The 117,150-nt window shown below is 36.8% G+C and overlaps 11 protein-coding genes across 12 annotated transcripts in view; 10 read left to right on the plus strand and 1 right to left on the minus strand.

Moving 5' to 3' along the window:
* Positions 1–6,733: 6,733 nt before the first annotated feature.
* On the plus strand, positions 6,734–14,828 carry LOC149023528 (putative aquaporin PIP2-1). Its single transcript, XM_089142752.1, has 6 exons — positions 6,734–7,040; positions 7,151–7,446; positions 7,530–7,790; positions 11,721–11,861; positions 12,210–12,299; positions 14,739–14,828. Exons 1-6 carry the CDS (start codon positions 6,926–6,928, stop codon positions 14,826–14,828), a joined length of 993 nt encoding a protein of 330 aa, XP_088998878.1. The 5' UTR covers positions 6,734–6,925.
* Positions 14,829–17,917: 3,089 nt separating this feature from the next.
* LOC149023529 (aquaporin PIP2-7-like) lies at positions 17,918–19,140 on the plus strand. Its single transcript, XM_089142806.1, has 3 exons — positions 17,918–18,268; positions 18,380–18,675; positions 18,759–19,140. Exons 1-3 carry the CDS (start codon positions 17,962–17,964, stop codon positions 19,023–19,025), a joined length of 870 nt encoding a protein of 289 aa, XP_088998932.1. The 5' UTR covers positions 17,918–17,961; the 3' UTR covers positions 19,026–19,140.
* An 8,723-nt stretch (positions 19,141–27,863) lies between these two features.
* LOC149023530 (aquaporin PIP2-2-like) lies at positions 27,864–29,458 on the plus strand. Its single transcript, XM_089142809.1, has 3 exons — positions 27,864–28,219; positions 28,417–28,712; positions 28,817–29,458. Exons 1-3 carry the CDS (start codon positions 27,937–27,939, stop codon positions 29,075–29,077), a joined length of 840 nt encoding a protein of 279 aa, XP_088998935.1. The 5' UTR covers positions 27,864–27,936; the 3' UTR covers positions 29,078–29,458.
* Positions 29,459–37,065: 7,607 nt separating this feature from the next.
* On the plus strand, positions 37,066–38,104 carry LOC149023531 (aquaporin PIP2-7-like). Its single transcript, XM_089142810.1, has 3 exons — positions 37,066–37,372; positions 37,483–37,778; positions 37,862–38,104. Exons 1-3 carry the CDS (start codon positions 37,066–37,068, stop codon positions 38,102–38,104), a joined length of 846 nt encoding a protein of 281 aa, XP_088998936.1.
* A 9,623-nt stretch (positions 38,105–47,727) lies between these two features.
* On the plus strand, positions 47,728–49,359 carry LOC149023532 (aquaporin PIP2-2-like). The gene is made up of 3 exons (XM_089144075.1): positions 47,728–48,122; positions 48,339–48,634; positions 48,740–49,359. The coding sequence occupies exons 1-3, from the start codon at positions 47,840–47,842 to the stop codon at positions 48,998–49,000; spliced, it is 840 nt and encodes a 279-aa protein (XP_089000201.1). The 5' UTR covers positions 47,728–47,839; the 3' UTR covers positions 49,001–49,359.
* Positions 49,360–59,972: 10,613 nt separating this feature from the next.
* LOC149023533 (uncharacterized) lies at positions 59,973–60,413 on the plus strand. The gene has a single exon (XM_089142753.1). The coding sequence runs from the start codon at positions 59,973–59,975 to the stop codon at positions 60,411–60,413; it is 441 nt and encodes a 146-aa protein (XP_088998879.1).
* A 9,000-nt stretch (positions 60,414–69,413) lies between these two features.
* LOC149023534 (uncharacterized) lies at positions 69,414–70,095 on the plus strand. Its single transcript, XM_089142811.1, has one exon. The coding sequence runs from the start codon at positions 69,534–69,536 to the stop codon at positions 69,975–69,977; it is 444 nt and encodes a 147-aa protein (XP_088998937.1). The 5' UTR covers positions 69,414–69,533; the 3' UTR covers positions 69,978–70,095.
* Positions 70,096–83,818: 13,723 nt separating this feature from the next.
* LOC149023535 (caffeoylshikimate esterase-like) lies at positions 83,819–85,370 on the plus strand. The gene has a single exon (XM_089144077.1). It carries the CDS (start codon positions 84,230–84,232, stop codon positions 85,262–85,264), a length of 1,035 nt encoding a protein of 344 aa, XP_089000203.1. The 5' UTR covers positions 83,819–84,229; the 3' UTR covers positions 85,265–85,370.
* A 3,369-nt stretch (positions 85,371–88,739) lies between these two features.
* Positions 88,740–96,736, plus strand: PDIL1-4 (PDI-like 1-4). Its single transcript, XM_089144076.1, has 12 exons — positions 88,740–89,443; positions 91,799–91,928; positions 92,690–92,855; positions 92,945–93,063; positions 93,180–93,260; positions 93,615–93,701; positions 93,811–93,885; positions 94,059–94,127; positions 94,213–94,293; positions 94,402–94,536; positions 96,094–96,150; positions 96,247–96,736. Exons 1-12 carry the CDS (start codon positions 88,878–88,880, stop codon positions 96,412–96,414), a joined length of 1,734 nt encoding a protein of 577 aa, XP_089000202.1. The 5' UTR covers positions 88,740–88,877; the 3' UTR covers positions 96,415–96,736.
* Positions 96,737–98,697: 1,961 nt separating this feature from the next.
* On the plus strand, positions 98,698–100,749 carry LOC149023537 (uncharacterized). Its single transcript, XM_089142812.1, has 2 exons — positions 98,698–99,540; positions 99,572–100,749. The coding sequence occupies exons 1-2, from the start codon at positions 99,276–99,278 to the stop codon at positions 99,781–99,783; spliced, it is 477 nt and encodes a 158-aa protein (XP_088998938.1). The 5' UTR covers positions 98,698–99,275; the 3' UTR covers positions 99,784–100,749.
* An 8,249-nt stretch (positions 100,750–108,998) lies between these two features.
* HDS (4-hydroxy-3-methylbut-2-enyl diphosphate synthase) overlaps positions 108,999–117,150 on the minus strand; it is an 8,394-nt gene continuing 242 nt past the window's right edge. Inside the window, exons 1-20 of one of the 2 annotated variants that reach the window (XM_089144079.1) lie at positions 117,092–117,146; positions 116,458–116,687; positions 115,144–115,301; positions 114,710–114,816; positions 114,514–114,614; positions 114,334–114,410; positions 113,655–113,774; positions 113,327–113,557; positions 112,761–112,877; positions 112,554–112,628; positions 112,392–112,469; positions 111,866–111,925; positions 111,718–111,780; positions 111,353–111,497; positions 111,103–111,241; positions 110,893–110,970; positions 110,644–110,803; positions 110,442–110,540; positions 110,256–110,360; positions 108,999–109,382 (exon numbers count right to left, since the gene is read on the minus strand). In XM_089144079.1, coding sequence (XP_089000205.1) covers positions 109,281–109,382; positions 110,256–110,360; positions 110,442–110,540; positions 110,644–110,803; positions 110,893–110,970; positions 111,103–111,241; positions 111,353–111,497; positions 111,718–111,780; positions 111,866–111,925; positions 112,392–112,469; positions 112,554–112,628; positions 112,761–112,877; positions 113,327–113,557; positions 113,655–113,774; positions 114,334–114,410; positions 114,514–114,614; positions 114,710–114,816; positions 115,144–115,301; positions 116,458–116,665 — 2,223 coding nt within the window. In that variant the 5' untranslated portion in view covers positions 116,666–116,687; positions 117,092–117,146 and the 3' untranslated portion in view covers positions 108,999–109,280. Of the gene's footprint in view, positions 109,383–110,255; positions 110,361–110,441; positions 110,541–110,643; positions 110,804–110,892; positions 110,971–111,102; positions 111,242–111,352; positions 111,498–111,717; positions 111,781–111,865; positions 111,926–112,391; positions 112,470–112,553; positions 112,629–112,760; positions 112,878–113,326; positions 113,558–113,654; positions 113,775–114,333; positions 114,411–114,513; positions 114,615–114,709; positions 114,817–115,143; positions 115,302–116,457; positions 116,688–117,091; positions 117,147–117,150 lie in introns of those variants that run through there. The other variant, XM_089144078.1, reaches the window with a different exon arrangement.

Raw genomic sequence — 117,150 nt, forward strand, 5'->3', positions numbered from 1 at the left:
CTTCCCATCGATCCTTGCTCGTTAACTTCTGGTTCCAGTAACCTTATGGCCTTCAGCGAGTCTGATTCTATTTGGAGTGGCCATGCTCCCATATCCAACGCTACCTTTACCCCTTCTTTGATTGCGCGCAGTTCCGCCTCTACTACATGGCATAGAGGAATCTTGATAGCAAATCCTCCTCTGAACAGGCCTTCTTGATCCCGAATCACCCCAGCTAATTGAGCGTAGCATTCCTTCACTTTCATAGCAGCATCCGTGTTGCACTTAAACCATCCTCTTCTAGGGCATGTCCAACCTAACACTTCCAATTATTTACTTGGATCAAGAACAGGGCTTCGGCATGTTGTCCAAGCTTCCTTATTGGCTTGATAAAATTTTTCGATAATGAGCATACCATTCCCTGGTCTGGAAAAATCTACCTCTTTTCCTATTTCTATCTTATCATAATTGTTTCAAATAATTTATATTCTTTAGTTAATTCCGTGCCCCCCCCCCCCCCCCCCCACAAAAAAATAAAAATAAAAATCAGGGGTTTCGGGTTGACGGAGACGAAGTGCCATCCGATGCTGTCTTCCCGGATGGGGATATGAAATTAATACCCATTTGTTAACGGGTTAGGGAACTTAGGCTCTATCGATGTGTTTGGCAAATCAAGTTATTTTTTAGTTGTTAGGAAATAAGGCTCTTTTTGGTATCAATTCTAATTCTCTATTTTATTTATTTAAAAGAATTGAACATAAGAATCTATTTTAGTTCAAAAATGAAAAATGATTTGGTAAGTTTTGTTCAAAATAAGTTATAAAACAAAATATAAATTTGGTATGTCAAAATGAAATGGTTAGAAAATGATAATAGAAATTCATACAAAAATTGTCGTATTCGTTGCTTGCTGAAGAACGTTTCAAATGGCAAAATGATGATACAGAGCTTAGCATCTTTGATGCTGCAAAGCACTTCAATGAAGGTTTCTACTTGGAGAAAAAAAGAAAGGGTAGTTCAATGAAGATTGAGATCAGAAAGAGAAGAAGCAGACTTCCTGTGAGTCATGATAGAATTCCTGATAGGCCGTCTCTCTCTATAGTTCCAAGGCTTTATTCCACGAGGTTTATTGGCAATTTCTATGAGAAATTTGTCTTCTGGTTTGTTGTCAATTGTATGAGGTTCAATTTGCAGTTTCTACGAGAACTCTACCTTCCTATGGGAGGAAAAGAGGAGTTTTAAGCAAATGGATTTTTAGAACAACATGTCTTGTGCCTATAGGTAAGAAGTCTGTACAAGGGGAAAAGAAATTATCAAATCCCAATAACCCATCTCATTCAAATGGTACCTTAAATAGGTCCTTGATGAATTCCAATAAATAGAACATTGGTTTAGAAGGTGCTCCTAATAATGTATCTAAGGAGAATGCAAAGGTCGTGATTGACAAAAACATGGTAATCGATTGGAAGAACATGATTGAGAATAGTTCCTTGAAACTAGTTGCCATCGGAGTCTAATCTTCCTGGTATTTTGGTTAATAGAGGCAGGAGGAGATGGCTCCATAGCTTCTCTGAACTCAGCATTAGGTACAACAATAACTAATCCTTCATCTTCTTTTGAAACTCTAGTTTCCCCATAGCCGGAGTTAGGTTGGATTGGCTTCACCTCACCACAGGAAGCTGGTGCTTTGTATCCATTTTCTTCATCAGTGGTATATGCTTCTTTTTTCTTCCAAATACTATGCTTCTCAGGTACGACATGACCTGACCCATTTGAGGTGAAATTTTGGTTTCCATCAACATCTTTGCCACTAGAGTTCAGTAACAAAATAGCATCTTCTACCGGAAGGTTGGTTATTGAAGCAGGCGGAGGAGGTGGCTTCTCCTTTCCATAGAATTTAGCACCTACATTCCAAACTTGTTTGATTTGCTCAAAGGTCTCTTTAAATCTTAAGTGCTAAAGATCTACCACCATGAGTGTGAAATCCCCCGTATTTCTAACCATTTAACCCATGATTTTAGCACCGTGAACCCGAACCTCGAGTCGGTGACAACTGCGGGCCATTAGCCAATGATTGTGGATGACCCTAGTGATGACTCAACATCACTCCTAGAGTTTAAGAGGAGGGGGAAAGTCAATCACGATGGCTTTAAAAGATGATTTTGGCATGTCCATAGACCAACGATGGAGACTCCGATTGAAAAGGTAAACATATCCAAACTTAGATAATCGAAAGACCTTTCATTCAAGCTAAAAAATCACCAAAATCGGGCCTTGGATGGGGGTCCAAACATGCACCGGTTGGTTGGACCAGTCGACTACCCCCAACCCCCCACCCAAAATCCAGTTATGGGACATAATCGGGAGTTCGGGTTTTAAAACCCTATTTTATGTTTTAACTCACCTCTAAACGCATTTTCTAATGCTAGAGTGGTGCTGAGGCTTTGGGAAGAGGAGAAACCAAGGAGAAGATTATATTTCATCCAACCAAATGTGCTTTGTGATTCAGATCGTCGCGAGAATGTTGAAAGAGGTGAGAATCCTTAAACCTGTTTCTCTAAACAAAGTTTTGTGGGGATTTCCTCACTTTTATTGTAGGATTACGGTAGTTGAAGCATGTTAGGTTTATTGAATACTCTTGAATAGTTGTATATATGCTCCCCTCTAGTATGTGAGTTGTTAGTGCAAATTGTTGCAATAGATTTTGTGTTTTGACTCTCTGAGACGCCCGCGAGCAATTTAGAGAGCCAAATTTGGGCCTTTTTTTATTTAGAACGAATTGGGTCAAATTGAAGGTACCTTTAGAACCCTATTTCTGCCATTAGACTTTCCCAAAGTTTCGTTTAGATTCGACCTCGAATCGATGGCGAAATAATGACTTTTCACCAAATTAGGTTGAGAACGACGGGTTTGAACCTAGTTGTGAGATTGGGTTTTTTTTTGTGTGTGTGTGTGTGTGTGGGATGATTTTGGGATATGTTTGGAAATCCAATTAACTTCTAATTTATATCTATTAATTCTCTTACATGATTATGTTTATTTTGATTATAATCACCGACTTGTGAGAGTGAAATTTGGGATTTTAGAGAAAGGAATCGAATTGAAAGGGGAGGATGACTAACCATGTTTTGTATTATTAAGTATTGCTATTTTAAATTCTATTGGTGATATAAATTGCTTTAAATTAATATCTATCATGACATGCTTGTGTGTGACTTTGTGCGAACAGAAGGTAAGGTTGGAATGAATGAGTTTTTCTTTTTATTTAATTTGAACTCATAAATTATTGATATGAAAACGATATGAGAATGTGTGAGATGGATGATGTTGAATGAGATTACTCCTTTTATCCTGTTTTACAAACTAGGGTTGTGGGTTCACCCATTACCCTAGTGACCTTATGTGATTGCATCTAGACCAACTACATGAATGATAAGTGTCTAGAAGTGTTGGGCTAGGAATCCCTATAAGTACTACTACCCTTCCGGTAGGGGTATTGAAGCGGTTAATCAGTGATGTTAGTAGCTGGGTCCTGAGTGGCAAGCATGCCCACTATCATCATAGAACAGCAGGGTTGCATATAATAGATAAGGGTTCTTGGGCGCTCAGGACCGGTAACCAACCCATGAGAGGATATGGAGAGCATTCTGTCCATTATATGTGGATGACCACTGGGTTAAGGAATATGATCCAACAAATGTCTCCCGTTGAGAATACCATTTCTAGGTGGAAAATGATATTGGACCGAGTTGGTTGGTGCCATAGGGGAAGTATTTGGACCATATGTAGTACGAGACCATATGACTTTTCATTGGGCCTAGGATTATCCTTGACACACGCCAAACCCCATACCAAACGGTGATGTGAGAAAGTGGTGACCTATAAACCCAAACTATGGCTTGATAGGACTTTACCCAACAACCGCGGGAAGCCAATAGACGTCTCTTGTTGAGGGAGAGTGATTGAGACCACCCAAAGGAGATTGGTGTTTAAACTTAATGTGTGCCTACCATAAAGAACACATGATAGAGTTAAGAATATTATATCATAATCATGCATCATTTTATTTATATTAATAATTACATTGTTATCTTATGAATATGATGTAGGAATTGTTATTTGATGCATGACATAAATGTTAATTAACCTCACTGAGTTCTGTGGAACTCACTTCTTTATATATGTGTGTTTCTTTAGATTTTTCTACAAATTATGAGGTCCCCTTCCAAGTGGAGGATTCGTCGCAAGGAAGCTTTTTGAAATGTACAAATGAGGAAGAGGTGGAAGTGCATGAAGCTACGTGCTCGTGCCTCGATTGCTCCTATGGAGCCGGTTCTTAGTGATAGAGACATTGCCATCCTTAGGAAATCTTAAATATCTTTCATGTCTTTTTTCTATATTTACACGTTGATTTCTTTTGGGAGAGGCGAGATTATCTTCTACCAAAACTCTTGAACATTTCCGTTGCAGACATTCTTTCTTTCCTAGAATCTCGATGTTTTAACTTTTGATTTGAAGTTTTGGATAACTGTAATCATAATATTTAGATTTCATAATATTTCAGATTTGATAATTTTATTCTTGAACTTGATTTATTCTTGTCCTTTTAATTATGCTATATCATATGTTGTATGGAATTGTCATTGATCCTAGGTCTTGAGGTGTATCACCCCCACGGATATTCGGGTATGACCGGATCCGGCTGGGTGGGGTGTGACAATGAAAGCTCTAATTTGATACTATTTCACTCTAATCTATAGACGTAGATCGGCCATAGAAGAGGAGAATCAGAAGAAGAGGGAATGCAATAAGGGAGAAACAAGAGTGTGAGTTGTGGTTCAATCCCAAGAGATGAAGGAAGGGGAAAGTGGGAGATCGTGAAATGATGGTGAGAAGGGATCAATACGGTTTGAGAGTGAGAAAAACGAGGAAAATGACAGGGTTTTCAAAATATAATGTAAATTGACCATTATACCCTTACATAACAATTTAGGAATTTAAGTACTTGAGCATAATTGAAGAGAATGGATTTCTCACCCATAATCCATAATAGACATAAAGTCTATTATGGATTTTGGAGATTTTTCTATTCTTTTAAATAAAAATAATATTTAGAATAGATACCAAACACATCAAAAGAATGAAAAATACCAAAAATTGAGAATGAGAATTGATATAAAAAAGGGCCTAAATCAATCCAAAAATTGTGTTTGAGGAAGGGCTTTTGCGAAACAAGTCTTGACTCCCCTTTTATCAAAGATCTCCACAAATGGGGGCATTTAGGTCGCCCACCAAAATATGTTAGTACGGATTCATCTTCCAAATTGGGTAGAAGAATTTGGGGTCAAAACATTACAATAACTCCTATTCTGCTAGATTGTGTTTATGCGAAACCAGTTTGGTTTGGTTGTCCTAGACCAATCATATACTTTCTGATGGTGCTCATATCTCTGATTTTATAAAGGTGTGACCGAAATATTTTAGAGTTAGAGGGGGGGGGGGGGGGGAGCCATCTGATGAACACAAAATAAAATTTTAAAATAGGATAGAGCAAAAGAAAAGGAAAATACATAATTAACACAATTTTGGATTATAAAGAAAAACCTACTTAAGGAAGGTATATATACGGTATGGTTTCTTGGAGAGCCATCTCTCAACCATCAACTTTCAAGCCATTACGAGCAATGCTCTGAGTTATTCCTCTGGTCATGGTTAGAAAGTCATAACCAGCTAAAGTTTAACACGTTTAAATAATGAGTGAATCAACCATCATCAGTAGTATGCGAAAATGAATAATGGCATTGGCATGCAAGCAACATGCATGATTTCCCAGAATATGAAAGACTGAGTAAGATATGGGTGCAACCCATTGATCCACAGGCTTTTGGTTATTGCAATTATAAATAAAATGGTCAACGGTTTACTTGAAATAGTAGGCTTTTACCATGAATAGGGGATAACAGGAGCATATGAATGTCTACCCAAAAAAATGAATTGAGATCATGGAAGATGAGATTCCACCTAATGAAAAAAAAAAAATTAAAAATAGTGTAATTTTTTGAATATGAAGTTCATTCAGGTTAGTCAATGTATTTATTTATTTATTTAAATATCACGGTGATAATTTCATGGCATGCATCTAATGCTAGGCGTCACACAGCACAGAAGCACAGGGGATACATTTAAATGGAGGCATGAAATTCCACAATTCACATATGCTAGGCATGTCATGTAGATTTCATTAAATCTTGATCAATCTAAACACCATGTGCCCATTTGACCAAGTGAAACGAAACAAAAAGTGATTTTTCTTTAAAATGAACCAATCTATGTTTTGAGGGGTAAGATTGAATAGAATCCATGTTGTGTGCATTAATGGTGGGCACCATATGCACCAACCATGTCAACGAACCACACAGTAGTAAGATCTCTATAGCCCATCCCCAAGAACAACCCCCGGAGTAGAAAGATTATCTGGTGCAATTATTTTTAATTATGTTAATAAACACAATTTGTCGTACATACATTTCTATAAATGACCCCCCCTCCCTCTCTAATCACTCGTATCAACCTCATGTAACACAATTAGAGTTAACCGTTGTTCCTTCTTCTTCTGCTCTATCCCCTGAACCCATTTCCTAATCATTTCTTCTGTACTACTTCAGCACCTCTCTCTCTCTCTCTCTCTCTCTCTCTCTCTCTCAGAGACACACGCACACGGCACACATAGTCATCTGGTGAAGGAAACTAGGGCATGGCGAAAGAAGTGGAAGTAGCGCAGGAAGGCGCGCTATGAACAAAAGACTATCATGACCAACCTCCAGAACCATTGCTCAATGTTGAGGAGCTGACAAGGTGGTCATTCTATAGAGCCCTCATTGCTGAGTTCGTCGGATCTCTTCTCTTCCTTTATATCACATCGTTAACCATCATCGGTTACAAGGATATGTCAGACCCGAATAAGACTTCCGGTGCTTGCAATGGTGTTGGCTACCAAGGTATCGCATGGGCTGCTGGTGGCACCATCTTCATTCTTGTTTACTGCACTGCCGGAATCTCTGGTGCGTATTTTTCTCTATACATCTTGGTCTCTTGTTCTGCACATTTTTGAAAGATGAGTTTCTAATATTCAAGTCTTTAACAACTGATATCAAAAGTATATTCTTGGTAGGTGGACACATGAACCCAGCAGTGACGTTCGGGATGTTGCTGGCAAGGAAGGTGTCGTTGATCAGAGCATTCTTGTACATGGTAGCACAGTGTTTGGGTTGCGTTTGCGGTGCAGGGTTGGCAAAGGGATTTCAAACAGCCTACTTCAGCAGATACGGTGGTGCAGCAAACTCAATTTCACCAGGTTACACCAAGGGAGATGCTTTGGGTGCTGAAATCGTGGGCACCTTTGTCCTTGTCTACACCGTTTTCTCTGCCACCGATCCCAAGAGAAACGCCAGAGATTCTCATATCCCTGTAAGTATACAAAACCCATAACAGAAACACTCTCATTCTTCTTCTTCAAATGTGATTTTGATATTTGTTGTTTGAATTGGAAGGTGTTGGCGCCTCTTCCCATTGGTTTCGCGGTATTTGTGGTTAGCTTGGCCTTAATCCCAATCGATGGCACAAGCATCAATCCAGCAAGGAGTTTCGGATCTGCTGTGATCAACAACAACAGCAAGATGTGGCATGAACATTGGGTCTTCTGGGTAGGACCTTTCGTTGGTGCAAGCATCGCTGCCTTCTACCACCAATTCGTTCTTAGAGCTGGTGTCGTTAAAGCTCTGGATTCCTTTAGAAGCATGGGTTCTTTTAAAGTATAAAATTCCCCCTCTCCTTCTTCTTTTTCTTCTTTTTCTAGGGATACTGTGATCTTCATGGTTCTTTCATTGTAATCCTTGGTATTGTTCAAGGTGTTTTGAGGTGAAATTTGTAATAAAATGCAAGGTTAAAATGTGGAGTAATATTATATCTTTTGCTTCTTAGGGTTCTGCCCTTTATGTCTTGGAAGCAGCTTTTTCCCCCTCAATTTACATTAGGAGTGTAAAGTATTTTTGGATTTGGTAAGATCATGAACTTCAATCATTTTATCTAAACACTACTCCAAAGTAATCGATCAACTTTCTTATATGCACCACAATATAATGATAGTTTCTCAGGTACTTCTGAGAAAAAAACTTTTATTAATTCCCCACCCCCACCAAAAAAAGAAAAGATATGTTCTTCAAAAATCAAATGAATAATAATAATTTTATATAATTCACCATTGAAATGACGATTTTAAAGACATTTAGGGCTTGTGTATTGTTGGTTGGACTTTTTAGGTGTCACTTGGCTACCACTAATTTAAATATGATAATTTTATGATCACAAACATAAAAGTAATGTTTTGCATTGTCATAAATTTTTTAATACTTTTCTTTTCTTTTTCTTTTCTTTTCTCTTTCTTTTTCTTCTTCTTCTCTTCTTCTTTCTTCTTTCTTCTTTTTTTTTTTTTTTTTTTTTTTTTTTTTTTTTTTTGCATTAGCAAATATTTAGGATAACCATACTGAATTCTTCTAAAATATTCTTGTTAAGTTAGGATTTGAGAAGAAGATATAACAACACATGATTAGAATAATTCGAATACAATGTTTAATCTACATCTACTATTAAATAGGCTCTCTCTCAATAGTTTATTGAGAGAGATAGTACATCACCTGTAATGGGTTCCACGAGATCCACTTTCACGATAATGGGTGATTCCGTAGAATCACCTATATTTATAATTGGGTTCATTTTGGGTGATTCTATTTGGAAACCACTTCTTCCATGGAATCGGGTGGTTACACTAGGTTGTGGAATCCACGTGATTCCATGGAATCACCTTGATTCCGAGTCAATATCGAACCGAACGGTTTTTTTTATTGAAATCTAAATCCAGGGAATTGCGGAACCAAACACAGGCTTAGGCATTCTATGGTTCTCCGAGAATGGAAGAACGGTCAAAATGTGTTTGGCAAATCAAGTCATTTTTTAGTTGTCGGAAATAAATCAATTCAAAATTTGTGTTTGAGGAAGGGCTTTTGTGAAACAAATCTTGACTCCAATTCCACCAAAGATCTTTGCAAATGGATTATTTGGGTTACCCATCAAAATATATTGGTACAAGTTCATCTTTCAAATCGAGTACAAGAATTCGGGTCAAAACATAATAATAACTCATATTCTACTAGATTGTGTTTACCTGAAGCCAAATTGGTTTGGTTGTCCTAGACCAATCATACACTTTTTGATGGTGCTCATATCCCTAATTTTATAAAGGCATGATCGGAACATTTTAGAGTTGGGGGAAAAAAACCCATTTGAACATCAAAAAAATTTAAAATAGGAAAATGCAAAAGAAAAGAAAATACATAATTAAACAATTTTGGAATATAAAGAAAACCTACCTAGGAAGGTACACGATAAGGTTTCTTGGCCCTGGAGGGGATCTAATCCTCTGCGGCCACCAAGGAGCGGCCATCTAGCGGCTGCTCCTTGGATGGCTGCCACATGTCACCAAGAAAGCAGGAACGTTAATTTAATCCTCCTTTGTTTTCCTGTTAAACCGGTTAAACAATTCAGTTTGGGATGAATGAACCGAATTGGAAACCAAGCCGGGTTACTCATTGAAAAAAAAAAAAACTCAAAAACCCTGCAACGTCTTCTTTGTTTCACGATTTTCAAATTTTCCTTTACCTTTCTCTCTCTTTCCCTATCAACACTGATTCTCATCCATGGTTTCCTCTCTCTCTCTCTCTCTCTCTCTCTCTCTCTCTCTTAATGATAAGATCTGTTGAAGAACATTAGAGATTTTTGTAGCATGGTACATTTTTCTACTATGAGTCATTTGATTGAAAACCTGAATCGCTCGACCTCATCTTCTTCTATCTCTGAATCGAAGATCCCACACCGGTCGAAGTGGACGAAGACTTCGGCAAATGATTGCGACCGGCGACAATGCTTGATTATGACGACACGATGGAGAAGACCAAATTTCTGAATCAGTAAGTAGTATTCTCCAGAATCTGTCTCCCGTAGATGCATTTTTCTTATGTATTCTTATTGTTTTATTTGATTTCTAAATGAATCAAAAGCCTTGAATTTGCATTACATTCAGTTTAATCGCATCTACACAGACTAAATCTTCAAGTTAGGAAACTTATTGTAAAATTGTTCGGATACTAGTTTGGATCCTATGATATGTTTGATGGAATGTTTGTTACACTTGTCTCTTCAATGTAAAGATATTGATAAAAGTATTTTGTGGAGTTCTTTTTCCTCATTGTTGATACTAAGTCCTTAGCTCAAAATGGAAGAGCACGTGGAGATAAACCAGGGTATGATGGTTCGACTCCATCCGGATTCTTATATGAATTGCCAGTTCGAGTTATGTGTTTGCTCACAAGAAGAAAACAAGAGGCAGATTTGATATCAATATTGCAAAACCTGGATCATCCACCACTTTCAGCACCAGGTGATGAATCTCCACTGGATTTATGGGTTAACTATCAGTTCAAGTGGGTTTGTTTGTAAAGCAACAAAGAACTAATTATTAAGATATATAATGAGAAGATGCCAATTGCATGACTAATGCATTCCCATGGTGGTTATGTATCTTTAACAATAATCTTTGATCAAGTGTTAAAAACCTTTGAACAACAAATTTGTTTTTTCTAATTATGAACAATATAATTGTTGCTTCAACCAACCCAGTCTTGTGATTGGAGTTTGTATGAAACTTGAGTGTTACATTATGCATCTGTTATGTTTCTACATTCTAATACAAATTTATTGGAGAACAAATGAATACACCAACTATTGAGCAAGGAAGAGAAACTTGTAAGATAAAAAATCTAAAATAAAAACAGCAAGTAGGATACAAAGCTGGCTATGAGAACATCATGTCACCACACTGCAGTACTGGCAATGCAACAGTAAAACAAAGTTGACCATGATTCTATTTCCATAGACAAAGCATTATCTAAGGCCTGCTTCATTAACCGATGATACCAGTCAAGTTGACAATGTTCTCTACCTTAGCCCTTATATAGAATACCCATTGAGTCTGCATTTTGACTTTGCTCTATAAGAAATTCCTAAAACAATGAGGAAGATTTTATTTAATGATAATGGTTTTTAACATGAATCTAATTACAATGTAGTGACTATTTTATTCCTTGAAAAAAGTAAAACTACCCATTACAGCAATAGATTTAAATTTTCACTCCAGTAATTTTGAGTGACATTTAACATACACTACATGCTGCTACAGTAATATCCAGATTTGATTGACTTGTATCCTCACAGACAAAATGCAAGGCCTTCTCGAACTCCATAATGATTAAGTACCCACCATAACCAACAGGAGAGGACTAAATAAAGCATACCTATGGCCTAGTTAGCAAGACTTGGTGCATGAATGGAAGATAAGCCCTACACACCATCTGGCTGAGTAATGGGATTTGCAATCTTTTCAGTACCATCAATTGGGGATAGAAGCATTACTGCTGTTCCCCTGCAAACCTGCAGAAACAATTTTAAAAAATAAAATAATATTAAATCCATAAGCCTTTGGCTTTGCCTCTTTCTTTCATCAGAGTAAAATACAACAAACCTCTGTCCTCAGATGGTTTAGAATGCATTTATATTTAGGTTCCCTTTAATCTTTAAACTAATATGAGGGTCCTTATTAGGCATTCTTAAACCCTTTTCATCATTCTTAGGCAAATATTCCAAAATTGCTATGGTTAATCATTGTTGCTCTATATGATCTTGGTCTTATAGTGACAGGAATTTTGAAAGGATATGACCCGCTGTTAAACCTTGTGCTGGATGGAGCTACAGAATTTCTAAGAGGTACTCATGTAGTCACATGGTCACATGGTTTATTGATAGTAGTGTCAATAGGTTTGCATGCATGATTTACTCTTATTAACTATATTTCTTAAGCTTATAAACTAAATTTGTTGCCTTCTCTGCCATTTTGGGTAGGATAATTAAAAAACTATAGTCATGTTAACTGTCTCTTTGAAAGTAAGTTTCCGTTTATTTACTAAATCAATACCAGCAAACCCCCCCCCCCCCCCCCCAAAAAAAAAAAAATAGAAGAAGAAGAAGAGAAATGAAGATGATCAATCAAGTTCATGGCTTCTTTCCTTCAGTAAATGTTAGCTTGTGCAGTTTTTTTGGATTGATTAATGTGTATGTTCCAGAAACAGTCCCAGGCTTTACTTTCCTGTACGTTAATCTGCATAATTATTGCAACCACAATTAACATCACACCAGTTCCATGTCTGAGCTGGGTAGTTTCTGGTGGCTTAGATTAATATTCTCTGCTTATAGCTGGGCTATATGTTGAGCCAGCTTGTTGGTCAAGTCAACAAATCAATTTGGTTCCTGTGCAAACCTAATCCTCAAGCCAAACCTATTTAGGAGTTATGCTAGGGTCTTGCAACACTTTTCTCCAATCCACAACTAACAGTAGGAGGCCATATCCTTGTTGGTGCGTGCGTTTACTCTAATGCAAATCAGGGATGTTCTCCCACATGCATGTATTGATAATTCTTGATAATTCAATAGGTAGCTCTTACATTTGAGTCATCCAATGATAAGTGATCTCTTGGATGGGACACCAATTGGTTGAACCTGGTAACCAAAACAAGGCTAAGGTCAATCTCAAGTTACTATTGACTGGTTGAAATTATTTGATCCTGTGATCTCTCACTTCTGACTCTTGGTCCAAAGATCTGGTCCACAATTACTGTTGAATTAATGTTACACATTCTGGGTGAGTGGGTTATGGCTAGTGATGTCTTACTGACTGATTTTTGATGATGTAGGACTAGGAAGGGTCTAAACCCCAATCCTACCAGTAAATTTTCGCATCAACTTTAATTAATAAACTCAAACACCTACTGAGAGCAATTCTTATTGAAGCTAGAAAGGCATAACAAATCTTTTAATGAAAAATGAGTCAGTCATCTTGCAAAACTTACTAACATTTATTCGAAGCTCCAAAACCCAACATTTCAAGTGGCAGCTTGACAAATGAATTCCCACCTAGAATTTGAGTCCAAACTCCCAAAGAGGGAAAGCATAAAACAACCATGTCGCTTGACTGGCTGTAACAGGTGTTGTCTGAGCTAGCATGGTTAAAAAATTACATGTAAATCAGCTTCCTCCAAAAAAATATTGAAGTTCTGTATTTTGAAAGTAGACTTCAGGGTACTTCAACCCCACCAAGTTTCTGATTGACTCGACAAGTTTAACTAGAGTTTAGATGGCCTTCTGTGACCTGTCATTTTACAGTTTCTTTTTTCCCTCTCCTTCCTTGAGGGTTTTATTGAACTAGAAATTTTAGTGAAGTGTTAATCTATTAATCTGTTGTGTTGGTTTAGAAGAACAGAAATTTTGGTAAAATTTAGGCTAAATAGATTGGCTCTACTTTTGAGATGAATTTGGTTTTGACTTAGTGTTTGAGTTTGTCTTTCAAAGTTCATGGTCCCATTTGGGTCTATAAATAACCTTCCTACCTCTATCCACAGCAAGAGTTGAGTGTTCCAGCACTAGTTCTTTTGATGGCTTCTGATATAATGTAAAGTGCTCAAAGTTTGAACATAACTTGAAGAAGTTTCTTTTATGAAACGTTTGAGGAGGTTTGATGTGAAATGAAACAGAAACTCTAACTAGGTTTCAATATGTCAATCAATTTCTGGAAAATGTGGAAAAAAATATTATTGAACTTTATGAAAATTTCAAAAAGAAGACCATCAAGATGTAGAGCAACCACAACCTTTTGAATTACCTTGTATTGCAATAATACTTTTAAGATTACATTTGACAGCATGCAGCAACCTTCCTGGGAACTGAAATTTTTTTTGGGCAATAATGGTCTATTGAAAGACCCCTTAGATTCACACGTTTGCTGATGCTTACTACTTTTATTCAGTTTATTTTTTATTATATTTTTAATTATTGTGACATCTTGGTAGTTTCTAGGATTTTTTCTGTGTACCAGTTATTAATTGTTGGTGTTTATTGCCCTTGGGATACAGATCTAGATGACCCACTAAAGACAACTGATCAAACTCAGACTCTTGGCCTAATATTATGCTTTTCTCCTATATATTTATTTTACTTTAATCTTCTTTTGAATGAATGGAAACCTTTTAGTATTTGCATATCTATGAGTTTTGGTGTTTCATAAATAGTTTCCTTAAAGCATGTTACCAAAATTTTTTGGGGGACTATGTACTTTTGCTCTCTAAAAGATCTCATTTCCAAGATGCCTGACATGGGGAACTAGGTTTTCCAAGAAATCTGATTTCCAGCCCCTGTTCACTGCTTGAATCCAGCGGAGCATCAGATTGCTGACGTATCCAATTATGTTACTATAAGTAATTGTATCTGTAGACATTGGTAACGGTGTATCTTGTTCTTGAGACTGCCACCCTCTGTAGATGATGATATTTTGGGAGTCATATGACTTCATTCTTGCAGTGTGTTACAAAGGTCTTGCGCCATGTATGGATTCTTTGATTCCTCAGTGGCTTATGAAAATTAAATGAACCTTTAGTCACTAGTATTAATTTAATTTTTACTTGAAATTGAGGTTCTGGATTAATGCACTTTGAACCATCTGAGGACAGAGGTTTGTTGTATTTTACTCTGATGAAAGAAAGAGGCAAAGCCAAAGGCTTATGGATTTAATGTTATTTTATTTTTTTAAATTGTTTCTGCAGGTTTGTAGGGGAACAGCAGTAATGCTTCTATCCCCAACTGATGGTACTGAAGAGATTGCAAATCCCTTTACTCAGCCATATGGTGTGTAGGGCTTATCTTCCATTCATGCACCAAGTCTTGCTAACTAGGCCATAGGTATGCTTTATTTAGTTCTCTACTGTTGGCTATGGTGGGTACTTGATCCTTATGGAGTTCGAGAAGGCCTTGCATTTTGTCTGTGAGGATACAAGTCAATCAAATCTGGATATTACTGTAGCAGCATGTAGTGTATGTTAAATGTCACTCAAAAATGACTGGAGTGAAAATTTAAATCTATTGCTGTAATGGGTAGTTTTACTTTTTTCAAGGAATAAAATAGTCACTACATTGTAATTAGATTCATGTTAAAAGCCATTATCATTAAATAAAATCTTCCTCATTGTTTTAGGAATTTCTTATAGAGCAAAGTCAAAATGCAGACTCAATGGGTATTCTATATAAGGGCTAAGGTAGAGAACATTGTCAACTTGACTAGTATCATCGGTTAATGAAGCAGGCCTTAGATAATGCTTTGTCTATGGAAATAGAATCATGGTCAACTTTGTTTTACTGTTGCATTGCCGATCTTTACTGTGGTGACATGATGTTCTCATAGCCAGCTTTGTATTCTACTTGCTGTTTTTATTTTAGATTTTTTATCTTACAAGTTTCTCTTCCTTGCCCAATAGTTGGTGTATTCATTTGTTCTCAAATAAATTTGTATTAGAATGTAGAAACAGAACAGATGCATAATGTAACACTCAAGTTTCATACAAACTCCAATCACAAGACTGGGTTGGTTGAAGCAACAGCAACCCACCTCAGTTATATTGTTCATAATTAGAAAAAACAAATTTGTTGTTCAAAGGTTTTTAACACTTGATCAAAGATTATTGTTAAAGATACATAACCACCATGGGAATGCATTAGTCATGCAATTGGCACTTCTCATTATATATTTTAATAATTAGTTCTTTGTTGCTTTACGAACAAATCCACTTGAACTGATAGTTAACCCATAGATCCACTGGAGAGTCATCACCTGGTGCTGAAAATGGGGGACGATCCAGGTTTTGCAATATTGATATCAAATCTGCTTCTTATTTTCTTCTTGTGAGCAAACACATAACTCGAATTGGCAATTCATATAAGAATCCGGATGGAGTCGAACCATCATACCCTAGTTTATCTCCAGGTGCTCTTCCATTTTGAACTAAGGACTCATTATCAACAATGAGGAAAAAGAACTCCACAAAATACTTTTATCAATATCTTTACATTCTAGAGATAGGTGTAACAAACATTCCATCAAACATATCATAGGCAACCAAACTAGAATCCGAACAATTTTACAATAAGTTTCATAACTTGAAGATTTAGGCTGTGTAGATGCGATCAAACTGAATGTAATGCAAATTCAAGACTTTTGATTCATTCAACAATCAAATAAAACAATAAGAATACAGAAGAAAAATGCATCTACGGAGACAGATTCTGGAGAATACTATTTACCGATTCAGAAATTTGGTCTTCTCCATCGTGTCGTCATAATCAAGCATTGTCGCCGGTCACAATCATTTGCCGAAGTCTTCGTCCACTTCGACCGGTGTGGGATCTTCGATTCAGAGATAGAAGAAGATGAGGTCGAGCGATTCAGGTTTTCAATCAAATGACTCATAGTAGAAAAATGTACCATGCTACAAAAATCTCTAATGTTCTTCAACAGATCTTATCATTAAAAGAGAGAGAGAGAGAGGAAACCATGGATGAGAATCGGTGTTGATAGGGAAAGAGAAAGAAAGGTAAAGGAAAATTTGAAAATCGTGAAACAAAGAAGACGTTGTAGGGTTTTTGAGTTTTTTTTTTTTAAGGAGTAACCCGGCTTGGTTTCCAATTCGGTTCATTCATCCCGAACTGAATTGTTTAACCGGTTTAACAGGAAAACAAAGGAGGATTAAATCAACGTTCCTGCTTTCTTGGTGACATGTGGCGGCCATCCAAGGAGCGGCCGCAGAGGATTAGATCCCTTCTTGGAGAGCCATCTCTCAAGCATCGACTTTCAAGGTCATTGATTACCAAAAAAAAAAAAAAAACTTTCAAGGTCATTACGTGCAATGCTCTGAGTTATTCCTCTGGTCATGACTAGAATGTCATAACCAGCTGTTTAACACGTTTAAATAATGAGTGAATCAACCATCATCAAGTAATATGCGAAAATGAAAAATGGCATTGGCATGCAAGCAACATGCATGATTTCCCAGAATATGAAAAGACTGGGTAAGATATGGGTGCAATCCATTGATCCACAGGCTTTTGGTTATTGCAATTATAAATAAAAGGGTCAACGCTTTTGAGATTCCACCTAATGAAATATTACTATAAAACATGAAAAAGATTGTTCACCTATATATATATATTGGATATGAGATTTATTTAGGTTAGTTTGTGTATTTTGATTACATTCTTAAAATAACCTTATTTATATATATATATATATATATATATATATGATTGAAATATCACGATAATAATAAAGGTCCAAAAAAATTAAGAATGAAGTTAAGAAGTTGATGGAAATATTTTCTTTTTATCCATATGTGAATTGTGAAAAATATTTTTATTCAAAGAGCAAATTTTCATCCCTTTATTTAAATATATCCCCATTCTTGCTTCAGTGGTGTGTGAGGTAGCTAGTGGTGTCTATGGCGCTTAGCATTGGATGCATGCTATGTGAATTTCATTAAATTATAATCACTCTAAACACCATGCGTCCATTTGATCAATTTAAGTGAAACAAAATTGATCAAATGGATACATGGTGTTTAGAGTGTGAAACAAAATTGATTTTTCATTAAAATGAATCGAACCATGTTTTGAGTGATAGAATTGAATAGAATCCATGTGGTGTGCATCCAACATTGGGCGCCATATGCCCCCACCACATATGCACCACACAAGTGAAGATGGAATGCAATTATTTTTAATTAAGTTAATAAACACAATTTCTCTATCCTAAATTTCTATAAATGACCCCCTCCCTCACTAATCACTCGTATCAACCTCAAGCAACACGATTAGAGTTAACCGTTGTTCCTTCTTCTTCTCTATCCCCTAACCCATTTCTTCATCATTTCTTCTGTATTACTTCAGCACTTCTCTCTCTCTCTCTCTCAGACACATTCATCTGGTGAAGGAAACTAGGGCATGGCGAAAGAAGTGGAAGTAGCGCAGGAGGACGCGCTAATAACAAAGGACTATCATGACCAACCTCCAGCACCATTGTTCAATGTTGAGGAACTGACAAGGTGGTCATTCTACAGAGCCCTCATTGCTGAGTTCGTCGCATCTCTTGTCTTCCTTTATATCATATCGTTAACCGTCATCGGTTACAAGGATATGTCAGACCCGAATAAGACCTCCGGTGCTTGCAATGGTGTTGGCTACCAAGGTATCGCATGGGCTTGTGGTGGCACCATCTTCATTCTTGTTTACTGCACTGCCGGAATCTCTGGTGTGTATTTTTCTCTATACATCTTGGTTTCTTGTTCTGCACATTTTTGAAAGACGAGTTTCTAATATTCAAGTCTTCAACAACTGATAATCAAAATTATATTTTTGGTAGGCGGACACATAAACCCAGCAGTGACGTTCGGGATGTTGCTGGCAAGGAAGGTGTCCTTGATCAGAGCATTCTTGTACATGGTAGCACAGTGTTTGGGTTGCATTTGTGGTGCAGGGTTGGCAAAGGGATTTCAAACAGCCTACTTCAGCAGATACGGTGGTGCAGCAAACTTAATTTCACCGGGTTACACCAAGGGAGATGCTTTGGGTGCTGAGATCGTTGGCACCTTCGTCCTTGTCTACACCGTTTTCTCTGCCACCGATCCCAAGAGAAACGCCAGAGATTCTCATATCCCTGTAAGTATACAAAACCCATAACAGAAATACTCTCATTCTTCTTCTACGAATGTGATTTTGATATTTGTTGTTTGAATTGGAAGGTGTTGGCGCCTCTTCCCATTGGTTTCGCGGTATTTATGGTTCACTTGGCCTTAATCCCAATCGATGGCACAGGCATCAATCCAGCAAGGAGTTTCGGATCTGCTGTGATCTACAACAACAGCAAGGTGTGGAATGAACATTGGGTCTTCTGGGTAGGACCTTTCGTTGGTGCAGGCATCGCCGCCTTCTACCACCAATTCGTTCTTAGAGCTGGTGCCGTTAAAGCTCTGGATTCCTTTAGAAGCATGGGTTCTTTTAGAATATAAAATTCCCCCTCTCCTTCTAGGGATCCTATGATCTTCATGGTTCTTTCATTGTAATGCGTTGGTGTTATTGAAGGTGTTTTAAAGTGAAATTTGTAATAAAATTCTGGGTTAAAATGTGGAGTAATAAAATATCTTTTGCTATCGCAATCTTCTTTAGGGTTCTTCTGCCCCTTATGTCTTGGGAGCAATTTTTTTCTTCTTCCCCAATCTACATTAGGAGTGTCAACTATTTTTGGATTTGGTAAGATCATGAACTTCCGTCATTTTATCTAAACACTACTGCAAATTAAGTAATCGATCAACTTTCTTATATGCACCGCAATATAATGATAGTTTCTCAGGTACAACTGAAAAAAGAAAAAAAAAAACTTTTATTAATTTGCCACCCCCTCCCCGGGTTGAAATCCTTGGCGGCTATCTAGCTGCTTTGCTGAGGATGAGCGGTGTGTGGCAACCAAAAGATCGCATGTCTATCTTGATTTCTCGTTAAACCGCATTTAATGAACCTTGTTTGGATTTCAAGCGGGATTAAACCAACAAAGCAACAATACCTCGTCTCACCCGCGACTTACTTTGGAAGGGGGAAAAACAAAATTATAACCAAAATGTGGCGCTTTTATGATCATTAAATTAGGATTTGGTGGGCCCCCAATTATGCTCTAACCTGGTTGAAGATCCTGAACCCGATCCACGAGTTCGGTGCAATTTTCCTTGTATCAGTGGTATACAATTTTTTTTTTGGGGGGGGGGGGGGGGGGGGTAGAAGAGAAGTATTAATTCATTGATCCTGTTGATTTTTTTTTGGGTTTTGTTTTGGGTAGAATCCTATTGAGCTTAGATGATCTACTGAGCAAGGACAGTGGTGCTAAGCTGACATCACTAAGAACTCACAGTTCTTTAGTTAAGAAGAATTTTGCAATTGCGAGAATGTTCCCACTTAAGAAGTACCTTGGGAACGGTTTGTTTCAGGTTTTAATGTGAGGAAAACTTGTTAAGATACAGAGAACCCTTGCTCGTCTCTATTGATTTAGTTTTTCTTCCCTTCCAAAGTGAGTTGCTGGTGAGACAAGGTATTATTGATTTGTTGGTTTAATCTGGTTTGGAATCCAAACATGATTTATTTAATACGGTTTACTGAGAAATCAAGATAGACATGAGCCAACGGCTATGATCTTTTATTTGCCATGCATGGCTCATCTTCAGCAAGCCGTTGGATGGCCGCTACAAATGGTGCCGCCAAGGATTTTAACCCGCCCCAACAAAAAATAAATAAATAAATAAAAATAAGAAAGAAGAGGAAGAAAAGAAATGTTCTTCAAAGATCAAATGAATAATAATTTATATAATTCACTATTGAAATGACGACTTTAAAGACATTTAAGGCTTGTGTATTGTTGGTTGGACTTTTTAGGTGCCACCTTGGCTACCACTAATTTAAATATAATAATTTTATTATCACAAACATATAATACAAGCAATGTTTTGCATTGTCATCATTTTTTTTTTTTTTGCATTAGCAAAATCTTAGGATAACCAAACTGAATTTCTTCTAAAACATCCTCGTCAAGTTAGGCTTCTAGAAGAAGATATAGAAAAGGAGAACATGATGAAGACGTCACATGATTAAAATGGTTCGAATACAATGTTTAATCTACATCTACTATTAAATAGGCTCTCTCAATAGTTTATTGATTGAGATAATAATTACTTAAAAAAATAAAAAATATATTTTTTATATTATTTTAATATTGTCATACTTTGTTTTTTTTTCCAAAATTTTCGTATAGACAAGTATAATATATTCTTCCTCATATATGGGGAATTTTTTTTATATATAAATACATAAACATTGAATCAATCCCTCTAAGCAAATTTGATTTGCATGATCCATGCAAATCAGATATGAGAATATAATTAGAGAAAGAGACAGAAAAAAATAATATATATAAAGTAATTAGAATTGGAAATAACATAGACTTGTTTTTTTTGTTGAAAGGTTTACTATGGGGTGGGAACTAAATTACTAATATACGCCGCCGAGTGGTGCAAACCCAGAACCTCCCCGTGGGAGGGCAGGTCTTTAACCGCTTGATTAACCCATCATTGGTGAAAGAAACAGACATGCATACATCACATGAAGAAGATGGCAATACACCCGATTTCCTACTTATCTACCTCTCGTTTTTGTCTTCGGCTCCAAAACTGAAACCCATGATGGAAATAGAAGATTATATAGTTATAGGTATTTGTTCCCCACTATCCGTTGGAATAAATTTTAAACCCACAAGGATTGTTGATCTCTAGCGAAATTAATCTGTTCAGCCTAAATCAAAAGTAGGGTATAAACGAATCGGACATATTGGATAGTGGTAATACCATATCCGTATCTTATTATATTGGGACGAATTCAGATGATATCCTAGCGGATTTTAATTAGACGGATTCAGTCAAATTCAAATGATAATTGGATAGTTATTTTCTTGAATAGATTTTTCTAAATGGGAATGAATACAGGTTAAATACAAGTTTTCATCTACTTGGTAATATCTTTACCACTTTATTTGTGGGTTGGTTTGATTTGAATAGACTGGTAGTTATTTAGGAAAAAATCACCGTTCCAAATGTAACTATCTATTTTATTGGGTATAACTTGGTAAGGGGTATCTTTACCATCTTATAGTATCGGACGAATTTGGATACTCCTAAATGGATACGGATGCAAATTCGAGAGTGGATTTCGATTATCCATTTACCGCCCTAATCAAAAGTAAGAATTTGGAATTAATTAATATATGTTTATACTGAATATATTACATGTTTAATGAGAATCTAACTAATATATGAGCATTCTATTGAACCGGCTCATGGTAGGTTAAGATGTTTAATTTAAGATATCGTGTAGATATCTAGTTAACTGCATATAACTATGATTTGGTGGGTTTACTGGAGGGTTGTTCGGGGGATTCTATCAATTGTTTTCGATGAACATGCAATATAGACTATGGGTATAAGGTATTGTTATCCTTTATCGTTGAGATTAGAAGAATCAGATTTGTCTTTGAACATTGATGAGGTGAGCCATCCCCTTCAATTTGGTTGTCTTCTAGCGTAAAGAAGGAAATTTTACGGAATAATTGGGCTGTTTGAGGTACAGAAATTGATAAATTTTTAAGAAGATGAAGCAGGCTGGGCTTGGCTTGGCTTATTTTCCTTCAATGTGAGCCCATTTTCATATTAATTTGCATTTCTAAAGCAAGCTCAACCGTGGGTTAGAAATTCTCAACCCAAACCCATCTCACCGTGGGTTAGGCCCAGATCTTGATTTTATGGTTGCATCCTTTTTGTGCGAGAGAGGGTGCGAGTAGAAAAACATCCCCTTCTGTGCACAAGTCTCTGTTGTGCACTGCAGTGTATATATATATCAAATGGTTGGCTGAGAAAACAAAACAAAATTCAAGACAATTGACGATTTTAAAATTTTAAAATTAAATTTTTAATCTCAGCCTTCTGTTTGGTACAAAAAAGTGCACTTTAGTGCATAACAACGATTTTTTTTCCGGTGCGAACATGCAGTGAAATAAAGGCACTTTCTGCGGATAAGGGTGTCGGATGGTTTTATAACCGGGTTTTACCATTGGATCCGGTTCAAAACGGGATTCAGATCCAACCCGAATTCAATTTTGATTAACAGTGTCAAGTTTGAAGGGTCTATTTGTAAAGATCATCTTTTAGAGTGTTTCTAATAGATTTATACCCATTCAGAGGGGGTTGCATGTAAATCACTTGTTAAGAAGAGAAGAAAATATCATGAAACACTCATTATACGTCAGTGGTTGATGCATCCAGAAAATGTTAAGCCTCCAGATTCCTTATCGATGACCTACAAAATAGAGTTAGATATGGCCCGACCGTGGGGTCGGGAGGCCACCTCCGAAGCTTAAGTCAGTTAATGAACTAATCACCAAGGCTCTAACAAATTGTAGAGCATAATAATGAATGTGTAAATTGAAAAACAATTTAGATACCTCTGGAGTGAGTGGATCACTCGTTTATATAGATTTTACCTCAAATTCTCGACCGTTGAGTGAAGTTTCGATTTCCATTAGTGGTCGTCCGATTGTAGGGTTTCTTTCTAAATATTCAGGAGCACAAGTAGTTACCAATCGCGGCACGATTCCCTCACAGCTTTGATGATAATTGCTTCCTACAAGTCAGCTTTGTCTACCGCAAGGTTCGGAAAATCTTACCGGACTAATAACAAAAATGCGGCACCTTTATGATCATTAAATTAAGGTTTGGTGGGCCCCCGATTATGGTCTAACCTGACTGAAGATTCTAAACCCGGTCCACGGGTTCGGTACAATTTTCTCGTATAAGTGGTATACATTTTATTTTTTGGGGTAGAAGAGAAGTATTCATTGACTCTTTTATCAAGTTAAGACGTGAGGTTCATGGATGTTCATTCTTCTTTTCAGAAAAAAATATGTTTATTCTTTTGTGCAAAACAAAATCCTTGACGTGATTCGAATGTTACGTTTATTCATGCAGACGTATCTTTGGTTTGCATGACCCATGCATGCCAGATATGCATGCAAATATAAAAAAAGAAAAAAACATATAAAAGTAGAAATGAAGAACGTAAGGTTAAGGAAAGAATTATTCTTTTTAATAATTTAAAAAAATCTACATATAGATAGTATTTACCTCACGATACACTCAATGCTTCTACTAAAATATTCTCCAAACAGCATATGAGGAATATAAAATATAGAAATACTCTCTTCATTCCTGTTTAGGAGTCTTCCTTTACGTATTCTTTCTTTACCCTTCAGGTTTCGATACTCAAAATCTATTCCCCAAAATTAGTAATAATGAATCATTTGCATGTGCCTACAAGTAGATCGGGTTGAGACAATTGAATGTTCTTTTTGGTTATCCGTGTAGGTATTCTTCCTTTTGGCTTTTGTTTGTAAAGCTGAGGTGGAAAAAAAATGTGGGCTTCATGCGTAATGGGATGATGAAGAAATAAAAGAAATGAAGATATATTGTAAAAAAATATTAAATATGTGTTCTACTTTTTAATTTTTCACATTTTTTCTTTTACAAAATTTCACATATTTTATGAAATTTTAAAAAGCATAGGGTAAAAAAATTAGCATGCCACCTTACTAGATAAATTTTCTCAGTTTAAGAAAGCTCACGTCTTCGACGTTTTTACCCCATTAACTAAAAAACCACACTTTTGAGATTTAATTAAAAAAAATTATTTTTTCAAAATTTTTTCCACCCTACTTTTATTCTAGCAAGCAAACACAGGCTAAAGAATTTGGTATTGAAAGCTTCCAATAAAGTTTTGAAATAGTGAGCTCATTTGCAATTGCTTATATCGACAATGGCATAATTCACATTCACATTATGGAGTTTCTTTGACCAACGTACTAATGTTAATGTGCGAAAATACTCTATAGTACCATGGATGAAAGGGTTATTATTATTATTATTATTATTTGGGTAGAAGATAAAGGGATTAATTCAAATATAATTTAGAACAAAACCAATATAATTTTGGGTTCGATTTTGCGAGGCCCGCCGGGTTTTCGGGCAAGGAAGGGTCGGGCACGTCATTGGCTGACGGGTAAGAGGAGGGGAGGGGAAGATGTTTTTTTTTTTTTTTTTTTTTTTTTTTTTTTTTTTTTTTTTTGGTATTAATATATAAGTTGCCAAGTGGGGAATGGCATGGAATGCATCACCATGGTTAACATCTATCGAGGAGATTGTGGACAAAAATATAGATGCATCACCATGGTTAACATCTATCGAGGCGATTGTGGACAAAAATATAGATAAAATGAATTTTTAAAGTTATAAGGCCCTTGAACATACTTTTGAACAACAAAAATAAGATTAACGTTGTCAATTACAACATGAATGTATCACTTGCATTTGCATGCAACACAACAGAGATTCTAGAAAGAACTATGTATATGCACGTATATATGACTATATGTACTATATGCGTACTTATGTGCAATGAAATCCAACTCATTGGTTATTGTTCTCATCTAAAATTGCATGATTCCATCACATTGTAAAGTTTATATCCTATAAATCAATTTCATTGGTCAAAACCCTGTTGTTATGTCAAATCATACTTTAAGACTTCCAAACCGTTACAAATTGTGTAACTTGACACTTCTCGAAGTCTAGCACCTGGTCAGTCACTTGGTGACAGCTGCACTTAAGAGACTTCTCGATTGTTGTTGTTGGAATGATCACTTCTTGACTCTCACTTCTAGGCAAGATCATTGTTTGGCACGAAGCAATTCTTATTCAATTGTACATGTGTTTGAGCATTAAATTCAATATTTAATGGTTTGTACTTATGCATTTAATGATCTGCGCATATCAAGAGATAAGCCCGCAGGCCAAAATCCCTCTATGTGTCATTTCCAGTCGATTTGTCTAGAGTTCAGAACAGACATGTCACATCTAGCGTCCAACACGTCACATCTGGTGTCTAGCATGGGCCGTATCAAGTGCTCCCAAAGTAATCTTTTGTATTGGTTCCTTCAAGGAGGATCGTAGGGGAGTCGTATTTGGCCATCCAATAGTTAGTATCAATGGCCTCCTGGTTGTTTTTTCATCTATAAAAATGGTCATTCAGTCTTTGTGAGGAATTGTGTTCTCTAGAATCTAACTTTGCCAGCCCTGTTTTTTTCTTGTTAACAAATCTTCGATTTGACGCACTCCTTGGTTAAACAGGTGCAGACGGATTTTGGACCAACACCTATGACACCGTACATGCATGCAGAGGTTATGGAATTTTTTTATATTTAACCAAAATGAAGGAACAAGTCCTTTCACATTGATGAAGTAATCCATGATGTATGCACTATGATATATTTTTTTTTGAATGTTTATACTATGATTGTGTTTTTGTTTTTTTTGGGTAGAAATGTTTACATTATGATCAAGTGTTGGTAAAGTTGAGATACTGATTAGTGAATTATTTCATCCCACATTTTAACCCAAGATTGATACAAAAGCGTTACCTTACATAACCCGGTTGGCTCAGTTTTCTCTGTCTCCACTATACACCATTTTATTATGGATAGCGTGTGCATTGGATATGGTCTTCCTACTTTTTTCTTTTTTGTCTATGGGATCATTTAAATATAAGAGAAGCTTATATATGGAGGCTAAGTATTTTACTTACTTTCATATTCATTATGCTACGTATTATTTTTCTTTCTTATTAGAAATGAAAAATCCATACAATTTTTTTTTCATGATGGATAAACATGGAAAAGAAAATGATGGGAAATGGTGTTTTTGGCAATTCATGTATTATTTAGTTTCTTTCCTTTCTTCATTAGGAGATTCAAATTCTTTATCTTATACTTTGAAGCATTAGTATTCTTTGACAACTAAATCAACTTTGTTTAAAGTATGAAGGAGTATTACATATATCAAAATAACAATTGAAATATAGCCACTTAACTGAGAAGGATTGATCATGATCAATAGAGCGAAACCTGGTTTTGCCCAACAGATCTAGGCTTTTTCTCTCTTTTTCTTTTTTTTTTTTTTTTCGGGGGGGGGGGGGGGGAAGATAAAACAAATATAAATTTTTTCTACAAATGACGCTTATTTAAAAGTTAGATGAAATGGAATGAGACAAAACAAAACAAAAGAATTACTAAAAACCTGTTTCAAGCAGAAAAAGTTCTTCATTGAGATTAAAAGTTTAATTTAAATAAATAAATAAATAAAAAAAAAAACTTCAGTAACTCTTTAGTTTCTTGTATTTGATAAAACAACCTTATAGTTTCTTTACTTTTGCAGTTCGGCATGGCTGCGAATTTTTTCTCGTTCCAAGCACACGTGTCTTGGGCAAGTTGTATAATAATGGAGTTTTAAACAAAACAAAGAGGATATTTGTCTATAATTGGATGTATGTGTATCGGAATTATTAGTGAAATCAAAGGATCTTGGGCCCAGTCAGTGCCGAGTTCGAACGTTTGGCCTCTTTTACATAGATGATGTGGGACCCAATGAGTTAAACTTCCACGAAGCATGCCCCATGCCCGGGGACCCTTGATTTGTCCCGTTCTTTCCTCTTCTCTTCTCTTCTCCTCTCCTCGACGTATCCTCTGGGTAAACACAAGACTGACCATGTTCCGCATGTTTCACGGACCATGTTCCTTTGTCCATTTTCCCCCTTTTTTTCCCATTTTTCTGAGGAAAAAGAAAGTATTACAGGGATTTCGCATGAATCTTTAACCTAGATACACTCCCCATGCATGCAGGAACCACGAAGGAATAGTTTCTGTAGGGGGTTATGTGTCATTTTGCTTAATTCCATCGATTTTCTTCCATATTGGCAATAATAATAATTTCGCACGGCCGTTTGTGAAATGGTAAAAAAAAAAATCTCCAGATGATCTTGACGTCGTCTACTCCAATTTGCTCCCCATATTATTAAGCCGTTGAATTCACTGAAACGGACTTTGACAAACCTCTAACGTTGTTTGGGCCTGGCGATATGACTAAGGAGGCAAAGTGGTATTTATTTATCTCAGCAACGGTCAAATTTCTACTTAATTCTGACGCTTAAGTCTTCAAATTATCATTAAGAAAAATCCGAATTACTGAACACTAATCACGTAGACGAATACTACGTTAATAACGAGACCAAGTAAATGAGATGATATAGGTCGGGGCCGTGAAAGCGAAAGGGAAACAGCGAAATTAGTTGGGGGAGAACGTATCTGACTAATCTGAATTTCTATAAATAGGGAATTTCCCTCTACTCTCCAATCACTGAAACATCATCATCAGCTTCTCCAAGCTTTTCTCTTTCTTTCTCTTCTTCTGTGTTCCCATTTGTTGGAGGAAACAAAACTAAAAGATGGCGAAGGAAGTCGAAGCAGGGCAGCAAATGAGGGACTACCAAGACCCACCTCCAGAGCCATTCTTCAACTTTGATGAACTCACCAAGTGGTCTTTCTACAGAGCCCTCATCGCTGAATTCGTTGCATCTGTTCTTTTCCTTTATGTCGGAACCCTAACCATTATTGGTTACAAGAACATGTCCGCCTCTGACGCTTGCAATGGTGTTGGTTTTCTCGGCATCGCTTGGGCTTTCGGTGGCATGATCTTCATCCTCGTTTACTGCACTGCCGGTATCTCTGGTGGGTATTCTCTTTCTCTATCTGAGTACTCTTGTTGTTATGTGCCTAATGGGGCTCAGAACTGTAGCAGTCTAGTATGAGAAGAGCTAGATTCAACCAGTTCCATCAGCTTCGGAGTTTTTGGTGTTTGTACGAACCAAGTTCCACCAAACATGTTTTTGTTTTTTGATTTTTGATGACTTTGTGTATGTGGGTAGGTGGACACATAAACCCAGCAGTGACATTCGGGATGTTTCTGGCAAGGAAGGTATCACTGATCAGAGCATTATTATACATGATAGTACAGTGTTTGGGTTGCATCTGTGGCGTAGGGTTGGCAAAGGGATTCCAGAAGACCTACTTCGACGAATACGGTGCTGGGGCTAACACAATTTCACCTGGCTACACCAAAGGAACTGCTCTGGGTGCTGAGATCATCGGAACCTTCGTTCTAGTTTACACTGTGTTCTCTGCCACAGACCCCAAAAGGAGCGCCAGAGACTCTCATGTCCCTGTAAGCATGCAAAACCCATAACCAGAACCTTAATTCTCATTCATCTTCTTCTCGGATTCTGATTTTTTTTTTTTTTTTTAAATGTTTGGCGTTTGAATTGGAAGGTACTGGCGCCACTCCCAATTGGGTTTGCAGTATTCATGGTTCACTTGGCCTTAATCCCAATAGATGGCACAGGCATCAATCCAGCTAGGAGTTTTGGAGCTGCTGTGATCTACAACAACAAAAAGGTCTGGGATGAACACTGGATCTTCTGGGTGGGGCCTTTTGTTGGAGCAGGCATCGCTGCCTTCTACCACCAATTCATTCTTAGAGCCGTTGCTGTTAAAGCTCTGGGTTCATTCAGAAGCAACCCCAACAACTAAATTTCCCATCTCCTGTCTTCTTCAGAGACACTTTCATCTTTTTCGTTTAATTGTCATGGGGTGTTTGATGTTGGTTCTAAGAGAGAATTATAATAAAGGGAGGTGTCTGCAGCAAGTCAGTATGTGAAGAAGCTTGAAGACCCATGGAGATTGTAGATAAAACCAACAAACGAATGTCTTTTTCTTATGTCAAGTCTTATTTGAGGAAGGAGAGAGGGAGGGGAAAGCTTGGGAGAGTCTAGGAAATATTTTATAATCTCTCTCTCTCTCTTGGGACACTTTAGTCTTCGTGATTTTTTTTTGGGTAGAAAGTCTTCGTGAGATTCTTTCATTGTAATGGGTTGGTGTTATATATGGAAGGCGTTTTAAAGAGAAATTCGTTACACATTGCTACCCCGGATTCAGCTGTCGAGATAATAATAGGGATAATTATTGTTGCCCTCCTTAGTTTGATTTTATTACTAATAAAACCCTGTTCTTTACGAAATTACTGTTGCCCCCCTTCCTTATAACGGTGTTAAGTTGCCGTTAAGTTTGAATATGTAATGTCTAATTTGTCCTTCATTAAAATTAAGAAATCAAAAGACGATGCTATCCCATTTATAAAACCAGATTAAATGTAAATTTTACCTTAAACTTCATTTATTTTGAATTAATGAAATGGGCAAAATCCAAATCCGATTTGGTTTCCCACCTTCAGTTTTTAATTTCATTTTAACTTTTAAATCCTAATAAGTGAATAACAAGGTGCTAAAGGACTATAGTTATAATATATGGTTCTTCCATTTATGTAGATCTTAACCAATTACTCTCTAAACAACTTATGCTAATTTGGGATTGTATTTATATTATTTGTTTTTTCTCACCAAACAAGTTGCCTACTTGCCTAAAAACCGATTATACCTCCTTTTTTGCCACAGTAAGGGTAAGAGCCAATAAAGTAAACAGTTTCATTTGTATATGCATATTTTCCAAGCATTTCAAGAATGAAATTTAGATGAGTGTTTCGTTAATATTGGAACTTAAAAATGGTGTGCAATAGTAATAAGAGACAAAGTTGAAGATTTGATTAGGCAATTTTGAAAAGTTCGGGAATAGCTAATGTTGTCTCCATTTTTTATCTCATGCCATGTCCTTCACATTATCCCATAATAATATTATATTTCCCCTATTGCAATTTTGTTTGGAACTTAATCAATCTATGTCTGGGAAGCAACATTTCTAAAAGCAAGGGCATATTGGAGTGCCCTTCTAAATGGAATGTTCATTAAGCACCAAGTGATATGCATTTGTATACGGCTCCGAATTCATATTCACATCCGTTTAGGGGTATCCGAACCGTCCGATTATTAATAGGATGCGGATTTCGTATACCCCTTCTTACCGATTATTATCCGTTTGATAAAATTATCCGATTAAGTTACTTTTTAGATTTATTATTCTTATTTTTATAAATTTTACCGTATGATATGTGACTATTTTTCTAGATTTTCTACTAAAATAACTACCAAAGTTGTTAAATTCTTAAATTGCAAACAGCCCTCACAAATAGGGGCAAAGATGTAAACAGTAGAGATAACTAATATTCAATCTATGTTCATGCCCATTTAGAAGAATTTACTTGAGAAAATAACTATCCGATTATCATCCGTCTTGCGAAAGCAACATTTATAAAATCCGTAAGGGGAGCAGGATTGCGGATATGGATATACCACTACCCACAATCCGAGGCCGTTTAAAGCACCGACATCCCACTATATGTTTAAAAAGCACACAGACCCTAAAATTTGATTTTTATTGCCTTTGAAAGGTTTTCTGCTTCTCTTTGGAAAAATATCTAACGATCAATGAGAACTAATCCCTTTTAAGTCTACCTGAAAGACGACTCTCTCTTCTTCAATGGTAGCTAAGCTTTATCTTTGTTTATCTATGATGATTGCAAAGGTTGCAAAGTAAGTAAAGGCGTGAGAGAGAGGGTATTAGAGTAGATGTAAAACTTTTGCCATGTCGAAGCCTCGCCGACATTTCAAGGTTTTGGTGGTTTTGCCGGCCACCGACACCCAAATTTGACCGACTTTTTGAACTTTGGGTGTCTTCACAACTGTATGGTGTCTTGCAATTCCCTCATTTCTGCAGAACTCATCGAAGTCCCCTTCACAAAATTCTACGCCATGGTCTATTCTCAATATTTTAATTTGCTTCCCAGTCTGCTTCTCAATCAAAATTTTCCATTTGATTGAAAGTAACAAATACTTCATTTTTGTGTTTCAAGAAGTAGACCCAAACCTAACTAAAATAATCATCAATAAATATAAGTAAATACCTGACACCATTTCACTTTGAAGGAACCTTGGATGGCCCCCACAAATCCGAATGAATGTAGTCTAGAGTTCCTTTGGTCCTGTGAATAGCAGTATTAAAACTAACTCTCTTATGCTTTCCAAACACACAATGCTCACAAAAGTCCATCTTTCCTATACTTTGACCACACAATAGACCCCTTTTGCTCAATGCAATCATCCCTCTTTCACTCATATGGCCTAGTCTCATATGCCATAATTTTGTAGTATCTGAATAAAAAACTGATGAAGTTGCTGCAACGGATCCATTGATTGTAGTAGCTTGCAAGACATACAAATTACTAACCTTTTTTCTTTTCATTAATATGATGGCACCCTTATCAAAGGTGCCTAAACTGAGATTTTTCTTCAACTTAGGAACTTGCAAGACGTTACTTACAGTTATGATAATACCATAAAGCATCAAAATTCTGATGTTCTCATTCCCAACTGTATTACAAGGAGAATTATTCTCCATCAACACAACTCCACTTAGAAAACATTCATGAGTAGAAAATCACTCATAGTTAGGGCACATATGGTGGGAACACCCAAAATCAATGATCCATTCTTCTTGTGATCTAACTCTGTCATCAGACACAATAACATCTCAAAATCACTCCCATCTTCAACAACACTAGCCTCTACAGAGGTTTTTTTCTTTGGTTGGTTGGAACCACCACTTGCTTGCTATTTGTTTTGAATCTTGTAGCATTCAAATTTGATATGCCCCTTTGTCTTGCAACAATTACAGGTTAAGTTTTTGTTATTTGATTTTGACATTGACTTCTTCTTGTCACTGTTCAAATTCCTCTCAGTAGTTCTACCCCTCACCATCAAACCAACACCCTCGAATTTGGTTGATGTTAATTCATCATCAATTTTCTTTTTACTCAGAAGATTCGTTTTGACATCTGTAATTGAAATTGTCTCTCTACCATAGATCATGGTGTCTCTAAAGTGCTTGTATGATGGAGGTAGTGAACATGACAATAATAGGGTTAAATGTTTATCTTTAATTTTAACATCTATCTTTCGTAGATCAGTAATGATAGAGTTAAAAATAGCAATATGAGATTTGAGAGAAGTACCTTCACCCTTACGTAAAGTATATAACTAATGCTTTAACCTCAACCTATTAGTGAGGAATATCGTGAGGTACAAACTTTCCAACGCTGAGCACAATTCTGTCGTTGTCTTCTTCGAGAAAACTTCTTGCAGAACTTCGTTTGATAGGCATAACTGAATTGCGGTGAGGGCTCAATCATCCATATAATTCCAATTTTCTTTAGAAATAACCTCAAGATTCTTTGTTTTCCCAAGTATGACCTTCTTCACTCCTTGTTGAGTAAGAACTGCCAACATCTGAACCTACCATAAACTGACACTAATACTCCCGTCGAATTTTTCAATATCATATTTCGTTGATATAGAAGCCATGAATGTACAGATAAAAAATAACAAAGAGCTCTAATACCAGTTTGTTATAACAAACATCATGAAATAATGAACCGAAAAAGAAATAAAAACGAAAACACACAGAAATTTAACGTGATTCACACACCGATATGGTATGCTACGTCCACGGACGATTAATAAGAGTTTTCCACTATGTAAACTAAGAACAAAAGGAGATCTCACTATCAATTGCAAAGAATAACATTACAAGAACACTCACCCAAAATCTTAATCGAAATTCCCAAATCTCTCAATCATATGCGGTAGACGAACGTAAGATAAATATATAGACTCCAATCGGGTAAATGGGTTGACCCATCGGGTTGGGTAATACCATACCACAAGGGGCTCCAACCCCACCCCCTCCACAGATTGAGATCAGTGATGGGATACGGTAGGCCCAAGCGCTTCGCTTCCACCACAGATCTCCACAAACAGATCATTCGGGTTGCCCACCAAAATATGTCGGTGCAAGTCTATCTTTCAAATCGGGTATAAGAATTCAAGTCAGAACATAACAAAATATATGGTTTGAAGATATATTGGGATATTATTGGAATGATTAGTTTAAAAGAAAGGGTTACTAGTGAAGAGGAACTGTACTATATAACAAGGAGGTAATTTGTTCATTTCCCCTTCCAAGAAAGAGACTGAGTTTCATCTGGGTGGAGTTTACAATTTGAGATTAGGGTTCTCAGAAGTTAGCCATCGGTTTTAAAATTTGAGACTAGGTTTTGAAAAAGAAGGATGGTTAAAGAAACTTCTTAAAACATATGCTCAATATCAAAGACAAGACTACTCAAGCATATATTTCTGGTACGATAAGATATGTTGGATGATTAAGATTTCATATCTATGATAGTTATTGCTTGTAGTATGGTATCAAATAATATATCTTTCTGGCCAAGTCTCAGCAGTTTGTGCTGTGGTTGTGTATTATTGAGATCAGTGAAATCAGGTATAAGGCCTTAAGAAGGGGGTTAGTAGTTCCGATTGTACAAAGTGTTGGAGGCTTGGAGCTACCACTAGTTCTTTCGATTCTGTACAAGCGATGTGTAGTTTTCAGAGAATAAGCTCTTATGAAGGAGTTTTGATAGTACTTCCATTCTCTTTTCCGATGTTGAAGAAGTGTTTCAAAGATTTACTCTAACTAGTGTGCTGGATGTGAAAATCTTAGCATAAACAGAAACATGTAAATACAACTTTCTGTTTATATATTGTCACTGCTGCTTGGGTGTTTTCTGTTAAATCTGAGTCACCACTTTTCCAACCTTTAGGGTGTATTTCACTTCTCAATTCTCATGTATCTCTCCCCTTGTAAATACGGTAGCAGATATGCCCTCTTTTCCTATTTCTATCTTATCATAATTGTTTCAAATAATTTATATTCTTTAGTTTTAGTGAACGGGTAGGGTCGATTACACAATCTTAATGAACCTGCTCTTTAACTCCGCCCCCCCCCCCCCACCCCACCCCACCAAAAAAAAAAAAAGGGCAAGTGCCATCAGAAGCTAGCTTCTTGAAAGGGGATATAAAATTTATTATCCATTTGTTAATGGGTTAGGGAACTTAAGTATGTTGGATTTTGTTTTAAAAAATATATAATATAATATAATATACTATTTAGATAAGTTTCAAAATCATTAAAACTCTATCTCCCTAGTTTTGTTTTAGGACTCTTGTTTCTATGGACTCTTCGGATGCTTTGGTGTTTGATTCCATATGCGTTTAGTCCCACTCGGTGGGCTATGTTATTGATTATATAATCATATATGCTCCTAGTGGGGTGTTCTGGTGAGAGCTTGTGTGGATCCGCGTTGCCGCGCCGTCGGGCGTGGTTGCGGTGGGCCCTGTCTCCGCCATGGGGCCCTTAATATTTATGTTGTCGTGGGTCATGGTCTAGGAAGCGGGTCATGGATCTACCCGGCTTTGGGTTTTGCGGTGGGTGATCTCGGTAACTCTACGTATTCTGAAGGTGTCCATGGGGGAATAGAGGTTAAGCTCGAACAGAGCTATTCCGTTTTGGTGCTTTCGTCTGTGTTAGATTCCTTCTTTGTTTTCTTCATTCGGTGCGTGTTTACCTTCGGATCTCCTTTGCGTGCTCCGTTGGGTGCTGCCTTCGGATCTGGTTGTTGTTGTTGGAGGTAGCGTCGGTTACCCGAGATGGGGGCGTTCAAATCCTTGGGTCGGTTCGTCCCTCCTCACCCCGTGAGTTCGTGCGTTTTCCTTTCGTTCATTCTACTACATTCGGGTAAGTGATCTGAATTCGTTATATATTTATTTCTTTTTATTCTGTTATTGGTCTGATCGTGCCTCGGTCTTCCGGTTCTAACAAGTATTCTATGGTTCTCTCGGGGGGGGAGGTGTCAAAATGTATTTGGCAATCAAGTCATTTTTTAGTTGTCGGGAAATAAATCATCTAAGTCGGGTTTGAGGGGGCTTTTCAAACAGTCTTGACTCGGCTTCCACCTCGATTTCCGGTGGATGTTCGGGTCGTCCACCAATATGTCGATCGAGTTCATCTTCTAAATCGGGTACAAGAATTCGGGTCAAAACATAACAATAGCTCATATTCTACTAGATTTTGTTTACGTGAAGCCAGTTTGGTTTGGTTGTCCCCTCAACTCCCCGTGGTTCGTGCTGTTTTCCTTTTGTTCATTCTACTACATTCGGGTAGTGATCTTGACTAGTTCGTTATATTTTATTTCTTTTTTCTGTTTTGGTCCTCTCTTTGCCTCGGGTCTTGGTTCTAACAAAGTATTCTATGGTTCTCTGAGAAAGGAAGAACTATCAAAATGTATTTGGCAAATCAAGTCATTTTTTAGTTGTCAGGAAATAAATCAATCTAAAAGTCGGGTTTGAGGAAGGGCTTTTCTAAAACAAGTCTTGACTCGGCTTCCACCTCAGATTTCCAGAAATGGATGATTCGGGTCGTCCACCAAAATATGTCGATATGGGTTCATCTTCTAAATCGGGTACAAGAATTCGGGTCAAAACATAACAAGAACTAATATTCTGCTAGATTTTGTTTACGTGAAGCCAGTTTGGTTTGGTTGTCCTAGACCAATCGTTCACTTTCTGATGGTGCTCATATCTCTGATTTTATAAAAGCGTGATTAGAATATTTTAGAGTTAGGGGGGAAAAACACCATCTATTCACAAAATAAAATTTTAAAATAGGATAAGCAAAAGAAAAAGAAAATACATAATTATACAATTTTGGATTATAAAGGAAAAGCTACTTAAGGAAGGTATACGTTAAGGTTTCTTGGAGAGCCATCTCCCAAGCATCGACTTTCAAGTCATTACGTGCGTAATGAGTGAATCAACCATCAACATCAGTAGTACGCGAAAATGAAAATGGCATTGGCATGCAAGCAACATGCATGATTTCCCACAATATGAAAGACTGAGTAAGATATGGGTGCAACCCATTGAAATATATATATATATATATATAACCGTGATATTTAAATAAATAAATTTATGTATTTATTTAATTATTTATTTATTTAATGATAATAAAGGCCCAAAGAAATCAGGAATGAAGCTAAGACGATGATGGAAATATCTTTTCTTTTTATCCATATGTGAATTGTGGAATTTCATCCCTCCATTTAAATATATCCCCATTTGTGCTTCTGTGCTGTGTGACGTGATGGAGCCTAGCATTAGATGCATGCCATGTAGATTTCATTAATTCATAATCACTCTAAACACTATGTACCCATTTGACCAATTTAAGTGAAACAAAATTGATTTTTTTTTTTTAATGAACCAATCTATGTTTTGATTGGTAAGATTGAATAGAATCCATGTGGTGTGCATTAATGGTGGGTACCATATGCATGGTGCACCACCGTGTCAACACACCACACAATAGTAAGATCTCGATAGCCCATCCCCAAGAACAACTCCCGGCGCTGAACGATTATCTGATGCAATTATTTTTAATTATGTTAATAAACACAATTTGTCTTACATTCATTTCTATAAATGACCCCCCTCCCTCTCTAATCACTCGTATCAACCTCAAGTAACACAATTAGAGTTTACAGTTGTTCGTTCTTCTTCTGCTCTATCCCCTAACCCATTTCCTCATCATTCCTTCTATACTACTTCAGCACCTCTCTCTCTCTCTCTCTCTCTCTCTCTCTCTGAGACACACACACACATTGTAGAAACTAGGGCATGGCGAAAGAAGTGGAAGTAGCACAGGAGGGGGTGCTAATAACAAAGGACTATCATGACCAACCTCCAGAACCGTTGTTCAATGTTGAGGAACTGACAAGGTGGTCATTCTACAAAGCCCTCATTGCTGAGTTCGTCGCATGTCTTCTCTTCCTTTATATCATATCGTTAACCATCATCGGTTACAAGGATATGTCAAACCCGAATAAGACCTCCGGTGCTTGCAATGGTGTTGGCTACCAAGGTATCGCATGGGTTTGTGGTGGCACCATCTTCATTCTCGTTTACTGCATTGCCGGAATCTCTGGTGCGTATTTTTCTCTATACATCTTGGTCTCTTGTTCTGCACATTTTTGAAAGATGAGTTTCTAATATTCAAGTCTTTAACAACTGATATCAAAAGTATATTTTTGGTAGGTGGACACATGAACCCAGCAGTGACGTTCGGGATGTTGCTGGCAAGGAAGGTGTCGTTGATCAGAGCATTCTTGTACATGGTAGCACAGTGTTTGGGTTGCATTTGTGGTGCAGGGTTGGCAAAGGGGTTTCAAACAGCCAACTTCAGCAGATACGGTGGTGCAACAAACTCAATTTCACCAGGTTACACCAAGGGAGATGCTTTGGGTGCTGAGATAGTGGGCACCTTCGTCCTTGTCTACACTGTTTTCTCTGCCACCGATCCCAAGAGAAACGCCAGAGATTCTCATATCCCTGTAAGTATACAAAACCCATAACATAAATACTCTCATTCTTCTTCTTCGAATGTGATTTTGATATTTGTTGTTTGAATTGGAAGGTGTTGGCGCCTCTTTCCATTGGTTTCGCGGTATTTGTGGTTAACTTGGCCTTAATCCCAATCGATGGCACAAGCATCAATCCAGCAAGGACTTTCGGATCTGCTGTGATCTACAACAACAGCAAGATGTGGCATGAACATTGGGTCTTCTGGGTAGGACCTTTTGTTGGTGCAGGCATCGCCGCCTTCTACCACCAATTCGTTCTTAGAGCTGGTGCCGTTAAAGCTTTGGATTCCTTTTGAATATAAAATTTCCCCTCTTCTTCTTCTTCTTCAAGTGAGATTTGTAATAAAATGCAAGGTTAAAATGTGGAGTAATATTATATATTTTGCTTCCGCAATCTTGTTTAGGGTTCTGCCCTTCATGCCATCTTGGCTACCACTAATTTAAATATGATAATTTTATTTTCACGAACATATAATATAAGCAATGTTTTGCATTGTCATAAATTTTTTAACAAATTTTTTTCTTTTTGTTTTAGAAAAAATTTAGGATAACCAAACTGAATTTCTTCTAAAACATTATTGTTAAGTTAGGGTTTGAGAAGAAGATATAGAAGAAGAGAACACGATGAAGATAACACATGATTCGAATCCAATGTTTATCTACATCTACTATTAAATAGGCTTTCTCAATAGTTTATTGATTGAGATATATAAATGTAATATAAAAAAATTTATATTATTTTAATTGTCATACTTGGTTTTTTCAAACTTTTCGTATAGACAAGTATAATATCCTCATATATGGGGAATTATTTTTTTATACATAAATATTGAATTAATCCCCGTAAGCAAATTTGATTTGCATAATCCATGCAAATTTGATTTGCATAATCCATGCAAATCAGAGGATTATGCAAATCAGATATGAAAATATAAATAGAGAAAGAGGCGAAAAAGATAATAAAATAGAGTAGCTAGAATTGGAAATAATGCAGACATGCATACATGTTAAAAATAAAATACTACCACTCATGAAGAAGATGACAATACACCCGATTTCCTACTTATCTACATCTCTTTTATGTCTTTGGCTCCAAAATTAAAACCCATGATTCCATCAGAAGATTACATTGTTACAGGTATTTGTTCCCCACTATCTGTTGGAATAAAATTTTAAAATTCCACAAAGATTGTTGATCTCTAGCCAAATCAATTTGTCCAACATCTCAACCTAAAACAAAAGTAGGGGTGTAAATGGATTGGATTCGGATCAAATAATGGTAATACCATATCTTCATCCTATTATATTCAGATAGACTCAGATAATATCCTATCGGATTTCGGAAGGATTCAGTCGAATTCGGATAATTATTTTCTTGAATAGATTTTTCTAAATGAGAATGAATACAAGTTTTCGTCTACATGGTAATATCTTTACCACTTTATTTGTGAGAGTTTGGTTTGAAATTTAAGAATTTAGCAACTTTGGTAGTTATTTTAGTAGAAAATCAAGAAAAATATTCACATATCTCAAGTAAAAAATATATAAAAATAAGAAAAACAAATCCAAATAAGTAATTTAATCAGGTAATTTTATCAAGACGGATAATAACTGGTTAAAAAGGGATTTTTGTTTGCGCCTGCGTTGGCATCCACCCGCGCAAGCATTAGATTTGGACACGTAGCTATGGAGACAACCAACGACTCCGATTTACTTGATTGAATTTAACATTTAAAAAGTCTTAAATATTACACTTACCTACCACTAAAAGTTTTCAAATTTACAATATCAATCCTTTTTTTTTCCAGACAAACAAAACCCTCAACTTGCATAAACGGTGCCAAGATTGGTCATTTCCACGAAAACCCAGATGCTATCAAGCCCCGCAGATGGCGAGCTCTACCAAAGCTTCAAATATTAACCAAAATTTCCAACAGAACAGAGAACATGGAATGAAGAAGAAAATCAATATCAAACCCTAAACCCGATCGTGAATCTCAACAATATATTTTCTCTTTCAGCATATCACTAAACACCTGCACATTTCTGCTTCAATTTGATGTTGATATGATATGGGTTCTGTGTCCTACCAAAAAAAAAAAGATATGGGTTCTGTGTAGATTTTTTTTTTAATGAACAAAATGGAGCAAGAACCGAAATATCCAAATTTTAAGTTGTTTCGGTGACCATGAATGAACCGAATTTTGCATCTGCAGCTTCTTTTTCTTTATCTATCATTTTTTTTTTCTTAGCCCTCAAGCACTATCTCTGGTTTTTCATTATTATCGTCATTATTGACTCATTGTTAATCGAAATCCAAAATGGGAGTTTCAAAATGGCGATTACCCATAGGGTTTGAGCCTAATTTGTTGCAACAAAAGAAGTTGGGAAACCTCTTGACTTGAATTCCTTCCTCTTCCCGCGTTGTTGGCTTGGAAACCCGAACTACGTCAAACTAAGGAAGAACTCAAGAATCTATATCAATTAGCTTCAGCTAAATCTGCCCCAAAAAAGGCTCAAGCAGAGAGGTTCTTCGGGTTAGAACGAGTCACCAGAGTGGGTTAGAGCTTCACCTAACGGAGAAGATAGATTAGATTACCGGAGACGGAAGAGAGGAGGATAGTTGGGTTAGGGTTTGGTTGAATCTGAATAATTTTTTACCCTCCCAAAACTTGCTTGGTTTTTTTTGTGAATTTTCTTTGCATGAAGGGTGCGTGAGTGTAAATTTGTAAAAGTTTCAAACCTTAAACAAAAATGTAGTTAATTGAAGCCGTTAGATGAATACCTCAACAAATGTCGGAAACCTGGGGTTGTGTGGATGATATCCGCGCAGCCGCCAACAAAAATCCGTTAGAAATGGGTATATTATATCCACATCCTATTAGTAATCGGACGGATTCAGATACCCCTAAATAGATGTGGATACGAATTCGGGGGCAGATTACGGTTATTCATTTACAGCCCTAATCAAACCTATGAATTTCAAATTAATATATGTTTATACTGAATTTATTACATTCGGGGGATTCTATGAATTGTTTTCGATGAATATGCAATATAGACTAATGGGTATAAGGGTAGTGTCATCCTTTATCTTTGAGATTAGAAGAATCAAAATTGTCTTTAAACATTGATGAGGTGAACTATCCCCTTCAATTTGGTTGTCAACTAGTGTAAAGAGGGAAATTTTACGCAATAATCGGGCTGTTTGAGGTAGAGAAATTGATAAATTTTTAACAAGATGGAGCAGGCTGGGCTTGGCTTATTTTCCTTCAATGTGAGCCCATTTTCATATTAATTTGCATTTCTAAAGCAAGCCCAACCCTGGGTTTGAAATTCTCAACCCAAACCCATCTCACCGTGGGTTAGGCCCAGATCTTGATTTTATGGTTGTATCCCTTCTATGCAAGAGAGAGTGGAAGCGTAAAAACATCATCTTCTGTGCACAAGTATCTGCTATGCACTGCACTGCACATACATATATCAAACAATTGGCTAAGAAGACAAAGCAAAAGTGCTCTGTTGTGCACAACAACGGATTTTTCCTGGTGAGAGCATGCAGTGCACTTTATGTGCTAAGGGTGTCGGATGGTTTTATAATCGGGTTTTACCATTGGATTTGGTTTAATTCATCAAAACAGGATTCAGATCCAACCCGAATTCAATTTTGATTAACAGTGTTAAGTTTGAAGGGCCTATTTGTAAAGATCATCTTTCGGAGTGTTTCTCATGAATTCATGCCCATTCAGAGAGGGTTGCATGTAAGTCACTCTTTAAGAAGAGAAGAAAATATCATGAAACACTCATTATAGGTGTTAGAACAGAAGTATTTATTCACTCTTTTCTCAAGTTAAGACATGAGGTTCATGGCCGTCCATTCTTTTTTTAAGAAAAATATTTTTATTTATTCTTTTGTACAAAACAATATCCTTGACGTGATTCGAATGTTAGGTCTAATCATGCAGACGTATCTTTGGTTTGCATGACCCATGCATGCCAGATATCCATGCAAATATAAAAAAGAAAAATACATATAAAAATAGAAATGAAGAACGTCAGGTTAAGAAAAGAATATTTCTTTTTAATAATTTAAAAAAATATACATATAGATAGTATTTACCTCACGATACACTCAATGCTTCTACTAAAATATTCTCCAAAAAGAATATTAGGAATATAAAATATAGAAATCTCTCTCTTCATTCATTCCTGTTTAGGAGTCTTCCTTTACGTATTCTTTCCTTACCCCTCAGACTTCAATACTGAAAATCTATCCCCAAAACTACCAATAATGAATCATTTGCATGTGCGTACAAGTAGACGGGTTGTGGCAATTGTATATTCTCTTTATTTATTTATATATGTATTCTTCTTTGGTTACGTCTGTTGACACAAGTGAGGTGTAAAAAAATGGGTAATAAAAAAAATATATGTGAGTCTCATGTATAATAGGATGAAAGAGAAAAAAAGAAAATGAAGGAATTTTGTAAAAAAAAATGTTAAATGTTATGTCTCACTTTTACTTTTTCACATTTTTTCTATAAAATTACTCATATTTTGTGGGATTTTAAAAAGGCATGGGTGGATGTCGAAGGTTACTCCCTGCCAGTGTGTTTGACTTCTCTCCTAACTAGCTTGCTACTCGGGAAGCTCCCCTGCTTGTACCTCCTTGCACTCAACTGGTTTGGCATAGGGGGTTGCTGGGGTAAGTACACTCAAGTCATAAGGGGATACTATGTCATTTCACTAGATAAGTTTCTTTAATTTAAAAAAACTTGTCTCTAATTTTTTCACCCCATTAACAAAAAAAAAACTACACTTTTGAGATTAATGAAAAAATTATTTTTTTCAAAATTTTTCTCATTATTTTTTTCCACCCCATCTTTACTCCAGTAAACCGACGCAGCCTAAAGAATTTGGCATCGAAAGCTTCCAATAGAGTTTTGAAATAGTGAGCTCATTTGCAATTGCTTACATCGACAATGGCATAATTCACATTCACATTATGAAGTTTCTTTGAGCAATGTATATATTAATGTTAAGGTGCAAAATAAAAATACTATATAGTACCATGGATGTACCATGGATGAAGGGGTTAATTTTTAACCAAATGTTTTTTGGGTAGAAGATAAAGGGGTTAATTCAAATATACTTTAGAACAAAACCAATATAATTTCATGTTTGAATTTTTTGCAAAGGCACTCTAGCACGAGTATTTCGGTTTGCGATGTTGAAGACAGTTATGTGGCAAGAGATGATTGGTTTGGAGGAGCATTGAACGAAGGAGGAGAAGAAGGAAGAAGAAGAGGAATTTTGTATGGTGGGTTGGTGCTGGAAAGGTTTAGAGGCTCATGCCGAAATCCACCTTTCTAAACTTGTTCCCCACCACATGATCTAAGTGGTCCAAAAGTGTGAAATACCAATACCATTTTAAAGGTTTAACCCGGTTGGTCCCCATTTTTTTGACTCTACTTAACAGAAACGTTTTTGTCATTCCTTAGACCATTTTAGTGGTGATCATTTTTTTCTCTTCATTCACATGCACTTTCTCTTCTAAAAAGCAGAAAAAAATTTGGTTCACTTTTCAACAGAACACCAACGGCATTCTTTTTCACTTTTTTTCTTCTTTCTTTTTAGAGATGCGTACAGTATTGATTATATCTCGGTTTAGGTTATATATACAATTCTCTTCATCTATAACTAATTTTCGAAATTATTAAAATTAGTGAATTGTATATTGCTCATATATATTTTTTTCTCCTTAAAAATATTATATGTAAAATTTTTCATGTTTAGTGTTCAATTTTTTTTTTCCTTTTCTTTTGTTGTGTGATTGTTCCAAGGTCAATCCTTACAGCAATCTCACACAATTGGATAGGTTGTCTGAGTCACTTGTGTCGTTTTAGATTTTATAACTTTGACTAATAAAAGAAGGTTCACCATACAAATAAAATATTATATCCACTAAAATATATTATTTAAATATTAATCACATAATAATCCATATGATTAGTATATAACTAAAATAAATTATGACATAGGATTTTATCAGCAAACTAAGAGAGACAGAGAAGATTATTTGACTGGTGCATGCAGAACTATTATTAGAGGAGGGATAAGAACAAAATAAGGATGTATTATACCATGCAGATCGATATTTGGTTAGCGTCATGCATGTATGCCCTCATTCGAATCAAAATAAATATTTTAAAAATCTATACAAAAATGCATGATCGTCATGAACTGAAGAAAGAAAATTGTTTTCTATGTATATAAATATATGGTGTGAACAATAATAACAATCAAGAATCAAAGAAGGAGATGGATGAGGAATTATCAGTCAATTTGCCTTAATAGTTGCCAAGTGGGGAATGGCATGGAATGTATCACCATGGTTAACATCTATCGAGGCGACTGTGGACAAATAATATAGATATAATGAATTTTTAGAGTTATAAGGCCCTTGGACATACTTTGGTGAAAATGGACAACACAAATAAAATTAAGTAAGTCATTCACAATATGAATCCGTCACTTGCATTTGCATGCAACACAACATAGATTCTAGAAACAACTACATATATGTACGTATACGTACTTATGTGCAATGAAATCGAACTCATTGGTTATTGTTCTCATCCGAAATTGCATGATTCCATCCACATTGTAAGGTTTATATCCTAAAAATCAATTTCATTGGTCAAAACCCTATTGTTATGCCAAACCATATTTAAGACTTTCGAACCGGTACAAACCGTTTGGATCAGGGCCAACTGGGTTCGGCTTAGTCAGTTGTCTAACTTGGCACTTCTCAGAGCCCAGCAGCTGGGTCAATCACTTATTGGCGACAGTTGCACTTAAAGGACTTCTCGACTGTTTGTTGTTGGAATGGTCACTTCTTGACCCTCACTTCTCGACAAGATCATCATTTGATACGAAGCAATCCTTATTCAATTGTATAATGCAACCTATCTATGATCTGCACTTATCAAGAGATAAGCCTGGCCGCAGGTTAAAATCCCCCTATGTATCACTTCTAGCCGACTTTTTGAGAGTTCAGAACACAGATGTCACTTCCGGTGTTCCACACGTCACATCTGGTGTCAGCTTTCACATAAATCTAGCATATATGGGTTGTATCAAGTGTGCCAAAAACAATCTTTTGTATTGGCTTCTTCAATAAGGATCGTAGAGGAGTCATACTTAGCCATTCGACAATTAGCATCAATGGTCTCCTAGTTGTTTCTTCTTCCATAAAAATGGTCACTAGCTCAAACCTTTATCCGGTAAGAACAAGTCAAGTTAACTCTATATTAACTTTTGCATTTACCTAAGAGAACTTCATCTCTTCGAACATTTACACCTCCATATGAGGAATTGTGTTGTCTAGAATTTGACTTTGGCTACACAGATGCAGACAGATTTACTTATGACACCATACATGCATGCAGAGCTTATATAAATTTTTTATATTTAACCGAAAAGAAGGAATAAGTCCTTTTCACATTGATGAAGTGACCCATGACGCTTGCACTATGAAATGTTTTTGATGGGGTAGTATGAATTTTTATACTATGATTGTGTTTTTTTTTTTTTTTTGGTAGAATTGTTTACACTATGATCAAGTGTTGGTAAAGTTGAGAAACTAAGTCACTAAGACAGTAGTGAATTATTTCATCCCACATTTTAATCCAAGATTGATACATCACATATAATGTCAGGTTTCAAATTTCAACGGCACTCCAGCACGGGTGACTCTCCAATGAGTAGAATAGAGGCATTGGCTACTTGGCAAGAGTCGATTGGTTTGGAGGAGCACTGAAAGATCCTCAATGAAGAAGAAGAAGAAGAAGAAGAAGAAGATATTGTAAGGTGGGTTGGCTCTTGGAAAGTTTTACTCAATGATGATGGTCGGTCCATGCCCAGATCCCTTTTTAATGTTTTCTACCCCTCCACCCAGGCACCCAAAATCCTTGTGGTCCAAAAGTGTTATCTTACAGAGCCCGGTTGACCCAGTTTTCTTTGTCTCCACTATATACACCATTTTTATTATGGATAGCGTGTGCTTTGGTTATGGTCTTCCTAACTTTTTTTTTTTTTTTTTTTTGTCTATGGGATTATTTAAATATAAAAGAAGTTTATCTATGGAGCCTAAGTATTTTACATATATACTCTCGTATTCATTATGCTACGTATTACTTTTCTTTCTTATTAGAAATTCCTGATGGGATAAACATGGAGGAAAATGATGGGAGATGATATTTTGAGCAATTCACACTTTCTAGATTCTACCCTTTCTCATTAGGAGATTCAAATTCTTTATCTTATACTATTAAACATTAATTAGTCTTTGACAACTAAATCTAACTATGGTTAAAGTATGAGTATTACATATATTACAAGAAAAAATTGAAATGTAGCCACTTAACTAAGAAGGATTGAGCATAAACAAATATAGATTTTTCTAGAAACTACAAATTATGCTTATTTAAAGTTAGATGAAATGGAATGAGACAAAACAAAACAATTTCTACAAACCTGTTCCAAGCAGAAAAAATTCCTCCATGTATGCACAATTTGTGCATTTTGTATACCAAATAAAAGATTGAGATTAAAACTTTAATTTTAAAATATTAAAAAAAAACTTCTGTATTATTAGTTTCTTGTTATTTGATAAAACACATTTTAGTTTCTTTACTTTTGCAGTTCTGCATGTATGTGCACCGCTAGCATCGCCTTTTTTTTTTTTTTTTTTTTTTGTTCCAAGCACACATGCCTCGTATAATAATGGAGTTTCATACAAACAAAGGGGATATTTGTCTGTTACTGGATGTACGTGTATCGGAACAGAAGACGACCAATTATTAGTGAAATCAAAGGATCTTGGGCCTGGTTGGTGCCGAGTTCGACTGGTTGGCCTCTTTTACATAGATGATGTGGGACCCAATGAGTTAATTAAATTTCCACGAAGCATGCCCCATGCCCGGGGACCCTTGATTTGTCCCGTTCTTTTCTCTTCTCTTTTCTTCTCTTCTCACCGGGCTTGGTCCTCTTCCCCTCTCCTCAACGTCTCCTCTCGGTAAACACAAGGCTGACCATGTTCCACGTGTTTCACGGATACACCGTCAGCAGTTTAGATATGTCGACATGTCAATATCGTATCCCTTGAAAAATTATAGAAAAAAATAGTTTTTTTAACATGAAACCCCAAAGAACTCACCACAGAAAGTCTTTGCCGTCCACGACGGTTGCCTCTCCCATTTTGGTATAGCCCGTGGCGAAAAGAGGGAGGCGAGGGTGTGCATTTATTAAATCATTTCAGTTTTACTTTACCACGAGACCCTTGAGAAGCTCTGTATTTCTTTTATTTTTTTTCCTGGGGAAAAACAAAATATCACAGGGATTTTGCATGAATATTTAACACTCCCCATGCAAGCACGAACCACGAAGGAATAGTTTCTGTAGGGAGGTATGTGTCATTTTGCTTGATTCCATCGATTTTCTTCCATATTGGTAATAATAGTAATTTCGCAGCTAGGGCCATGTGTCATGTGTGAAATTGTCAAAAAATATCTTTAAGTGATCTTGACGTCGTCTACTCCAATTTGCTCCCCATATTAAGCCGTTGAATTCCTGAAACGGACTTTGACAAACCTCTAACGTTGTTGGGGCCCGGCGATATGACTAAGGAGGCAAAGTGGTATTTATTTATCTCAGCAACGGTCAAAATTCTACTTATTTCTGACGCTAAGTCTGAATTACTGAACACTAATCACGTAGACGAATACGTTAATTACGAGTTCCCCAGTATATGATATGATAGGTGGGGGGGCGTGAAAAAGAAAGGGAAACACCGAAATTAGTTGGGGAGAAGGTATCTGACTAATGACTAATCTGAATTTCCATAAATAGGGCATTTCCCTCTACTCTCCAATCACTGAAACATTTAGACTCCTTCATCATCAGCTCTCCAAGCTTTTCTCTTTCTCTTCTTCTGTTTTCCCATTTGTTGGAGGAAACATAACTGAAAGATGGCGAAGGAAGTGGAAGCAGGGCAGCAAATGAGGGACTACCAAGACCCACCTCCAGAGCCATTCTTCAACTTTGATGAACTCACCAAGTGGTCTTTCTACAGAGCCCTCATCGCTGAATTCGTTGCATCTGTTCTTTTCCTTTATGTCGGAACCCTAACCATTATTGGTTACAAGAACATGTCCGCCTCTGAGGCTTGCAATGGTGTTGGTTTTCTCGGCATCGCTTGGGCTTTCGGTGGCATGATCTTCATCCTTGTTTACTGCACTGCCGGTATCTCTGGTGGGTGTTCTCTTTCTCTATCTGAGTACTCTTGTTGTTATGTGCCTAATGGGGCTTAGAACTGTAGCAGTCTAGTGTGAGAAGAGCTAGATTCAACCAGTTCCATCAGCTTCGGAGATTTTGGTGGATTAGCCAAGTATTTCTTTGTCTGTATGAACCAAATTCCACCAAATGTTTTTGTCTTTTGATTTTTGATGACTTTGTGTATGTGGGTAGGTGGACACGTAAATCCAGCAGTGACATTTGGGATGTTTCTGGCAAGGAAGGTATCACTGATAAGAGCATTCTTATACATGGTAGCACAGTGTTTGGGTTGCATTTGTGGCGTAGGGTTGGCAAAGGGATTCCAGAAGACCTACTTCGACGAATACGGTGCTGGGGCTAACATAATTTCACCTGGCTACACCAAAGGAAGTGTTCTGGGTGCTGAGATCATCGGAACCTTCGTTCTAGTTTACACTGTGTTCTCTGCCACAGACCCCAAAAGGAGCGCCAGAGACTCTCATGTCCCTGTAAGCATGCAAAACCCATAACCAAAACCTTAATTCTCATTCATCTTCTTCTTGGATTCTGATGTTTTTTTTTTTATTTTTTATGTTTGGCGTTTGAATTGGAAGATACTGGCGCCACTCCCAATTGGGTTTGCAGTATTCATGGTTCACTTGGCCTTAATCCCAATAGATGGCACAGGCATCAATCCAGCTAGGAGTTTTGGAGCTGCTGTGATCTACAACAACAAAAAGGTCTGGGATGAACATTGGATCTTCTGGGTGGGGCCTTTTGTTGGAGCAGGCATCGCTGCCTTCTACCACCAATTCATTCTTAGAGCCGGTGCCGTTAAAGCTCTGGGTTCATTCAGAAGCAACCCCAACAACTAAATTTCCCATCTCCTGTCTTCTTCAGAGACACTTTCAGCTTCTTTGTTTAATTGTCATGGGGTGTTTGATGTTGGTTGTAAGAAGAGAATTATAATAAAGGGAGGTGTCTGCAGCAAGTCAGCATGTGAAGGATTGAAGAAGGCCTCGAAGACCCATGGAGATTGTAGATAAAACCAACAAACAAATATGTCTTTTTCTTATGTCAAGTCTTATTTGGGGAAGGAGAGAGAGGAAGTGGAAAGCGTGGGAGAGTCTAGGAAATATTTTATAATCAATAAAACAATATCACTTTTGCTTTACCGAAATTTTCTCTCCATCATCAATAGTGTATCTTTAATTTCTTTACGATTAGTGGTTGAGGTTCTATTTCAATTCTTCAAGTTCATTCTTTACGTTCAGTTTTCCACATTACTGTCTTTTGACCCCTGCATCAAAGTAGATTTGTGGTTTGCCCAAAAGTCACAAACCATTTATTAAAATGCAATTAATGGAAGAAAAAGAGCACCTCAATTAGTTGGAGCAAGAATTGCTTAGACTTTAAATGTATCTCCTTTTTGTTGGCAATCTTTATGTAGTAGGGGAAAAAAAGTTGGAAAATTATTCTTCAATAATTTAGGTGAAAAGGAGGTAGACACATGGTTGTACATGATAAATTACACCCTCTAATTTGATCAAGATGGATTTTTTTTAAAGAGGCAGTTTATATCATCCGGTAGAATCAAACTCACAACCTCTTCACAAAGAGGTGGTGGTTTTTTCAACCGAGCAATCCTGCGTTGATGATAGATAAGTCTTACCATTTGAAACTTTGAATTTCCACCCAAATGGGCGAGATTCATTCTATCTTGTGATTAACATACTATGTATGTAAATTTGGAACCAAATTCTTGAGGAGGAATATGCATGAAGGAAAATTTTCCTTCTCTTGAGTAGGTAAGATATCTTAATCACATTAATGACAAACCAAAAAGTTGTCTTACAAGCCGGTGACTCAACTCCTATGAATGGATTTTAGTGGAGATATGGGCTAGTTCTCATAATTGAATTCAACCTAGTCAAACTTATATGTGGGTCATGAATTTGAAAACATTAAAGAGATTTATATACTTTCATTTCACTGTATATTGTATAATTTATGCATGTTTCTGAGAAGAGTACTTCAAAAAGTGCAAAAACATCTACAGAGGTTAGATTTCTATTTTTCACAAAGATAAAATTATTATGTCACTAGGGTTTATGTCTGGACATGAAAACCACATTCCTGGATATTTTTCATTCTTTCACTATAATTTCGATAACTCAAAAAAATAAAAAGTTCAAATTTGAGGTAGTGTAGGCTGTTGTTGGGAGGTGATTTCAATTAATTTATCATAAATCTTGAAGATTGTGGCCAACAAAAGATGACTTTTTTTTTTTGTAAGAACAAAAGATGACTTAAGTGTTTAAACAAGGGAAGAAATTCTTGGAAGTACGCAGAAGAGGAAGACCACAGGCAACCCATAGCCTACCTGTCTTTTGTCTCTTGTCTGAAGAGGTTATTACCAAACATATCTTCGCAAGAAGAAATGCCTGAAACAATGCGTTCCAACTCCAACACCATGCATGCTTTTTGCAACTTTAAATGTATCTAATCGACGTATTTAGAGGCTCGGTTAATATAAACAGGTTTAGAGATGATGAGGACTTTTGATTTTCATAGTCGTGATATTCTGGAATTTCGAGATGAGTCGAGGAACAAGTTTAGTTTTGTTTAATTAGAGATCCAAATAAACAATACAGGATTGAAAATAATGATCTTAAATATATATATTTATTTTCTCCAGTAGAAAATTTAGAGTGTTTGGTCTGGAATACCTAGGATTCCTTCTCTTATCTTTCTCATTATGTGATCTTCTATGTATTATTAGAGTGAGGTAGGTACGTAGCATGTTTCTTCAACGGAAAGTTAAGATCTCAATTATATGGAAGGTTCATATCTGCCCTAAATTTAAAATCAAGACTTATCTGTCTTTTAACACTTATAGATATAGACTACATGAGTGATCTTTCATGGGTTCTTAAATACTGTAAACTAAATAACGTCATAGCCTCTAATTATGTAAATAGATTAATAGATACTTTGGATGGGCAATCTTATTTTAACAACATATAATCCTCTAATTAGCAGTATTCATTAATTGCATCTTTTATTGATAAGTAGTCCTCAAAAAATTTAACCAAGTACCTTATATGGTTAGGGGTGCCAGTTTGGCCCTAATGGTTCAAATTTGTAGGGACCAAACTTGCGCTAGCCCACTTTGTTTAAACCTAAAAGGACTGACTAGGGCTGGCTCAAGGACACCCGATTGGTGTTAGGGCCAAATCAAAATAGAGTGTTTAATTAGGTTTGGGTCAATTTGGCCTACTCGACCTACTATCTTGTAAATTATTTTTAGTAGAATTGTTTTGTAGGTAGCTCAGGATTGGGGCTAAACTTAGAGTTAAGTGTCTGTTCCCACCAAGCCTTTTAGGGTTAGGCTTTGGAAAGACTTTCTACAAGTTGGACTAAACCTTAATGTTATTTTAATCCTAATAGGATACATAGCTCTTCTTCTTTTCTTTTCTTTTCTTTTCTTTCTTTCTTTTTTCATTTTTATTTATTTTTATTTTTGAAGCATGAGAATTTTATATATCGTACGTAGCATTCTAATGTACTAGGTAAAAGGTCTAAGTCTATTTCCCCTAGTGTAATAATAGTTATTCTATTACTACTTTCAATTATAGAAATTGCATGCATTACATGTATTGATGTAATTCTTTTTGTGCTCTTATTTTTATCAAAATTTAGAACCTAATATTATTAGTTTTAGCATAAGTACGCTTATTGTATTGCACAAATTTTCAATTAACGTGTTTTACGACCACTATATCCCACCACGTATGACAAAATTTTTTCATAATATATAATATTTTTCGATACACACTTTTCCATGATTATTAGCAATTAAGTGATCTTGCTGTTGATTATTATAAGCTATAATGTATTTAGAACCCCTGTGAAAGATTATATTCGAAACAAATCCTCATTATTCTTGGGATGGGAATACATAAAATAAATGTACACTTCCTTTCTTGAAACTGACTTAACAAATTGATAAAAGGAAACAATGAGTTTATGAAATAAGGTTATATCTTCCTGTTGATTATTATAAGCTATAATGTATTTAGAAGCCCTGTGAAAGATTATATTCGAAACAAATCCTCATTATTCTTGGGATGGGGATACATAAAATAAATGTACACTTCCTTTCTCGAAACTGACTTAACAAATTGATAAAAGGAAACAAGGAGTTTATGAAAATAAGGATACCTTATTGAATAAATTTATATAAAAATAATCAAAATAATTCGAAGTAAATAAAAGATGAAAAGCAATAAAGGAGATTTTTTTTAAGGAGGAAACCATTGAGAAAATGGACATCAACAATGAAATAAACAATTTCCTATTGGTCTTTTAAAATGTCACTCCATTGTGAGTATGTGACCGTTGGAATACAATTTTCTCAAAAAATATGTAAATTCTAGAGAACTCACTATAGACCCAAAAATTGAAAAAGATGTTGCAACAAAACCATTTTTTGTAAATTTATTCTGTGCAAATTGGCAATAAACCATTAGGCTTAGAAATTGACATCCCCTACCCCCCCCCCCCTCTCTTTCCCACAGAAAAAATCTCCCCCCCCCTCTCTTTTTCCCACAAGAAAAAATATAGCATTTCGAGAATATGTAGCAAAGCAACTTCCTTACAATTCATGTCCATGTTCTGCTCTTTTCCAACTGGGCATTTCAAACCCATCAACCAACAACATCAATAATATGAGAGGATTCCTTGACACTTTTAAGTCCCTGACATTAAGATGCATGGTAGCACCAGTGTCGTGTATATGCTTGCTATACTACGGTACAGCAGTAGTGAATACATGAAAGCAGTTTAAGCAGATCCATTCTTTTAACACAAAGACTATTTCATGTGACTTGTGAAGGAGTTGCATAGCTAGACCTGTGAAGCCCAATGACTACAGCAGAAATCTTGTGTAAATGTTAAATTCTGCTCCACTCTCCAGGGTTCTATTGAAGATCGACTTCTCTCTCAAGTCTAAACCTCACAAGAGAGAACTGAATGGCTGAGAAGTCTGCAACAAGAATTGCATGGAAGTGCAGTAAAGTGCAGGGCAGAGAAGATTACAACCTCTACAACACATCAAACTTGTTACTTATTTCATTTATTGCTTACATGGCCCTTTGAAATGCTGAGTCCACTCACGGTTTCAAATATTGGTTTAGGCTGATTCTGGTAGTTAATCATCCATCTTGTTAATAAATTTTCTGTTGATTCCATCATTATTTGTTTGTAAAGGCTTAGAGAACCTAATCTGTTAACGATAATAACTTCATACGCTAATGATCTTGACTCCTTGAGTAAACTACTCTCTTATAGATTTGAGCTAGTTGACCTTTGATGAAAGCATATTTTGGGAAATTAAGTACACATCATCATTCTTCCTTCATGATGGATAACTAATAAAACAAAATCTGGTTCGATCTGATGCTTGATTTGTTCTTAGAATCCATTCCATTTTGTGATGAAAACCTTTTTCTGCCATTAAAACAAGTAATAATCTTTGCTTAGGACAATTTTTTTCAGTTCCAGTGGAAGGAAGATTGCCCTAATTAGAGAAAAAAATTTCCCAACAAATAAACAAGGGCACCACCAGCATTATACCTCTAAATCTCTTATATAAATGGAGAATAGATTCCGATTGATGAATTTAATTACTTCTTCAACATGATTCTAACTGGGACCAAACTTGGGCTTGGACTTTCGAACTTTGATAAAGCCCTTTTAGTGGATTTATTCTTTACAAATATCTAGGGGTTTCAATTTGTAGTCCAAACTATTAAAACCGTACTGCACTGGCCCATTATAGCCCAAATCGGCCCAAATCAAACCTTAATGGAATATGCTTGGGCTGAGGGTTGCAGAGCCTGTACCAACCTGAAACCGAACCGCAACCCGTTATACAATCCATTTTATAGTTTTACATTAAATAATATTTAAATCATCATCTTACCACTAGGTAGTTAGTATAGACAATTAGAAAAATTAAGCATGAATTCAATGATCAAATAGTCATTCTACTACTCTTAAGGGACAATCAGAAGGATTAAATATGAATGTCCAACTTGAATGTATTAAATTGTTTAAATTGAGTAAATACTTATCCAATCCATAAGTTATTTATTTTGCATATTAAATTAATTAAATACCAATCCAAAAAAAATATGGATTTCATAGAAGGGAAAAAAAAATCTACATTTAGATAGAACAAGAACCCAATTTCAAGACAATCAATCATAGCACAAAATGGAATTTGAAGGGTTTTTGGTTTGAGGATTTGTTTTTAGAGGACCATTCAGTGGAGCCTGAAGAATGAGCTTGCAGTCTCTATAATACTACTTACTATTTAGGTTCTTGATTTCTATAAGGTCGGTGGGTTTTCTACAACATGGAATGACTTTTAACGGAAATTGACTAATAACAATTTTGCTTTGCATGGAATTTTGACTTTGTGTTGTAGAATACTTATATTGTTTATTATTATTTTTCTTACACACCATAAACTGTTAGTCAACCCGAGCCTAAACCATTAATTTACCCAAACCCAAACCGCACCAAACCGAAATTGACCTGAAACCATAATTTTGTTAATGGGTCGTGTTTGGGCTGGGGTTTTTTAGCCCGAAACCTTTAAGCCTAGTCCCAAACAGCACCGTTGACACCCCTTACAAATATCCAACATGATGAGTGGGCTCTGTTTTCAATGGGAAATGGGCTACGCTCAAGGTATATCCTACCGATCAGTGGGCTTTATCTTAATGGGTAATGAGCAGGTAAGGGTTATGATGAGTTGAGGGATTTGGCAAGAAAGATTGAAGGTGGCCTGTTTACTAATTAGAGATTAAAAACTTAGGGCCTTTTTAGTATCAATTCTCTTACTCATTTTCTAACATTTTTTTTTAATTGCCCATTAGTGTCCATTTTAATCTTCTTTTATAAACTCTAAGTGAAAAAAAAAATTATTTATTCATTTTTGTGCAAGTCACTAAAAATTCAAATGCAAATTGAGAGTAAAATAGTAAACATAAATTTTTTTGAATAAAACCCCCATTATTTCTATTATTTCTCATTCTCGAACCTTAATGATGTTGTTCTGAATTTTCATAGTTTTATTTTTACATACCAAAGTTATTTTTCATTCCATGATTTTTATTTTTATTTTTATGATAAAGAGAAATTTGGATTAAGATTGTAAGTAGTAGCTACATCTAAGATGAGACATAGTGTCTTTATAATTAAACCTTATGTTTCCTACAGTCAAACTGAGTAACAATCCCTATTAGTGTACTGTTTTAGATTACAAACTTCTAGTTTTGATGTGATTGATATCATCATCGCTAATAAAGGGGAAAAAAGTGGGTGATAGTTGTAGTATCATCCTGCCTCTGATGAGATGCTTATCAAGAGTTTGATCACACCAAATGTACAGTAGTTGTACATTGTGTTGATGAGCTTTTTGTATTACAATCCAAATAGTTTCAAATAAGTACTTCAAAAGTTGCCCTGGTTGGGCCCTGCCTTGTTGTAGATCCCTGACGATTTCATTTTGAATCAGTCCTACGCTCCATCTATCACCCTGTGGCTCAGTAGATATACCTGAACATAAAAGTGTTGGTAAGTTTCCAAAATTTATTTGTGAAATCAGACATTTAAGGCAAGTTGTTGTTGAATTGACATCATTATTTGTTATTTCAGCTAAATGATTTTGATATAGATTTTGGTAAGAGATCTAAGGTTTCCAACGGTGATGGCGAGAGTTTTTAAAAAGCAAGAACTGGATGTTGTTTTTCCTTTGGAATTTCTTTGATTTCATATTTTTCTCGATTCGTTCAGGCACAATTTTCATCTTGTTTTTGTTTAAAATTCGAGCTAGAGAAGAACTCTTAAGCCTTTCAAAGAGAAAAAGAAATAGAGGTTGAAGCTAGAACTGATGCACTTGAGACTGGGTCGATTGGTCCTCAATAAATTCTTGCAAATCCTGAGAGCTCTAATGAAGATTGAAGAATCACATTCAGTGCAAACTAATAACGCCAACAAATGCCTCCATGAAAATGAGAGCATACGGCACATGATCTTGCTGACCCCAAGATCTGCGATTTTTACCTCCATTTTCTGAATCACAAGCAAATTTGCAGGTTTGATGTCTTTGTGGGCAATTTTCTAAGAGTATGGATGGTGAAGAAATTTTTGCAGGGACGACGAAATAGAGTCGCTGCAACTGGAACTCTTGGAGCTTGCAACATCATTTCGGCTTTGGAGCTCAAATTTAGAGTACAGTTCGTCAATTGGTGCATTTGATATCCTAGCTTTGTTTGTTGAATCATGCAAAATCAAACAATATTAACGGTTGCACCATAAGGTATTTTGATCATCAAAATTATGATTCTGTCTTATTTAAGTATTTCTGAAAACCACATATGAATGCAAAACCACAAAGAACAACTTTTTTTGGACTAAAAGTGTCGATGAAAATTACCTTTATGATAAAGTAGAATCGTAAAATAATAATTTAGGATATACTTTCATTTTTATTTGATTATGATCACAATGGAATGTGGATACAAATTTCCATCTCTTCAAAATCATTGGAAAATAGTAAGAGAAATTTTTTTATGTTGTGGAAGAAATACTAACCAGTGGTTTTTCTCGTCATCTTATTTTTCAGGATTTCTCATTTTCTCTCCTTCAGTTCATCACTAATCATGAATAGGGAGAGGGCGAGTGGCAACAGTTTTCACACACTGATCCCACACCACGGGAGAAGCCTTGGCAAGACCTTGTATGAAGTGTTGGTACTTAGCATAATATGGAGCTGTTTCTTTGATATGAACCCATTTAATTGCTTCAACCAATGCTAAGTGGCAATCACGTCCCATTTCTACAAGCTGTTTGCAACAGTTCTTGTCAACTGGGCCTTTTCCATCCAAACCTTGAAGGACTTCGAGTGCACAGAATGGTTGATGTATGTGTGATGCGCAGGTGTGTAGATATTGAAAATATCCTGGTCGAGGTTCAGGTGGCACGGCTTCTTCAGCATACGATGGTTCAGGAGCATAAGCAGATCCATAAGCAGCTTCAGGTTCGATGTCTGCTGATGCAAGTTCTGGGAAAGTTATCATGCCCTCGAACACTAAGAACCCTATCATCATCATCGTCGAGATACTGAAGAAATTTGCCATCTTAGTTTTGATCTTTGGTTCTCTTATCAAAAGGATATATGATATGTATTTTTATTTTCTTTTTCATTGAATTCACCTTCTCAGTGGTAACAATTTGTAGGACTCAAGCTTGTGTTAGAAACGTATAAAACCTGTAGGTTTGAAGTTAATGTGTTCTATATATTAATTTCAGCTTTCATGAGTTATTCATTATTTCATTAATGATATTTAGTATCCCAAATCTTGAATTAATGAGAATGAACTGAAAAGACTAGGGGATTAACGTAAACGAGATGAATTCTTGTGTAGATTCTTAAGCTGGAAACAACTTCAGTAGTAGAGCAATTTTAATTTATGCCATCATTCAATAAAGAAAACGGAAGTTGAGAATCAAGGGAGTCATTTTTATGTAAGACGAAAAGCTAAAGCACTTTGTTAAAAGGTTTGTGCAATTTGTAATCAATTTTGATAGGAACTAGATATATATAGATGCTTGAGAGTCAAATCCTCTCCACCTTGGCGACCCCATCCTCCCACCCTCACAGTTGGGCTGACACAAATTTGTCCATGGTACACGGTTAGGCCCATGTATGAGCGTGGGAGGATGGGAGGAGGGGCAGTTGGGTGGAAAGGATCTCCACTCATGCTCGCAACCCTAATGTCCTGTAGAAACTCTATTAATTCTCGCATTGACCTCAGTCCATGTTGATCTAACCGTATCAAATGGGCGACATGTGGACCAGTTTAATTGAAACCAACTGATGAAGAGGAATCACGACTTTTGAAAACAGATTGGTTCTCTTTCAACCTTTCCATTTGATAGTTGCAACTAAGTAGTTCATGCGTCAAGTCATCAACCATCCAACCATCAAATGGATAGGACGGAGGGCAATGCGAGATTGAGAGGATTCGGATTGGCTAATACTATGGCTTCTATAACTGCCCCCACTTCTACCAAAAAACAACTTCCCCAACCAAATATGGATCATCAACGTACTGTCCCACACATTGCTCTTTGTCCTATCCGTCTGGCCGTCAAATGGGCAACGGGTGGACTGGTAAGATTGCATATGTCGAATGGTAAGTCTAAAAAGGAATCAATCCATTTAAAAATGTCTAATACAAAGTTAATATGTTTTCTAAAAGAGTGATTTATAATCATTTGACAATTGTAATTTTACTAGTCAACATGTCGCCTCTCTGATAGTCGAATGGACAAGACGAAGGGCAGCATAGGTCAAAGAGGATCTAGATCTTGCCTCACCCCACCCCACCATAGAGAAAAGGAAGAAGAAAAAAGAAGATACAGCCTTGAAATGAAAGATAGTATGTTGAGCCAAGGGTGGAGCTACCCTAGGGCCAGGGTGTCGTGCCCTTCCCCCCCCCCCACCCCATTTTTTTTTCAATTTTTTAATAAATGCCCTTTTGGTCTGTTTTTTTCTTCTATTTTTTTGGTCATTTGGCCATCTTTCCAATGTAATATATCAGCCCCTCCCCTCTCCCCCCCCCCTCCAAAAAAAATTTTATTCGGAAGATTTTAAAGGTAAAAATAATGCATAGAAAGTTCATTGTGGTCCTTCACGATATTGAATCCTAGCTCTACTCTAGTGTTGAGTAAATGGTAAAATTTGTATTTAATAAATTTATTTTTTTTTTCAATTTCTCTATAGAACATTTATTAGGAACTTCAATATTCAGAGGACAATTTCTAGAAAGTTTAGGCTCTAAAGTGACTCGTGACTTTAAATTCAAGTAAGTTCATTTCCCACCCGGAAAAATGAACAATCCAGAACGGGTTAACCACCTATTTGAGATGCATCATGCCAACTTAATGACTATACCAAGAATCTTGTGTAACTGTTAAATTCGGTGTCCGCTCTTTAAGGAAAACTTCCATCTCAAGTCTCAACTCACAAGAGAAAACTGAGGGGTTGAAAATAGTGGTGATCTTTCCACCCAGCCTGCAACAAGAACTGCATGAAAGTGAATTGAAAACATCTATCTTAAGTTTCAACTCACAAGAGAAAAATTGTATTAAAAAAAAAACACTCACAAGAGAAAACTGAGGGGTTGAAAATACTGGTGATCCTTTCCACTCAGCGCGCAACAAGAACTGCATGAAAGTGAAGTACAGTGTAAGGCAAACAAGGGAAAGTGTAAGGAAGTGTGTGTGTGTTTGATATAATTGATTTAATGTTAACTGGGCCACCACCAGAGATGTTTCTTACTTCTGCTGCTCCGAGACAGTGGGACCTTTAAACATTGAATGTGGGGGTGATCATACATGCGTCTATGAAATGCTGAGCCAAACTCATGGTTTCAAATGTTGGCTTAGGCAGATTCTGGTATTTATCCATTTTGTTAATGGGTTTTCTATTGATTTCATCATTTGTTTGTTAAGACAAGCGTTTCTTATTAGTGTGGGTTGGTTGATCTTTGATGACAGCACATTTTGGGAAATTTGGCACTCATCATTGTTCTGATGGATAACAAAAAAAAACTACTTCCATTGCCATCATTTTGTTCCCTTCATTCAAACAGTCTTGAGTAACACGGACATCAAGACCAAGCAACATCTGACTTCCTCAGTTCCTATAAAAACCCATCACAAGCATCATCAAAAAAGCCCCACACAAGTTCAGGAATTATCAAAGCAATGTCAGCCAATTTTCGGATCTTCTTCCTCTTTCTTCTTCCTCTTCTCACTCTGGTTCATGCCCAAGGTCGAGCACCTCATGGGCTTGTCTACAATAACCCAACAGCATCCTCTCCAGCTGCTTATGACTTCTTCCATCCAAATAGCCAAAGCCCCAGCAACAGTCCTGCTCACATCCCTTGTGTCAAATCTGATTGTGCTGCACCTATGCCTTTATCAACATTTTCTTCTGCTTCAGCTGTTGCACAGTCGACTGAAGCACACAAAAGCAACGACTTGAACACCAAGACTACAACCGAAAGTAGAGTGGGAGCTGGTGGATTTGCAGGCATTGTTTTTGGTATTGTGTTTGCAGTGCTTCTAGCAATAGGTGTCTACTATGTAGCGATCACTCGAAGATCTAACATCAAAAGAGCAAATTATGTTCAACCTGATCCTTGATTTGTTCTTGGAATCCTTTCTTTTGTTCGATTCAAAAGAGCAAATTCTGTCTGATTTACTTCTTCAATGAGCACAATTTTTTTCATTTTTTTTTTATTTTTAAATTTTATTTTTGAGTTTTTTTTATCATGGCCTACTTAAGTGGCAATGAAACTCTAGGCACCTTTCTTAATGGCCAAATATTACTGGGGGCCCACTTCAAAATTACTGGTTATGACACACTTGGCAGAATGGCCTAGTTTTTGTTAAGTAATTTAAATTTAAAATATTAAATGACCATAATGCCCTTATGTAAAGTGATATAAGCAAGTTACCATTCTAATTCACACACACTCTCCTTAGTTTCCCCTTCACCTGTCTCTTTCCTTCATTTTGCTTGCAAAAAAATCACCCACCACTACTGGAATTCTGGAAACTACCACATCCCTTCCCTTGCTAGAAATCAAATGACGTTAATTCACAGTCTATCTTTACTTTTTGGGATCGTCGTTTATTGGTAAATTAGAGAAACTAATAAGTTCAAAAGGCTATAGAACCACATTCCTTCTTAGCCTTCTCAGGTTTCCATCGCTTTTCTAGATTTAGCGGTTTCTAAAACAAAATTTGGAGACCCAATTGAGCAAAAGATAATGGTGACCAGAATTCATAGTAGAGATGGCTTAAGGCGATAGGTAATAGCCCTCACACCATAGTGGAGGAGCTGAAAGCCATAATCAGTTAAGTGGGCCATGATTAAAAAGACTCATTTTTTACCTTTATTACTAACACCATTAGTCTCAATTAGTTTTTATTTATCTATTTTCAATATTATCTACACAACCTAAATTGAAAAATGCTAGCGGTGAATCATATCTCTCAATTTACCTCTCCCCCCCCCCCCCCCCCCCCCCCCAAAAAAAAATCTTATCTCCCAAATTTTATGAGAATTAAGAAGAAGCAATACCTGACGGTAAAGGAAGACAAAGAAATGAGTTGTGTGTAAAGTTTTTTATTCAAGGTTATTTTTGTCTTTTTGAGATTTTTTTTTATTTTGGTTGGATATGAGGTTCATCCGGGCCAGCTTGAGCGCACCACAATTTACATCCTCAAGGGAGCTTGTTTATCTTTTTGAGATATTTAATTTCCTTAGTCCTTACATCAGCATTTAATTGTGGTTTCCAATTATAGGAATCTTATTGATATATTTTCATCATATAAGGTGCTTGGATGTTAAATTGGATAACTCATGGGGTGGCATTGAAATTTTCCCTTCAAAATTTAATTCTTGAACCTCGTTCTAACTGGGTCCCAACCTGGGCTTGGATTTTTGAAACTTCAACAAGGCATTTGGTGGACTTATCACTACAAGATCAGTGGGCTCTGTTTTAATGGATAATGGGCTACGCTCAAGGCCTTTTGTGGACTTATTACTTACGAAATAATGGGCATTGAGAATTGTGAATTCACCACAGAATTTGGCGAAATTTTTCTTTATAGGTAAATAATAATAAGCAAAACATGTTGGATCTGGCATTTCAAACTTTCCTAACACATACATAAGGAGGAACCATAACAACATTTGAGATCTTGAATCGATCTTACTATTTTAGATTGTTAAGTTGTTGTTGAATTTTCAATTGGCCAGGGCAGAGAAAGTGCATGTGAAGGGATTGTGTGATAAGTGGGACTATGATAATTAAGGGATTAAGGCCCAAACCGACGAGGAAGGTGCATGAACTGCATGAAAAACAGTATGATGATGCCATCTCTCAGGTTCAACAGGTGAGCCCGACATCCACGTGTCAATGACATTTTCCCATTTTTTCCAATTAAACCAATTGAAACCTTCAGCTTTCTCAACAACATGGCTAACAACTACAATTGCTAAAACCACTACAATTGCCAGATGATTCCATCTCCCATTAGAACCCATTCTCTCTCTCTCTTATTGTTCTTAGTCCTATATGTGTGTTTTCTTGTGTATTTCTTTAGAATGGTTAGATTTTTTATAGTATTATGAACGATGGTACGTTTTCAATTTCTTATTAAGAGAGTCATAAATGTAATAGGTATGTTATTGTCTTTTATTAGTTTTATTTATAACATTTAAAGGCATCAATAAGAAGTATGTTATCATATTGAATATATACGTAATTACTTAAGTTGTTTTTTTTATGTTTTTTCTCCCCCCCCCCCCCCCTTCCGGTTATAAAATGATGTTATCTTATAGAGAATGGAAGAGAGATGGACAATCAATACATGTTATATCTGTGGAGTTACCTGGTTGGGATAAATTTGCAGAAATGGATACCATTAATTGTGCACGTAGGTGACTAAGTTGTTTGTGATAAGCATGGAGGGCAAATCTTTGATGAGGTAGAGCATTAGAAGGTGCTGGTTGAGCCACAATACACTTAGTTGAGACACAATATGAGCAGCAAAATTGGATGATGTTTGGCATTGAGAGGTTCATGTATCACTAAGGCTGCGTTTGTTTGCAAAGGTGGAGTGGGAAAAAAAATATGTGAGCCCCATGTGTAGTGGGGTGAAGGAGAAGGAAAGGAAATGAAAGGATTTTGTGGAAAAATAATAGTTATGGGTCCCACTTTTTACTTTTCCAAGCTTTCTCACAAAATCCCATCAAATATGTAGAGTTTTAAAAGGCAATGGGGTGGGAAGATTTGGCTGCCACCTCACCAGACAAACTTCTTTGAATCAAGGAAGCTTGTCTCTCACTTTCCGATCCCAAGCATCTAAACATTCTACAATTTTAGGATTTAAGAGAAAAGTAATAAATCTTACACTTTTTTCAAGAGTTTTCCCACCCCACCTTTATTCCAGCAAACAAACGCAGCTAGTAGACAGAGGCTGAAGTGGGCTTGCCTGTATTTGAAGAGTTGAAGAGGCAATATATACCGGCCTATATAGATCTTGCAATTTGTCTAATTGAAGAAGAACGAGTGGGCAGGCCTCCTGAATATTTTAGATTCTTTAAAAATACTAGACTTTCATTCACCAATGGGCATGCTTTCCTAGGCTGACAGTGTAGGGAATTTTGAACCTAAGCCGTCAGGGGAGCATAGAGCAGATGAGAGGTATTTAGGGTAACACGATTGGAAGAAAACTGACGATTCACTAGACACCTTTCTTTACAGAGGGTTGGAAGGAAGTTGGGGAGAGGGCCCAAGGGATTGTGAGGTGTTCGTCCAGAAAAATATGAATAATAAGTGAATAATGGTAAATAGTTTTTAATATATTTAAATGGGATTCAAGCTTTTTTAACGAATCTAATGGAAGTATATGTTTTTCTAATATCTTAATTTAAATGACATTCTTACCCTTGTTTTTCAGTCCATATATGAGCATCTGCCCATTAAAACTATACCAAAAATGAGAGTGTCCAAAACCCATAACAATGGTTATGAGATTTTTTTCTACTTTTAAATTGAAAAGCCACTGAATTCTTCAGAATTAAAACATTCTTAATTTTCATTATTATCATGTTTTTTTGTGGGTAATTCTAACTCATGAGCGCAAATACTGCAGGGATTTCACCTGATTCAAAGGAAAAGTGAAGGGGATTTTGGAGACTATGCTTTTTGGAATATAACAGGGGATGGACAAAGTGGAAGAAGATGTGCTTGGAAATTTGGACAAACAAATCCCAAATAGCAAATCTATTACCATGGCCCTCAAGAGAAACATGGTCTCTTGGGGAATTATCTATGTTAATGGAATTGGCAAGGTTAACAAAACTAATGAAATATTATATAATCTCAAATTCAATGCTCCAGACTTATTTTGAAAAGTATGCGAATATAGCAGCTACTCTATAGGATAACTGTAATAGAACAATATATAGTATTTGTAAGTGCTTTCAGTCTTAATTTTAATGTTAAGTTTTTCTTCTATCCAAAAAAAAAAAAGCACATCATTGACGAAGGTGACCTTCAAGGTTGTGCCGAACAATGCTTACAACAAGAATATTACTACCAAGTTGAAGGCAGAGCTCTACAGTTTGGACGTCAATAACTATAGTTACAACAGAGATGTTTCTGCAAGTAAGTTGATCAGTCGAGCCCTATGCTATCTCCACATAAATGGTTGCTTGAGGAATAGAAAATGGAGATTATATTTTCTCTCAACTTTGAAGGACATTCCAAAGTTGTTAAGCAAAGTCATTGCAGTAAAGCTTGAAGTGATTGAAGATCATTGATACTTCATTAGTAGTGTATTCGTTCTCCACTTGAGCACTCATCATCATTGCATCACACTCACACAATGGGTAAAGTATCACACCCCTTATTAGATAATATCATCCATCTCTTATATTGTATTGTTGTTCAATTCTAGTCTAGGTTAATTAGAATTGATAAAGGGTGCTCTTGTCCTATTGAATATAGATTGTAAGGGTTTGATATTTATTCATTGTATTAAAAGAGAATCACTAATGGATTACTTTTTTGAGGCTAAGAGAGGAGTGGAAGTAGACTTGCAAAGTCAAACCAATATAAAATATTTATCTTATGATTGATTGCATTACCTTAATCTCATTGAACTTTACAATTTATCTTGTATTTGCAATTAAACCTAAAAATTAAGCAAATCCACTAGTTGCAACCTATTCACCCCCATCTAGATTGCTTTAACAACAAGGTTTGAGTTTGATCAAATTCAATTAGATGGAGGTGGTGCTGAAATGAAGAAGCAATTGGTGGTGACATTGAAAATGGAGAAGTTTCAAATCCTTGGCAAACTGGAATTTATGGACAAACAAACAAAGGAGTTGAAGCACAAACTACAGCCCAACTTAGAAGATCCACAAGAATGCGGAGGTCTAATCCAAAATAAGTTGATGCTGCAATAGAAGAAGCAAAAGAACCAGAGTCATATGAAGAAGCAATTCAATATCCCTTATGGAAAAATGCTATGGAGGAAATTGATGCCTTAAAAGGAAATCAAACTTGGGAGCTTGTACCAAAACCAAGAGGTGTGGAGCTTATATCCGGCAAATGGGTTTATAGAATAAATTAGCGTCATACAAATGGGTCGATTGAGAGGTACGAAGCTCGTTCGATGGCTAGCTCGTGGATTTTCGCAACAATATGGACTAGATTATGAAGAAACATTTAGTCCAGTTGCAAAGTTCACAACAATACATATCTTACTCGCACTTGCAGCTAGCAAAGGATGGAACCTATGGTAAAAGGACGTGAAGAACGCCATCTTGCATGGAGTGTTAGATGGGGAGATTAATATGAATCAGCCAATGGGATTTCAAAGTGAAAGTGCAACATGAATATGTGTGTAAACTGCGGAAGGCACTATAGGCTATAGGGTTTAAAACAAGCGCCAAGAACTTGGTATGGCAAAATCAGTGAATTTATGACTCATAATGGCTACTTGATGATATCTGCAGATTCTAGTTTATTTGTTAAAGATAATGAAAGAAAGATAGTTTTGTGCTTGTATATGTAGATGACTTGATTATTACAGGAGGATGGGAGAAAGAAATTCTTCAAATTAAGGAGAACTTAGCCATACATTTTCAGATGAAGGAACTTTGACGACTTAAAAGCATTTTCTTGGCTTAGAGATTGATTATATTGACAATGGTTTATTCCTCCATCAACAAAAGTATTCCAGAGACTTAATAAAGAAATTTGGGATGCTTAAATGCAAGCCAAGTTTAGCACCTATGGAGCCAACTGCAAAGTTGTGTGCTATGGAAGGAAAAGATTTGAAAGATGTAATAATGTATAGACAATTGGTGGGAAGCCTAATTTATTTAACTTGAGTTTTTTACATGAGCCCCCTCTATTTTCATGGGAAACAAACCGCACCCCCTCTAAAATCAAAATCTTGCAAATATCCCCTCCACCGTTAACTCCGTTACTTAGGATTGTTAAATAATTTTAATATGACCATATTACCCTCAAGTATGGTAACGTTTGAACTTCATTTTCAAGAGCTTTTTACATGAGCCCCCTCCATTTTCATGGGAAACAAAGCCCACCCACTCTAAAATAAAATAAAATAAAACCTTGCAAATACCCCTTCCACCGTTAACCTTGTTACTTAGGACTATTAAATAATTTTAATATTACCATATTACCCTCAAATATGGTAACATTTGAACTATTTATTTTCAAAGCAATACCACCTCACTCCTCACAGTTACTCACGATATCTCGTAATCTGTCATCACTACTGCCAATCAACGCCCACGATTACCACCGGAGGAACATTTGAGGAGAAGCAGTGCGTACCTCATATTGAGGAGAAGAAGAAAAAAAAATGCAAGTTAGGTACGCATTGCTTCTCCTCAAATGTTCTTCCGGTGAAGGGGGGTATTTGCAAGGTTTTTTATTTTGGAGGGGGTGCGCCTTGTTTCCCATGAAAATGGAGGGGGCTCATATAAAAAACTCTTGAAAATAAAAAGTTCAAACGTTACCATATTTGAGGGTAATATGGTCATATTAAAATTAGTTAACAGTCCTAAGTAACGGGGTTAATTGTGGAGGGGGTATTTGCAAGGTTTTGATTTTAGAGGGGGTGTTGTTTGTTTCCCATGAAAATGGAGGGGGCTCATGTAAAAAACTCATTTAACTTCAACAAGACCAAGATCTTTCTTTTGCAGTTGAAGTTATGAGTCGATACATGCATATTCCCTAGAAACCTCATCTTGAAGCAATTCGAAGGATTTTAAAATATGTTAAGCATACTCTTGGTTATGGTATTGAATACAAGAAAGATGAAGACTGCAAGTTAGTTGGATTTTGTGATGCAGACTTCACATGAGATCATGATACTAGGGCTGCGTTTGTTTGCTGGAATAAAAGTGGGGTGAGAAAATTCTTGAAAAAATCAAATTTTTCTTATTTTTCCTTTAAATCCCAAAAGTATAGATTAGAGACTTTTATATATGGGGATGGGATATACATTAATGCTGCCGGATGGGTGCGAACCCAGGATCAGGACCTCCCCGTGGGAGGTTGGTTGGGTCTTTAACCGCTTTACTAACCCATCAATGGCAAGCAACCCAACTTTCCCCACTCCAAGCCTTTTCAAAAATCCACAAAAAATGTGGGATTTTTGTGGAAAAGTATGGAAAAGTAAAATGTGGGACCCACAATTAATACTTTTCTACACTTTCATTTCCTTTCCTTCTCTTTTCCATCATCACCCCATTACACATGGGACCCACATTATTTTTTTCCACCCTTTTTTTCCACTCCACCTTTGCAAACAAACACAGCCTGGGAGATCAACTACAGGCTAGGTACATGTTTATGATCGGATCAGGCACGGTTTCATGGTGCAGCAAGAGGCAACCAACTGTTTCTTTGTCAACAACTGAGGCAGAGTATCGAGCTGCAGCAATGGCAACTCAGGAGTGCAGTTGGCTTATGCAGCTATTAAAGGATTTGCATGAACAAACAAAATATGCAGTTCATCTGCATTGTGACAATCATTGATCAGCAATAAGATTAGAGAAAACCTAGCTTTTCATGCTAGAACTAAGCATGTGGAGGTGCTTTTTTATGCTAGAACTAAGCAAGTGGAGGTGCATTATCATTTTCTCAGGGAAAAAGTTCTAGAAGAAAAGACTGAGCTGAAGCTGGTTAAATCTGAAGAACAAGTTGCAGATATGTTTACAAAAAGTCTAGGTGGTAACCAGTTTGAGGGCTATTGTAAGCAACTTGGCATGATAAAGAATAAGAGAACTGATGTTGAGGGGGAGTGTTAAGATAGCCAACATCAGCATGGCAGATATTTTATTATTTACGTTTTATATTAATTAAGAAGAGTCCTTGTTATGTAGGAGTCAGTTGAAGTCCTGAGATGTAGGAATCAATTATATAGTGGAGTTGAGTTTGGTGGAGTTGTGTGGGTCATGGGTTGTTGAGGTTTGTTAGCAAGTTTCTCCTTAGTTTATTCTTGTCTCTGTTTTTTGAGTAAAATGGTCTCTTTTGTGCATAATAGATCACAGCAACAAAAATATTTGAGTTTTTCTTCTTCATTTTTTCTTTTCTTTTTTGTGATTTGAGTTCAACAATCCCTAGGTTACATGAATACAAAATTTTCAGACCCAAAATCAATCATTTAGACTTCCATGTAATGGTGCCCTTCCCTGTATCTCCATCCAACTCCTTGGGTGATCTGCACACTCATGCTGGTCCTTAAACTTTCTTAATGCTTTACTTTCCATTTAAGCAAACTTTGATTGGGCTAAGAATTGACATGTGTTAAGAAAGCAAATTCCAGCCCCAGCTGACATGGCCAAGTGGCAAAAAAGGATCCTCAGCAAGAAATTTTTTCAATGTGCGTGTCATTAAAACTAGACTCTGAAAAAGAATTCAAATAACACTCAAAGTAGGATATCGATCAGGTCGCAACACCAGAGTAGTAAAGTTAGGAAGAGAAGGATTATAACGTATGCCATCTTAATGGCTACAGCAAGAATCTTGTTTAAATGTTAAATTTCGTGTCTACGCTCCAGGGTTTTATTGAAGACTTCTCTCTCAACTCTCAACTCACAAGAGAGAACTGAAGGGCTGAAAAGCCTGCAACAAGAACTGCATGGAGGTGCAATATAGTTCAGGGCAGACAGGAGAAAGAGTGTTAGGAAGCGTGCGTGTGTGTGTGTGGGACCTTTTGCTCATTAAATGTAGGGATAATCATGCATGGAACTTTGAAATGCTGAGCCCACTCATGATTTCAAATATTGGTTTAGGTAGATTCTGGTAATGATCCATTTTGTTAATCGGTTTTGTATTGATTTCATTATATCTGTTTGCTAAGGCAAGCAAGTCCTCTTTTCTTTTTCTTCTGGGTAAGAAAACCAAGCAAGTAGAGACACCAATCATGAGACTAATTAAAGAACCTAATGCGTTAACAACAACAACTAGTCTCTTATTAATGTGGGTTAGTTGACCTTTGATGAAAAGACATTTTCAGAAATTTACTACTCATCATCGCTCTTCCGGATAACAAAGAAGACATTTTATTCCCCTAAATTCAAACAGTCTTGAGCAACAAGAACATCAAGACCAAGCAACATCTGACTTCCACAGTTCTTATAAAAACCCATCACAAGCATCCATCAAAACCCCACAGTAGTTCAGGAATTACAAAGCAATGTCGGCAAATTTACAGATCTTCTTCCTCTTTCTTCTTCCTCTTCTCTCTCTGGTTCATGCCCAAGGTCGAGCACCTCATGGGCTTGTCTACAATAACCCTACAGCATCCTCTCCAGCTGCATATGACTTCTTCCACCCAAATAGCCTAAACCCCAGCAACAGTACTGCTCACAGCCCTTGTGTCAAATCTGACTGTGCTGCCGCACCGATGCCTCTATCAATATTTTCTTCTGCTTCAGCTGTTCCAAAGTCGACTGAAGCACACAAAAGCAACGACTTGAACACCAAGACTACAACCGGAAGTCGAGTGGGAGCTGGTGGGTTTGCTGGCATTGTTCTTGGTATTGTGTTTGCAGTGCTTCTAGCAATAGGTATCTACTATGTAGTGATCACTCGAAGATCTAACATCAAAAGAGCAAATTCTGTTCAACCTGATGCTTGATTTGTTCTTGGAATCCTTTCTTTAGTTCGATTCCATTTTGTGGTATTTATGACTCCTCATGAAGTACTTTATGCCATTAAAACAAGAAATCATCTTTGTTTGCGAAAAATCTTTCTCAGTTACACTGTGAGATTTGTTAAATTAAATATAAATCGTCCAATAAAATTCATATTTTTCCTCCCATTATTTAATGTTTAATTAAATTTAACCTAATATCACCGAAATTTTATTGGATAATTTAGATTTAGTCAATAGATCTAACAGTAGAAATTTAGAGCCGTTTAATTAACATATTCACATGTCCATTCAGCTATATACAACCTTCCCTTTTCAATATTATCTCCACATCTTTAGTTTAAAATTACTATTCATTAATCATATCTTCCAACTGATAGAAGGAGATGAAGAAACGAATCAAGCCTAAGATCTTTTATTCAAGGTTATTCTTGTCTTTTGAAAAATTTAACTTGCTTACCTCAGCATTTAACTGTGATTTCTACCAATAGATGTGTCATCGATATATGTTTACCACCAAGGGTTCTAATTGATAAATTGAATAATAACTCGGGGGTGGCATTGAAAATTTAATTCTTCAACCTGATTCAAAGTAGCGGCGAATTTGGGCGCGATTAGTGGGCTCTGTCTTAATGGGTAATGGGCTACGCTCAAGTTACTGGGCCCGAACTTGGGCTTAGATTTTCAAACCTTAACAAGGCCTTTAGTGGATTTATTACTACGCAATTAGTGGGCTCTGAGAATTGTGAATTCACCAAAGAATTTGGGGAATTTTTTTTTAAAGGTAATAATACTTGACGAGCAAAACAAGTTCAAAATTTTTCTATAACATACATAAGAGATTGATATTACATTATGATGTAAAAAGGATAATTACTGAAGCTTGGCAAATTGATCTTATTATTGCAGTTCGTTGTTGTTGAAATTTTCACAAGGGGCAAAGGGAGTGTGAAGGGATTGTGTGATAAGTGGCATATTTATATGTCCGGTAAAGTTTTATGTGAAATGCACGAGTGACAAGTAGAAATATACGAGTTAATTTTTTGGTGGTACCAAGAGAATGTTTATCAGTAATAAATTAAAATAAGTTGTTTTATACATTACTTTTTATGTTTTAAAATAAAAAATAAAAAGCATACCTTGAGACCTATTGTTAGGCAATAGATGTGAAGCTACTGAGTTTTTCTTCAACTCCGCCATGAATTGCTAACAATAGATGTGAAGCTACTGAGTTTTTCTTCAACTCCGCCATGAATTGTTTGAGCCTTGATGCTTTGAAAATAGCTTCATATCACTTTTATATGGTCTAGATGAGTTTGTGAAATAATTCGGTAATGGCTAGCTTTCACTTTTCTTCCATGGAATTGATGATGACAATGCTTTGAGGCTTTTCTTGGTAAAATTGACAAGTTTATCACAAAACCGGATAATGTCTCGAGTGATATATATATTAATTTTGTTCGATTTTGGATTTGATATTTGGTTTCAATTACTTGCATCTAGTGAAGAGACCGATTAGTGTGGTTGAAATGAGATGAAGCAGGAAAATGGCTAATCAAGGGACGGGAGAGGAGGCAAACAGAGCCCAGACGTGATGGGATCTTTTGCACAAAAATAAAGCAAATTCATTTCTAGTAGATAATAAAGCGAAAATTGTATATAATTAATCCTAGCTTGAAATTTTCCAAAAACCCCTAAATACCTTTTCTTTAAATGTTTTTCATTTGAAAAACCCAAGGCCAATTTTTTTTAAAAAGAACCCTAGACTATCTTCAACCTTAATCCTCTACAACTTTCAATAGCACTACCGTTTCTCTAGAATTTTTGTTCTTTTTTTCGGAACTTTGCAATTTTTTTTTTTTTTTACATAAGGGATGAGAATATTACATAGGATTAAATGTAAAAATAGAAGAAATTTATTTATTTTTTAGAAATGTATGAACAGACTCAGATAATTATCAAAAGTAATTTACTCTATATATCTTTTAGTTCTTCAAAAAGGGGATCTTATTTAGAGTACAAGTTAACCAATTCAAAATACACAATAACTTGGAAAGAGAAAAATGAAAGGGAAACTAGAGCTGCAATAGAGTCGGGCTGGGCAGGGCTTTTGCAATCCCAAGTCGAGCCCTATGCATTCTAATATAAACTCATTCCCACACTGACCTTAATTCAAGGCCAAAGATTATTGTTCCTGGCCCTAAGCCCTACAAGGCCAAGCCAAGCCCATTCCCACCCTGATTGACCCTGTCACTAACCCTAATTGGCTCTATCATTGGCCCTATACTTGGCCCTAGTCCTGATCGGCCCTATACTTGGCCCCCTCTTAGTCCTATCTTTGTCCATGTTCTTAATTCATTGAGATCAAATATCATGGTCAACATTAGGATTAGGATCAGGGCTAGGGTCAAGGCAAAAAATCAGGGATGAGTCGGGATAAGCTCGACGGGCCAAAGGGTAATCCTAGGCCCTCCCTTGGCCCTAGTGAGGGCCAAAACATTTTGGCCCTAATCCGCCCTCAAGGCCAAAATCTTGATCAAGCCTTATTCGGGCTTAGGGGCAGGTCAAGGCCGTCAGGGCCAAACTTAGACCCCTAAGAGAGACGGGAAACCACACTTGCTTTTGTACATCACAATTTTATTATTTTTTGTAGAAATATCATAATTTAGAATAAGTTGATGTTATTGTAGAAAATCAAAAGCAAGAAAATACATATTTTTTCTGCAACATAAAATAGACTTTCTGTACATAAGAAATGCATTTGCCATTGTGATGACTTACATTAAACTAGAAGATATTCTAAAAATAATCTCTTATAACTTGCTTCCATTTATCCCAATCGAACCAATTAATCAGTGCCTCAGCCTTTCTCTAGATGGATAGCTAACAAGAGTGTTAAAATCATCATAATTGCCATCTTCATCCATGTCCTGTTGAAAGCCATTGTCCCCATCTCTAGGCCTAAGTGTTTTCTGTTGTGTTTGTTTTAGAAGAACTCCTTTATTTATATGTGAATGGTAATGCCATTTATAATAATATTGTAACATAAGTATTATTATCTTTACTCACATTTATTGTAGTAAAGGTATTAAACCACAACGTTGTTGAACTCTTATCAGGGGCTTTAATAAATAAGTATTATTACTTACACATTATAGCATTAGTGACAATAAATTCATCATACCTAACTTGCATTAAATTTAACCCCCATCTATCGGATATATTAATACTAAAGAACTAGGATTAAGTGATGCAAAATGCATGGACAAATTCGTATATAATTATCAAAAGGGTAGAGGAAATTCAAGTAATTTACTTTATATCTGTTATCTTTTAAAATAGGGTCTTATTTCAGAGTAAAAGTGGTTTCCCTAGAATTTAAAATAAAATACACAATAACTTCAAAACAGAAAAAATGAACAGGAATATCATAATTTTATTCATAACAAGTCAATGCTATCGTGGAAAGTTAAAGGAAAAGAGATACATTATAATTTTCTGCAACATAAAATAGACTTTTTCCACATGAGAAAATGTGTTTGCAATTGTGATCAGTTACACAAAACAAGAAGATAGTAAGAGTGACAAAATCATGGGAAGTAATCTTTTATCACTCTCTTCCATTTGTTCCAATCGAACCAATTAAGTGCATCAGCTTTCTCTAGATGGTTAGCTAGTAAGAGTGTCAAAATCATCATAGTTGCCACCTTCATCCATGTTCCATTGGAAGCCATTGTCTTCGTCTCTCTCTTTCTCTGCTACTCCCTTTGGCACTGAGAGTTCTTTGTTGTGCTAGTTTTGGAAGAACTCCTTTATTTATAAGTGAAAGGTATTGGGTTTTGGTTCTTCATTGTTCTCAACTTCTTTTTAACAGTAAATTGTAACATAAATATTTATTATCTTTACTCACATTTATAGTAATAATGGCATTAAACTCGTCATACATAACATCCATTTCAATGAAGATCTTTTCAATCAAGAGTTTAGCTATCACAGTTGTGGTAGACATAAGAAACCAATGAATTAATCTTCATGTACCTGAATGTATGTAGCATTTAGATGGAATCAAGAACGTTTTCAATATGAATGTCTTAATTGTGTTCAAGGACACTCATGTAGATTTGGAATCCTTATAAACAATCTTGAAGACTATTTATTCTATGAGTTTCTTACATGCAACCCATCCGAATTGAACCCAAAGTTTCTGCACCCTCCAAATCAAAAGTCTTATAGATATTCATCCCTCCACACTTTTATTCACACCATGAATGGATAAAAGTGAATTTAAAACCATTAAAAATGAGAGTATTTTCATCATATAAAGTTTTAGATTAACAAAAGACATCAAAACTTCATAGAATTTCTATGTAACAAATGTGCATTTACCAAAAAGAAGAATATGTATCATCAAAAGTAGCTCAATCAATCATAACTGGTAGTCTGGTACCTCTTAGTGAAGAGATCACGGTTCGACACTGCTAGTGGCATTTGTAATAGTCATCACATCTTATTATACATAGCAAAAGGACCCAGATGTAAAATTCAAATTTTATTTTATAGAGTTTTTTTTTTTTTTTTTTGGTAGAAAGAACGAGGTCACGCATGACCCAACAGAAAACAAAATAAAGAGTAAACTAATTTGGCCCACCCAACATATCAGCCTGAAGAAGTTCCTCTAATTTCTAAGGTAGTTTTTGTAGGATTTTTAGGATTTCCATCTCATCACAGAACATCCTTGAACACCAATCGGCTACTTGGTTTCATTCCCGTCTAATGTGGGTGAAAGGGACATGTCTGTTTGATATGAATCTTTGACGAATGTCATTAATAATGTTCCAAACTTTCTTTGGATCTTTGAATAAGGACGAAGAAGCAGGATAGCCTAGCTGGAGGCCGATTTCATTTCAATAGGTCACGTCCCCATATTGAGAGCAATGTTCAATCCTTCCTTCAATGCCAAGAGTTCAGCTTCTAGAACTTCATTACATAGCACCTTTTTTGTGAATCTACCTCGAAAGACTCTACTATGGTCTCTAATAACTCCTCCTACTTGAGCAATTTGACCTTGGTTGATAATGGAGACATCAGTATTGCATTTAAACCAACCATTTGGTGGTTTCGACCAATTACACTTCTTTATAATACTCGGTGATTTTTGTACTTTCGCATTGCAAGATTCCCATGCTTCTTTTATTGTAATAAAGTAATCCTCAATTATTAACTTCCCATTCCCAGGTCAAACAAAATCGAGTATGCACATCTTTAATCCTCTAGTTCCACAGAAAATAAATCACACAGATGAATTTATCTGGCCATCCTGAATACCATTTAGAAGCATCTTCACAAATGTTAAGTTCGTTCTTACCAAAAAAAAAACAAATGTTAAGTTCGTACCAAGAGGTTTGATCACAAGTATAAAATGAATTTCAACAAATCGGGTAGACTAGCTGATTCCATATACCGATAGCAAAACTACAGTCTTGGAAGACATGCATATTGTCTTTCACCTCAGCATTACAGAAACTGCATCCATCTTCATTCTGGAATTTCAAATATTTTTTTCAAGCATTAGTTAAGAGGCAATCTTTGCATGCAAGCCAGGCAAACAAGCATAATCTACTTGGTAGTTTTAATTTCCAAACCACATTAGGTGTTGTGTACGAATAAAGAGCTGGCAGTGTGAGTTCATTTGAAATAGCTTCATAATTAGCTATGCGGACAATGAATCGCTTATCTGAAGAATGCTTCCATATGAACTTGTCACTACCATTATCTTCTGAAGGGGGGCACATGCTTTAATCTGTTGATAGATATTATTAGGCAGAAAATTAATAAATCTGTCATTCCACAACCTCTCACTAATTTGCACATAGGACCGCAAATTCTTTTCAAACCAATCAACCGAAATAGGTTTAACAGCCACATCTACAAGAACTGGATTAATTCTTATCCAATTGTCCCTCCATAAAATAATAGACTTACCATTCCCAACTATTGCTTTACAATGTTTTTTTACGGTTACAACTTCTTTTATTATTGCTTTTCAGAGTGGAGAGTCAGTCACTAAACTGTTTAATCGATTGCTCCTTCTTGTAGAGCCATACTTTTCTCCGTTAAAATTGTTGCCCAAATAGTATCTTGGTGGAGAACCCTCAATGCTAGCTTCATGATGAAAGCCTTGTTCATAATAGCTAAATTTTTTAAGCCTAAACCTCCATTTTTCTTGGCATTGCACAAACTTCCCTAATTTAGCTAGATGAGTTCTTTTTTTTGTGCTCAGTATCTCCCGAGAACCTAACTGAGGAAGAATTATTGGGAATAAAACACAAAAATATGTTGATTCGGGCTGTGCATACTATATTTAATGATTCAAAAATGAAAAAACAAATGCTCAAATGGCCTTTTCCACCTCCTGCAGAATTCCTTTCGGGATGGGAATTGATTTCATTATGTAGTACGGGATTGTTTGGATAACTGATTTAGCTAGTACAACTCAACGCACAAGAGATAAAGAATATGCTTTCCAAGAAAACAACCTCTCTTTCACTTTGTTGACAACATACTTGTAATCGGCTCTCTAGGTTCTTCCATTCCAAATAAGGACTCCCAAATAGCGATCTATATCGTTAGTTGTAGAAAATCCATTGATATAAAATCCACTCCCAAATAGCAATATGTATCGTCATATTGTCACACCCCGCCCGCCAGGCCCGGTTACCCGCCCGACGACCCGTGGGTGCGATCCGTCACAGGATCCATGGTTTTAGTCTATCAATAATAATAAATACAAATACCTGTAATCAAGAGCAGATAGTGATAATTAATAAAATGTTCGAGTCCAAATACTCCAATAAATATCCAAGAAGAATCAAGGAAGATCAAGAATCAATGTATATTGGTTCCGGGCGACAACTAATAATCTTCATCTTCGGAGGCCTCATGCTCTGCGTTCATGTATCCTTTTCTTGCCACATCGGCTTCATGAGGCTCTTTCATACGAATCATCTCCAACTTTCGCGTTGTGCAACCATCTGTCGGTTTATATTACATACAATGAGGTGAGTTCCAACGACTCGGTGACAAGCAATTCTCATATATATGTCAATACAATCCACGAATGCACATATGAATGATATGGATGATATGCGATATGATGCTACTAAGATCTAACTATGCAAGTCTCTATTGGCTGACATGCTTTAAGATATACACCAGCCCTCCTCTGGGTAAGTCTCATCACTCCGATCCGGCAAGGACCGGTTACCTCCGTAGGAATCCTGGGCAAAGGGGGTAAGTCCACACCGGCTCTCAAAACCGTGGCGGGGGTTAAGTCAACACTCTCTCACCACGACCATTGGCAATGAGTATTGGCGCATGTCGGGGTTTCTAATCCAATGCAAGGTCATAATGGTAACATACTATATGAAGTCCAGATACTTCCCCTATGGCACCAACCAACTCGGTTCGGATCCTTCGCAACCTAGGAGTAAGAATCCTCACGGATGCTACCTCTGTTGGACTCCACTCCTTAACCCTATGGTCATCCACATATTATTGGGGCGGATGCTCTCATGACTCCACGCGACACCCGGTCCGCTCCTTGGACGTCCATGAGCCCAACCCTAACATATGCAACCCTACCATTACATGACCAACGGTGGACCACCGAGTCTCCGCACGGACCGGTTACCGCTGTTGGATGAAACATAGTCACGTCACCATTGTCACGGGTCACCCGGCTTCAATTCCCCGCCAAAGGGTAATAGCATGTGGGGTACCTAGCCATGCAATTCTAGACTCCCTAAGTATGTCATCAAGTAATCATGATTGTCTGAGACATCGCAGCATGTGTCCCATTCCACGCCTTCGATATCCCAAGCCAAGATATCCCAATGGAATACCCCTTCCATCACAATCACACTACATCACTCTTTATCATATCATGAACAGTTGTGCAATATCATAAAAGATGAAGTACATCAAGGAACACCACAAACAGCAAGTGTACAATAAGATTCACATGCTTTATACAATTCTGCAAGTTACATGATCAAAGAATAGTAAATAGAACAACAATCATCATGTATATGTAATTGCATATAAATAAGAACACATGTCCTTACCCGTAATTATGTAAAACTCCTCTAACTTGAATTCCAAACTATTATAAGACTTCTACTTGAAATAAAGAACACCTATATAGAGGGTTACAAGAATATAAGAGTCAAGAGTCAAAACAAATCCAAAATCAAACTTACCGCCCTGAACCCCTCGCTTGCCTCGCTTAGGTTCACCCCACTAGTGCCGCCCCAAACGAGGTTCGGATCCAAACTTAGCTTCTCATCCGTTTTCAATCCGTTTCGGTGATCATGCCAAGTCTCGAATCTAACACTCCAAGAGACACTAGGTGAAAAGAAACCTAACAATTATCATAATGGATTACCCGAAACATTCCCCTTGACTAGATCCATCCATTAACAAATGCGATTCTTTCGATGGATCTCATCAAGAACATTGGAAAGGGAGTACAACAAATCAATTGGGTAACCACTAACAAAAATGAGATGGGTTCATATCAATTAGACGTTAAAAAGAAGAGTTGCGATGGAGATTCATTACCTTAATCAATCACCAAGAATAGAGAGAAAGGTTTCATATCATTAACAACACTTCACCTAATCCCCATTCCACTGCCGCCTAATCGCCCAAAATAGCAATCCCGAACATAATAATGCGTTAATAGGCGGGATGCTATTTATAACAACGCAGGCATTTTCCCGCGCCCTCCTCGTCCTTGTTTAATCAACCCCACTGCCCCCCCCATGTATATTGCTATACGGGTGCTTTGCTCTGGGGTTGAAGACCAAGTACAACCTAACCCAAATGAGACATGGGGGAGATCATGTCCAAAAATCAATCATAATAGGTTTGTAACAAAGAGGTTAGGGTTTCATCATAACATATGGCTCATGAAGGTTATGATCACGGAGAGAGGGATGTTGTTATCAGAAATAACAGAATCATAGGAAATCTGTTTTGTTACAACATTACCCATAGTTTCCCCCTGGTTACAGAGGTTTCCAATCTGGTTGTTTCTTTTTTCTGGTTGATCTGATGATGATCTAGATCTCGATGGATAGATCTGGATGTTTCGATGCATCATCTTCTTCCCGATCTCAATCAAGCAACGAGAAAGAATAATTAGAAATCCTAATTAGGTTAAACATGGATCATGAGAAATATGTGATCGGATAAGATTAGAGATGATGGTTACAATTTTGTAAAAAAACACATTATTGCTTTACAGATCAAACTGGTTCTTGGTTTATCCGGGTTGTTTCCCCTTTTTGCTCCCATGGTTGGCCCTGAGTATTGTGACAATAAACAAATAGTATCGTTTGGTTAACACAAATATCACCCAAGAAGGAAACCATCAGATTCACTCATGGGAAAGAGAAACAGATCACTCGGTGTTAGTTTCCCAGATAAAACAATGGGTTTCATATTGGTTCCTCTCATGGGTTGTTACCTCCCATGGGTTACCCATAATTAATTCTCACAAACAACCCAAGATAGATAAAGGAACATCTCTTGTATTTCTTGGATTGGAGGGTCTACTATGGGATCGTTCTCATTGTGGGGATTCAAATCATACATTGGGTTATTAACAGAATCCGTGTTCCCCGACTAGGAGATGTTCCCCTTAGGCAGATTTATAATCGTTTTGGGGAGGGTCCTGATTAATAGAAAATAGGGTTGCCAATTGTTCCAAAGAAAACAAGGATCAACTCCTCAATCATGAGGACACAGGAAGGTCTGGTAATATTGGCCTTCCCCACATATAAGTGGTGGAATTGGAAGTATCTTAGAGCTTTGGTGGATCAATTCGATCATCCCTTGGCTTCAGATCTGGTGTTGGGGAATTCACTCTAGGGCTAAAAGAATTAAAGAAGAGGTCATCACTGTGTAATACCCTTCTCATGATCGAAATCAGTAGAAGAAGATGAATTAAGAGACGTTGCATCCAACCTTTTGAAGAGACCGTGAGAATCCGTCTGGGATCTTTCTTGCTTCGAGGGAGGTTCTGGGCTTACCCCGTTCTCCAAGGCTTAGAAATAGATTGGGTAAAACACTTGGAGTTCCCCTTTTATAGCACAAAGAGTTCAAGGTTCTGGGTTTCACCAACCGCCACCGCCTGTTGGTTGTTGGTTGCCAAAGAGGAAGTTCAAAGGTCGATCCCACACTATCAAGAGGTTTAGAAACTGGTGGGATAGTTTACCACTAAATTAAAAGAAATAAAGCTTTTGAAAACCTTCAAAACAGATATTTACCAAAATGCCACTGCCGACCTTATTCAAAATAGGGATTTAATGGGCCTAACTTCAATATTTTGGATGGGCTTCTTTCAACACTCGTACTACTTCCTAGTATGGAGGGAAGTCTTCAAACGGTCCAACTAAGCTTTAGGTCCATCAACCAATTCTTCTTCACAAATAAATAGTTCAACACCAAATCAAGTAAGGTTTCCATAAGGAAACACTATCATCAATATCCATGTGTTTTGGGTCAAACACCATATCTTCTACTAAGATGGCCCACAAAGACATCTTCCTAAGATTTTAAAAGATAGTAAAACTGAAATCACGGTCAAACTTCAAAGTCAACATTAAACAAACCCGCTTCCGCCCCGGGCTGGCGTTTGGGCTAGGTGTTACACATATGCAATCTCAATATGATAGCTCTTTTGACGAATGTCTTTGAAACTTAATAAGTTTCTTTGAGACTTACTATAAAATAATGCATCATTGATTACAATTTAGTTCTCTTAAGTAACAGTAAATTAACTATTCCAGAGCCTTCAATCAATTTTGTACTACCAGTTTTATGAACTTTAGCTTCCTCCATTTTCAAATAAGAGAAATATTTTTTATCTTTTAGTATAGTATACATCATAACACTATTTGCAAAACATATATCGTCTTCACTGATCTTAGATCCAATTGAAAATTGAGGGATATCCATATTCTTCATTAAAATGAAACAAAATACATAAAAAAAATATATATATATATGTAAATATATATGTAAAAAATCATAAAGAAATGAATAAAACTAAAAGAAAAAAAAACTAATTGAAAACATAACATTATTTTATTTGAACCCAAATAATATAACCAAATCATCAAATATTGTCTTCAAAGAAATCTGCAACATCTAGATGTGTAATGTCTGTGAAGCCATTAAAATCATCTTCTTTATAAGTAAAATTTGCTTCAATATCAATATTTTGGAAAGTCAAATTTGTCTCCATATTATTTTCCTTCTTTTTAATTGAAGCTTGATAAAGCTTAACAAAATATTCTAGAGTACGACAAACACACAACCAATGGCCTTTCATTCCACTTCGGTAATAAACATTATATTTAATCTTTGAAGAGTTACTTTGAGAATCCTTACGTTTCTCTTGTTTATTTCCATCATAAGGACGATAATAATTCTGTCTTTTTCCCCGTCCACAGCCATGATTATTATTTTGTCTTCTTTCATGCTTATCATGAATTGATGTATTCACTTCAAAGAATGGAACAGAACTATTAGGACGAGCTTCATGATTTTTTATTAATAATTTATTATTTTACTCAGCCACAAGGAGGCATGAGATCAATTCAGAATACTTCTTAAAACCCTTTTCACGATATTGTTGTTGTAATAGCATATTTGAAGCATGAAAAGTTGAAAATGTTTTTTTTAATAAGTCTTCATCAGTAATATTTTCTCCACATAACGAGAACTAATTTTAAAAATTATAGAATTGTACTCGTTTACAGTTTTAAAATCTTGCAAACTCAAGTGCATCCATTCATAGAGAGCTTTAGGTATGATTACCGTCTTTTAATGATCATACATTTCTTTTAAATTAATCCACAATTCAAGTGGATCTTTCTCCGTCAAATATTCTGCTTTCAATCCTTCATAGAGATGATGGCAAAGGAAAATCATGGTTGTCGCCTTATTTTGATTGGATGCTTATTTTTCTTTCAAAATTGCATTTCCAAGACCTTTAACATCAAGTTGGATCTCAGCATCAAGAACCCATGACATGTAATTCTTGCTCGTATTATTAAGGGCCGCAAATTCCAATTTTGTAAGATTTGACATGATGTAAATTAATATAAAATAGGAATAAAAGATAAAATTAAATTTGTTAGGTTTTTTATTAAAATCTATATTATCTATATATTAAGTTTCAAAATTAGTTTTTGCATTTCTTTTATTTAATTGTTTTGTTTGTGTGTGGGACCCTTGAGGTAAGGGTGGTAATGAGGCACTATGAGGTAAGGGTGGTAATGAGGCACCATGAGTAAAGGAGGCCCTTCATGACTTTGGTTATGAGGCTCTTCATGCCATTGGTCATGGGTCTTAAAGGTCTTGGTCATGGTGATGGGTGGGCTAACTTGTGGTGGATTACTCAAATTCTAACTCTTGACCTTTATTTCTCATTTCACTTCTGCCATTCTGGCCTTACCTGGTGGGGGTTGGTCTTTGATGGGTTAAAGCCTTTCATTCCAAAAGTGAATTGAGAGTTACTTCCCCAGTAGTGGGGGGTTAGGTCAAGGGGGTTTATTTCATTAGTGGAGGGGGACAAACCATTGATTCTCCATTGTGGAGTTGATTCTCCCCTTGTGGGGGTGTGGTTTGGGCCTTATCCCAACCTTTCCTTGCTTTGTGTGCTATTGTGACTCTCCTCATTCACATTATTTGTTTCAGTTCATTTCTTTCTTGAGTTGTCTGTGTTGTGCTCTAACTTTTGGCTCCTTGAGGGCTGAGAACTCCTCATCTTCTGTTGGGGTTGCTTTATCTTGGAGGTGGTGGTGCGGACCCTTGGTAGTGAGTGCATCAATTACCTTAAAGCGGTCGGTGTGACTCAACCTCATCGATCGGTGGTTCGTTCGTTGCTCTTCAGCTCTTGTTTGCTAAAGTCTTCATCTCTCAATTGTTTGCATTTCCTTTTGTATATTTGAAGAATTTGTAATACAATTACCCCAACAAGATTCCATGTAAACATTAAATAATATGTGCATCTTCTAAAGTTTGAAGTAATAAAGAATATTTGAATATAAAAACTAATATGAAAATTTATCTTAAAACACAATTACTTTGAGTGGAGTCGTACACAATTACTTTGAGCTGAATCGTGCACAATTACTTCGACAGAGTTGTGCTCAAAACACAATTACTTCAAGTGGAATAGTATTGATAATGCGTTATAAAAATAAATAAAAAATAAAAAAATATTAGAGACAAAAAAGAAAACTAGAACGAGATCAATCTAACTATTCATTAAGTTAAGTGCATTACATATTTATAGTAGAAATAACATCTTCTCTAATATGAAAATATCAGAGTCTACAAAGAAATACAATCAAAGGCAGGAACACCAAGGATCTAACCATCATTAGGTACCTTACGGGAGGGCGATCATACGGTTAAGGTAATCATTGAACACCAATTAAGCTTCATTACCTCACAGCATCAAGTACGTATACTTAACCTCTATCTATATTTCAAACTCTCAACCCCTTTTGTTCAATTTTCTGACCACACCGGTCAGGTTCATTGTTTTGCAAGTTAGTTCAACTTGCACAAACAACCAAGTTTTTCGAGCAACACTGTCCATTCAACATTAAACACCACAGATACTGTCCCGTTAGAGGCACTAGCCTAGCTCTTCACTAGCCATCCACCACCTTCCTATTTATTTCGAAAATTGCTTGAGTGCCACTCAATTAATGCACAACACTTGTAGCGGTTTAGAATCTCTTAAGATCTCAATATGCACATTAATTGCACAACATTGAAGTCAAGCTCATTTATTTATGTATCCTCTCTAAAGTGTCAAAATCAAGCTTTAATGCTGGACCCAAACTCATCAACCGACGCATTAAAATATGGAGCAGACTTGAATGATGCACATAGAGATAGCAATAACGTTCAACCCTTAAAATAGGGTGTCTGCAAAATCTCTATCCAATCAATGAATAACAACTCTACAATTCTGCAACTACTTCTACTACTTGATCCACGTAATTTAAGAAGTCCAACCTCCAACGAGTGACCAACTCGTCCCTAACTCTGCAACTACTGCTCTACTCTCCCTAAACTTCTCTTCCTCTGGAGCTGTTGAGTATTACTTATCCTCAGATTATAGGGAGTAGGAGCAGAGAACCATTTCACAGATGATGGAGAAAGAGAAGCTGCTTCACCCGATAGGTGAGGCGAACGAGCTGAGCCCATTTGGGTCTCTGTCGAAAGAAGAATTCTACGCACGCCACTCCATCTCTCACTCATCCCAATTCATCACCAACGCCAGGGGCATGAAACTCTTCACCCAGTCCTGGATCCCTCTTCCTCCCAAGAAGGTTCTCGGCATCGTTGCCGTCGTTCATGGTTACACCGGAGAATCAAGCTGGTTCGTTCAGCTTACCTCCACCCTCATCGCCAAGTCAGGCTTTGCCACTTGCGCCATCGACCACCAAGGTCACGGCTTCTCCGAAGGCCTTCGTAACCATATTCCCGATATAAACCCTGTAATCGACGATTGCCTCTCCTTCTTCGACTCTTTCCGCTCTCAGTACCCATCGTCTCTCCCTGCTTTTCTCTACTCCGAGTCACTAGGTGGAGCCATCGCACTCCTCATCTATCTCAGAGGCAAAAACACAAACGCCTTGCGGCCATGGTCAGGCGTCGTACTCAATGGAGCCATGTGTGGAGTGAGCGACAAGATAAAACCTCCATGGCCACTGGAGCATTTCCTGTCACTGGCGGCAGCGTTGATTCCGACTTGGCAGGTTGTGCCCACTAGAGGAACCATCGTGGAATTGTCATTTAAGGAGGAGTGGAAGAGGAAATTAGCAAAGGCATCTCCTAGGCGAACCCCAGGAAGACCTCGAGCAGCCACGGCGAAGGAACTTCTGAGGATTTCAAGTGAACTGCAAGAGAGGTTTGAGGAGGTGGATCTGCCGCTGCTGATTGTTCACGGCGAGGAGGATAAGGTGTGCGATCCTGCCTGCGTGGAAGAGCTGCATCGACGCGCCTCCAGCAATGACAAAACTCTTCGGATATACCCCGACATGTTGCATCAGATCATTGGTGAGCCTCAAGAGAACGTTGATTTGGTCTTTGGCGAGATCGTCGACTGGCTCCGCATAAGGGCCGCCGCCGGCGAAACACTCGTAGCTGCTCCGCCTACATCACCACCGTTTTCCGCGTAGTACAACCACGCTGAGGCTGAGTCGTCTTGAACTGCTTCACTTTGTAACATTGAACTTTTAAAGTCCTTAAATGTAAAATAAAAAAGTTAAAATTGTACGTTTTTTCCTTTTTCTAATCAGAAACCTAGGATTGAAAATTCTCAGTGGTTGAAATGATATAAGGATATTTTGGTCTAATTTTTGTTTGGTTTTTATTGGATAACAACAAGGTTAAAGTATTAGTCTTTGAGTATTGTATGGGTTAAGTGATTTTAAGCGACGTATTGCCTCATATTGCGCATTATATGGTATTGGTTAAAGTATTAGTCTTTGAGTATTGTATGGGTTAAGTGATTTTAAGCGACGTATTGCCTCATATTAGGTATATGGTATTGCTTGATGTATTTTAGTGCAATCTAATAGAGAAATGTATCGATATGTATCGTAGCAATTGTATCCAAATATAAATATGTATCGATAAATACCGCCTCACATCGTGAGATATTTATAACCTTTGAGCACCACAGGAAGGCAAATGCAAGATGTCAATCTTTTTGGGTTAAAAATAATTTGAGTTGAAATGCAGGTCCAAGTGAAAATTATCCAAGAAAAAGAGAGGCATTTGGAATTTTGGAGAAATTTTTGGGATTTAAATAAAAATAGTTTCGATTTTTATGAACCCGTTTGATAACTCATCAGGTGTTTCTACTAGCAGTTTCAAGCATTTTTACTTTCAAAAATGTATTTTTAAAAGTAGAAATTTTGAAATTCATAATAAAATTTAGAGAAAATTATAGATTGCACGCTTTAGTGGGGCTTAAACTTTGAATTGCAGGCTTTAGTGCCCTAAATTACAAGTTATACACTCCTAACGTTCCATCTAATATTCTATTAAATCATTAGTAAAATAACTATATTACCATCATCCTAATAATGACCATATTATCCTTAGTTCAAATTTGAATGTGCAATTACTCAAATACAAGGTGCGAATTGTCGGCGAACTTCGCCGTTCGCTAGCTGCCGAAACAAGCGAAACGGCAAAATCTTGGTGAGATTTCGTTGATAGTTCTTAAATAGGTTCGTTGGCAGTTAAGCCCATTCTGAATCTTCTGATCTATATATTTTGTTCCTTTTTCTTCACAAAGTAGGTACATCAAAATCCAAAACCAGAAGGGGAAGATGATTAATGAGAAACAATTAGATTTTTGAAAATTTGTTCTCCATTTCATAAGATCTCTACAAAGCAGATGTGGTCATAGTGCCTCAGCAACTGCTGAGGCACTATGACCACATCTGCTTTGAGCCGCTACAAAACCATCATTATAGTCCCACATGATGCACCCTTTACCTCCTTTATATGAAGAACTATCCCATGATCCATCAGCGAAAATTTGAAAGAGAGCAAGTTCTTAAAAAACGATATGACTAGGCCTTGGATGAGGATCCCCATGAGCCCTTTAAAGATCCATAATGTGAGATTGTATATCTGCACATAAATAAGAGAAAGTAGTCATTGTATGAATTATGGATGCATCAATCCTTCTAAAAAGTGCATCATTCCTAGTATTCCATATACACCAAGCTAATCACTCCACATCTGATTCACTAGGGTTAAATTTTCACAACCATTGAATTTTATTTTGATAAAATCCATTTAATCAAATAAATTTGTCTCTAAAAAATCAAATGTATTAATACGGAGGGGAGATAGTCTCCAACACTCTTTTGCATGATGACAAAAAAACAAAGCATGACATACATTCTCCGAATCATGACCACAAATTAGACATAGAAGGTAAGTGAAACATTTTTCAAGAAGAAGGAGCTTTCAATTGCAATAGCTTCATATGAGGATCGCCACAAAAATTGTTTAATCTTTGGAAGAGTAGGAATCTGCTAAATAATTTTCCAATATATTGAAGATGGGGAAGAAGAAGCAACATTACCTTGATCATCAGCCATATCTAAGCATTGATAATAAGCAGACTTCATAGTGAACTTACCATCCTTTGTTTTGTCCTATATCCAAGAGTCTAGAGTATTAGGAGATAATAAAGGGATTGTTAAAATAGCTTGAACCTCACATGGAGAAAATAGAGACTGAAGTAAAGGTAACTTTCAATGGCAAGTATCCCAATCAATAAGCTCTTGCACCCATATTGGACTATGTCCCAAAGGAGCACTACTAATGCTATGAAAAGGCAAAAGACAAAACAGGCCCTAAGGCTGAGCATTACATCAAAGCAAACTAAACGTAAACTATTTCTTTTTTTTTTCGTGTGAATGGGAGTTCAGCTAAATAGTCATCACGGATATTCACAAGAGTGCAGTGCCCAATGCGGTCAAATATGTTACAAAGAATGTTGAGATTTAAAGTTTGATTTTAAGTGGAAAAAAAAAAAAAAAACTATTTTTGTGATAGTTATTTAGCATATACCCATTCATTTCCAAAAGCCCAGTTCAAACACTTCTCAAATCCCACCATTTCCCTACCATTCCCTTTCCTCCATCAAGTGTATGAACTGGTTTGAAGAGTGTTTGAACTAGATTTTTAGAAATGGGTGGCTGTTAAGCTATACGGGTTTCACAGATTTTTCTTTTCTTTTTTCCCCACTTTAAGTCAGTTCTAATCTCAATTTTTTATTTAAACTTCACGTGTCACACTGTGGCATTGCACTGTTGTGCATAATAGAGGGATGTGCTCGTGCACAACAAATAATTTATATCCATAGATTTCAATCTACAATGGGACTTCTCAATTTAACGACCATCAATAGAACTATTGACACAGTTTAATCTATCATTTATACGTGACTAATTCAAATGAGAGGATATCAATGAAGATGTAAAACCATGCATACATCTATATAATTTCATGAAAACCAAGGCAGATTTTCTCCATTAAAAGATTAATAAAGGACTAGAATAGGCTAAGTCCTCTAGAAGAATCAAGATCCTATTATGATATTCCTTCCACCACATATTTAAGAAGAAAATTAATTCTATAATCTAAATAGTCCATGGTATGGTTTCCACACCTTAAAGGTGGGATCGTTGCCTCGAGGTATAGGGTTGATATCTTGTGAAGCAACCCTTTGGATTATAGATCAGGCGGTAGTCCCCCTCAAGGGTCATAGCTAGATCCAACGGCAATAAAATATTATCTTTTACTTTTTTCGATAATGAAATAAATTGCTTATTTCCCATTGGGTGGTATCGATCATTTTTTGACGTTTTTTCTCCACACAATAAATATGAAATATATGAGAGACCTATCACGTGTACCAGGGTCTCACTTTTGAATTATTTTATTAATATTCAAATATACATTTTAAACCTATTGTATCATGACACGTCATTGACACTCCAATCACCATAGGCCACGTGGCCTTCGCCAACGGGAGAGTTTCTTCTTTCCTAATGGCGAAACTCGTGAGAGTGGGACTAGCATAGTAAGGTAAGCCCAATTCCCAATGTCAGATCGTGGACGGTGGGCTCGCCGCATTTTCACCTTACCCTCGAGTCCGAGTCCGGTACTCAGGGTACTCAAATCTCGGGTCTTAGCTTAAAACCCTTAGAATTTCATTTTCTCTATCTCCCTCTCCCCGATTTGTTCGAAATCCGAATCGCAATGTCGACTCGATTCCTACTCTTTCTCTCCATCGCAGCGCTTCTGATCTCCCATGGTATCTTCTCTGCATCTGCAGCTCCCTCCAAGGATTCGTCTAAGAAAGACGAAGATCTCGAAGAAGATCTTAGTTTCCTCGAGGAAGATGACGAAAAAATTCTCACTGATACACATTCTGATTTAGATCCAGATTTCTCCAGTTATGAAGGTGATGAAGATTTGGACAATTTTGAGGATTTTGACGAAACATACTCCGATCACGAGTCGAATTCACAGTCGGCGGTTGACGAGAAGGATGTTGTTGTGTTGAAAGAGGGCAATTTTAGTGATTTTTTGGAGAGTAATCGATATGTGATGGTTGAATTCTATGCCCCGTGGTGTGGACACTGCCAGGCTCTTGCTCCGGAATACGCCGGAGCTGCGACGGAGTTGAAGGGAGTGGCGGCACTAGCTAAGGTGGACGCGACTGAGGAGAATGATTTGGCGGAGAAGTATGATGTGCAGGGGTTTCCGACGGTGATCTTCTTCATCGATGGCATTCACAAGACGTACCAGGGCCCCAGAACCAAGTAAAGATTTTGATTTTTTTGCTGTTCTGTTTGCTTAATTCTTAGATATTTATTTCAATTCAGATTATATAAGCTTCCGTGCTTGAAGTGACGTCATTTTATTTCAGATTTCACTTGGGTAGTTAGCTTCTGAGCTAATATCTGACTACTTGTTTATTCCACTGGGTTGTCAGTGTTCGACTAACCCGAAATCGAGAAAATCATCTTCAATTGAACCACTGAATCATGATCTATAGATACAAGTTTCGTTAATCATAATTTTGTACCATTAAAATTGTCCGTCAATGAAATGAGGAATAAGGATGTATACAGATTAAATAGTTATAATGAGAACTCAGTTTGATTATTATTATTATTATTATTATTATTATTATTATTATTATTTTTTAATCTTTAATGTGCATGTGTAGCTTATGTTGTTTACACCTTCATCTGTTTGCGCAATTGTGCTGTTTCAGTAATAATGACTGAAATAGGAATTTGGTTTTAGGTCGGCCTACTCAACTAGTATGTTTCAATCAACCTCAAACACAGCCTCCCATCGCCCCCGGGGGAAATGAAAAGGGAAAATAAAAAGACTTCCCTGTTATTAAGGGCATATGCAATTTTCTGGTTTGGAAATGTTAATATCATTTTGAGTAACTGACTTGGAAAAGCTAATATCATTGTAATTAACTTATACTTCCTAAGTGAGCACTTCCAAATACATGCTTATTTCCCTCTGTTTCTTTAACTGAGCTACACCATCAGGGTTTGGTGAGTAATCTAACTCAATTGATGGATGAATATTGATTATAATGCAACTCATTGGTAGCAACCTTTGGTTGTGGCCTTTGATCGTTGTTTCTATATTTAGCATCATTTGCGTTTGAAATTGCTAACAGAGTGTCACCTATTTTTTCATTTAACGGGGATTACCTAGCATTTGTTGCTCATTTTTCCTCCAGTATAACATTGTTGTCTGACCTATTAATTGTTCCTCTGTGACATTCTTGTTGTTTTTGTAATCCTTGAGTGGATAAAAATCATTTGATGCTTTGACAATTAGGTACCAATTGAGTGCTGTGGGAAGAACTGATGATTTCCTAACGGCTGCATTACTTGGACTCAAGTTGTAGAAATGATATACCTACTCATGTATATGTGAGCTAATGGTCTAAAACTTAACATGTCAGTTTTAAACCATACATTGATGGAAAGGATTTTAGAACTTAATTGGAAGCATCCAAGTTCATGGATTCATCTGTTAACACCCCTCCCCTTTTTCTTTCTTATAACTGCATGTAGTTGTGCATGATAGTTGCATCTTTTGTACATATAACTTATATCTCACGGATTTTTTTTTTAATTTTTTTTATTTATTTCTTATTTTTTTTAGTTGTAACAGGAAAATTCTTAAAATTTGGAAGGGAAAATAAAACACGGAGAGAAGATGCCCTGACAAACAACCAAAACAGCTTCACGCCACTAACTAACGAATGAAAAAAGAATAAAAAATTCTAGCTAGAATAAAAATTTTGCTCATTGTTGATCAACTCTCTATTGTCTTAAAGTTTTGCCTTCCAATCAGCTCTGCTTAAGGCCATGCCTATGCTATGCATATCGTTTCTCACCACTTCTCTTATGGTTATTTTAGGTTTGCCCCTTGCTCTTCTAATTCCTTCAGTCTAGATTAAATCACTTCTCCATACAAGGGCATTAACAAGCCTCGGTTGAATGTGGCTATACCACCCCACCTCAAACGACTTTCTTATAGCTTATCACTTATCGGAGCTACACTCAGATCAGCTCTAATATGTCCATTTTTTATCTTATCCTTCCTAGTTTTGCCATTCATCCATATTAGCATCCTCATTTCTGCTACACTGAGTTTATCTATATGATGCTTTTTAATAGTCCAATACTCAGCACCATACATCCTTACTAGTCGAACAACCGTCCTATAGAATGTTGTCTTGAGCTTTAAGGGAATACATCGATCACACAAGACCTTGGATGCACCTATCCACTTTATCAACCCTATTCTAATTCTTTGGGAAACATCATCCTCATATCATTATTATCCTCATTATTATAATTTTTTATTTTTTTTGGGGTGGGGGTGAGATTGGCATACTGCTTTTAGAACTTTATTCACTTAGTTTCTAAGTTTATATAAGTTCTAAATCAATTTTGAGGCAATCTTGATTAGTTGATATGAAAATTTTTGAATTAATATTCTAGTGGAGATCTTACAAGGAACTATTGGATACTTGATTATTTTACTATGTGAGACCTGGTTTCAGTGCAGGTGGATAATTTGTTTCACAAATGTACTTAAATGGTGAAGGCTGATTTGTTCATTTGATTCTGCAGAGATGCTATCGTTACTTGGATTACAAAGAAGACTGGACCTGGTATATCCAATATAACCACGGTAGAGGATGCAGAACGGGTGTTAAACACTGAAGATAAACTCGTTGTGGCTTATCTTGATTCTCTTGTGGTAATTCCTTACACTTTCTCCATGTTTTTTTTGCTGTCAGCAAATGATGTACTTGTCTTACAACATTTTAGATTACCTGAATCTTTTCCCTTTTCTTTTATGCCTTTGCTTTTGAAGAATGTTTTGACACCCCGTTTCTAGTTGTCCATCAGTGGAGTGGTTATCTCTAATTAGCATTATGCTTGATTTTTGAAAAGAAGCAGGACATCCATGTGTCATTAAATCTGATATTGGTTGAATAGTTTCTTCATTAGATTCTTAAGCTCAACTCTGATCAAACTGCCTGCTATTTCTTATAACAGAGTCTACATTTGTTCCTCCAATGCCATCATCCATCTGTATAACATTACAAGTGTTGTAAATTCTATTTGACAAGCTTCATTGCAATGATGATTCCTTGAGTAAAGAGATCCATTAAACCCCCTTTGTTGCTAAACAACTGCAACTTCCTCCATCTGTAGGAATGAGTCACATGTCATTTTAATTGAATTGGATATATATATTTTTTTAACCAGATCATTTACTCCAATTTTTGGAACTTGATGATTAACATGGAGTTCCTCTGAGGTTCAGTTAGATATTGAAGTCATAAGAGCCACAAACTGCTCAGTTAGCCTGAATTATTGAGTTCCAATTTTGAGATTGTGAACATTCATTTGGTTCCAGGTTATTGTTTACACATCTGAATGATATAATTGAATTTCCTACTTTTTACCATGATCATGGGTCACTTATCAACTTGATTTCTCAAATAACATTAGGGTCCAGAAAGTAATGAGCTTTCTGCTGCGTCCAAAGTTGAAGATGATGTTAACTTCTACCAAACTGCCAGTCCTGATGTAGCAAAGCTGTTCCACATTGACCCCGAAGTTAAACGTCCTGCTCTGGTGTTGCTGAAGAAAGAGGCAGAAAAACTGAGCCACTTTGGTTGGTCCTCTTAATGACTTTGTATGTGTTATATGCTTTAAACTGTTGATTCATCAAAATCCTTAGTTCTTGGCTTTTTATTTCTACAGACGGACAATTTACCAAATCCGGGATAGCTGATTTTGTGTTTGCTAACAAGCTTCCTTTAGTGACTACATTCACTCGGGAAAGTAGTGCTCTGATTTTTGAAAGTCCAATAAAGAAACAGGTAACTGAATGTTCTGCTTACAGCTCTTATCTTAAAAACTCAATTCCTTCCTGGATAGGTGGATATTTGTCCCATGGTTGACATGTCAGTTGGTTTTTTTTTCTTCTTTCTATCAGCTGTTGCTGTTTGCCATGTCAAAGGATTCAGAAAGGATTCTTCCAGTATTTCAGGAGGCAGCAAAAATTTTCAAGGGGAAGGTAATTTCAGACTACTTGAAGAATTTGTTCATCCTGTCGCTTGAGTTTTAGTTAACATCAGTTTTACCACCATATTTCAAGGCGGCTTTTAGATTTGATTTTTGTCTCGGATGATCTTCTGATTGAGTTGGAACATGTCCGACCAATTTAACCAACTGAATGATGAGTTGTCAGGGAGTTATTTAGCAAGCTTGCCAATTCAAATTGATCTATCTTAAGTGTAATTTACGTAAGCTAAGATGTTTGGCATTTATCATCACAAATGTGACTTCTGTTGATGCAATGTTCCACTATTTATAAGCCAAAACATAAACGTCTTGCCTAAGATTCATTCTGGTGTTTTTGATTCTGCAGCTTTTATTTGTACATGTTGAAATGGATAATGAAGACGTTGGGAAACCGGTTTCGGAATTCTTTGGTGTTGCTGGAGATGGTCCACATGTAACTTTATCTTCTTTCTTTATCTTGGCAGTTTTATATTAATGGAGATAAAGGCTAGTCATGGAGGATCTTGGTTAACAACTGTAATATGACATTTGATTGTCTACAGGTTCTTGCTTACACTGGAAATGATGATGCTAAGAAGTATATATTGAATGGTGAAGTGACCCTAGACCGTATTAAGGTTGAAACACCTAAAAACTTTTAATACTCTTTACCCCCGTGTGTGGTATATATAATTTCATGTACATTTAGACATTCCACTCTACATAAAACACAGTTTGCTCCTAAATTCCAAATATACTTGATGTGATATATATTTTCTAACTGCTATAATACTCTCCTGTTGTCTGTCAGGCATTTGGGGAGGATTTCCTTGAAGACAAGCTTAAGCCTTTCTATAAGTCAGATCCAATTCCTGAGACTGTAAGTTATAATGTTTTAGTGTTTTGATCTTGAACTCCATCTCTTCACCCTGAACCCACTTTGTTTCATATGTATTTTTTGTCAGAATGACGGAGATGTGAAGGTAGTAGTTGGAAATAACTTTGATGAGATTGTGTTAGATGAGTCAAAGGATGTTCTCCTTGAGGTAGTAATCTGTCTGCATGGTTAAATATGGAAGCTTTTTAAACTTCTTTTTTCCCTTTTGAATTTTATGTTATAATGGACATGATTTTGAATTCTTGCTATGTACCAGCTCTATGCACCATGGTGTGGGCACTGTCAATCACTGGAGCCCATTTACAACAAACTTGCCAGGCATCTGCGGGGTATCGACTCTCTAGTCATTGCCAAAATGGATGCAACCACCAATGAGCACCCAAGAGCAAAGGTCTTGATCATGGATTTTAAATTATAATGAGTTGTTTATTATGCAATTGTTAAGTCCACTGCCTTGAAGTTTGTAGAAGGGAAAACCCTAAAATTATATTTGCATCCTCATGCTATGGTTTCTTAGTTGAATTGGGATAAATAGCATGCTAATCTCTGTTCTGACTTTAGTCTCAACACAATGCATATGATTTAGTTATTGATTTAACAAAGGAAAAGTCACTCTGTGTAACCAGAATGGGGTTGGCGCTTGGTGTCTATCTCCACAATTGAAACGGCCTTGATGTGCTACCATGTATGATACTGTTTTGTTGCACCTAATTGGTGTGCTACTCCATGCGTGGTCGCTCAGAGAATCCCCTCCCTTCACTGAAAAACTACTTAGCAATGACAGTCGTTTTCAAGAATATGCCATTTAAGAATAGTTTTCTGTCGATGACGGCCTTAGTATGTGGTCATGAATTTACAAGAGTTGAAATGTACTGCCATTCATCATGTTGCTATTTTCTCTATTCCAAACATGTCCTATGCCATGTTTTATCTACTTTATGGATTTGCATTTCATATTTATTGTTTTCATTAGTATCAATTTCTAGTATGATTAGTACTTCCGTGGCACCATATGAACTGCTTTACACTACGCTTGTCCTAACTGTCATTGGCATCACCATTTTCATTGGTATATCTATTGCTCAACTCTAGTAGTAAGGAGCCTCATCTCATCTGTCCTGAAAAACTCCGGTGGTCTCATTTGAATTGGACCTTTGTGTTGGGGAAGCACCAGAATGGCTCACTGGCACCTTCTTTGTAAATTGATTGAAAATCTTCCTTTGACAGACTCTTCCCCGCTTGTATTTCTCTCTTATTCATGTCAAGGTAGTTCAACATATGTATGAGGCATGCCATCCTTTGGTTGTGTTGGTAGGTGAGATTGCTTTGTTCTGTTCTTTGAAGGTAAATCACATGAGTGCAGCCTTTGGGTGTAAGGATTCTACATAAGATGCTTATCTGACCTTGTACTGGTGATTTAGCAGAGAACAATTCTGACACCAATCTTGATTGGTAGAAGGTGATACATTGTATTTAGGGTACTGAACCCATTTTAACTTTCTCATTTGTTTTAACTCCCTAATGCTTCAAATGGACCATCATTGGCATGTTGGATTTGGTTGGTAAGTTTTCTGTTTCTAACTCATCGTGCATTATTTGCTGCTTTATCTGATTGAAAATCTGTATAGAGTGCATAGCCAATCTTGTGTCAGCATTTGCCAAGACTACTGTAGACTTACCATCGTGATTGATTATCCTTATCTGATTGTTTAGGATGTGAAACTATGCATGAGGGTTATATACCCATTTTTGGAAATGCGGGTTTAATGAATTCACTATTTATATTAGCCTATTTTTCCCTTGATTATTTATGTGATTTCCTTCTATGGCTCTTGGGTCCCAGTCTTTTCTTGTCTATGAGAATTAGAATGCCTGGAGAGGACAATGATAGAAAATGAGAACCCACAAATAAATGAAGTAACAAGTGCTTATGATTTTCTTTTTGCAGGCCGATGGGTTCCCCACAATTCTCTTCTTCCCTGCTGGAAACAAGAGTTTTGATCCTGTAATGGAGCTAGTGACTGAAACTTCTTATTTGCTTCAGTACTTATTACATCGTCTGTGAGCTAATGACAATGTATTTTCTTCCTTCTGCAAGCAGGTTACTGTTGACGCAGATAGGACAGTGGTGGCATTCTATAAATTCATCAAGAAGCATGCATCAATTCCTTTCAAGCTCGAGAAACCATATGGTACTCCAAAATCTGGTAGTGTTGATGCTAGTGGAAGCGAAAAGGACAGCTCTAATGACGTGAAGGATGAATTGTGATCAATGGGGTTACACTTATTTATCAGGTTAGCTAGGTAAAGAAGAGATTCGTATATCGAGTTTTGACACACAGTTAATCGCTAGAGAAACCCGATAAAAGCTTCTATTTTTATTTTCCTTCGTGCTGATCGATAAAACTAAGTTAATTTTTACATGGTAGTATCAGTTGCTAGAGGTGTTTAAGGTCAGTATGTCAACTTTTTTTTTTTTTTGTTTAAATCGTTGGGTTGTACAAAACCTGATCGATTAATGTGAACTTTGAGACCAACTGATGTCTTATATGTATACAAATCACATATGTTAGAAGTTATCTTTGGGACCACCCTCTTGTTTGGAGAACTCTTTAAACTCTTTAATGTTTCACTCTGGGAGGATTTCCCCAGATTCGTTTGTATAAAATTTTGGGTTTTTTGGGAAAAAAAAAAAGAAGAAGACATCTTTATTTGATAATATTTAATAATTGAAAATACTATAATTATAAAAGAAGATTTTGAAAATGACTCATCAGTATGTCTTGTTAAACTGTCATTGGTGTATGTATGAACTAAATGCATCTCTTTATTTAAAAAATAATGATAATGAAGAATATTATGATTAAATACAAAATCGAGTAGATTAAAATAATCGTAATTGGATATTTAGATATTTTTTCTGCTAGCTGTCTTTCAGAAAAAACTGGTGATTTATCATTATCAAAAGTTGGTCAAGATCAGTAACTCTTGGCTTTATATCATTTGCGTAAATAAACATTAATAAATTAATACAAATATAAAAAAAAGTGCATAAAATATGAGAAAACCAAGTCAAATGCTAATGCATTTTGGGCATACACCATTGGACAAGAGATGGGAATCAATAAATTAAGATTTTGTTATTGCTTTTAAAGCACAGATCTGCTATTTTGTTGAGTTCAAGTTTTCATAGACTTCTCACCAAATTTCATATTATTATTATTATTATTTTTTTTTTTTTACTAAACTAAGCTGATGGTTTTAAAAAAGCATAAACTCGTCAGTTGTATCGTGAGTAATCAGTTTTACCATGATTCGAGTTTTTTGTTTTTTTACCAAAAAAAAGGAAAAAGAGTTTTTTTTTTTTTTGGAACCGTAACGTATATATTGTATTAATTGAAAAATATAGAAACATTACATAATTCTCCATGCTTTCTCACAAACAAACTTGTGGAGAAATCCAGATTCTCTATTTTTACGCCTCACGTTAAGAGTTGGCTTTTATCGGAAAGCTGATTTCTGATTTTTCTTATCAGAAAGTAGTGATGGTTTTCCTTCCTAATATATACGATAGAGAGAGTAAAAATCACCTTTTTCTATATACCTTCATCTTTTTATCACATAATACGGGTGAGACTCACATGGGAGTTACTAGAATCTCTTTATCTTTATTCAGAGGTGGACCCCATTTTAATAAGATGATAGATGTTGCTTCTATACTTTCTTCACATCACCTCAGTAATTAGATGAACTCTTAAGGGCTTCTTCAACGTTACCCAATTAGATGTGATGCTGCACTCATAAAGGAAATTAGAGTGGCTCAACCTAGTGTTGGGCGGGAAATCGCCTCCAACGCTCAGGTTAATCTAGGCTCAACAGTAGAAGGATCTGAGAGGATTCTCAAAGCATGGAGAATGATAGTGAGCCAAATCTCATAAATTGTTAGTGCTACGAATGAGGTTTATATAGTAGTTACCTTGAGACGGCCTCTCCATTGATTTCGCCCACTAATTGAAGAGTGGGATAGTTGCCTTAGGAGGCACATTCCATTCCTTAGTAGGACTTTAATGGAGCCATTACTCTGAAAGTCACTCCCCCATGTTTTGTTGTGGGGATATTGGGTAGTTACTTCTATAACTGATCCTTTTGACTTAGTCTTTCTTCAAAGAACTCTTCGAACATGATGATTGGCGTACTCACACTATCCAAATGTATCCCGAGTCCCAAGGAATCGTCCAGAAGAGAGGTTCTCCAACTTCTCGAGGAAATGTTTACTGGGTTTTTCTATTGAGAGGTTCTCCAACTTATCGAGGGGATGTCTATACTCTATACGTCCTGAGAGAGTTGCTGGTGATTCTCCCCGAAGAAGCTCTCGGGTTTTCTACCCTCCACTACAATAAAAAAACATCAAGAGAACACATTATTCTCGCTCGATGATAGAATGATACAAATGTGAGAAAACTACATGCCTCTCTTGACTCAGTGAAGTGCTCATTATAAGTACAAATTTGGAATGAGTGAGGAGTGAAGAGAGGCAAGTCAAATTTGTCCCAGATGCATTCATGCCAATAGTGTAAACCGCGTAATGTATCTGCGCAAATGGTGCTGTACAGTGTGTGAAGAGTCCACAAAGAGCATGTGAAAATGGTTTGTCTACTCAAATATTCCATTTCTTTTTGCAATTGCAAATTTGCAATCCACATTATTTTATTACTCAGAATAAGCATTCTCTGAGAATTTTTCAATTTCAAATTCAATTCCTTCTTTACTTTATACAGAAACAATGATCTGGCATTGGTGTTTGAATGTTTGATTCGGTTCTGATTAGGGTTTGGGAATTGAAATTGATCCACCCAATACCTATTTCGTTTCTTACGAAAAGGTACAAGCTCATCCCTTTTAAAAGGCCTTATTCATCCTTTTACAGTTAAAATTTCCCCCGTAGATCCAGTTGTTTTTGCGTCCCTATCACACTACTCACCACCACCACCACCGCCATTGATCTCTCAGTTTCCCACTTCTTCACATGTTCTACTCTTTCTCGAACAAACTCAATTGCAACCTTTAAAAAAGTTCTCATCTGTGATTGATCTGGGAAAACGAAGACCTAGTTTTCAGTGTTCTTGGGCGATGGCAGCGATGGCGACAATGCTGAGGATCTGCTTGTCTCTTTTGGCGTTGCAGTTGTTTTTCTTTGCAGATCTACATTTCACCGTGGCTGCATCCGAGATCTCACCGACTCCATCTCCTGAGAGCGGAATTGGATCTCCATCTCCCTCAATTTCGTTACCTCCTTCTCCGGCTCCGGCGCTGGCGCCGTCTTCTGAATTTAACTCTCCTCCCGCACCTTCTCCAGATCTAACCCCTACATCGTCTCCTGCACCTACACCTGAATCACCTTCGCCTACTCCATCACCTTCCGATGCCAAGCGACATTTCTCACGATGCCAAAGCCGAGGATTCGACGGCAGAGCCTTCTTCCGGCGGCGGACTGAAAGGTGGGCAGAAGGCAGGGGTCGTCATCGGTGTTATCTTCTCCGCTTGCATCGTCGGAGTGGGGGGTGTCATTTACAAGAAACGTCAAGAAAACATCCGAAGATCACAATACGGTTACGCTGTTAGAAGAGATCTTCTGTGAAAGAAAGAGCATATTATATATATAGATATATTTCCTCATCATCTCATTAAGTAGAGTTTCATATTCATGAAAATTCTTTCTTTTTCGCCTTCCTTTATTCTAATTTTCTGTAATGGTCTTGAGATTGGATAATACTCATGATTCCTTATATTCATTCTTTCAGATTCATGAAGAAAATTTACAGAGATTTATATTGAGTATTTGATAATATTAATGTAATTCTGTAGTTCCTTGCGGACTTTGCTTTTTTGGGTTTCAATTATGTTCTATACAATCAGCATTGTTCCCTTGCCATGCTCTGTTTTTGCTGGGCTTCTGTAATTTTAGAGAATCTGATAGGAGATTTGGTAGATGTGGTTTTGGAAGGAAATGGTAATTTTTCTTTTGCAGGATATGACAGCTTCACATGGGTTGGCTATGGCATCTTTTGTTTTCTTCTATCCTCATTTCAGACCCCTCTGCATCTGGATTTGTTTTTTGATTTCTTGGCTTTTCTGGAAATTGGAATCATCTGGATTAGAATTGGAATTTACAGATGAAGGAATTGGAAAGGTTTTAGTCTCTCCATTTTAGTGTCTCGGTCTATCTTTTGATTTTTTTTCTCTAGATGCTTCATGGCTGCCTGTCAGTAGGTACTCTGTCTCCCATCTGGGTCCTTCATTTTCAGTGGAGTTGACTTGAATTCTTGGAAGCAACACAAGAATGGTGGAAGGGAGAGAAAGCTGGGGAGAGAGAGAGAGAGAGAGAGGAAATTGCGTAATTGCGGTTACTTTTGCAGTTACTTTTGCTGTTACTTTTGCATGTTACTTGCTGCTTGAAACTCTATCAAATTAAACGTTGACTCCCCAATTGTTTATCTTCGGTTGTTAAGAAAATGGAAGGCCGGCTTCTAATGCGGCCTGATTTCAGGTTTTCAACTTTTCAAGTAAAGTTTGAGGCATGGTTTTATTTTACTGTTTCGTTTCCGGAATGCCCATTAAACAGATTGGTTAAAACAGTATTTTCATTTTTTGGGTAAAAAAATGAAACATAAAACTCTGAGTTGAATTGGAGTATTTGGTAGTTTTTGTTTACTGTCAGATGAGTACCCATATGTCACCCTAGAGCTGTTCAAGTGATTGAAACCAACATCTATTAGTGAGGAGGTCGTGGGTTTGACTCTCACTGAGGTATGTTAATATCTCCATTCCCATCAAGCCCCTTTGGACAAAAAAAAGATGAGTACCCCCATACTATATAGTATATATATCCCCGAATTTTGGCCGGTTCAACTTTTAATCGTTGAATTGATTGATATATTGTCAAAATTTTAGATTTTTTGCGATATTTTGGCGATTTTTTTCAAAATTTCTGGAGTCTTTGTTTACTGCCATATGAGTATCGTTAGTATAACATATCGCCGAATTTTCACCGGATTGACAGTAACCGAATTTTTTTTAGCTTGCAATATTTTGGTTATTTCTCTAAGGATTCTATAGCGGAATCTTCAAGGTCAATTGTCAATCTTACCAATTCTATCCTAATGATTCAAAACTCAAAATGCAATGTGCTAAATGTGGTTAGGAAGATATTTTGCAGTAAAATCTTCAAGATCAATGAACAATCTTATTAATTATATTCCAGTGATTTAAGTCTCAAAAAACAATTAGAGAAGAGTATACATACTAAAGAAATTTATGGAAACAATTTAAATTATGAAGGGATTCTATAATGGAATCTTCAAGGTAAATGGGTAATCTTTCCAATTATATCCAAATGATTAAGATAATATATTAAATTCAGCAAACTAAAAGAATTTATAGAAAATAATTTAAATTTTATCAAATATTGGCATAAGATTGGGCAAAAAATTACCTAAAATACCCTCCAAAATGGGGGTTCAAAATCTGGTCATGTTTCACCGGTTCGTAAAGGGCGAACCAGCGAAATTCACCAAAATTTCGCACATTGTGAGTATCTCAGTATCACTTATGTGACTTTCGGATTGTAACATATAATTTCTTAAGATCCAATGATTTTGATCACTAGTTCAAAAAAAAAACACTGTTGGTCTTGAATATGTCATGTCTCATGATCTGAAAATGATATAAGAAATACCTAAAATTCAGAATTTTGGCATCATGGATGATTATATATGCTCAATTTTTCTCTTATGGTAAAATTATTGATCAGTATATTAAGTGTGAAGGAAACAAAAAGGAATCTGGTGTCAGCCAATAAAATGAAATTAAAGATGTATTTTGACAACCTATTAAGATACTTATGAACCAATATTTCATTAGATAACAGGAAATCACTTGAGCTAATTCCAAAACCTTTCCAAGCATATTTGATGCATGGGCTGCTCACGATTATAACACTTTCTCTTGTTTTTTTTTTTGGTAGAAAAGGATCCATATATTAACGCGTGACCCACGCAAGGCATCCAAATTACAAAGATCAAGAAACCCAAGATCTAATATAGGCCAAAGAGTCTGGCACGCTACCGACACAGCCTTACCAGTTAGGAAGTCTTCTACAACATTACACTCCCTTTTAATATGAAAAAAAGAAATATTTGGAAGCCTAGAGGAAAGATTCACCACATCCCAGACTAAATTTTGAATGTCCACTGGAATTTATGACCAAGATGGAATCAATCCTCTTGATCACAAATTCGATCGCCTCCGCCGAATCTGATTCCACCACCATAACTCTTGTGGGCGCGTTTTGGAGAGGGTATTTTTTATTCTCTTCAGCGCTCTTGGCTGGGAATTCTTTATCAATTTTTTTTTTGGATAACAAATAGATCATTGATTTTCCTTCAGATCAATCATATCCAAAGGTTCAGATTAAATTAAAATAAAAAAATTTATATCTTTTAAATATTACCTCAATTTTTGGATATGATTAACGAACATGTGTTTATAGAGAATACAAAATGAAGGTAAATGAGCTAAATCTCTTAAATCCACCCATTCTTAGATCTAGGCATATGCACAACTTTTACCGAATCAAACAGAATAAATAGTTTCAAAATAGATTCAAATACGTTAAATGCTATCAACAGCTGCTTCACAGTTTTTTACTCCTAGCATAGTCGCAATTTGTAAGATATCTCTTGATTGTTTCCGGTTCATTTTGGGCTGCAAATGTTGCCCACCCATGTTTAGCTTTTGCTGTCAAGAATTTCCCATCATTCATCCATATAATTCCCGCTCAGCCTCCTTTGTAAGATTTTTCGTCCCAAGATCCATCCACAATATTTTCAAAAGCATTCCTTGAGCTTTGACTCGTATTTGTAGGGGTGTCAACGGTGCGATTTAGGGCGGTTTCGATTTGAAAAACACCTAGCCCAAACACAGCTCATTAACAAAATAACGGTTTCGGACCGGTTTCGGTTTGATGCGGTTTAGGTTCGGGCTAACTAACAGTTTGGGCTAACGGTTTAGATTTGGTTTGACTAATGATTTATGGTGTATAAGAAAAAGAACAAGAAGAAATAATTGAGCATCCTACAATAAAAGAAAAAATTATAAGTAAAGCAAAGATGTTATTGGTCAATTTTCATTATAAAAAAACTCACCCATTCTATAGAAATCCAGAACCTAGATATTAAGTAGTAAAATGACTATTTGATATTTGAATTCATGCTTAATTTTTTTAATTGTCTATACCAACTACCTAATGGTAATATAACGATTCAGATACTATTTAATGTAAATTTACAAAACGGGTTATAACGGGTTGCAGTTTGGATTCGGGTTGGTGCGGGCTCCACAACCCTCAGCCCAATTACGGCCTGTTCTGGCCGGTTCGGTCTATAACGGGCCGGTGTGGTTCGGTTTTAACGGTTAGAGCTATAAATTGACACCCCTACGTATTTGTTTCTTATTGATTAGTATTTTGTTAGCAAACCATGTAGTTGATTTGATCCCTCCCCCTCTGCTTTATTCGTAGACTTTCTTGGTTTTACTCCAAATCCATTTGTCCCCTTCATTTTGGTGGGATAATTGATAATTTTTGTATTGCTATAATTTTCATACCTCTAAAGAGATTTCTCATTTTACCCCCCAAAAAAACAGGAAAGGTGGTGGTTGAACGGCTGTGTAAATTGCTTGGCTGAATGGTTCTTGAAATCCTACCATTAAATTTGGTGGGATTAAATCTGAATTGTCCATCATAAACGGTTCAAATTTAATTCAATACATTTAATGGTAGTCTTCTTCTTCTTTCTTTTTCTTTTCTTTTCTTTTTCTTTTCTTTTTTTTTTTTTTTTTTTTTTTTTTGGTATGAAGCTGAAAACTCGAAAGGAAATGCAGATACACATCAAAGAAAAAAATAAATATAAAAGATAAATGCATGAAAACACAAGATTCGGTGAATTAAGGAATGGAAATTGATCAAATATCGTACATGCAATAGACAAGGTCATCCTGGCTAAGGAATGGGTCGAGCCCAATAAGCCCTTAGAATAAGGGTTGTAATAATAACAGCAATAATTAAGCACAAGGATACGACATATGTATCATCCATCTCAAACACCCAAAGAGGCAACACGCCACAAGGGCGGAGACAAACACGCCACAAGGGCAAAGATACACACCACAAGGGCGGAAACAATAGCCATAACGGCGAAGAAACATCGACGGCGACCAGCAACAGGAGACTCTCGCAGCAATAAAGCTTCCAGATCCACGAGAGGCATTTCTAGCTCCAACGTAAAACCTTCAGATCTGCAGAATGCATGACTGGATCTCACATCTAACTAATTTTTTTCTTCTTTTGACAACCAAAAACTTCCACCGGTTAGGGAAAAAGAGAAAACACGAAGGGGAAATAAGGGAGAGAGAGGCAGTGAGACAAACGTTGAACAGAGGCAAATAAATAAATAAACAAGAGAAAGCAAGAAGAGAAGGCAGAGAGAGGGAGAAAGGAGGCGAGGAAGAAGAAGCAGGGGTGGAGGTGGAGAGACAAAGCTCTGTCTCAAAGCACAGCGACGGTCAGTTTCCTCAAAGCGGCGCTTTCACTAGGAGATTTCATGTTATGAGACTGATTTCAACTCTAGACTGATCACATCTTTTACCTCTTTGCTCTCTAATTGCGACGTATTAGTTAATGAGATAGGTAGATCTAGATAGTTTTTACATAATTGTATTTTTAAGGGTAATTTTCATTTAATTGGTCCAAGTCATTTTTAGTCAAAAATAAATAAATGATACTTTGCATATAGTTTTCTTGTGGTATTTAAAAAAATAATATTATATTATATTATTATTTTTATGATCAGAATACCCTAATAATCTTTTGATTTTCTTTCTTTTACTACTATTTTTCTTCAACTACTATCGTTAGATATTTGTCATATATTAATAAGTGGATCCAACGGGTCTAAGACTTTTAGTTTTTGAATTTTTAATTTCAACTCCCGGGCACGATTCCCCTTCTCATTCGGATGGAATCCTAGGGTGAAACTCTTTACCTGCAATCAATTTCATTTTCATGTTAAAGTAATCAAAAAGTTAGAAATCTCTGGAAGGAAACCCAACACCTTAAAGCAAAATCTCGTTAAAATTAAATTTCTTGTCACAACCCAAAACAATACGATACATACCAAGGAGAGGGAGAGGAAGAGGTAGAGAAATTGGTTTGGTGATTTTATGGTTTCTGAAAAATCATAAATTATAAATGACTCACAACTTCAAGTGGGCTTAAAGCCCAGTTAGACACTTAGACCTAGTTTTATAATATACATTAAATGAAAAAACCTATTCTAATTTACTTTTAGAAGGAAGGTGCCAACGCCTTCACTGCCCTAATTCTATAATATACACCTCACTGACTTCCACTTTCACAAACTCATTCATAAGGAAACAAGAAACTATACTTCCTCTATTTTATTCAGGGTAATAGACCAGTTGTTCCTCCAAATCTGACTGAAGGCCAACTGATTTGTTACAAGACTATACCTGAATTCTGAGAAATAAAGAAAGTGAGGGTGGGTTTAGGGATGGGAAGCCACCTCCAATGATTAAGTCAAACTCTAATGAACACAAATCCTCGTAGGGAGGAATAAATGCTCCCAGAAGACTAAGAGAGAATGTCTTCTTGGATAGTTGCAAGAAAGTAATAACCAGAGTTAATGTTCTTGGACTTATCCTAATTCATATAGAGTATTTGTATATATATCACGTTCATACCTCTGAGGTGGTGAAGATGCATCGTAGCCCTTGGATCTCTTGATCCCAAAAGGAGGGTGGCAATGGCATTAGATGCGCAGCTTGATTGCAAGCTAAGTTCCCAAACTTCCCAAAGAAGCCTCAAGACAGCTGTACATAATCCCACCAAATAAGGCGATCAGATTCACGCTGACATAGATGTGACAGCAAATCCAATCTTTGGCAGACAAGACGGTATGGTGCAATACTTGAGGAAGCTTTAGGCGAATGAGAAACTTCATGACTGATATTGAGCATTTAATGAATCTCAGTGCATTCATTAATGCTGAAATTAATGTGTTGATTGACGTCTGGAGAGAGATGTGCAGAATCCTCTGGCAACACTACTTTATCCGAGATGTAGCTTGTCAAGTGTTTATTGAAAGGTCACCCGAGAAGTCTCTCATGACAGCTGGCCATCACTATGAGGCACTCTTCTCGATAACCATTCTGCTAAGAGTGTCTTGCCGAGAAGTGCCTTATGAACTCCATGAACCAGGAATGAACTAGAGGTATTGGTTCGTTTGATTTACTTGGGTTCAAGGGTTCAACCCAAATGTTTATAACATTAGCCCTAGTCTTCGTAGCAAACCTTGGTATGAAGATTCTTTAGTAGGGACAAGTTGAAGAAGAGCAAAAACTCATCGAGAAGAGGAGTGTTGATAAACATGCGTCCAAAGCATTTGTTGCCCTGATAGTTGCGTTAGTTAATTGCGTACTCCATAATGATGGGCACGTCGCTCAAGGCGCTCTACACGTTGCCACGTTCCTTGATCAATGAACCGTCGTAGAAATGGAAATGTTATTCATTGATGGCCATGGATTCTAAGGGATATGAACCGTTGATTTCACACTCGCAATGCGTATAAATTGAGCAATTTTATCTTTTCTTTATTTTCTTTGTATATTTTTACTGCGAACTTTGCAAATACCTTCATTCGAACCAAGTGTCCTGCAAAGCTTTCTACTACCTCCAAACTTGTAAGTCCCTTTCCATAACTAACAGTATGGGTAGGAAACCGGTGAAAAAGTACAATTTTTATGGAAACCCAAACCCTAAGGCCCTTCCAGAACCCTGGAAAGATGTAGGAATTTGTGGTGACCTCTTCAAAGGTAGGTTCCGTTCCTCTTCTCCTTCTCTTGACTCGGCCTTTGGTTCAACTAGTGAATAGTGGGCTCCTTTGCGTGAAGACGTAGCCCCAGGAATTATTACTGAAGGAGAGTTATCTTTGGACGCAAGTTTTGAAATCCCCTTAGACAGCAGGCATTCCTCTTTTTCTTCTAAGCCTGGCCCTTTGTTTTTCCTAGTCTATTTCATACCCAACACCTCCAACTAATAAAGACAACTTTTCGTATTCCAGCTTACTTCAATCTTAGGCTCCCAAGACCTTGTGAGAGAGCTTGTATGTTGAGAGAGGGGGAACTCCCCCTATACTTCGACTCCATGCTAGGAGGGATGAAGTTACCCTTCCATCCTTTTGTAATGCAGGTCTTGTACCACTACAACCTTAACCCTGGGATATTGGCTCCAAATGGGTGGAGATCTCTAGTAGGGTTCATAGGATATTGTCATAGTATGGATGTTAACTGCAACCTAAATGTCTTTAGGTGCATTTTTGCACTAAGAACCATTGAGAGAGAGGGGTGGTTTAGCTTCAGTAGGCGAGGAACCTCTAGTACTAAGTTCCACATTATAGAAGACGACACCATACCCACCAGCAAAATGGGGGTGGAGAGATTGGTACATTGCTTATTTCCCACTTTAAGAGCGTGCCATTGTAGAGTGGCCAAACATTACCAGGAGCACCCTCAAAAGAATGAACATCAAGCCAGCCTTAGACTTGAGAGACAACTCTCTTTATGAAATGTTTGTTCAAGGATGGGGGGGTTCTAGTCCATGGCAGGGAGATGGACTTCAATGCTCCACTCTTCCTTTGGAAAATCATAGATGGTGAGCCCTTTGCTCCTTTCTTTAGTTCTTTCTTTATCACCTTTTCATGCGTAGTGACTAGTGTGTTCTTGTTGTTTGCAGATCTAAAAATGGCCCTCAACCGTGAAGTTCTCCTCCAACGATACAGAGAGGCTGATGCTGCAGCAAAGAATAAATCAGAGAAAACCAGAGGAACTAGATCTCAGCCAACCCTCCCAACCTCTGGACTGCCTAGCCTTGTTGCCAGGGTTCTGCCGGAGTCTAAGATGAAGACTTTGGCAGAGATCGCTAAAGAGGCGAAGGAAGAGATGGTCAAATCTGCAACGAAGGCCTTTGCTGGAGGAGGAAAGACAGCAACTCCAACTTCGCGAGAAGGCGGTTCTCGGGGATTTGTTCAAACAGAGGCCCAAACTGGTGACATAGTGATGAGGGAGAGCCGTAAGCGTCCTCAATCACCATCAGCCAGCAAGGGCAAGGAAAAGGTGACTAGTGGGCTCACACCACCACCAGCTGCGTCTCAAAAGGGGCCTGGAAGTCTTCCTCTGGTGGGCCCAAACCTCCGAAATGATTAACTAGTGCATTTTTTTATTGTTCAAGATCAAAATCAGGCCAACCCGCAGTAACACAATTTTCAAATATAACGGAATTCCAATTAAATTGAAATAAATTTCAGAATCAAATAAAAAATGAATTTAAGAACAATACTATAATCATATTATTTTTTACATAAAGAATCTTTTACATGTATTCCTTGACCTTGCATGGAAACTAGTGAAGGCCCCTAGCTTTAAAAGAGCTGAAACCTGTTCGGATAAAAATCGTTAAGGTATAGAATTTGCTTGGAGTCTTCCTCGTCAATGAAAAAAAGAATGAAGAAAATCGTATATAACTACATTCCATGAAAAACCCATTCTAATTTCATTCCAGAATGAAGGTGCCAACCTGACTCCAAAGCCTAAATTCTATAATATACACCTCACTGACTTACCAGGCAGAGTAGTCTGTTACACAAATATTCCACAAGTCACACTCAAAGCTATATATATATATATATAACTAATGAAATCTACAAGGTAGATAGAAGTGAATGTCATGCAAAGGTACAGCTGCAGCTGTAATGACCCCCAAAAGAACTTTCTTGATCATCAGGATAGTCACAATATTAACACAAACTCAATTTAAAAGGAAAAAAAGAAACTATACTTCCTGTTTTTTATTAATGGGAGCTTGCAATTTAAACATGTAGCTCCCACAGAAAAATCTTCTATTTGGTACTCCCCTGCAGATTAACTATGGTATATCAGGCTAGCCAGTATACTTTGTTACAAGAAGAGGAAGCTTCCTCAAAACTCCTTCAACCCATCAACTGCCTACTCTTCTGTTGGTGGGTCCACCCAACGGCCATGATCTTTTATCAGCTGGATCAAGGCATCTGTTGCACGGTCCATATCGATTGCTCGCTGCACCACCGTCTGAAACACAAGACAAGCAACCTCTTCCGGTCGGTAAACCATTATATAGCATGGATAGGGCCTAGGGGTTAACAAGTTTACCAACATGGGCATTACTTTCATGTCACTGAATCTTGAATGAATAAAATGCCTCATGGAGGGACTCCACAGATGCAAGTGTTGAGTCAAACTAATCCTAATCAAGAACTCATCAAGAACAATACTTCAAACATTTACAACCTTAAACTCGGACAAAATGAGTCCTCGTATTGAGGGACACACTCCAGACCAAAACGGATAGATTATAAAACCCAAATGCTGCATAGCTGCTGATGGTTCCAAGATTACAAAACTTGTAGAACACTAGAACCAACGACCAGAAATTTGGTGGATTTGCATTCTCACAAAATTCCAAGTGTTGAGATTTTAAATATGACATTCAAGAACAAGGTTTGATGGAACAATGAGAATTCAAAATCTCAAGTATGTTAAGTGTCAAGTGAATATGACTCTAACAGCAAGGGGAACGGAAATACCAAATATTTGGCCGAGAGGATCCTAAATGGTATTGGGCCCCTGCACCAGGATGGGGCCATTGCAGCATGTGTGCAAGCATCACGGGGGAGAGATTTCTGTCCTTTCATGGGGGTAAAGTGCGCCTACCTATGTCCATGTGCAGGGACCACACAACCAGGTACTGTTCTTTCCCATTTAGTTTTCGTAGGAGCTAAAAGCTTTCCAATATGGAAAGACCTTAGGTTCAGCAGTTGTGATATCACCTTGCTAAAGCAAGAAATAGGAGACACTTGTGTTGACTAAGCAGTCAGAGCACAGAAGTCAGCAACATCAGGAAGTCATACCAACAATTATGTCAAAGCTAAAAAATGAATTTACCTTTCCAACGTAAAGGTCGATCTTTCCAGGAGCACCACCTACATACCCAAAATCTGCATCAGCCATTTCACCGGGCCCATTTACAATGCATCCCATGATTGCAATCTGCCATGTAAAGGGAAAGAATGTAAAACAGTGAAAAGCATGATTCTTAAATTTGTTAGTTTGCCGTTATCCAAGGATTACCGAAACACCAGGCAAGTGTGATGTCTTTTCTCTTATTTCAGCACTTATCTCTTGAAGGTCAAACAACGTCCTTCCACAGGATGGGCATGAAACATACTCCTGTGAGAATTTATGCACCACCAGAGTAACATGTAAGTTAAAGCAATAACCCTCCGTCAAAGTTCACCTCAATCATCTCTAATGCCCTACCTAAATTACTTACCGTCTTTGTATTCCTCATTCTACAACCTTGCAATAAATTGAAGGATGTATTCCTGAGAAAATCCACATCCTGGTCTCGGGCTTCTAATAAAAGTCCATCCCCAAGTCCATCAACTAGAAGAGCTCCTGCAGCACTGCCAGCACCAATGACTAGGTCGTCCCTGTAAATTTCAGAATCCATGGTAAGTCCTAGTCCAGGAGATTCGTCTCATTACTTGAATTCAGTCATAGAATAGGAACATGAAATTACCTATGAATTCCTTGGGGAAATTCCATGTGATGAATTACCGGGAAGTTCAGAGCATTGCCCTCTAAATACTCAAATAACCTACAAAAATATTGCATTACTTTAAGCACCAGAGAAGAATAGACAGTAAAGAAACCTATGATAAGAGCCCCAAGGACATTGAATTAACTCAAGGAAGGCGATGGAGAGACATGGCACTTATGTAATCATTACCTCCTAGCAGCATGTACCCTGCTGAGTTTATCATCCTCATATGGTATGTTATGTAGGACCATTGTAGCATCAATGTCTTTTAGGATATCCAAATCACCATAGGGCTCATCCCCACGAACAGATACAGCTAAGCGTGTACCTGAGTGATAAGAGATAAACAGGAATGAAGAACTAAAGTTTAAAAAAAAAAGACCTGCTAAGCATAGTTTACTGCCTTATGTCTGGAGAATCTATCAGGGAATGGGGGTACCTTCCGGCAAAAGCTTGTGAGCACCGGTCGCCAGTTCCTTGAGATTAACAACGACCACAGCATTTGGCAATGGTTTTGTTAGCTGCTCTGAAAGAGGCGTCAAAACCCCCATACTTATATCGATCAGCCTTTTGAGAGCTAGGCGCTGGTCATTTGAAAAAAAAATAACATTTAAATCATCCCAAATTTTCATAAATTTCCCACACATTATTGCACGTTAACAATATGCTATAAACAATAAACAAGTTAGAAGTAGAACAGAGACAAAAAATAGAAAAAATTCTAAGAAATACTAGGAGGCAAAAAAAAAAATTAAAAATCACTTTTGAACATAAAACAGAAGTAGAAAATAGTAACGTCCTTACAGCTTTGCTGTCTTCCACTGGAGGAAGCTCTCTCAAAAGAATTGAGTCCACTGTTGCTAGATCCTGCCATACATATTAGAGATTGTTGATAACACATAAATAAAATATCTAATTTCTTAACTTAACTAAAAAATGAGTAGGTTAATACCTTGAATGGCATGCCAACTACAAGCTTTGCTGCAAGTGATTTGTATAACATTTCCGGTGACTGATAATAGAACCATGTTAGACAAGGATTACAATAAAGAAAGGGGGAGGGGTAGAGAAATAGTCACCAACTCTGAGATCTGAGGTGAAAAAATAAACTTTGGTCCTTGATATCAATATAGGGAACCGGCAGGCAGAGTTATAAAATTTGGAATAACCTTAACTGCTTTGCCTTGTGAAATAACAGTTTATCTTTTAGTAAATCAAAGAAAGCCCTGTGCAATTGAGCTAGTGGTCAAACGCAAAATGTTGCATAACATACTCATGATTTCATCTGCCATGATCATGCTTCTGCGTCATTAATGGCAGACAATTTGCTAACATTTCAAGCCGAGCTTCAGGTTAAACCTGGGTTTGAAATGAATTTAACCATTGCTTGAAAAACAGAGGCGGGTACAGATTGTTGCATGAGCAAGAAGAACAGTGAAGGAGAAGAAAATAGTTTGAGAAAATAGAGAAAAAATCACCTTCAACTGATCCAGGGATACAGACATGAGAACAGATCCATCACGATGAAGCACTCCTCTGTAATCCACTTCTTCACCCTGTATTCAAAAAAGTATTATTTTTGGGTTCCAAAAGTATAATGGACAAAGGTTAATTGTACTTGACATGTAAAAGGATCTGACCTCCTTCTGAATGGGTAATTGACCAGTTCGACGCTGGAAATCAAAATAGTGTCTATGGTTCTCTTCGAAGGTTTCCTGAAAAGAATAAATTAGACAGCTAATGAAGTTGAATAAAAGCAGGAATCTTAAGCATAAGATAATTTCCAAGACATAATCAACAGAAATTGTGATCCATTTCTTTCTGGCAAAAAAGGAATAGAACCTTACCACGCCTAGCTGAAGAGCTGATGCTTTCATACCAAGGTTTGCCAATCTTCTGCAAGGATCTATCTCTTCCTCTGGTGGTTCTGTGAGAGAAACCCTGATCGTATCACCCAAACCATCCTATACAACAAAAAGGATTTCTCAGCCTACTGGCATTTAGTGAAAAAATCTTAGTTTATTCAGTATATCAATTATGAAACAGGGACTTCGAGAACAAATACATGAACATGTATAGATATATGCAACATTTTATCCCTTCAAAATGACATAAATAGTATAACAGTCTATGCCTAACCTTCAAAGTCAGTCAAATTTTTTAGTTAAACAAAGTCAGTCAATTTTTATGAATAGAAGAATTGCAAACCAATAACACCACAACATTATCTTTGATGACAATCAGAAGCATTCCTACTTACCACAATAACTCCAGAAAGTTAATTTTGTCATTGTCTAAAGTAAGAAAATAAAGTAGTTTTTTATTTTTTATTTTCATTTTTTGGGTGCTGGGGGGGGGGGGGGGGGGTTAAGGGGGAGGAAAGAAGCACAAGAAGAAACAACAAAATAGGTACCTGAAGAAGTGTCCCAATTCCAATTGCAGATTTCATTCTTCCATCTTCACCTTCACCAGCTTCTGTAACTCCCAAGTGAAGAGGATAGTCCCACCCTTGGATATACATTTCTGCTACAAGTAGGCGGTATGCTTGGACCATGATGACTGGGTTACTGGCTTTCATAGAGAATACAAAATTATGATAGTCCAACTTCCGGCAAATCCTTGCAAACTCAAATGCTGATTCAACCTGTTTCAAGTCATGGTCAGTGATCAGAGCCAAATCTGAAACAATTACCAATGAAAAAGCAAAAGTCTTAAAAAAGTGATAGAACATAGTGGTTTACCATCCCCCTGGGAGAATCACCATAGTAGCTCATGATACGGTCAGAAAGGCTTCCATGATTTGTTCCAATCCGCATTGCTCTGCCGTATTTCTTACACTTCTCAACCAACGGAGTGAAGACCTGCCATAGTACCATAGAAACAGATCCAACCATGCGGCCTTAAGATACTTACATGCAACTTGGAGTAAAAATATAACTGTCTACGTCCATCCCTATGTTCTCTATGTTTGAGTCATCTCATGTTATGATTTGAGAAGTACTGCCAGGACATCAAAGAATATTTAAGACCAGAGTGGCAAAAACAACAGCAGTGCTAGTGAAAAAGAAATTCAGGCTTCTCCAAGAAATCAATCGGAAGTAGATTTTACAAGCTTCCAACAAGAAACCGTCAAAATTATAAAGTTCCCATTCATATCCTGGCTTAAAAGAAAATCTGCATGCTATCCTTGGCTTAAAAGTTCCCATTCACTCCAAAAGGGCATCATTATAATGTCTAAAAGAAAAAGATAATTGGGAGTTGGGGTATCTATCCTTTGATTAACAATATGGATTATCACCACTACATATGAATGACACCTGGGGCCAGTTTCATGGAAGATATCACAACATCTTTCATAGCATATTCAACTGTTTAGGCATCAAAACTTATTTAATGAATTTACAACTGCAGTAAAGTAACCTTCTCAATATGCTCAAGCTCCTTTTGGTAGTCATCGTCTGTGTACTCTAGCTGCTCAAACTGGGCTCGCCTATCAGCTGCAAGTAATCGTCTCATCATTTAGAGAAAACCAGCCAATTTCATAAAAAAAAAATAACATTCAGAAATATAAATATGATGTCAGGAATATGAACTAGTTACCAAAATTCCCTGGGTTGACACGGATCTTGTCAAAACACTCAGCAACTCTCAACGCAACAGCAGGTGCAAAATGAATATCTGCTACTAAAGGAATATTGTAGCTGGATATACAAGTATTTTAGTGCTGTAATCATACAAAATATGGATTCTAAACCCATAGAAGTGCAAAATTACAATTACAAGATACGTCACTCACTTCTTTTGAACAAGAGTATTCTTTATTTCAAAACAAGCATCTGCTTCTTTCCTCCCTTGAACTGTTATCCGAACAATATCTGCTCCCTTGTCAGCTATTCTCATCACCTACCAATTTAACTTTTCACACATCAGTTTTATGAAAAAAGAATGAAAACTAAGATTAAAATGCTTTTACAGTATAGAGGACATGAAAGTCATCCAACAACAACCAAAAAAGAAAAAAGAAAAAAAAAACCACCAAACGAGTTGTGGGAAGCTTTCCGCATTTCTGCTTCTCAGATTCTGACATTCTGCTCTAGAAAACAGGTGCAGTAAAACGTCACACATGAAACCTCTAGAACCAGGAAGCCAGAACCCCCATCTGGTGTTCAGTGATGTATGAAGAACAGAAAAAGATTGTAACATCAGAGAAGGACAAGCGAGTGAATTAACCTGTTCAACTGTTCCAGCAACATCCTTTGTATCAGTTGTTGTCATTGTCTGAATCCTTATAGGGTGTTCACTACCAAGAGGAACATTTCCAACCATAACTGTGCGAGTTTTCCTCCTTACAGTTTTGTGGATGGATTCACAATACTTTTGCCTGGGAACTACATTCAGCCAAACAATGAGTCAGATAAAATACTATATGGGCCAGGAGGCAGATAGTCTTCCCTGCCTACAATGTTTTCACCTGAAAGAACTAACAATCATTCCCTAGATGGTATTTTCAAAAGAGGAAGGGGCTTTTCCTTTTTTTTCTTTTTCTCTTCCTTTTTTGTGGTTGGGGTTGGGGTTTCTTCTTCTTACTCTTCTTTGGGTTTCTTCTTCTTACTCTTCTTTTTTTTTTTTGGTGGGAGCGGGGTGAGGAGAAGGAGAGATTAAAACTAGCCTATGGTCACCATTATACACTTTAAAGACAAAGCAAAAAACTGCTTCTTGATATCTTAAAAATGCATATCCAGATGATCATTCACAGACAGAACCAAATATATGTATAGAGAACAAATATAGAAGAAATGTATCGAAAAGATCATGCAACTAAGTAAATAACATATTTTTAAGTTAATGAGATGGAGAACAGTCATCAAAATCCTACACTTAAAACTCAGACATTTGGCCAAGCTGACTCCACACCCAGTGATTCTGATAACTCCTTAAGACTTAACTGAATAAACCCACTGTACTGTTTATTCCAGCTACTCCTTCAATTCATAGATTATTTGATGACAACATTTCTCCCCCCCCCCCCCCCCCCCCCCCCAAAAAAAAAAAAGTATTCACCAACCATTCTTAAGATTCATGATACAGGGAAAGAAAAGAATACAGTGTCCTCAAACACCCAGATCAATAACCAATAGGGTATCTAATCATGGACCTCTCTCTTTTTGTTGTCCATCATATTGATATTAATTACTTTTTATTTCCATACTCTCTTCAGATTAGGGGAAAAAAATTTTGAACAAGTTTTTAATTCTGTCCATCTTAAATAAATTTTGGAAGAAATTTTTACACAATTTCCAAGTAAAGTTCATTCTTGGAGTCAACTCCAATTCTAACCAGTCTCCAAGTTTTCGGCCCCAAATCTGCAAGCTATGACCAAAATAATTTCAAGAAATCCCTAATATCTTCATGTAACTTACGCTGAAAGTGGAACCTACTCATAACACCTTTTTCCTTTTCTTTTCTTTTTTTTTTTTTTTTTTTTTTTCGGGGGCGGGGAACTCATATTGTGATTAATACTCAGTTAAAAGTCAGAAATGATACCTAAGAGTGGGCTTCCTTCTGAAGCAGGTTGCATTTCAGCAATTTCCGGGCCAGTGTTTGAATTTCTGATGACCAACACCTTCGTCTTCAGAGATTTGACTCTCTTGACGTCAGAAACCTTCACGAAGTTCACACTTTTTGTAAAGCTCAAACCATGATCCATGGTTTTGACTCCAGAGAAAGAAGCAGGGACTGTTGCGGTTGCCATCTTCTTGAAGCTCAATCCTCACCTTCAAAATTTTCAGGTTCAGAAATCGAATAAGAAATTGCATATAAAATCTTCGCCATCCATTTAAATTAAACAGAAAAAGAAGTTCTACATCCATCGAATTTGAGAAATCATAGTGAGAAAACGAGAGGATTCAATTCTTTTGGACCAGATAAATCTTCCAAAAAAGATAAGAACAATAAAATTAACGCTTCAAAAATCTTCCAAGAGAATACGATCGAGTACAGAAATTCGACCCAGCCAACGCCCTCAAACACCAAAATCTCCCTCAGAAAACATTCAAAAAGACTTCAGCCACGAATAAATCGGAACACCTGAAGTGCCATCTTTCAAAAGCTTCAATGATTGAGAGAACACCACCACTCTAACTGAACAAGAAACCAGTTACAGAGAAAAAAGAAATACCACTTAAAGAAACAAAAATGAAGCTCAAATGATACACATGCCCTGTAAAATAACTAAAA

The sequence above is a fragment of the Hakea prostrata genome, chromosome 2 (genome assembly GCF_041222555.1).
Source record: "Hakea prostrata isolate BN-2017 chromosome 2, UWA_Hpros_2, whole genome shotgun sequence".
Lineage (NCBI taxonomy): Eukaryota > Viridiplantae > Streptophyta > Magnoliopsida > Proteales > Proteaceae > Hakea > Hakea prostrata.

Coding starts and splice junctions, on each gene's coding strand:
- LOC149023528 (XM_089142752.1), top strand. CDS start 6,926: ATGTCAGACCCGAATAAGACTTCCGGTGCTTGCAATGGTGTTGGCTAC. Junction 7,791..11,720: donor GAAGCATGGGTTCTTTTAAA/GTATAAAATTCC, acceptor CATCATTCTTAG/GCAAATATTCCAAAATTGCT. Junction 11,862..12,209: donor AATTTCTAAGAGGTACTCAT/GTAGTCACATGG, acceptor TGTATGTTCCAG/AAACAGTCCCAGGCTTTACT.
- LOC149023529 (XM_089142806.1), top strand. CDS start 17,962: ATGGCGAAAGAAGTGGAAGTAGCGCAGGAGGACGCGCTAATAACAAAG. Junction 18,269..18,379: donor CTGCACTGCCGGAATCTCTG/GTGTGTATTTTT, acceptor TATTTTTGGTAG/GCGGACACATAAACCCAGCA. Junction 18,676..18,758: donor CCAGAGATTCTCATATCCCT/GTAAGTATACAA, acceptor TTGAATTGGAAG/GTGTTGGCGCCTCTTCCCAT.
- LOC149023530 (XM_089142809.1), top strand. CDS start 27,937: ATGGCGAAGGAAGTCGAAGCAGGGCAGCAAATGAGGGACTACCAAGAC. Junction 28,220..28,416: donor CTGCACTGCCGGTATCTCTG/GTGGGTATTCTC, acceptor GTATGTGGGTAG/GTGGACACATAAACCCAGCA. Junction 28,713..28,816: donor CCAGAGACTCTCATGTCCCT/GTAAGCATGCAA, acceptor TTGAATTGGAAG/GTACTGGCGCCACTCCCAAT.
- LOC149023531 (XM_089142810.1), top strand. CDS start 37,066: ATGGCGAAAGAAGTGGAAGTAGCACAGGAGGGGGTGCTAATAACAAAG. Junction 37,373..37,482: donor CTGCATTGCCGGAATCTCTG/GTGCGTATTTTT, acceptor TATTTTTGGTAG/GTGGACACATGAACCCAGCA. Junction 37,779..37,861: donor CCAGAGATTCTCATATCCCT/GTAAGTATACAA, acceptor TTGAATTGGAAG/GTGTTGGCGCCTCTTTCCAT.
- LOC149023532 (XM_089144075.1), top strand. CDS start 47,840: ATGGCGAAGGAAGTGGAAGCAGGGCAGCAAATGAGGGACTACCAAGAC. Junction 48,123..48,338: donor CTGCACTGCCGGTATCTCTG/GTGGGTGTTCTC, acceptor GTATGTGGGTAG/GTGGACACGTAAATCCAGCA. Junction 48,635..48,739: donor CCAGAGACTCTCATGTCCCT/GTAAGCATGCAA, acceptor TTGAATTGGAAG/ATACTGGCGCCACTCCCAAT.
- LOC149023533 (XM_089142753.1), top strand. CDS start 59,973: ATGTCAGCCAATTTTCGGATCTTCTTCCTCTTTCTTCTTCCTCTTCTC.
- LOC149023534 (XM_089142811.1), top strand. CDS start 69,534: ATGTCGGCAAATTTACAGATCTTCTTCCTCTTTCTTCTTCCTCTTCTC.
- LOC149023535 (XM_089144077.1), top strand. CDS start 84,230: ATGATGGAGAAAGAGAAGCTGCTTCACCCGATAGGTGAGGCGAACGAG.
- PDIL1-4 (XM_089144076.1), top strand. CDS start 88,878: ATGTCGACTCGATTCCTACTCTTTCTCTCCATCGCAGCGCTTCTGATC. Junction 94,294..94,401: donor CAAAGGATGTTCTCCTTGAG/GTAGTAATCTGT, acceptor GCTATGTACCAG/CTCTATGCACCATGGTGTGG. Junction 96,151..96,246: donor GAAACAAGAGTTTTGATCCT/GTAATGGAGCTA, acceptor TTCTGCAAGCAG/GTTACTGTTGACGCAGATAG.
- LOC149023537 (XM_089142812.1), top strand. CDS start 99,276: ATGGCAGCGATGGCGACAATGCTGAGGATCTGCTTGTCTCTTTTGGCG. Junction 99,541..99,571: donor TCCTGCACCTACACCTGAAT/CACCTTCGCCTA, acceptor ACCTTCCGATGC/CAAGCGACATTTCTCACGAT.